Below are 144,179 nucleotides of genomic sequence, written 5' to 3'. Positions count from 1 at the left end.
GAAAGTTTTTTATTTAAGCTTTCGGAGAGTACATTCTCTCCCTCTTTCAGAAAGAGGGAGAGAATGTACTCTCCGAAAGCTTAAATAAAAAAAACTTTCAATTTTTTCCGAATTTTAGTGGGCTTCCTCACAATATATATATATATATATATATATATATATATATATATATATATATATATATTATATATATAGGTACGGGGATACGGAAGGACATGGCACATTACATGATTCTTTATTGCTACGACGTTTCGAGACAAAGTCCCATCTTCAGGCTAAAGGCAAGAAATAAATATTACATCATTACCAAACAATTAGGAGTTAACGTAAAATTATTATAAATTAAAGTATTTCTAAGTAAAATTACGAATTAAAAAATCTCAAAGAATGAGTATTACATCAATACATAACATATTCAAGAAAAGGAAATGTAAAATCATAAAAAATTAAAATATTTCTAAGTAAAATTACGAATAAAAACATTAAACAGAATATATGTATATATAAATATAAAAATATTAAAAATGAGGAAAATACCTTGCTCAAGCAGAGTCCCGCCGTTCCGTGTCAGGACGGTGGAAAAAAAGTCAAGAAGAGGCAAAGAACAAAGTGACGTGTCTTTATGCTATATACAAAGGTACTGAGGTAGTATGGTTGTTAAGTGAAGGTACCAGTTTCTTAATTGCCAAACTTTCAAGAACGAGGAGGTGGTGTTCATATGGTGACGTCATAATGACCTTAAAGTTGTTATAATCTATCTCTGCCTTACAGATTCTGGCGTGATTCCTAATATTTGATTGTTCAGGGGTGGATAATTTGCTGCCCGTTCGGTAACTTACACCTCTATGAGCATCACATCTCACTTTGAGCAACCGGCGCGTACTTCCTACGTAGGTCTGCTGATTACATCGGCAGCAATTAAATAAATACACTACACCGGATTGCATCAAGGAGGGCAATTTCTCTTTGTGTTTTAGGAAGCTACCAATATTTCTAGGATTTATGCAAGTGAATCTGGTATCAACTGCTGGATAATGGCGGTTTAAAAATTTTCTTAAGGGAGGGCAAAAACTTCCTATCATGTATATAAGGTATTTTAATATAGTATCTAAATTTCTGTGCTAAATGGACTGGACTAGGTGGATGAAAAAAGTTATTGATGGTATTTTTGACGTATTTAAAAAATAACCCCGATGGGTAACAATTGCTTTTGAAAAATCCCTCAAGAAATATTATTTCGTCATGGAATAATTTCCAACTTGATGTTAGGTTTATAGCCCTGTGGAGGAGCGTTGATAAAGAATTTAATTTAAAATTATAAAAACAAAAACAGTAGAAATTCAAGCCAAGACCGGTAAAGGTAGGTTTCCTGTAGATTCCTATGTTAAAACAGTTATCTTTACGAACTACCATTGTATCTAAAAATGCTAATTGTCCATTTTCTTCTAATTCACAGGTAAATTTAATATTTTGATGTTTGGAGTTAGCATATTGTAAAAATTATCCACCCCTGAACAATCAAATATTAGGAATCACGCCAGAATCTGTAAGGCAGAGATAGACTTTAAGGTCATTATGACGTCACCATATGAACACCACCTCCTCGTTCTTGAAAGTTTGGCAATTAAGAAACTGGTACCTTCACTTAACAACCATACTACCTCAGTACCTTTGTATATAGCATAAAGACACGTCACTTTGTTCTTTGCCTCTTCTTGACTTTTTTCCACCGTCCTGACACGGAACGGCGGGACTCTGCTTGAGCAAGGTATTTTCCTCATTTTTAATATTTTTATATTTATATATACATATATTCTGTTTAATGTTTTTATTCGTAATTTTACTTAGAAATATTTTAATTTTTTATGATTTTTCATTTCCTTTTCTTGAATATGTTATGTATTGATGTAATACTCATTCTTTGAGATTTTTTAATTCGTAATTTTACTTAGAAATACTTTAATTTATAATAATTTTACGTTAACTCCTAATTGTTTGGTAATGATGTAATATTTATTTCTTGCCTTTAGCCTGAAGATGGGACTTTGTCTCGAAACGTCGTAGCAATAAAGAATCATGTAATGTGCCATGTCCTTCCGTATCCCCGTACCTATTTCATCGAGGATTAGCCCACCAGTGATGAAGAATATATATATATATATATATAGATATTATATATATATTAATATATATAATTTAAAAATTTATATAATGTATAATATAAATTTTTAATAATCATGTAATTATAAATATATATATATATATATATATAATATATATATATATATATATATATATATATTATATAATAAATAATATATAGGTAAGTCCTAGGGATTTTGATTTAATCAATATATTGTTCGTGCGTTCTCTGTGACCTATGGAATGTGGAGAACAGTGCAGAGGTAACGACCTGAGAGTAGCTGATGAATGAGATTCTAGGGGATGGCGTGAGATAAAAGTGCTTAATTCAGGAAGTCAATGTACGACAGTTTATGAACTCTTCTCAAGTGCCTTTGGGAAACTGGTTGTAGCCATAATATTGAGGCGTTGTCGAAGTGTGCATTCGTATGTGCGTGTGCGCCTCTTCTATTCATAATGTATCACTAGCCAAGTCTATGGGAAGACTTGCACAGACATTCAGGGGAGGAAGGCGCGAAGCCATGGATGGCAGATTGCCAAAGGTTTGTTTTTTATTTATCAGTGAGTGATATTCCGGTTTGGGAATGGGTAATGTGTTACCTTTACTTTAGCCAAAGGGTGGCTTGTTTGATATCTTGTAAGATGTTCCATTTTATTAACTTTGTCTTTAAACTTGTGTGTGTACTTACCGGGATGTGTTCTGTATCTTTGGAACAGACGGATCTGGATTTTGGAGGGACAAAAGAGTTCCCAGTGGGGTGTGGACTTGCTTTGGGTGACTTGACATTGTAGTTTTGAGTTAGTCTGTAAGACTGGATTACTTGGTTAATTGATTTATTTGTTCTTGTAAATAAACGTTATGTTATGATGCAACTCTCTCAATTTTTCATTACCTGTTAGAATGGAGAGAAAGAGGTGGAGGTGAGAGAGAGAGAGTAGAGAGAGAGAAGAGAGATAGAGAGAGAGGAAGAGAGAGAGAGAGAGAGAGAGAGAGAGGGTGATTCCTTGGAGAGAGAGAGAGAGAGAGAGAGAGAGGCTGTGTGTGTAATAGGGTGTGGGGGTCTGCCTTCCGTTTCGTGTCCACGCTTACCTTATGAATACTGGGGGTCTTCCCCCCATGTTATAGTGGTGGCAGACGGTTAAAGAGGGGATATAAAAAATTTTCTTGCTTTTCTATGCCTAGGAACGCCAATGTAGAGATGGGTGGCCAGTTAGAAAAATAAAAAGGGGTCGTGACTTAGCGATAGTTTTCGAACGACAAAGCTTTGTGGGATTGTGGAAAATCGTTAAACTGTTAGTTTTCAGTTACTTAGTGAGAAAAAATGAGAAAATATCTGTCTGTTAACTGTGCTAAAGGGAGGGAAGGATTTTTATGGGACTCAGCATTTTTCCCAGGGAGTCAGCCAGAAGCAGTGAGCGCACCCAGTGTGACTTTTGCTTGTGCAATGACGAGAGTGTTCCGAGATACCCGTGCGGGTGTTGTGTTTAATACATATATCACTGCCGCGTTTTACGGAGAATTTCGAGTTCTTTTTTCCCATTTAGGAGTGGTGAGTGTTAAAACTTGGTTTGAAGGGAGAGGGTTTTTGTTTAAATATTTCAGGGAAATGGGATTGGTTCAAGAGGTCAAAACAATTTTTTCTTTCCCCATAGTGATGTGTTTTCTTTATTCACGCGTGTTTATAATAGACGTATTTGTCTTTGTTTTAAACACATAAGAGTGTATTAAGGTGTATTTTTCTATGCATGTGAACTGTGCTTGGATAATCATATCTGGCTTAGAGACACACAGCGGCCACAATTTTACGGGCTCAGCACATTTCTGCTAACCGGCGCAGGGAGGCATTGCATGGCGGGATATTGCAAGGGGAGTATGGCCTGCCTCGGGGGGGTAGTTGCATGGGTACCACTAGCCTCCCTCGAGAGATAGTGCAGGGATGGGCACTAGTGTATACCTTGGGAAGGGGTCCTCAGACACTGTTCAAGGGGAGATGGGGATATTGCTGGTATGCCTCGGGCGGTTCTGCCGCTCGACTGAGGGGTTGTTCTCACGGGGGGGGGAGAAATTTTTTTTTTCTCAGTGTGGGTGAACTCCCCCTTTTTCTTTTTTTTTCTTTGTGTTGGGGATGGATTTGGCCTTGACATTGAATGCTAAGATATCAGCTGATTGATTAGTTGATGAAGTGAAATGCCTGTAGAGTCTTTTTTTTAGAAAAGAGATTTTTTTCTCTCTCTTGGACGAAGAGAAAAGGAAATAAAAAGAGATTTTTCTTTTCCGTGAATGAGGGGAAAAGTAGTTAACATGCATGGGATGTGTTATATGTTTCTTTGTGCCTTGAAAGACACAAATGTAAGGGGGATACACAGATTATTTTTTTTTATTGTGTTGGAGAAATTACTTTGAAATGCCGATGATTGGTGTTGTATCTGTGTTGTGTGGCAATGGTGTTATGTCATGGTGTTGTATGCTGGAGAAATTGTATGTCATAGGATTCAGCAATACTAGTGTATGCTATTTGAATTTCACCCTTACTTGAAATTTTTGCAAGAGAATTATTGCTATGGAGAGTTATTATTATTGTTATTATTGATAATTATTGTACTTGAGATGTGTCACGGGAGGTTTGCCTAAGTATAATTATCATTACGGGAGAATTGTTTTACGAGAGATTTGAGATATTTCATGGGAGATTAGTTGATAATTATTACAGATAATTATTCAGGGATAATTATTACAATGAATTAATGGGAGAAGTCTTGTGTTAATTAATTGTTGAGTTTTTGTAACTTTGGAGAATATTTCAGTGATTCACGGGAATGAGTTTTGCTGAATCTTGATGAATCTGACTGAATCTTGGTGAATTGTGTTGAAACTTGCTGAACTTTTGCTGAACTTTTGCTGAATTTTTGGAGAATGGACAAGCATTAACATTGGTGATATTTTTTGTACTGATACTGATGATTTTGATGATAGCAATTTTTTTTTTTTTTTTTTTTTTTTTTTTGGTGATTTTGTGATAGTGATATTTCTGATACTGATTTTTTATATACTAATACGTGGGCGTTTTAATGCTGTCAAGGGAGGTGAAATCCTTTTTTTTTTATTTTGGGAGGAACTAACAACACATTGTTTTAGTTTTTTTTCCTTTTTTTTATGAGTTCAGCAGATAATTGCTTGACATCTAGTGAGTTACGGGAGATAGTTAATGGTGCCGTTGATTTTTCTTTTCACCTTTTTTGGAAATTAGCCATCGCTGACACAAGTTTTTTTTACCAAGGTGATTTGAATTTATTTTTCTCTCCAGTTGGTATGGATATTTTTTAATGTCTCAGTTCATGACTTAGAGTCATTTAAGAGAAAGTGTTTGTGTTTTAGCTATTTGATGCTATAGAGAAATATATGGGAGAATTTTTTGCACGTTTTGAATGCATACATAATGGCACTACATTTTTTCTCTGGATATTTGTGTTCCAGAAATTGTGAGTTTTCTTGCACAATACATTATTGTTTTATTTGTGAACGAACTTTGTGAGGAGATAGGAAACTTGGTTAAGTTTTCTAATGGCTATGTCGTAGTGCATATGGAGAAGTCTTGGCTAAGACACTGTGAGTTGGGAATTCTGTTATAATGAGTTGTGGCACATTGATGATTTTTTCTAGAATTTTCTAGACAGTTTTATTTGCCGAGTTTTTGCCCTTTTTTAGCAGTTATGCTAAATGGAGTGAGCTTTTATAGTTTTTGACTATAACATTGAGTTATTCTCTGGAGAATTGGAGTTATAATTGAGATATATTATTTTGGGGAGATAATTGGAGGTATATGTTATTTTGGAGTTATATTTGAGATATAATATATGGGAGATATATTTTTGGCCATTTTTGATATTTGCCAATGTGATATGAGCTATGTTTAGTTCAATTATTTTGCAGCCATCTTTGTTGCAAATGGAGACACATATTTGGAGATTATGGGGCAATATTTGGGAGTATGTGAGTTAGTTGCCTTGAGTGCACATTTTTTTGGAGATGGGATTTAATTTTTTGATATTCCTTTTTGGAGATATATTTTTTGGAGCCTTGTTTTGTTCCACATGGAGTTATTGGGGAAATAGAGGTAAATATTTTGTATTTGCCGAAATAGAGGTGATTATCTATTCTTGGAGTGGTGTTTTTTCTACTGACATGTGGCTATTGGAGAAATAAGAGAATAATATAAGGGGGTTGGTTATTAACCAAATGGAGGAAATATTTTTATAACCGGAGTGGTGTTATTATTAATATGGTGTCTCATAATGGAGTTGGAATTAATCTTGGGCGGGTGACCCTTTTTTTTTGTGGTTATGGGAGTTTTTTTTCGAGTCAAGAGGAGATTTCTGTGGTTCTCTTTTTTGATTTCGTGACTATTTAGAGAGAAGTGGCATTACTGCATTACGAGTCATTTGGAGATGTGTGTGCATTTTTCATGTTCACAAGTGTGTTATTCTTGGAGAAATATAATTTGAGGCATATAATTTGGGAAAAGTCATGTTGAGAGAATAAGTCTTCGAGACAAATTTTTGAACACATTAGTCATATCCTGGAGTTAATTCTGTGAAATGTGTCAGTTAGACCTTTTTTTCTAGAGAATCATGAGTTTCCAAACTTGTGTGTCTGACCAGACAATTTTTGCGCTGTTGTTTGAGCATGCGTCCGCAGGCGATTTTTCTGCTGACAAGCAATGTGATGAGCCGTGTGCTAATTCTTTTCCTCTGATGGTGACAGATCAGAATTTTTGCAATATCTGGAAATGTTGGCTATAGCATTTCACGAAAGCGCATGTGTGAGAGTTTGCTTTCTGGCAAATTCCGGAGCATTTCTTGGGGAAAACGCGGGAGTTATTCATATTATCATGTATTATGTTTATTTTGTGATTGGGGAAATCTACTTGTGATTATCTTTTTTTTTTATTGTTTTTCTTCCTTTTCCTATGAGAGATATGATTTGGGGATTGAGCTTAAGTAGCATTTTTTTTCTGGACGGGAGATTTGATTTTACCGGGAGATGTAATTTTTCGAGGGTTGTTACTTACGTAAAGGGAGTTTGACATTAAGTCTCATTGTGATTAGTTATTGAGCAGTAAAGGGGTTTTTGCTGTTAAAAGTTGGAGATTTTTACTGATTTTGTGGTTTGTTTAGATATCAGAACTTGAGAGAATATTTTTTTGGGTCTGGGTATGTTACGAGATACTTTCTTTTTTTTCTTGGGCTTATTACGATTTTGTCTTCTTTTTTTTTTTTTCTTGTGAGCACATTCGAGTTCGAAATGTGAGTGCAGAATTCCGTGGAGTTGCTGTGATTTCTGAGTTGCGTGTGTGCTGATGTGCGAGTTTGGAGAATTGAGTTGGAGAACTTGATGTTTTTTTTTTTTTTTTTCTTAGAGAGTTGTGATAATGACTTATCATTTTAGTAGTCATATTTAAGGGAGTTAATTGGGAGACGTTCAGTTAGTATTTCTGCCCTTTTGAGATCATTGTTTGATAGAAGTAGTATGTTTGGGTTAATTTTCTTAGATTGACCAAAGACTTGACTGACACACTAACACACACCCAAAGAAAAAAGTCGTTCCCCGACACCAGCAAGACGTCCACCAGCCGTGCCGAGAGGTTGCTGTTATTTTACTCCAGGGTGATTACAAGTATTTCCATGATGGGTGTTCGAGAGAATTCTACAGCGTGTCTTTTGGGGATCTACAAGAAGTCGTGAGAGTCTTCTACGATGAGGGAGGCATTCCGTCTTCCTACAGTTGCTACAGCCTGCTATAGCCTGTTGCTGTCTGTTCAGCTACTTGCAGACAAGCGAAGAGGGATATTCAAGAATCCTAATGCAGAAAATATGAGAGAAAATGCGTCTTGTGTTATTGGGAGATTAAAGCGTGATAAGACTTTATTTTATAATGCCAGAGACGTGCAGTTTTACTTATTTTTGTTTTAAGCCAGCCAATGTTTTATATTATATAAGCTGTTTTTGTTCGACCTTTTGCTAGGCGGGGGCTAGCATATAGGTGGCCGAGCTATCTGTAAGGCCTAGGGATTTTGATTAATAATATATTGTTCGTGCGTTCTCTGTGACCTATGGAATGTGGAGAACAGTGCAGAGGTAACGACCTGAGAGTAGCTGATGAATGAGATTCTAGGGGATGGCGTGAGATAAAAGTGCTTAATTCAGGAAGTCAATGTACGACAGTTTATGAACTCTTCTCAAGTGCCTTTGGGAAACTGGTTGTAGCCAGTAATATGAGGCGTTGTCGAAGTGTGCATTCGTATGTGCGTGTGCGCCTCTTCTATTCATAATGTATCACTAGCCAAGTCTATGGGAAGACTTGCACAGACATTCAGGGGAGGAAGGCGAAGCCATGATGGCAGATGCCAAGTGTTTTTTATTTATCAGTGAGTGATATTCCGGTTGGGAATGGTAAGTGTTACCCTTTACTTTAGCCAAAGGATGGCTTGTTTGATATCTTGTAAGATGTTCCATTTTATTAACTTTGTCTTTAAACTTGTGTGTGTACTTACCGGGATGTGTTCTGTATCTTTGGAACAGACGGATCTGGATTTCGGGGGGACAAAAGAGTTCCCAGTGGGGTGTGGACTTGCTTTGGGTGACTTGACATTGTAGTTTTGAGTTAGTCTGTAAGACTGGATTACTTGGTTAATTGATTTATTTGTTCTTGTAAATAAACGTTATGTTATGATGCAACTCTCTCATTTTCATTACCTGTTAGAATGGAGAGAGAGGTGGAGAGAGAGAGAGAGAGAGAGAGAGAGAGAGAGAGAGTTAGAGAGAGAGAGTGTTCCTTGGAGAGAGAGAGAGAGAGAGAGGCTGTGTGTGTAATAGGGTGTGGGGGTCTGCCTTCCGTTTCGTGTCCACGCTTACCTTATGAATACTGGGGGTCCTTCCCCCATGTTATATATATATAAAATAATAATATAATAATATATATATATTATATATTATAATATATATATTATATTATATATATAGTATATATATCATATATAAATATATATATATATATATATATATATTAAATAATTAAATATATATATAATATAATATTAGTATATCAATACTGAAGTGAACTCATGAAATCGTGGACTGGTGTTCCTAATGATTATTTGCCATATCATTCTTAATGAATTTTTTTAATAATCATTCTCAGTAATGTTTTATAATAATAATTCTAAATTATTGTTTTATAATAATATTCATAATCATTATTTGTCATCATCACTCCTAATTATTTTGAGATAATGACTCCTAATGATTTTGTGATAATCATTCCAATGAATATTTTGCAACAATCATTCCTAACTATTATTTGTAATAATTATTCCTATGGATTTTTTTTTTTAGTGTGATAATAATTGCTAAAAAAAAAAACCATTATTTGTAAAACTTGTTTGAGTTACCAACCCTGGCTTGGTTATTATCATTATCATCATTATTATTATTATTATTATTATTATTATTATTATTATTATTATTATTATTCAATGCAATAGGTGCTAGGGCAATCTGAATTTCGAAGTTATTCCTGTCATAAGATGCAAAGTTACTTGTGAAATATTCATACCATACCGATTTAACATAGGCAAGAGCATCACCTCGAACACAAGGCCACACACACCAAAACTGAGATGGCTTTGATTGCAAATACACAAAAAAACTGCCAACGCTCATTCAAGAAACCTCATGTCTGTAAAGAAATCGTTTTCCTTTGCAAATATAAGTGACGTATTTATCTGAAGGTTTCCTTTCGAGCCACGAATATTCGAGGTCTGTTCTTGGATGAGCCTTTTATTTTCTTTTTCTTTCTTTTTTAATCAGTTTTTGAGTCTGCGCGTCATACAGGAACACATAACTGAGATGGTAACTAAGGTAAAAGTATTGTGACTAGAACGTCTATCTGGATACTAAGGAAAACGTTAGAATGATTTAAATCAAAGTAGACAAGACGTAAGATAACAACCTCACGATAACGGTGGAGCACAGGGTGTGTTTGCTTTCTTTTTGTTATCTTATCCTTCACATTTGTTTAACTAAGGAACGGATTACGCAGAAGCTTCTTCGTTGTTCTTTTGTCCTACCGGCTATATAAAGTGATCATCCCTCCCTAGACGTCACATTCTGCTTCGACATTGCACGGCATCAACAACGCAATGAAGGTTTGTATGGCTTGGTCTAGTTCTTCCAAAGCATTCAAGTTCTGACGAACTCAGTACGTAGTGTATTTTTCGTTTTAACAAATAACTTTTAAGAGGATATTGCCCGTATTTCTCGATTATAATAACATATCTATTCGATTATCAGCATCACAAGTTGTATTTCTCGCTGCTTATTGACTAGAAGGAGCTCACAAAGTACAATTAATAATTCGTATCTTCTGAACTTAGCGAATGATTTCACGCAAATCTGTGAGATTACTCTGTAAATTCAGGTTGCAGACTTCATAATCAGACCTCTGGGGGTCTAGTCTGAGATTTTTAAGTCCTTAAGCCAGTCCTTTGAACTTTGTTCTTTTGGGATCATTACCCTATCAATTCATGAAAACCCGAGGCTTGGCATTACTCGTACAACAACAACAACAACAACAACAACAACAACGTCCAAATACGAAGGCTTTTAGATTTGGGAAATTCTATGGTGTTAAATTTCTATCTTTCATAGGTTATCCATACTTCGTCTTCAACGCTCCTCGAGTTCCTGTGTCACCTACATGACTCGTTATTATTGGTGGCTGATCTTTATTGAAGAAATTAAGTATAATTCTTCATTGTGGAAATTATGCTTCTCAGAGGAAGTGAAAAAAGTTTCAGCCTAATGCCAAAATACACATGGGCGCAATTTTAAGATTTAGGACTAAGCGCATGCTAAATGTACTCAAAACAGAATCATAAAATTAAAATGAAAATATGGAAACTGAGATGCCATTTTACCTCCCAGGTGCTCGTAGCAATTGCGGTCTGCAGTCTAGCACTACTGGCCAGCGTAGCTTCATCCCATTCTCAACGCGACTTCGGCTTCGGACTCAAACCACCCCCGCACGACACCTGCAGGTACTGGTGCCGAACTCCAGAGGGACAGTTCTACTGCTGCGAGGACGACGAGAACCCCCCCGGGCCCATTGGCGTCAAACCTGGGCACTGCCCGCCAGTCCGACCTGTGTGCCCGCCGGCGAGGGCATTCGGTCCTCCTGAACCTTGCTCTAATGACTACAGCTGCCCAGGATTTGACAAGTGCTGCTTCGACAGGTGTCTGGAGGAGCATGTCTGTAAGCCTCCTATCGGCGCTATCGGTTCTGTGTTGGATTGAGCCTGCCAACCCTGTTGCTGAGGGACATCTCTAGACTAAAACCGAATGCTTTGGGCTGCTTCAAATCTCTTGATAATGTTAAGGGACAGAATTAAGACAAAACGGCTTGATATCTGTCTCGTAGGGGTTAGCACATTTAGTTACACTGCTATTAAAATGGCCGTCTCGAGCAGCCACATTCATTAGTCTTACGATTCGGATCACCTTTTTTTTTTTATAGGTCTATTGAAATAACCCTTATTACTTTAAGATTTAGTTTCCCTGACTGTTACCTGACAAATCTAATATTCTGAAAGCATGGAACATTTCAAAACGCAATTTACAATGGAAACAATTATTTGCTGCATGAAATAAAAAGAGGAATTAGTACTTTAGTTTTTCTTTGATCCCACAATATCATGACCTACGTTTCTTTTCGAATCATAACCTAATTCTTTCGTAGCTATATAAGATTTTACTGTTCTCTCAGCCTACTTAGAAATCTCACGTGGCTGATGTTTTACCTCTAAAACATTTATTTTGCTCAAAATTTAAGTCAATTAGGTAATGCTTAGACATTGGATTCAAAAGCAAAGAGATATGCTGAGCTGTTTATTAAATTTTATATGAGCAAATTTTTACAATAACTGCTCATACCTACGAGTAAACCTTAAGGGAACTGGTCCTAGGTTAGGTTAGGTTAAAGTAAGACTGGTTAGGCCTTATTCCCTTTGATAGAATGCACACTAGGCATTACAGTAATCATGACTCCTGGCCAGATAGAAGGAATTGCCGAAAACAACATGGAGCTAAAAATATCAGAAAGAGCAAGCAGAGGTAGATTAACAGTGCCCAAAACTATACCAGGAAAAATAAGGAAAGCACACAAGACATTAATCCACTACGTACCAGCATAGACCTCACAGACCTCACATCTTGTTCGGGTTGCCCCAGGTCCCTCAGTGTGAGGCACCTCTAATGTCTACCAGAGAGTTGCTATTACATCTTCCGGTATATTTTGCATCTTCCAATCTTGGATGGTCTGGGATGTAGCTTAGATATTTGTCGAGCTTATTCTTAAACACATCTACGCTCACTCCTGATATATTCCTCAGATGAGCCGGCAACGCATTGAATAGACGCTGCATTATCGATGCTGGTGCGCAGTGGATTAATGTCCTGTGTGCTTTCCTTATTTTTCCTGGTATAGTTTTGGGCACTATTAATCTACCTCTGCTTGCTCTTTCTGATATTTTTAGCTCCATGATGTTTTCGGCTATTCCTTCTATCTGTTTCCATGCCTGAATTATCATGTAGCGTTCTCTTCTCCTTTCTAGACTATATAATTTTAAGGATTGTAGTCTTTCCCAGTAGTCAAGGTCCTTAACTTCTTCTATTCTAGCTATAAAGGACCTTTGTACACTCTCTATTTGTGCAATATCCTTTTGATAATGTGGGTACCATATCATATTGCAATATTCAAGTGGACTTCGAACATATGTTTTATAAAGCATAATCATGCGTTCAGCTTTTCTTGTTTTGAAGTGCCGTAACAACATTCCCATTTTTGCTTTACATTTTGCCAGTAGAATTGCTATTTGAACATTGCATAACATGTTCCTATTCATCATCACACAAAGGTCTTTAACTGCTTCCTTAATTGTGATTGTCTCATTATTAGGTCCCCTATATGCATAAGCTTTCCTTCTCTATCTCCATAACTTATTGATTCAAATTTATCAGAGTTAAATACCATCCTATTTGCCTCTGCCCGATCATATACTTTGTTAAGGTCTCTTTGTAGCGCGTTCTTATCGTCATCACAAGTAATTTCTCTACTTATTCTTGTGTCATCGGCGAAACTACTCACTACCGAGAAGGAAACGGCCACTGGCCAGTGGTGGTAGTGCCAGCAACTACGACATATGTAGATGTGACAGTACAGAAAACAGACGTGACTCTTAGAGACTGGGATTGAGACACCTAAGAAAGAAAGTGTAGAAAAAAGGCTTCTATTTGTCTAAAAACTGAGTGTGATGACGTTTTTGAGGGCAGAAACAAAGGCCGCAATCCCACAAAATAAAAGCAGATCTCCATCGTAACGGATTCCTCAGGTGACCAACGACTTTATATTGCATCGGATCTCATTTCCAAATCATGGATGCCGATCGTAGGACTACGGCGATATTTGGAGGTATTATGGGAAAGGAAACTGAAAGAAGAAGAAGAAGAGAGAGAGAGCTTAGGGGGAATAAAAAAAAGAGGGGGCGGGGCGCCGCGATCGGTCATTCCAGACAGTAGGAAAATGTTTTAACTGTCGATATCATCCAGAGGCGTTCGCACGCTGCGTGGGATTTTCCAGCAAGACAGAGAGAGGGTCGGAGGAGCCGGGGTTATGGGGGAGAAGAGGCGAGTGATGCATTTGCCTTTGAAGTTGTGCTCGTGTATTTAAACCTGCAGGTGCAGCTACGAGATCACAGTCACCGAAGCACTGACAACAAAGCAACACATCCAACATGAAGGTAAGCTTCATTGCCTTATATAATATCCATCCATTCAGTAAAAGACTTGTGCATTTACGAATGCGTTTCCCTTGAATTCGTCTCTTCAAATTATGTAAATCTTAGTTTAAACCAGACCACTGAGCTGATTAACAGCTCTCCTACGGGCTGGCCCGAACTGTGAGATAGCTATTTTCACGTGGCTAGGAACCCATTGGTTACTTATAGTAGTAAAGGGACCTACAGCTTATTGTGGGATCCGAACCACATTATATAGAGAAATGAGTTGCTAATCACCAGAAATAAATTCCTCTGATTCCGCGTTGGCAGAGCGGGGTGCAAACTGGGGCTACCAAATCGGTAGGCGAGCACGAAACCCACGGTAATATAAAGAAATTCAGGCTTTAGTTTGTTTATTTCATTTGAAGTCTTCTACTTTCCTAGTATAGAACTGAGTGGAACAGTAAAAAAAAAAAGTAAAACTACTTCTTCCTTGAAGGCCTACCTTTTTTTTTCTTTTTACATTTTCCATACATAAACGTTAAGTGCCTCCCCATTTTCATCATTGTATTTGTAGGAGAGGCCCGTGTTAATAATAATAATAATAATAATAATAATAATAATAATAATAATATATTGGGAACATTACAGTGTGTCTGCTATCTGCAGCCAAAAGAGTAATAGCAAAAATCCTTTGCACACAAATGCTTAAAACGTGCTCTTGATTCCAGGGTCTCCTGATTTGCTCCTTGGCCTTCGTCGGCGTCGTGGTAGCTCTCCCTAGCGGACCAGGCGTTGCCCCTCCTGCAACCTGCAGGTACTGGTGTCGCACCCCCGCCCCTGCGAATCAAGTTTACTGCTGCGAAAACATCAATGAGCCAGAGGGACCCGTTGGAGTGAAGATTGGAAGCTGCCCCAGAGTTCGACCTGCCTGTCCCCCCGTCAGGAGTGGTGGGCCACCATCCCCCTGCTCCAACGACTTCAAGTGCTTTGGAGCTGACAAGTGCTGCTATGACGTTTGTCTAGAAGAACACGTCTGCAAGCCACAAAGCTTTTTCTCCCAAGGATTTCTATACTAATGCAAATGCCAAAGCTATCTGGGCTGAGGTCTTGGGGGTAGGAATAACGTAAAAATATGTCTGGAGCAACAGATCTGAGAGCCCCAAATAAATTATATTCGAGGAAATTTGAACGTCAGGGATTCATTGTGGTTTTACTACATGTGTTGGTCATGTTTATGTTATTGTGCTGATGATATGTTCCATCGTTATTTTGTTTTGTTTAGTCATTTCTACAAAATCTCTATTTTGACACTTTTTATAAAATAAATGTTAATATACAAATTTCTTTCACTGACTCCCAAGAGCGATATATCAATTATCATTTAAGGTGAAACATTAGGAAGTTAGCAAAAGTCTGATTAATACTAGCCTCTTATAATGCAGTTGCGTTTGGGTGAGTTTGTCTTTTATTCTTACATTTAAAAATTTATGTTTAATTTATACCGTGTCAGACAGTAGATGTGTCTGACTAGACTACAGACGGTCTTATAGACTACTTGTGGGCTGGGATAGTTCTCAAAAATCTTTTTTGGTTCGTTCAGCCATTTTTAAAATTGGGCCAATGCCCGACAATCTAGCTTCCATAGATAACCTGTACTAGCGATCTATTTAATGAATAGTAACGAAGAGAAAAATACTATATCCTAAGAACCAGTAATCACTCTGTCTGTTCGAATCCTAGACTCTCGATACTGGACGCCATCCTTCTCAGACTACGCAATCTAGCGTAAACAAATCAAGTGTTGCTACTTGCACGGCTGACAATATCACGTAGTTACATTATGAGGCTACTGCTTGGAAAACGAGGAACATCAGATCGAAGGGGGTTAGTGCCCTCAGTGCGCTAACCCCCTTCTTTGCAGCGCGTCTTCGGCCCCTGGCTGCAACCCCTTTCGTTCCTGTTACTGTAACTCCTTTCATAGTCTCTTCCATACTTTCCACTCTCCTAACAATTGATTCATAGCGCAACTACTTTTAGGTTTTCTCCTGTTACACCTTTCAAACCTTCTCACTGCCAATTTCCATTTCAGTATCTAATGACCTCATATGTCCCAGTGCTTGGCCTCTGGCCTAAATTCTTTATTCAGTCCAATCAGATCGAAGGTAAATGAAATGGTCGCCCAAAAGGATAATATTGAAATTAGGTTTGAATTTTTGGCAGTAGTCTTCAATTCACTGAGATGGGAGGACTGAAATTCTTTCTAACGAGACGTCGTATTGGTCATTCATTCCCGACTGACACTCGGATTTTTATTCTGGATGGAAGCGATGCTCAAGTCTGAACTCGCTTTGGCAGTCTGTTGACAGTTGAGCACATTCTGGTGTCTTGTCCAATATATGACGCTGCCCGCAGGAAACTTTGGTCTTTCAGGGAAACAATTTCCGTACTATGTTTTAGGAGACGGTGTTGATATCGACGACCTTGTGAAATTCATAAGAGATTGATATATATTCTAAAATTTGACTTACTTTCCTAAGGTCTAATTCTACCAATTACCTAATGCATACAAGCGTATGAGCGCCTCAGTTGCATGATCGGTATGGTCTTGACCTGCCACCTCGGTGGCCACGAGTTCTCGGGCATTCCATTGAGGAGATAGAGATGTGTATTTCTGGTGATAAAAGTTCACTCTCGACGTGGTTCGGAAGTCACGTACAGCCGTTGGTCTCGTTGCTGAATAACCACTGATTCCATGCAACGTAAAAACACCATACAAACAAATACGAGCTTATGTACTTATACTTTTATTTGTATTTAAGAAAACAAATGTTTATTATAATGAATATGGTGTTTACGTTGTCAGTTATTCCCTGTAAATTATTATCACCTCCATTTACATTTCATTAATCTTTTAAGTTATTAATTTCATTCCACTACTCAGCTGAATGATAAGAATAGGTCACAGTGTACATATGGGCTTGTCCCTGAATTTCGTAATCCATCCATCCATCCGTGATTCGTATGATAAAAATTTATTTTCCTAAATACAAATAAAAGTATAAGTGCATACGCTTGTATGCATTAGGTAATTGATAGAATTGGACCTTAGTTTTATATATATATATATATTATCGATACGCTGATTACCGTTATGGGGGCCAGGGTAAAATTTACGCTGGGATTCCATTTCAGTCCTTACAATGACAATGCATGCATTTTGCCGATATGCATCCTGCAAAACTACAACAGCAACAGATTTTTAAATACTCTTGAACATTTGATGTTGAGAAAAGGTTAAGCGGTTTGTTTATGCTGCGTAGTTTGACGTGTTGCCACCAGGGCGGTGCTGCATGCAAGTTGGGCCGTTGATATTGAATGTGTTTGGCGGATCCTGCGACATTTTTCGTTCGTTATCTTGGGCAGCTTATAATTGCGGAAATATGGACAGGGATTTTTCAAACGAAAATGAAATAAATTTTATAAGGTAAGCAAAACACATAGTATATGAGTTGAATAGTATTTGAGTTAAATATGTCTTGCTTGCAGTAGCGTTTAGATATGCTTTCTCTGTTAACATTTCTCGCATTTTCAGCATATTATTGTGACATGATTGCTGTGGCGATTTCAATGTAAGATCTGAACGCCATTAATATTCCATATACCCCATAATATACCATGATGCGTTTGGAATTCTTTGCAATAGGTAGGCCTGTATAATATTGTCTATGGAATTCATTGTTTTCCTTTTAAGACATATCAAGGCTACGTTAGAGTTAACAAAATACATATTGTCAAACGTGGTTTCTCAACGAAATTCCGAAACTTGGTAAAAGAATCGCAAATACAATACAAACAAACCATTGAAAACAACCTGTTATTTGATTTCAAGTTAAAAAGGTTGCATTTTTTGTGTAGCAAATACTGATTGAAGCTGTGCTTTATGTGGCATTATGCCTCACAGATTGACAAGAGCAAGACAATGAAACTGGTAACTTATGCTATACGCTTAAGCTCTCTAACTGGTTTAGTACTTTTTGGGAAGCCTTTTTTGGCGCCTGTCCATTTGGCGACGGACGTTTTGCCGCCAAGAGTAATTGATTGCATGAATTTTTCCAGAGCTAGTTCCCAATGGGCCGTGCCAAATCGCCCGCGCTCAAATGTTACGATTATGCCCATTGATGTAGCTGGCATTTTTATTAATTTGTGTTTCTTTTAAGAACACTTATATTCTATATAAGTCACAAGAAATAAACTGAAATGACTGCAAACCTTTCCTGTTGTTGCAGGCTGTTTACAGAACGGTTCCTAGTGATAGAGATATATACTTAAACAGTGAAAATTCTTTACTTTAGCCATACCAGACCTGACAAATAGTGTGTAATGGACCTGCAGTTCCAATATGGCCGTCCGAAGTCACACACTTATGAATATGAAGAATGATAAACAGACGAAGAAACCAGAGACCAGAGAAAACAGAAGAAGAAACCGGAGACCAGAGAAGGAAAAGGCCACTGGCCAGTGGTGGTAGCGCCAGCAACTACGACATATGTAAATGTGACAATACAGAAAACAGACGTGACTCTTAGAGACTGGGATTGAGACACCTAAGAAAGTGTAGAAACAAGGCTTCTATTTGTCAATAGAAACTGAGTGTGATGACGTTTTTGAGGGCAGAATCAAATACGGCCAGGGAAACAAAGGCCGCAATCCCACAAAATAAAAGCAGATGTCTATCGTAACGTTTTCCTCAGGTGACCAACGACTTTCTATTGCATCGGATCTCATTTCCAAATCACGGATGCCGATTGTAGGGCTTCGGCGATATTTGAAGGTATTATGGGAAAGGAAACTGAAAGAAGAAGAAGAAGAAGAGAGAGAGCTTAGGGGGATAAAAAAAAAAAAAAAAAGAGGGGGCGGGGCGCCGCGATTGGTCAATCCAGACAGTAGGAAAATGTTTTAACTGTCGATATTATCCAGAGGCGTTCGCACGCTGCGTGGGATTTTCCAGCAAGACAGAGAGAGGGTCGGAGGAGCCGGGGTTATGGGGGTAGAGGAAGCGAGTGACGCATTTGCCTTTGAAGTTGTGCTCGTGTATTTAAACCTGCAGGCGCAGCTACGAGATCACAGTCACCGAAGCACTGACAACAAAGCAACACATCCAACATGAAGGTAAGCTTCATTGTCTTATATAATATCCATCCATTCAGTAAAGAAGTGTGCATTTGCGAATGCGTTTCCATTGAATTTGTCTTTTCAAATTAGGTATATCTTAGTTTAAACCAGACCACTGAGCTGATTAACAGCAAAATCTACATACTTTGATCAACAGCTCTCTTAGGGCTGGCCCGAACTATGAGAAAGTTATTTTCACGTAGCTAGGAACCAATTGGTTACTTGAAGTAACAACGGGACCTACAGCTTATTGTGGGATCCGAACCACATTATATCGAGAAATGAATTGCTAATCACCAGAAATAAATTCCTCTGATTCCGCGTTGGCAGAGCGGGGTGCGAACTGGGGCTGCCAAATCGGTAGGCGAGCACGAAACCCACTGGTCCAATGAGGAACTGAGTAAGCTGTTTACATAATATATGAAAATTTCGTTAAATATGATTCCGATAATATGATTTAATCTTTTATACGGTCGAGTTTCAAGGTTATATAAAGAAATTCAGGCGTTAGTTTGTTTATTTCATTTGAAGTCTTTACTTTCCTTCCCATTTCAGTATAGAACCGAGCGGAAAAGTCATTTTCCATACATAAACATTAAGTATCTCCCTATCTCCCTATTTTCATCATTGTATTTGTACGAGAGGCCCGTGTAAATAATAATAATATTGGGAACATTACAGTGTGTCTGCTATCTGCAGCCAAAAGAGTAATAGCAAAAATCCTTTGCACACAAATGCTTAAAACGTGCTCTTGATTCCAGGGTCTCCTGATTTGCTCCTTGGCCTTCGTCGGCGTCGTGGTAGCTCTCCCTAGCGGGCCAGGCGTTGCTCCTCCTGCAACCTGCAGGTACTGGTGTCGCACCCCCGCCCCTGCGAATCAAGTTTACTGCTGCGAAAACATCAATGAGCCAGAGGGACCCGTTGGAGTGAAGATTGGAAGCTGCCCCAGAGTTCGACCTGCCTGTCCCCCCGTCAGGAGTGGTGGGCCACCATCCCCCTGCTCCAACGACTTCAAGTGCTTTGGAGCTGACAAGTGCTGCTATGACGTTTGTCTAGAAGAACACGTCTGCAAGCCACAAAGCTTTTTCAACCAAGGATTTCTATACTAATGCAAATGCCAAAGCTTTTTGGGCTGAGGTGTGGGGGTGGAAATAACGTAAAAATATATCTGGAGCAACAGATCTGAGAGCCCCAAATAAATTATATTCGAGGAAATTTGAACGTCAGGAATTCGTCGTGGTTTTACTATATGTGTTGGTCATGTTTATGTTATTGTGCTGATGATATGTTCCATCCTTAGTTTGTTTTGTTTAGTCAGATCTACACAAATCTCTATTTTGACACTCTTTCTAAAATAAAATGTTAATATGCAATTTCCCTTCTCAATGCTCGTAATTTTAAGCCTATCCGAAGTGTGTGCAGATCGGAAAGTTAAGAAGGTACTATGACTTGCAAATATGTGATAATGTGTATATCGTTTATGTTAAGATGATGTTTTCAACTTTTAAAAATAAATGCTAATGTTGGTACAAATCTCTTTCTCTGATACCCAAGACGTAGGATATTTAAATCTTGTTCCTGTCCCTATTGGGCTACGTGTAGCACTTCCCAAGGTCAAAAGAGGACAATAAAGTCATGACTAGAAACTGACCCAGGGTTTTGGGTCTTAACAAACGTTGCTTAAATGTCGGTCTAGAAGTAGTACATGTCTGCAAACGACAAAATTATTACTTATAAATATAAATATGCAAATCCACTTATGTATCTGTTGATGTTCTGTAGATCTCTTTCCTTACCTGTTGTTTAAATGTTTTATTCTAGTCAGTCCTTGCAGTGCTACCATATGAGGTGTTAATGACATGCAGTATGGAATCATTTCAAATTGGGACCTCCTTCTCATAAGGGAAAAACTGAAGACTTTCGGGAACAAAGAGGGAAGAAGAGTTTCGGTGAACAAAAGTGAAATTGAAGCCAGGTTCCTGGATACTAAAGGATTTGGGAAAGTTGAAGGTCAAACAAGGTTTAAAATGAATGGCAGATGACGAACTGTCACCCTGCCCTATAGGAAGGTGACCCCCTGAGATGTCAAGTGCATGACAATAACATTTCCATGAGTGACTGAAGAGGTAATGAAGGGAGACAGAATTTCACAAGAGTTCCTTCGACAGTCGAGTAAGCTCACGACACTGGTTTTCTTTCCAACGGTGGAAAGCTTTCTGCATTAAAGATGTGTAGCATATTGCAGCAACGTACAAGAGATATAAGAATGTTTAACAGTAACAGGAAAGGAGTTATACGTGAAGTATCTTTGAAGTAAAACGTATTGAAAGAGTGGGAAATATGAATATGTAGACGTACTGAAAAGGATAGTACTAATGTTGCTGAAGCTTTCTTTAGCCTGCAAGAGGTTCAATTTTAATACAAAAGTGAAATGATGAATGAAACCAAGACTATCTCTATTGCATTCCTTGAACCCATCCATTATTATCGGGGCAGAGGAGCCTGGCGGTATGTTTGTGTGGGGAAGATATTATACTATATATTTGGGTTACAGCTTTGAGCTCGATGAAAACCGGTTCCCAGATTATTTATACCCTAGACCTAGACCCAGTCATCGTGATTCTCTAAGCTTTAGGGGAGAGCAATATCTTTGCAATTTCCTTTTCTGTTGCTGCAAACATACTGTTAAAACGGTGAGTGGCAATTCTCTGTTGTGGGGAATACAGGCTATGATGAACAATGCCGATGATTCATGTTCATGTATCAAAGACGAACTAGACCAATCCACCGTCATACTCGTGCACATGCTTCCAGTCTGTTGGAATTAATGCGAGGAACTTGTATTAGATTAGTATGAACGTTAAAAAATTGCAAATACGAGGCCAATAAAAGTTTAGGAATAAGCTATTATTAATATTATTATTATTTAGAGAGGTGTTTAGTGGAAAGTTGCGATATGAAATTGGCTATTGTATGTTGGTGGTGAGCTTTGCTGAGTCAGCTAATCGTGCAATTTTGGTTACAAGTTAACCACGTCCGTCCTTTTGACATTGACCACCAAAGTGTGAGAGATGGTTCGTCTTTTTCCTCTACTTTAAAGCAGTTAAAAATAAAAAAGGACTCCACTGGTGGTTAGTACCGTCAGTGCACCTGGCGCGGTGCGCTGTAGGCAGTACGTAAGGTTCTTTGCTGCGTCCATTCGGCGCTAAGTTGTGCAACCCCGACAGTACCTCCATTCCTATTCTCTTCCATCTTACTTTCCACCGTCTAACAATTGTTTCACAGCACAACTGCGAGATTCTCCTCCTGTTACGTCTTCCACACCTCCTTCACTCTCAATTTCCTTGAATGACCTCACAGGTCCCAGCACTTGCCCTTTAGCCTAAATTTTATATTCCAGTTCAAATTACAGTAATGGGGGAAACAAAAGTTAAGACTGGTTTAATTGGTGGCTCCAGTTGTTTTGGATAAAATCTCAGTTTTCTTAAGAAAAGTAGTTTATGTCTGCATTTAATTACAGCAAATTAGACGCAAGTGATAACGTCTGGGAGAGTCTGAGAGACGGTTGGTGTTTCTGCCCTCTCAAAAACATCGACTTTTACTGAAACCGACAACGGCCGTTAGGAGTCTGGTGTAAACGGTGGTGTGGTTTTACAGTGAGGCTCAAAAGACGAAACTGTCTCACTCGCTCGATAAGGATCGCTCTCAAAGATGGTCATGTTACATTTCGCTGAGGAAACAGACGGGAAGAGAGAGAGAGAGAGAGAGAGAGAGAGACGAAGACAAAAGAATATAGAGATTGAAGCAATCTCATTATTCCGAGGAAGCTAGAGAGAGAGAGAGGATACAACGCCTTCCAAGAAACAAAAACAAAAAAACATCGCGCGAGCAATTACTGGGACCGGTGAGCTGTCCAGCATTGCGAAAGTTGCGCTTTGTGACCGTCTGCTTGTGCTTCTTCGAACAGGGCTGGGGTTGGGGAATTAGGGGGCGTTATCCTCTTTAAGGGGGGGTAGGGTAGATAATAAAGATTGCCTCTTCTTCTTCTGCTTCTTCTTCTTCTTCTTTAGATGAGGAGAGAGAGTGATGTCAAAATTGGTGACTGAGTTACGGATCTCGCTCGTTATGCAAATAATAGGAATCCAATAAAGGTCTGGGGTTGGTGACTCGTCGTTTGCATCATCTGGAGGAGGAGTAAGTGGATAGTAAACCAGTATCGAAGTAGTATTAGCTACCATCTTCGCTCCTGGCAGTTACTGGATAAATATAGGGACAGAGATTTCTCGAGTTACAATAGACTCGCAATCGTATGAAAAACGTTTCTAACCGTCACAGGAACCTCACGGGAATGTTTTAAAAAGAGCAGAAATTTGTGTACGGCTTTGTAAGAAAATTAGATTTGGCTTTTAGAATAAAGGATGGATCAATTCTCCAGTAACTGGAAAGAAACCACGTGAAGATATGACGAACGTAGATCGAACGCATGTATAAATAGCAAAGGGCTGAATCTGACGAAACAAGTTCTTGCAAATATTAAAGAAGGCATCGAACTGAAGCCATAAAAATTTGATATTAAGGTTTGACGATGAAGGAAGCATTGTGGATGATGAATAAGTATAGTTTGTGACTCTTACTTACTAAGAAACGCTGGAATCTTTCCTTTTTGGAACTTGGCATTGTTGAATTGACTAGCTGCACCAGTTTTTGTCTGATCTTGTGCTGCATCAAAGCAGAACTTTAAGAAACTTACAACCCAACCCATATTTAAAGAGGAATCTGGTTTAAGAAAACGAGTTCTATGATTATTGTTGAGCAGATGATACTGCTGCCCAAAGCTTCCAGTTTTGACAGAACTTTACTTACTCCTTTTTTTATTTTTTTAAATGAAACTGCTTTTGATTAACCAAACTACCTTTCTTTGATTTGGGTTTCTGCAAGACGTTAATATTTATATTCTCTCTAACCCTGTATTAACACCTTGCCATCATGCTTCAATGCCTGTATTCATTAGTTTTCACATAGCGATTGCTGTCATTAAGATGGATACGCATGGCAACAGTTTATCAAACGGGTTGGCCCCATACTATCGACTATTGTTGCAAATGTTGGTGGCAAGATGAGGCAAGCTCGTGTGATTCTGCATTGGGCTACTATATTCATCTATGTTCATCACCTATAATCCTATATGCATCACCTATATGCTCTAAACGCTCTCTCGGTGGTAAAATTTGAAAAATATTCAAAGTATTTTCTTGTCATTGCCTCTCATTTTTATATGGTTCATTCATGCTAATTATTTCCATGTATTTTAATCATATTTGACATAACTTCCACGAAGTAAAATGACACCAAAACTTCGCGACTTCCTTAGTACCTGACATATTGCAACCATGGGGTTTGTTCTCTGCATTGGTGCTTCGCCTCTTCTGATAATAAACCCCGCAGTGGGACAGTGCCACCAGTGCTCCTCATGTGGATTACTGTAGGCATTGTATAAGGTTCCTTGCAGCGTCCATTGGGCCCTTAGCTGCAACCCCTCGTGTTCCTTTTACTGTACCTCCGTTTATGTAAAATTTCTTCCATCGTATTTTCCACCCTCTCCTAACAAGTGTTTCATTATGCAACTGCTTTGAGGTTTTCCTCCTGTAACACCTCGAGTTTGGTTTTGTATACCTACGAATCTAGAAATATAGTATGGGGACTCCAGCATCCCCTTGGGGTACTCCCTCCAGACCTTTCCAAGAAAAATAGTTTGGGTAATCCAGCAAACCCTTGGGGCACGCCAACCAGCCCTCCCCGGAAAATAGTAAGGGTACTCCAGCATCCCCTTTGGGTACTCCATCCAGCCCTCCCTTTCCCAGCAAACGGTCCTCCACCCGTTGGGTGACTTTGCAACGCTGGTCATTTTAAAAGAGAAACCTCATAACAAAGATGGCATGAAATTTCATTTCTAGAGCGTCAGGTTTTCCATTTTAAAAAATGGGATTGAGTCTTTGTAGTGGTTATACGATCTTGTAAAAGAAGCACACAGACGCACTTCATCAGAACGCTTAGTCGTCCTTCCAATAATTTCGTAAGAAATAAAAAAAAAATATATTATTAATAGTCTCGTGAAGTAACCCTCACAACACGGAACCATTTTGGTTTTTTTATTTTATGAGAGAGAGAGAAGGCTTCTCGATGAATATTGAATGGAGATGACTGGCTGATTCGCTTTCAGTCCGCGCGAAAAGGCTTTGAAAAGAACCGCCATTGAATCGAGATCCTGAGGGACAATGTGGAAGGGAACGCTGTGATTGGCGACGGTGGGGACCTGGGGCCGGGGGGTGGGGGGGGGGGGGGGGGGGGGGGGGAGGCGGGGGGGGGGGGAATGAAGATAAAGAATATATATAAGATGATAAAGCCCAGAACAGTAGAGGGATGATGTTGAGAAGAATTACCCCGAGAGGCAAAAGAGGTTCATTCAACATGACTGATGATATTATACCAAATGCAGACCTGTGTCTTGAATGAATTGGGATATCCCGTAGGGGGAAGGGGGGGGGGGATAGTGTCCTCAGTTTACACCCGTAGGCATCACCTAAGGTTCTTTGCAGCGTCCCTTCTGTCCCTCGTTGCAACCCCTTCCATTTCTTTTTCTATACCTCCGTTGGTATTGTCTTTCTTCCATCTATCATACTTTCCACCCTCCCCTTACAATTATCTCCACATTATTTTCAGCGTTGAATGACCTCGCAGGTTCTAGCGCTTGACTTTTGGTCTAGATTTTATAGAGAAACTTCAGTTTATATTCCAGTTAACGGGGGTACTTCCATAAGACTTCATTCCGAGGTGAAATGAGCGATAGATATAAGTAAATTAAAATGCAAGAAGAAACACATCCTCTGGACAGATTTCTACCCAAAGCAATAGCCTTCAGTTTTCATGACTTATTCACCTCATCCTTTAAGACCCACAAAACGAATGCAAGATTAATACTTAAACGGCTGGAACAATGGTACCCTTCAGAGTACTATTTGATCAATAGAATAAAAAAAGTTTTAATTTCTCTTTAGTTATTCAGTTCTTTAATCCTATGCTACAAGGAAAACTGCTCGTTCAGACGCATCATTATAGTTAAAAGATCATGCAGTTTGATGGCACAGAAAGAATGAAGAAAAGAAATTAAAAGTCTTTATATGTAAGTTTAATTCAGTGGAAAAAAGATAACTAGAGACACAAATTTGAGAAAAGTCACTGATGGCGATGCATAATACATTTCCATAAACAAAATACGTCACAAAATTCACTGCAATTATTGGAATGCGTTTGATTACAGCTTAAAGTTTTCAACAAGACAAAGACTTGGGAAAATAAAAAAAGGCATCATTACCGTAACTCTGCTTTTATTCTATGGAAAATAAATCTGATTCTCTAACCATAGAACTGAGGCGGTTTACAAATGTGATGCCCGAGACAGGTGTCGTAGCAACACTTGTCCACCCCGAGACAGGAGCTATCGTGGGAGCACCTTTTCGGGGGAGAACCCGCACCCATCGGGGGACACTGGGGGCGAACTGACGAAGGGCAGCTCCCGGGTTTGATCGTCCTATACGTCGAGAAATTGGGGTAAACCGAGTTGCCTTCGCAGCAGTGAAAACGTCCGTAGGGACCTCTACACATGACGCGGCAGTCGAAGGCAATGTCGTCTGCGAAAGCAACGTCTTTGGTTCCTACCCCTCCTCCTCCTCCCCCTGCTGCTGCTTCTTCTCCTTTCGTGTAGGGAGGAACTCTTCCTCCTCCTGCTGCCCCACCCAGCGCCGTGAGGGGAGGCCTACTCAACACCCAAGGGAAAATGTTGAATATGCGAGCGGTTTCGTTGTGGGCCGCAGCTCCCAGCGCTAGGGACACCATCAGCAGCAGCGCTAGTTTCGTCATCTGGTGAAGGGGCAAGAAACGAGAGGAATCTTCGTATGAATGAGATAACTCTAAATTACTATTATTATTATTATCATTATTAAAATATCTAATAGCGTGAGTCTTGAAATGGAGAAACGAATCCACAGTTATGATGGGTACGATGTATATAGATATATATGTATTATATCTATATATATATATATATATATATATATATATATATATATATATATCATACATATATATATTATATATGATTATATATATATATATATATATATATATACACATACCTATACTATATATATAAGAATATATGTACCCATACATAGTGGTGAATTTGTTTTTCCATTATTGTTATTGTTATTTGATTAATATTATTATTGTTATTATATTGCCAAAGATGAACCGGATTCATTGGTAACAAACAGGAAATACACGTGTATATATATATATATATATATATATTATATATATATATATATATATATATGTTGACTCGAGTGCCAGTGTCACATTAGAAATACAGTACCCTCCAAACCTACCTTGGCTGTCAATGCGATTAGTTGCGTTCCCCGAATCACAATACGCTTTCCTCTTCAACCTCATCCCCTTATATACGCCGTGCTTGTAGATAAGTACCCTTCAAAAGAAGTCTGTTAAAGGTGGGGTCGGGGAGCATGGGAGATGTTTGTTTACCTTACGGTGGAAGGGCCGGTTGACATTTACCCAAATTTACCTTGGCGCATAATTTTTCGCAGTCGTCTCTGCGTCAATCTGATGGTATCTTCTCCTGCCTTGTGTAAAATGTATCGGATTCTGTTAATCGGGCGCGAAATCTCTCGTTAATGGGCCCAGTGCAATCTGTGATGGAATATGATTTGAGGGATAGAGGCCGTATGGCGGCTGGCACCATCCAGGAAAGGGAGATGACGTAAGTAAGGGATGCAAAACCCCAGGCGATGTATCCTGTCACGTTCGGAGGGAGGTGTGGGAATCTCCTCACGTTTTTCGGTGCCAGGGAGGAGGAGTTTCCGGCACCGTCGCGTTTCGCGCTGATGCCCCAGCGGAGACGATCCGTTTTCTGCGGAAGTAAAAACAATGAATAAATAAATACATAAAAAGCCCGCGAATAACAGGACTGGTGGTGGAAAGACCGAAAGTGATTCGTAAAGATTTTTTTAGGGAGGGTGAATGTGAAAGATTATTGCAATTATTGCATGACTTAGAGAGAGAGAGAGAGCGTCAATCAGTGGATGACATTTCCTATGTAAATTCGTTAAAATGCCATTTAGTCCTGTGTATGTTTATTAATTTGCTGCTTTTCAGATACCAATTGGCATCGTTGCTTATAAGGTTCTTTTCGGCGTCCCTTCTGTCCGTATCTGCAACCCCTTACATTCCTTTTACTGTATCTCTATTCATATTATCTTCCTTTCCACACTTCCCTAACACTAGTTCAGATATTATTTTCAGCGCTGAATGACTTCGTGGGACCCAGCGCTTGGCCTTTGGCCTAAATTATATATTTCAATTCTAGCATGGCCTAGGTATTATATATAATATACCTAGACCATGAATTCCAATTGTTTCTAACACACAAATACGCAAACACGTGTATTTTTTTTGGTGTATGATTGTACATGTGTGTACATTAATTCGCCTTAGTGTATGTATATGAGTATGCATGTATAATTACATAAGGCGTGAAATTAAAACGCGAGATCGAGTTAGCTTACAGCTTCCTGCACCCTTATGGGATTCAGGCAACTCCCGGGGCGTCAAAGCAGGGACAGCCCCCCCCCCCCCCCCCCTCTCACCCAAAACAAAAAGCGTGAGAAACTAAAAAAAAAAAAACTGCCGGGGGGGAAAGCGACCTCGTTCTCAGATTTTTGTCGGAATTTTTGTTGGAAAGTTCGCATAGTTTTTCGTCCACGGCGACTTCCCGAAGCAGAGGATCATTCATGTCCTTCCGCATACCGTTATGTTATAGGTATTCTGAAAGGGTAGTTAGAAGTATTTGATGCCTTGAAGGATTAGAAGGTAATATGCAAGAATTAGGTACCTGGTTAGGTTTGTTAAGAGGTATAAACAGACGTAGGTGAATACATCTCTAATTTGTACATTATAACCTTCTCATTAAACTGTAAGGTCATGGGAATTAGCATTGTTGCTATTTTACCTTTATTTAGTTTAATAATAATAATAATTTAAGTTTAATAATAATAATATAATATTTAATAATAATAATAATAATAATAATAATAATAATAATAATAATAATAATAATAATAATAATAATAATAATAATAATAATAATAATAATAATAATAATAATAATAATAATAATAATAATAATAATAATAATAATAATAATAATAATAATAATAATAATAATAATCTTCAAGGGCGACTCATTGTCCCCACTACTCTTCGTAGTAGCCATGATTCCCATGACAAAAGTACTACAGAAGATGGATGCCGGGTACCAACTCAAGAAAAGAGGCAACAGAATCAACCATCTGATGTTCATGGACGACATCAAGCTGTATGGTAAGAGCATCAAGGAAATAGATACCCTGATCCAGACTGTAAGGATTGTATCTGGGGACATCAGGATGGAGTTTGGAATAGAAAAATGCGCCTTAGTCAACATACAAAAACGCAAAGTAACGAGAACTGATGAGATAAAGCTACCAGATGGGAGCAACATCAAACACATAGATGAAACTGGATACAAATACCTGGGAATAATGGAAGGAGGGGATATAAAACACCGCGAGATGGAGGACACGATCAGGAAAGAATATATGCAGAGACTCAAGGCGATACTCAAGTCAAAACTCAACGCCGGAAATATGATAAAAGCCATAAACACATGGGCAGTGCCAGTAATCAGATACAGCGCAGGAATAGTGGAATGGACGAAGGTAGAACTCCGCAGCATAGATCAGAAAACCAGGAAACATATGACAATACACAAAGCACTACACCCAAGAGCAAATACGGACAGACTATACATAACACGAAAGGAAGGAGGGAGAGGACTACTAAGTATGGAGGACTGCGTCAACATCGAGGACAGAGCACTGGGGCAATATCTGAAAACCAGTGAAGACGAGTGGCTAAAGAGTGCATGGGAAGAAGGACTAATAAAAGTAGACGAAGACCCACAAATATACAGAGACAGGAGAATGACAAACAGAACAGAGGACTGGCACAACAAACCAATGAACGGACAATACATGAGACAGACTAAAGAACTAGCCAGCGATGACACATGGCAATGGCTACAGAGGGGAGAGCTCAAGAAGGAAACTGAAGGAATGATAACAGCGGCACAAGATCAGGCCCTAAGAACCAGATATGTTCAAAGAACGATAGACGGAAATAACATCTCTCCCATATGCAGGAAGTGCAATACGAAAAATGAAAGAAACCATAAACCACATAGCAAGCGAATGCCCGGCACTTGCACAGAACCAGTACAAAAAGAGGCATGATTCAGTGGCAAAAGCCCTCTACTGGAGCCTGTGCAAGAAACATCAGCTACCTTGCAGTAGTAAGTGGTACGAGCACCAACCTGAGGGAGTGATAGAAAACGATCAGGCAAAGATCCTCTGGGACTATGATATCAGAACAGATAGGGTGATACGTGCAAATAGACCAGACATGACGTTGATTGACAAAGTCAAGAAGAAGGTATCACTCATTGATGTCGCAATACCATGGGACACCAGAGTCGAAGAGAAAGAGAGGGAAAAAATGGATAAGTATCAAGATCTGAAAATAGAAATAAGAAGGATATGGGATATGCCAGTGGAAATTGTACCCATAATCATAGGAGCACTAGGCAGGATCCCAAGATCCCTGAAAAGGAATCTAGAAAAACTAGAGGCTGAAGTAGCTCCAGGACTCATGCAGAAGAGTGTGATCCTAGAAACGGCGCACATAGTAAGAAAAGTGGATGGGGACTCCTAAGGAGGCAGGATGCAACCCCCGCCCGGAACCCCACACTATAAAATACCACCCAGTCGAATTGGAGGACTGTAATAGTAAAAAAAAAAATAATAAATAAATAAAATAATAATAAAAATAATAATGATAATAATAATAATACTTTTATTCCACAATATTACAGTGGGTATTCTTACAATGTGCATTGGATTAAAATGTACATAAAATGTTTATTTAAAATTGAACCTCTGCTGATTAAAGTAATATACACATAGATTTATATCTAAATATCCATTAAAAGTATTTTACATAAATATCATTAGATACATAAAGATATTTGCATAAAACCACATCACTATTAGTAAAATCATTCTCCTAAACTTGGTCAGAATTACAGATATGATACAAATTAAGATATACCCGTAACATAATCCATCAGTTTATCGTCGATAAATCTCTCTCTCTCTCTCTCTCTCTCTCTCTCTCTCGTCTCTCTACCTCTCTCTCTCTCTCTCTCTCTATCCATCCCAGCCCCCGCCCATTCAATTCAAAAAGCAGCCGACAGCCCCCCCAAGGTTGCAATGTATTCTGTGAAGAAGAACTTATCAACTTTGGTTCAGTAAAGACAAAGGTCACTTCTTCAGAATCTGCAGCCATTAATATTTTCCTGTCATTTTTACAATCTCACATGAGACGTATTTTGTCAGGCTTGATATTTTTCCAAGGTTATGGTGACTGCTGCCCTAATGCAGTTCAACCTGTATTTTAATATTTTGCTTATATTTTTATTTATTAATTTTTAAATTTGTTCATTTGTCTGGTTTTTTAATAATTTCTTGTGTTTTCCATTACCCTCTGTCATATTCTTTGGAAGCTTGGATTTCAAGTCATTGACCCCTTTGGTGGGCTTGTTCCATATGAATAGGGTTCTTCATCTTCTGAATAATAATAATAATAATAATAATAATAATAATAATAATAATAATAATAATAATAATAATAATAATTCATCTCGCAATACCATGGGACACCAGAGTTGAAGAGAAAGAGAGGGAAAAGATGGATAAGTATCAACACCTGAAAATAGAAATAAGAAGGATATGGGATATGCCAGTGGAAATTGTACCCATAATCATAGGAGCACTAGGCACGATCCCAAAGATCCTGAAAAGGAATCTAGAAAAACTAGAGGCTGCTGAAGTAGCTCCAGGACTCATGCAGAAGAGTGTGATCCTAGAAACGGCGCATATAGTAAGAAAAGTGATGGACTCCTAAGGAGGCAGGATGCAACCCGGAACCCAACGCTATAAATACCACCCAGTCGAATTGGGGGACTGTGATAGACCAAAAAAAAATAAAAAAATAATAATAATAATAATAATAATAATAATAATAATAATAATAATAATAATAATAATAATAATAATAATAATAATAATAATAATTAAAAAACCACAGTAGTGTTAAAATTTTCAACCCTGTACATGAATATTTTTAAAACTACTGTGGTTTTTTCTTTTGTAAGGCGAATCTTGACCATGACCAGATTATTTGCCAGCTATCTGGGCGTTACTCTGTCGCAAAATATTTTACCTGTGAAATTTATGTGATATTTTGTGTATAGACTTGTGGCATTCAGTGTCAGTTTTTATCATTTCCCTGTGACCGTCTTCCACGGGAGGATTAGTATATTAAGGAACAGACATTTTGCGAGAACAAAATCCCGTCTGATGGCATGATAGTCTTGCTAGTAACTGCAAATCCCTGCTCGAAATTAATTCTTCTTCTTCTTCTTCTTCTTCCCTTTTAGAGCGGGTTTTATGACGACGTCCCCTGCTCTACAAGATGCAAGTACTACTCACCTTTCGGTACGAATGCATCATCTTCTGATCTTTGCCGACAGGTGGCCTGCCTTTCTGAGTCAAGGTAGATTCCTCACCTGTTCGTTTAACATCAGGGGATTTATAAACATCATCTTATTATTATTATTATTATTATTATTATTATTATTATTATTATTATTATTATTATTATTATTATTATTATTATTATTATTATTATTATTAGGAGCGGATGGAGAGTAGGGAGACAGGAATATATATTAGGGCTTGTGCCTTGTATTTTAAGGCGCCCTATGAGGTAATGTTAGACTAGCGATAATCTATACGCTAAGTCGGTTGGTATTGCACTTCCATCTTCAATGGAGTGTCTGGGGTTTTGTAGATCACTTACGAAGTCGGTATTATCTTTACGACGATGTGTTAAACTCATGGTTCGGTGAGGTTCTTGTAGAAAACACAAGGTATAAAAATAGTATATTCTTCTGAAGTTTTACATGATGAAGATCAGGTATGATCGTTACAAGTCTTCTATGGGGACGATAGCTTGATCGCTTCTGCCAATGATGATGGCTAATCCTATTCCTCTACATGATAAAGCTTAGGTAAAGAGGTACAGGTCTTCTAATGACGATAGCTAACTCTGTTCTGCCTGTCTACCATCTCTGTTACAAGTTATGAAGGAACAGACAGTAGTTCGAACATATGAACATACAATCGAATGAGACACGCTACAGATCACGTAGGCCGTTTGAATAATAGGTCGGGGTAGTTGTCTCAAGCAGGGAGCTTGGACTAATGTTTTATAAACAATTGAATGACTACAGGTGACGGCATGTTATCTTAGCTTACATACTTATTGTATACGTCATCTTTAGCGTCTCTAGTCTGATCACATTCCTGCAAGCAATCTGGTTGACCTCTTTAGTTTTAGACTTTTATATATATGGACTAACATTCCATATTTTTATTATGTAAACACTTACATTAGCTCGGTCAGCTACCAAAACCAACTACTGAATATTACTCAAACTTGACTTGCATTTGACTTATAGGAGTGTGATACAGACACTATGTGAATATATATATATATATAAGTAAATAAAAATTCATGGTGTACATGAATTGATTCAAGTAATAAAATATAAAACAATGATATTGGTAAATAATAGTGATCACATGATATATATGATAGTTTTTCACTTCATCTCTTTAAGATACTTATGCTACAGAAAATACTAATGTACTCTGATAATTGCATAGAATGAAGATTAACATGATAAAAAATCATATTTTAACTGATAAAAATTTCATATATGAATTGATAAAGTTATTAATGTTTATGCTGATTGATTCGTTGATTTTTATGCTAAATGTTATATATCTGATTCATTAATTCATATATTAACTCATAAATAACTGCAGATAATGGTAAGATATAAGGTAACAGATTGATTATAGGCTACCTGATTTGTTTATACAGTATGTATATGGATTCATATAATATGATTAATATATGTGCACTTTAATAGATTCCTATTGCGTACACGCAAAGATACATTTTCGATTCCGTATTTATGATCATTTATATATAGATTCCTAGTGCGTCCCCACACGCAAAAAATATATTTTTCGATTCTGTTATTTTAATGATAACATTTTTTTTTATATATAGGGGATACATTGGAGTACTTTTTGATATATATATAGGATACATGACCGAGGTTATACTACTTCACTTTTAACTAGCTTTCGAACAACTTTTCGTCCATTACACAGTTCCAGACAACCACCTTTAGCCAATTGAAACGGCCTTTTCAATGGTTAAAACAAGGGGAAAATTTGCCTGGGCGGGTCCAACGTTCTATTTTGCGCTCATACTTATTCTCTGCATCCTAAGCTACACGATTACGTTCGCGATGAATAGATCATCCCAGCACGAGTCCTTCGCCAGCAAAGTAGAGTTGAATATCCTTCGGGTCGTAATTGTCGGAAGTATGTCCCTTTTTTTAGTCGAATTCCGACAACCGCTGGAGCGTTCCGCATTAAAACGAGATTAACGACGAGATACGGTGTCGGTCGAAGAAGTCCATGAAATTCCTTTCACATTGTAGGCGGTTGTTACTTGACTGTAGTCGTCCGCTGCGACGAACGATTTTTTGAAGTTGCTATGTGAAAACTCTCGTACTGCAGGATACTGTAACCAGGTTCCATTAATCAGCCTGCAAGTGAAATTATACTTGTCACAAGGGCAAAGTAAATTCAGACAACATCCAAATACAGGGGAGGGAAGAGAGCCATTTAGACCAGATTAACCCACATGAATTCGCTGATATTTCGGAATTCAAAAGAGTCCGCTGTACAAACTTTTTTATCCATGGCATTAACAATGAGTGAACCTATCCAGGTCTATGATGACTGTAAAAATATCCATAATTATAAAAAATAAATAGATATCAATACGAATCTCAAAGAAAATTCGATATTACTGGTAGTAAGTTACTAGACAAAGAAGTGGAAAACGGAGCTAATTGTAAGATTGCCAGGCAACATAAGAGTCAAAGAGAAGATTAATCATGATTCTATGTGCCCTAACAAAAGATTCATATTCAATTTTCTCGTGCGCATCCTCTGAGGTTAACTATTAAAACATTATTAATAGGTAGGAGATGCAACGAAAAACCCACTATGTAACTAATTTCTATATAAACTTTGGGTTTTTCAAGAAAATGTGACATTTTCCCATGAATGTTTTACTTGAATTGTAATAGGCTAATGTTGCAAGTAAATATTTCATATATACATATCTTGATACTTCTAAATGTCTATGAGGTTCAGAAAAGAAAAATTAATTCATTTTGTTGTTATAGAAATTCTATTTGCTTATATTGTTCATTAATTTTAAAATGATTACAAGTCCTTAACTAATTGCATTACACACACGGATAAGAATATGTTATGTGGCCTGTCATGTGACCTATGAACCACATGTGAAGTTCATGAACTAAGCATTCCTTTCTCCAGTCAATCTGCTTTTGCAAGCAGAGACGACACACAGATGAAGCCTGTGTAAGCAGATTATTGAGGTTAAAAGGAACAAATGCTGATACGGCAATGATGACGTCGTCACTTGGCAGGAGATTGCTCTCAGCCAGCTAAGAGTTACGTTACTTGCTGTAAGAGATACGACTTTAGTATTTTTCAAATGATATTTTAGTGTTTTAAACTCTCCACCCGCATGAGAAGAATGTCTGAAAAAAAAAACAACAGTACCAAAATTGAACAATATATTAGTTTCATGTTGGCATTATGTTAAATAAATATTCCTTATTCAAACTATATGAAAAGGTTTCCATACAATTCTATATATATTATTAGCCCTGTATAAGATTCATATAGGATTATTCCATAGATAACATTTTCACTTCTAGACTTCCTGACTTTAAAATCTCTTTTATTTTATTTTATTTATTTTATTTATTATTATTTTATTTATTTATTTATTTATTTAATTTTTTTTTTTTTTTTTAATTGACTACGAATATAAATCACCGGGACAGACAATATGTCAGTAGGTTTTGATATGTGTTTGAACTTTTAGCTTATTTGTCATTACTAAAGCGTTAAGTTAGAGTTCAAATCTTTACGCATATATATTTGGATATTTAATGGTTACGTTTTGCTTATTGATATTATCGTGATTCCTTTTTTATTATAATTTGTAACCCTTCCGACTTCTTACGGAGTGTTATATATTGACTCCACTTGTATCCATATTATTTTATTTTTTTATATTTATTTATTTATATATTTTTATATATATTTGATAAATTAATGGTTGGCTTGAATATGTGGAAAAGTGTTCTAGCGGCGTACCGTATAAGGCTACTTGCGGCATCAATTCTATAGATACAAGATATAAATGATAAAGGTATTTAAAACCGCGAGAACCGCTATAATCCGGTCGGATCCAATATCACGAGTTGTAACTCGTAAGACATTGACACTTCCTATTTAATTATCCGTTATTCTACCAAACGATTGACTCTGGGTGATCAAATATATATTGGTTTTCTTAATGGAAAGGAATTCACACAACGTGTTAAGGAGATTATTATTGATTTACACCACCCGAGTCACAGATTATTATGTGTTGATTCCATATTTACTGATTTAGCACGCATAAATATTCCTAACGCACTCCATTGCGGTGTTTGTTTTTAGTGCTATTAATCCTATATAACGTGTCAAGGACTATTAACACTAAGAAGTGTTTTATTCCCTCTGTCAGACTCGTAATTCCGTTAATAATTCTACGTATATTCTTTCAAGGATTGATTCGGCACAGGATAGGCCCTTAAACTGACAGGTGTCTTAGTGTATCCCTTCCTTGTTTTTCATGACACGTGTTACAATTAGTTATGTGCTTTTTATATCTGTAAGCATTGTAGGCCAGAAAACAGTGATTTGGCTTTCTCTGTGAAAAAGGAGGGAACCCTGGATGACGGAATGCAACCAGTTTATGACGATTGGTATGAGAAAGATTTTATTACTACTACCTGGTCGTTAGTCATCTGCTGTGTTCTTCGGGTTTTCCTCGTCACAGACCTACATATAATTATACATTTGATTACATTATTTTGATACACATACTTTAAATGTACTTTTGCTTTAGGGTTTCTGCTCGAAGTGTTTTATTGTTTTTTGCCTAGCCACTGACCCTGTTTCCGTTTCGAAGTGTTTATTGTTTGGTGTTTATTGCTGCTGATTCTGTTTCCGTTCGAAGTGTTTATTATTTTGCTTATTGCTGCTGACTCTTGCTTTGTTCAGTTTGTAACAGTTCTGCGCTCTGACCCAGATATTCAATGGTCGCGATCTCTTGGGTTAAGGAATTTTCTTGTTTAGATACGGTTTTTAACAATAGGCACGGATGTTTCTATATCTTTTAGTCCAATTAATGGTTCTTTGCTGTATGGTGCGGGATTGCGGGATAATGCGTCAGCTATGATATTTGCTTTCCCAGGTAGATATCTTATCTTGGCTCCAATAACCTGAATGATCATTTGTCACCGAGTTCCTTTTGGACTGTGATTAAAGCCTTTGAAAAACTCGGTAAAGGACTCATGTTCAGTAAGGACTTTATCAGGATAGCCATAGATTATGAACTTAAAATGTACTAGTGTTAAAGATACCTAGCCCTTCCTTGCCTATTACTGCATATTTACTTTCAGAGGGCTTTAGTTTACGTGAATAAAAAGCTATAGGAAAGAACTGTTTATCATATTGCTGAAGTAGTATCCCTCTTACCCTTTACTTGGTCTGAGGCGTCTGTTGCAATAAAAAAAAAAAGAATTCCTTATTTAATCAGGGATTTTTAAGTTAGGTAAGCTGCATTTTCCACTTTTAAGATATCGAACGCCTGTTGATGCTTTTCAGACCATAATAAATCTACGCTCTTCTTCGTAAGATCTTGTTAAAGGAGCTGTCCATCATTGAAGAGTTACATATTTACATACGATTGTAATACCCACTATAGCGCAAAAGTGCTGTATCCCCCTTTTACGTTAATAAGTACCGGAAAGTTATGAATAGCCGACACCTTACCAGGCTACTTTTAAGACCTTGACCAGACACATAAAACCTAGATAAACATGTTCGGTTTTTTTAAAAACTCACATTTAGATATTTTACTCTGAGATTATTTGTCTTTGTCTCTGTAGCACTAGCTCTACTTTATGCGAATGTACTTCTAAGGTATTAGAAAAGATTACAAGATCATCCATATAGGCATGTAGGTTATCCCCTAAAAGTCTCCAAACACTATATTATAATTGGGGCGCAACGTAAGCCGGAGGCATACGTAAAAATTGATAATGTCCCCTGAGTGTGCTGAAAACGGTGTATGAGGGTACAATCACTTAGGTAATGGTATCTGGTAAAAGCATTTAAGTAAGTCCAAGTTGGTGAAAAAAATTTATTCTAACCTAACAGAGATAAGATGTCGTCGGTACATAGCACTGGAAACTATCGGGAGTCGTTTCCTTGTTTAAGCGACAGAATCTACGCAGATACGCGAAATCCGATCTTTTATGGCATGACATTTGAGGGAAAAATTATATGGGCTTATTTGATTTCCTAATGACTCCTATTACTAACATTTTTCAACTTCGTCATTTATCTCTATTTTGAAATTTCATTGAGAGTCTATGCGAAGGTACGTATATAGCTTTATGTTTGTCCTTAGACCGTATTTTGTTTTCAATGACATCCGTTTTTCTCCCAGAGATCACTCGCTAGTGGAGAAACTTCCTGGTATTCAGGTAGAAGATAAAAAAATTCTGCTGAATCACCTCTGCTTGAATGACTTTACGGATATTACTTTAGATAGATTATCAGAGAGATTCATCCACGACTGGTTGGGCGTGATTAAAAATTAGCAACAATAAAAAATGCGATATTTATAACTTCCGTATCCACGATATGTATACTTTTAGGGCTTTGTTCGCGGAAATCGTTATATTTCAGAGTGTCGGGAAGGATTAAAATTTCATTTCCCAGCAAAGTCTTTTTACACGCACTAAGACATTCGAGGGTGCATGTTTCTCGAAATTTTTGCGTGCAAAGTGCGACTGTGGTTGTGGGAGAATTCTGTTGGGTCATTTGAACAATGTTACGATTTATGAGACAAATGTATAGTTCCTTTATATAAGTTATTATTTGATTAACTGTCTCATTTTTGTTCAAACGGATTTTAATATGTTTGAAGGTTTATAGGATTTTCCTTTGATAAACACGCCTTATTTTGCAGGATGTAAGATAATATTTTGTATACCCCTAGATGGATCTTACAATTACACTACATACAGATCAACGTTTTTTATAACTATAGAGGTATCTGTAAACGCTCGCTTATCCGGACTTCTCATTAGGGAAGTTCGAACAACAGACGGTGAGTCCGTAAATACAAGATATTACGTGTATTAAAGAAATAAAACAAGATATTCTAATTTTTACGGCGCGTACAGTTGGGCTTAATCCACCAGTATTTATTAAATTAAATTAATGTATTAAAATTAAAAAACCGAAAAACCATGCTTGATTACTTATACGGTCGTGTGTTTCATAGGAAAAATCCTTTTTTAATTCAAAAAGTAATTGTTAATGAACCTCAACATTCGCTTTTCCCCACTCTGCTAGAGTCGCTTATTGTGTGGAATTTGCTTCGCTTTGAAAACTCGGCAGATTTAACTAACCTTGACCGCTTGACTAGGTGACACAGTAACCGAGTTTGCTTGTTTGATTCTGAAAGGCTACTGTTTCTATTTCTTCTTGTAATAATTAGGATCCTTCTCTTTATTACCATCGGCAACGTATTGTGTGTTTTTAGCATTATGTTGCTGGTTACGTATAAAGCAATGAATGACGAACTATTAGGAACTGAGCGATTACTAATAAGACAAGTTATCACTACTGCATACAATATTAACTGTTTGTACTTCATTCTTTGCTAAAATTTGAAATAGTGAGGGATCCTGGTCAGCGCATTTAGCCTGATGAAAGTTTTTTACAGACATGTTATTCCTTGCAATCCAGCCATATTTTTAAAGTTAAGTTGAGTCATTGAGGTTCGATATTTCAAAAAAACTCAAGGCTAAAACTGCGATCGGGACTTGCAAAGGAGCATTTATTGTCAAGACCCGAAATAGTGTTACCTCTAATTTATATAGATTTGTACGGGTGTTCCACTTGTTTTTTGTGTGTTTTCTAATCACTACGGTGCTTAACGACCCTATCCATGCATCTGTATAAATACAGACGTCCACTGCGTAAACGCATATTCACTGTTTAATATGATTTGTCACGTAAGGGATTAATAATCACCCAAAACCATGATAAAATTAACATAGTATATGATTATGATATTTCAGTAGAACTTCTGGAAACAGACACTCAAAGATAAAAAAACTCGCAGTAGCGAAATCTCAATGATGTAGATAATTTCTGTAAAAAAGTAAGATTAAGAATGTCTCGTAACTTCAGCCACAGGAATAACGAAATTCTACCTGTAAGGAAAACACTCAAAGTTACTCCAAATGAATAAAAAATTGTACTTAGCTTGCTTTTGTGGGAAGTCACGGTGTTCCGATAACGACACACGGCCTTGGTCCTCCTTCTCTATTTAGCGGACGACCTGGTTTGGCTTCAGTTTCCCCCGTGCGCGTTGTTTCGATGATTCGAGCCCTTGAAAATCCGATGCTGCAGACGCGTTCGGTTTGTTTCTTGCAGTGCCGGAAACGCTCACTAACGATGTTTTCTTGAATGATTTCTAATGAGAGACGAAGCTTCCGTTGCCGTAGGAAAAGACACGTCGGTTTTGTTTCTTGAAGTTATTCACTAACGATGATACTAAGTTGGTTGAAGAATCTGTTGCTTTCGTCGTCGTTGAAGAGTTCTTATTGTTTTCTGAAGTCGCTCACTATGTTGCTTGAAGAATCTGCTGCTTCCGTCGTCGTTGACTTCTTATGATACATGATTTATTATTCTGGTTTTTCTTCGTAGGACGTTGTAGAGTTCTTCTGGTACGCTGGCCACCAAATATTAGGGCTTGTGCCTTGTATTTTAAGGCGCCCTATGAGGTAATGTTAGACTAGCGATAATCTATACGCTAAGTCGGTTGGTATTGCACTTCCATCTTCAATGGAGTGTCTGGGGTTTTGTAGATCACTTACGAAGTCGGTATTATCTTTACGACGATGTGTTAAACTCATGGTTCGGTGAGGTTCTTGTAGAAAAACACAAGGTATAAAAATAGTATATTCTTCTGAAGTTTTACATGATGCAGGTATGATCGTACAAGTCTTCTATGACGATAGCTTGATCGCTTCTGCCAATGATGATGGCTAATCCTATTCCTCTACATGATAAAGCTTAGGTAAAGAGGTACAGGTCTTCTAATGACGATAGCTAACTCTGTTCTGCCTGTCTACCATCTCTGTTACAAGTTATGAAGGAACAGACAGTAGTTCGAACATATGAACATACAATCGAATGAGACACTACAGATCACGTAGGCCGTTTGAATAATAGGTCGGGGTAGTTGTCTCAAGCAGGAGCTTGGACTAATGTTTATAAACAATTGAATGACTACAGGTGACGGCATGTTATCTTAGCTTACATACTTATTGTATACGTCATCTTTAGCGTCTCTAGTCTGATCACATTCCTGCAAGCAATCTGGTTGACCTCTTTAGTTTTAGACTTTTATATATATGGACTAACATTCCATATTTTTATTATGTAAACACTTACATATATAGGCGTGGGGAAGTCCTAGCTTTGCCTGCAGTGCCTTGTCCTGACCACGGTCGTGGTCCTGACCTACCCTAAATTAGTGAGCCGTGCCCTTACCTAGTATCAAGTAACACTGAATGTCCCTGCCTCCCTACTCTGAATACTACCCAATTATTATTATTATTATTATTATTATTATTATTATTATTATTATTATTATTATTATTATTATTATTATTATTATTGTTGTTGTTGTTGTGTTGTTGGTAGCCAATTGGACAATAACATTTATATGATCTGAACTCTCGATTATAGATAGTTTTTATTCGTATCAACTTTAAAGAGAATGAGGCGGGAATGGTGTCAAGATGCCAACATACGAAGCAAGAAGCTATATAACTCAAGGGAATGACAGTGAAAAGTAACTTACAAGAGCGTCAATTTGTCGATTTATGAGCGGCGTCGCAACAACAATGATAATAGTGTAGAATATAAGCTATACGTCGTACGGAAAGAATAAAATGATAAAATATGAACAAATTATCGTTGACGTTTATTGATTCAGCCAGATAAATTAGTCCCATTTCTAGCCTCTAATGGTATTTGTACTTTTTTTTCCATTTTATTTAAAAAAAGGCGAATCTTACGATTTGCAAGAGCATTGACGAAAGAATCGCCCTGCCGCCGCACCCCCCCCACTCTCTCTCTCTCTCTCTCTCTCTCTCTCTCTCTCTCTCTCTCTCGTGAACATGACTGATTTTCTCTCGGCAAAGGTATGAAGAAATACGAGAGAGCATTGACGAATGAATCGTCCTCCCCCCAAAAAAGTATCTCTCTCTCTCTCTCTCTCTCTTATGAATGTGACTGTTTTCTAAACGTATTTTCCCCAACCTAAGGTGACTTTGAACCGCGCTTGCAACAAGCATCAAGAAAAAAAAAAGAAGAACGCTTCTTGCCGAAGGTATACAATAATTTCGCGCAGCGACACAGCCAGTGCAGTTCATCTTAAATTATATCGAGTTTTAATACTGCTTTGAAACAAACGCCGTTTAACTGGTGCCTCTCTCTCTCTCTCTCTCTCCGCAACAGCTCCAAGGGCAGGAACAAAAACAGTTCTGCGTTCCTCCAGGTTACGTGAGCTGAAGTCCAGCTCTGGGGATTACCCACACTTCGGAAGAGATTTTCCTACTGTTTTTATTTTCTCTTTATTTTATTTGCTCTATTTTCCAGCTGGCCCCGCGCCAAATGCGTGGCGAGGGCCGTCTCTCGAAGACGTATATAGAGAAGAAATTAGGTGAGAAACCGGTAACAAAGTGGAGCAAGACTCTGTAAGAAGTGTTATCGTATTTTCTCAGAGAGGAAAAAAAATTACATCTGACTTGGGGCACTGTAGGCTCTAATTAAGGTTCTTTGCAGCGTGCCTTTACACCCCCCCCCCCCCCCGCCCCCACATCGCAGCTACAACCCCATTCATTCCTTTTACTGTCCCAGAGAGAGAGGAAAAATAATGAAGAAAAAAAAACTTACACCTGATGTGGTGCACTGTAGGCACTAATTAAGGTTCTTTGCAGCGTGCCTTTGTCCCCCATCCCAGCTACAACCCCATTCATTCCTTTTACTGTGCCTCCGTTCATATTTTTACTTCCACATTACTGCCCACCCTCTTCTAACAGTTGATTCATCTTGCAAATGCTTTGGGTTTTCCTTATGTTACATCTTCCAATCCTTTTTACTCCCAGTCTTCCCCACCCCCTTTCAGCGCTGAATGACCTCATAGGTCCCAGCGCTTGGCCTTTGGCCGAAATTCCGTATTCCAGTTTCATGACGAGAGATGCACTACAGGAATGAATTTCTTGATGACGGTCGTTCAGACCAAGAAACTTCTGGGGAGAAAATGTTTTCGTCATCTGGGATATCCAGGCGACTTTCAGTCAGTTTTCTTGTTCCTTTGTTCTCGGAACCAAACTTAAATAATAATAATAATAATAATGAAAAACGTGAAACATTTCAACATTTCTTGATTTTACAGCTTCGGTTAAATTAAGGATCAGTTATTATTTCCCTTGACTAAATAAAGTTAACTAAAGTGTTATATTCCCTGTTAAGATTGGAAAGAAATGAAACCGTAAGAAACTAACATTTTTATAAAGGGGGCCAGAATGCCTGTTGACTTGTTTTTAGTAACGCCCCCCCCCCATTCCCCCTCGGCCCCCAGCCCCCCCCCCTCCCCCCACCCCACATTACTTTGGTGTGAGCTTTTTCTCTCCAAGTAGTAAGTAAGTAGTACCATATCCTGAGGGACCTGACAGTTTCCTGAAAGAACGCGTTTTGGGTCAACAACTCTCTCTCTCTCTCTCTCTCTCTCTCTCTCTCTCTCTCTCTCTCTCTCTCTCTCTCTCTCTATATATATATATTTATTATATATTATATATATATATATATATAGATATATAATACTATAATATATATATATATATTATATATATAAATCTAAAACTAAGTGATCACACTATGTCTCCTCGGATAGAACTAGTAAGTCTTTGAGACATCCTAATCCTTGTAAGTCTCTCTCTCTCTCTCTCTCTCTCTCTCTCTCTCTCTCTCCCCAATAGCTTTCGAGCCATACCTGTGACTTTGAGGTTTTAAAAATTGAAAAATGTACAAATGGCAATATCGTCCATCTTGGAAGTTCCAAGTATTCCCCCTCGAAAATTGGTGACTGCATTGATCACGTGACGCAGCAGAGGCCATAATGACTAGCATGCTGTGTAATGACTGGTGCCATTGGTCGTGAAATTACTAGGAAAACAAGAGAAGGTGGGAGGGTGCTGTGAGCGCAAGGGTTAACGTCCCTGCTTTGTTCAAGTACAGACCTCACCTGAAACTTATAACAGAGCTTATCAGAATATTAAGAAAAAAAATTATAAATAAACGAAGCTGTTGGAATACATCGAAGGAAATACGATTGTTGTCGAAATCCAGATTTAGAACTTTATCTACGGTGAAGTTAGGTACAGCTTGATTCTTTGCAAAAAATCTTATATATTTACATATATATACTATGTATTCTATATGTGTATATATAGGCCTATATATATACATATATCAGTAGAAGGATCCACAGTAATATTCTTGTTTATCCAGACGAAATATATTCGTGGAAACATTTACAAATATATTTCGTCTTGGATAAACAAGAATATTACTATGGATCCTTCTACTGATTTCTTAGAAGCACGATGCGGTGTTTTTTTTTTTATTGCATATACACATATGTAGTTGCTACATCTCATTTAATTTCCTCAAAAACATTTCTTTCCAATAATAACAGCATGGTGTATCATCATACAAAAAAAAAAAATAATAATAATAATAAACCTCAGGAAGAAACCATCTGCCAGAGACATTCACCAGACCAGTTTTACTCAGTTGTTCTTGGTCTCCCATATAGAGACAAGGTTAAGAGTTATACTAGAAACGAAAGAATAATGCGGAGCAGCGACCTCTTTCTGTCTGTCGCTAGCCGGAAAAATGTGGATGAGACCAACAGCTACTTCCGGCGTTATTCGTCGCTTGCTTATACACTACATTTTCTGGCGCGTTCCTTAACTCTAAAATAATACTAATGGTGTCAGAGAGAGAGAGAGGGGTGTAAGGGTGAGATGGCGATGCTAAAGATAGGAGAGTTGCCTTCGGCATGGAGATCATAAACAAAAACATGCTTCGAAGCGCAAGGAGTGTCGAATAACGGTTGAGGAGCAACAACTCATGGTAGCCCTCCGGGAACATAAAAGACCAGGAGAATGACTTCGATACCACCTGCCTTCGCTTTGAAGCTTCTCATCAAGCAACGTCGCGGAAACTGTAGCAATTTCAAGTTTTCCTAGAGTGCTTCCAGTCTCACTGAGGAGCCATTGCTCCGGGCTGGTAGCCTATAATAGTACGATTGCTTCGTAGATTTCACATTTTTACCCATAAAAAATGTATATCATGATCTGTTAAGACGCTAATAACAGTAATGATATAAGAAGAAGAAGAAGAAGAAGAAGAAGAAGAAGAAGAAGAAGAAGAAGAAGGACATTAAGTTAAACATATAGGTCTAATTTTTCTTGTGACGTCGCGGACAAAATGTCAGTCATGCAGATGTTTATCTGGCGCTTTCCCTACAAAATCTTTTCATATTACCAACCGCTTACCGAGAATATTCTTAATTCACATTTATTTGAGAGAGAAGCTAAGCATATACCCCCTTATTGAAGACTTCTGAAGAATATATTGAATTAAATAAAATTACTATGTTGATAATTTCTGGTTTAAGAACTGTGGAATAAAATTAAGGCTGACATTTTTTCTAACTACCCAATGACCTTTGCAACTACCTACCATGTTGTGATGCATTGCACAAATCGTTCCCCTTTGTTCCATTTATGGTGGTCACTGTGTAATAGCACTCGTTTATTGTAATGAACGCGGTTTACATAAATGTTAATTATGTAGTACTACAGGTTGTCAAGCGAATTGCAATTGCACACCAAAGAAAACGGAATTATAAATTTTTTTATGAGTGACTAAAGAGTATCTGTGTACGTGTAAAATGTATCGCTTATAAACCGATTCAAATGGACCTGATGGCAATTACTGAATTATTATAGTCTCCCTCAGTTGAGAAATGCCATTATTCAGTCAAAGTCTCTTGTGTTTTATCACAGACGTTATTTAGAAGGTTAAATATTGTAGCTTTCTAGAATTAGATGCCTTCCCGAGAGCGCGGTGGTTTATCCGCCTTGTGAATGTATGGCAGTGTACTGAAGCTCTTAAAAAAAAAAAAAAAAAAAAAAATTGAGATATTATCTTTATGAATGTCGACACGATTGTCCACCCAATCTCTGGGATATGCATTTACTCAGTTTCATGATTTTATTTTCAACAACTAAACAGCCAGCCTCGTTGTTGGACGACTAGATGTTCTGCGATAAGCCATTGGATGGACAAATAAAACGCTCGGAATTTACGCCGGTTCTGGAGTATCGGTGGCGTTTTCGGCCAAGTGGTCTGTTGTGGCTGCGTGTGAGATGTTCCGAGTGCTGTTGACGTCATGGGTGACCGCAGCTTATTTTCCAAGATGGGGCAAATTATATATATATATATATATATATATATATATATATATATATATATATATATATATATATATATATATCTGCAGTGGAACTGCGATGCCAATAATTTAATTGAACCAAGATGCAATAAAGAAAAATTACAATGTTACATTGACTTTTTTTTTCTACAGTTCCTTATACTGTTCAGCTGAATTCTAAATATTTCTGGCAAGAACAACGTAGTTATATACTGTATACAAATCTTATGCAATACAAATGATACCTTTAATTTACTTGAACTGAAAAAAATATATTGTAAAATGGAACGAAAACAGTGATGTAGTTAAATGTAATAAATGTAATATTATACATAAAATTTTTCCAGGATTAAAAGCGGACGCAGAGATATGATTGTCCCTGGTGGTGGCATGTGGTTAAAATTGTCGGGATAAAGATTTTCTCTTACTTTGGATACCCCCCGATAACTTTCATTACCATAAGATGAATCATCATCATAATATATTTCAATATTTAATGTGCAGTGTATTTTGATATTTAATATTCATTAATTTCATATTTGCCTTCTAGTTATAAGTTATTTCGTGTTTTAACACAAATTCTGTATTGATTATGGGCTGTATTATGATTTTTATATATTTTTTTGTCTTTTAGATGCCTCTCGGTAGAAATTTGTATAACTACTAAATAGATTATGATCCAGCAATCGCGTAATTATTGTTTTTAACCTGATTCGTTCGTCTATACGAAAGCTGTGTCTATGATAAATCGAATAATTGTCCATAGATTCTACTCATAATGTAGATTTGCGGCAGGAAACTCACTTCTCCAGTGTTTAAAAAGAAAAAGAAATTATGATGAGACGTATTTGACGTTATTAGACTGTGATGAATGGGACCCATGCACTAGACCTAGTTGACATTGACTAAATTGAAACTGAAGCAACAACTGGAGGTAGTGATAAAAAAAAACAAAAACAGTTAGGCCTACTAAGAGTTGACACTGGTTTCGCTGCAAGGACATTTTCTATTCACGCATAAGTATAACTTAGTGTGGAAGCTTCTCGCTATGTCTGTTATGGTTATACGTAATAAAAACTTTTTCTATAGACTGCCCTTCCGTAGAGGAGTGGCGCCATCAGTGCACCTCAAGCGGTACACTGTAGGCATTACTTAGATACTCTGACACAGTAGGCACTACTTAGATACTTCGAAGCGTCCCCCATCTCCCTAGCTGCAACCCCTTTTATTCCGTATATATTTCCTCCTTTCATATTTTCCTAAATCCAACTTGCTCTCCAACGCTTCTTCCAATTATTCTAGCATTATTTTCAGCGCTTATTGACCTCGCAGGTCCCCAGCGCTTGGCCTAAGGCTTAAATTTTATATTCCAATTTCCAAAAACTAGTCAGTGTTTTGACACCTTAATATTCGTCAGCACCATTTCACTCAGTCGGTCAAAGTCAGCTGACTCTAGTTTACTGACGACTTAATTTTATCCAGTTCCATCTTCAATAATGCATTAACAAAACCTACTTTAAATTGTGTGTTTTCAATAGCGGTTTAACAGTAAATAGATCTGATTAAATGCAAGGACAGACAGGAAGCCTGAGTGCTCAAAACGAGTGTTAAATAATATTAGTAGGCCTACACAGCGAATGCATATGAATTGCCAAAATAGTATATAGGAGTATATAATTTTTTCTCCTTTTTTCCACAAATAAGACACGAGGGCCACTCACGCTAAAATGCGGATGAAACCACAACGGTTGGATTACTTCAATGATTGCTATCGGTGGATTGTGGAATCACTCAGCTGCTATTAATGGTAGATAAAACTCGGCTATTAACATCTCAGAAGTAAAACAATTCTCTTCTGTTGGACATTTCAGGTGACTGGGAAAGTCCTAAGCGTAGATTTTAGTGGAGGGTTAAAGTATCACTATCATATAAACAACTTATTTGCTGCCTTGGTATCTGAGGCTCCACTATCCGAGTCTCCGACCTCGCCTGGGGGTAACGGGTGAACATAGTCTAGGTCTAGACTTGTTCTAGACCTTTGTCTAGTCTAGCCCGTGTCCTAGGTTTTCGGAGTAGTCAAATACTCTTGATCTCATCATATATAACCTGAATAATTAGTTCTTACATTTATCATCTTTACATTTCTCTGATTTATCTGGAGGAAATGAGACAATTGTTTTATGCAGGCTCATGTATACCATAAACTAAACCTTTTAAATTATTATATATACAATTTGTTTTCGATATCATGTTATTATTTTCATTTATTGCTGTATTACGCTTCGTGGAATTGAGTTACACGTATGCGATTTTCCCAAAGACAGATTTCGTTTTACAATTTTATTGTCTTAGTTATGGAATACTTTTTTTTATAGACTTGTTTAATTTGTTTCTGTTCTGTAGACACAAGTCACACAACACGTTTGGTTACCAGGTGTGTTGCAGCCAGGTGTTGTGTTCAGGAAAAGTTGAACAGTTGCTCGTAGCATTGTTTTAGTGTAAGACTATTCTATTTAGTGGAGTAACTCGTAGTTTGGCCTCGTATAATTCAAATAGTCGTAAGTCTATTAGATATAGCATTGCAAGTTTGCATGCAGAGGGAAGTTAAACGAAGGTTTGTATTTCCGGCATAGTTAGCAGGGCTAGCTTTTTAACGAGGAAGACAGACATGAACTTTATACGTAAAAATTTTACAGGTTAAATCATTGTTGATATAGTAATAACCTTTTTACCATATTTTAATTCACGCAAAATCCTCGACGCAGCGTTTGGTATGACAAAATTGCAATAGAATCGGCCATTTAAACAAGAGACCTGGGGAATGCTGCACACATCCGCTTAGCGCTTTTGGAAACAAAGGATGTGGTCGTGGGTGAAGACTTGGCGTCTCACCGTCCTCACTTCGATAATTATCGCCAATGTTTGAGATTTTCTACCTATTTAACTTGTATTAAGTACTCATGTTATTAATAGTTCGAAATACCGCGGTTAGAGTGTATATTTGACTCATTATGTGAGACCAATACCAACGGAGCAAAGAAAATAAAACATTAAAGCCTCTTAGAGTAATTACGGAAAAGTCAATTAAATCTAGCGCCCTCGCATTGTATTTGCATTTCAGAATAACATGTGATATTTTGCGCATAAAATTACGATTCGAACGCGAATTTCGTCATGTTAAATGCGAACATGTATGACAAACATGAAAATTGATTTTGATAAGAGGTAATTTTATAAAACAGAATTTTGTTAGTAAATGCAATTGTTTACAAGTGTCAGTGAAGGTTGGTGTCGGACGATGGGATTGCAATAAAACCCTCTGCTACCAGTCATGTCAAGTAAGGTTTTATTTTGATTGATTGTTAAATAATTGAACAATTTAACGCCAATGAGTTTCGCGTGGAATTTTCTTTTGTTCGCGTGGAATTTACCTGTTAAAAACGAGGCTGACGATGAACAATCTGAACCCAAGGTCTCTCTTGTCGTAAATTTTAACCAAATGATTTTTTTTGGTCTTGTTTAATTGTTTATTTGTCTCGTTTTATTTTAATGCTATGTTCGTGTAGGATTTATTGATTAAAAATGAAATGAGTGGACATTTGGAGCCCAAGGTCTTCCTTGTCGTAAATTTTAACCAAGTGATTTTTTTGTCGATGGGAGAATAGGCCTAGGTATAAAAGGGTTTCGATTCTCCAGTGCCTTCTAGATACCTAATAGGCCTTCTCCATCTAAGGTAACTAAGGTAATCAAAATGGAGTATTAGTACTACATACTACTATTCTAACTTTAAAATAGGAGCAATCCCACCTAAGGTTTTATTTATCGAAGCTACTTTCCTTTGTTTTTTCTTGTGCAAAAGAGTTAAGCCTAAGCCTAAAACGTAAAGATTTCGTTATATTATGCCTACCTAGGTATCCTATCGTAGGCTGGAATAGCATGACGTATAAGAAAGGTTATATTTTGCAATGGACTTTGAAGGTTAAGCTTGTTACCAATATATATAGGCCTAATTTGAAGTAATGTAATAAATAATAACATTAAAGTTCTCAGTGAACAAAGTAGCATATCTTGTGTTATGTTAAACTAGGCCTATCTCAACTGACTGACCTGTTTGTATTCTATTAGGCTAACTAGTGCCTCACTGTGTTAAACTGTATAGGCCTAAGTAGCTTGGGTTTTAAGACCTAGCATTGTGAAAGCTAAGGATTGTATTTACAGGGAATTAGCCTATAGACCTATATTGAGCATGTCTATCTTGACCAGGAATCAAACCTACACTGCTTTGATGTAGAGATGTCTAGTAGTAGTATGTGTTAATATGTTCATATATTTGTACTATAGATAAATTGAGTCAATTGACTTAGATAAATATATGAATATTACTCCTAGGTAAAGGTAAAGCCGAAGAATACTACTATGGCCTGGCTCCACCAGTCACCAACAGGAATATCAACTGCCCTTTGTTTATGTCTTTTGTTCATGTTTATGATATTTACCATTTTTTTCTTCATGTTTTTATTATTTATATTCCCTCTTAGCTGGATTTTTTTAGTTTTGATTTAATTTTACCCTCTAAATATGCTTATACCTGAGTTTTTAAATATTTTTATCATAACTGCATTTAGTTATGAAAATGATATGAAAATACAGTAATTTGTGAATATTTCTCAGTGATAAGTGCTGCGAATAGGTGATTATTCCACAAATAACGTCTATATATGTCCTAAAGAGAAACCCGAGAATCGATGGGTCCGCGAATTGTGATAATGCGAATAGTGGTGGTTTACTCTGAATGTGTTAGAGAGAGACCGATTTCATAATTCCTTAACCACTCTATATAGTAGTGTTATTATATAGGTACTGGGTTGTATGTTAAACTATGTGATTTAATTTTGGTTACCTTATCCTACCTGCTCATAGTCATCACGTCGATATGAGGAGTAAAGGATTTAAGTTGAGATCGTGATAGTAGGTACATTATACTTGGTGAATATGGCGGTCATAGGCTCTTTAGCCTAGTCCCATTTGTATAACTTGTGAAAATACAATAATAATGATTAAATGAGCACATAATCTACAAAAACTTACATATAACATTCAGTATTACTCAGTATAATATAATACGTAGACAGGAAAGTGTGGAAAGGTAGGGATGGGAAGGCCAGGAAAGTTGGTTGAGGGAGGGATGAGGAGGGGATGGGAGAGTGAGGGAGGTAGGGAGGGATGATGAGAAGGGGATAAAGGACGTTCGAATTCATAGGTTGACGATGCTTAGCAGCACCTTGTAAGTCAAGAATAAACCCCTTAACTAACACATTTGACAAAGCACTATATTATGAACAGTTTGTCAAAGTACCATTTTGATTAAATGGATAGTAAACACTTTCTGCTCTCTACAGTCCCTTCCCAAAACATTCTGTAACTCTTTGTCAAATTCATCTTAAATTTTGTAGGAGAGTTCATTCATTGGTACATACATAACACGGATGATTATTAGGGTATGTAGTGAAATCCAAAAATATACTGGAAATTAGCATGTAGAGGTGTACAATAGTCTTGAAGCATTATAGCATCCAAAGCTATTGCGGTGATATTGATTGTATATTGTAATACTAAGTGAATTAATGCTGAAGTTATTTTATGTATGTAATGAAAAAAAATTGTAGGCTGTATATACCTTATTTGGAAACAAAAGTGCTGAAGAATATTTTAAATTGTAGTAAATTAGTTGGAAAATTCATATGTAAACTTATGACTTTAACTATACTAGGAATATGCTCTGTTTTCACTTTTCCTGAAATAAGAGTTATTCTAAGGTATTTGTTAATGGGCAATCATTTGTGTTATTTTTATATTTGAATTATAATTTGAATTAGATTGGTTTGTTCAAGTTACGAAGTTGGCATTTCATCGCCCATGGAAGGCTTACAATGTAACCGTTTCCTTGAATTTTTAAGGCAAGTAGGTTTACCTACTAGATTATAGAACCCTCTTTTCTTTGTTATGCACATCTATATTACATTTAGTTAGGTTAATGAAAAACTATATAGGGCAGTTTGGTATTTAATGAAAATCAGATAAACGTACTTACACAGTAGTATTTCACAGATTGGCTGTTGTAATTTTCTTTTTCATTTTAAAATATTACAAGTTTTTTCTTGATCTTAGGTGCCTTTTGGTAAGTCAGCAAAAATTCATTTTTCAGTTTATTTAATAGCGCAAATTGATCATAGGAATAGACTTAACATTTGGTCTAGGAGACGGATTAGTGGCCATTCCTCCGTTTCGAGTAGAATTGCGAGACTGTGATATTTCATCACAGGAGGTTGTTTCAGAATGTGCATTGCTAATGGGCAGGACAGTAGTTTTGCAGCATCTTGAAGGCAGGCAGAGGCTGACTTGCATATTAACCTGAAACTGTCAAAACTCGGTTATGTTCTGAATTTTAAATTTGAAGTAGAGAACATTAATGGCAAGAGTTGTTATAAATTGGTTGTCTTCTTTTTCTGTAAGTTCTAAAAATATTTGTAAAGTATATCACAATAACCTTAGTCTTGAAGTAGTACTGTGTAGATTATGTTTTAGGTAGGAATGGTTAATGAAAACATAAATGTCACAGATTCTTTATATGAATGTATGAAGTAGCCCTGTAAATTTTTTTTTAATAAGTACATTAATTGATCACATTGCATTAATGGGAAATTATGGTACTGTCACTAGAAGTGATTGCGACCAGCAGAAGTTACTATAGAAATCTGTTTTTATTTTTGGTCTCAAATAAGATTGTAGTTTGCTTTTGTTTCTCCTTTGAATAAGATTCCTTTACTGACTGTGGGTTAAGGAATCTCTGACCTTTCTTATCTCGTGTCTACCATAGGGTAATTGTTAAGACTTTCATTGTTTTGTTCATGTTTTACAAGCTTTCAAGTAGGTGTAGGTATTTGTATTTTTGGCCACATATTATGTACGTTCACCTATGTGGTCATATTTGTAAAAAAAAATTTTTATACTATATATATAAAGTTAATTTAGTACAGTAGTATGATTTTGTATATTGTACTGTACTGTGTTAAGGTATTGGGTCTTATACGTATTTGCCTTGTGAAGAATATCCTCTGTTAATGGGGGACAAAATTCATGTAACTAGCTATAGTATTTGTAAATGCACAAAACCTTTAGCTTGTAGGAGAGTGGTTTGTTAAAAACCTTGTGTAATAAACATAAGCCTAGGGTTCGGGAAAAGTGTTGCACTTCATCACAAAATGGCCATCGAGCCACATAATTAAGTTCCCAGTTAGTAAAGTTTATGTTATGAGGCGTTGTTGTCTTGTAAAGTTTTAAGTTGTCAGCAGTTATAAAAGTTTCTAATTTTGTTTGGATAGATGTACATTATTTATTGTTTTTAAGGTTTCTGAATTGTTGTGGCTTGGCATCTTGAGATTATGATATATTGAACTACAATTGTGTTCTCAGTACTTTTTCATGCAAATGCCAAAACATTTTGTAAAGTGTTAGTCACAAGCTATATAAATAGATTATGAAGAAATTTTGTTTGATAATTTGTGGAAGCATTGTTTTACATGTTATGTGTTTACATTCCTAATTTATTTGTTACGAGAATTTTTAATATTAAAAAATGTAATTATTCTCAAACATTACCTCTTCATTGTCAAATATGTAAAATACAGCTCGAATGATGTTGTACATTTGGGCCAAAATGAATAATAATGATGGCACTATAATCGGTAGTGCAGGTGTTCTTTCCCATGCATAAAGTAGTCTCTCGAATAGAAATGGCGTCCAGCATAAGAAGTTTACTGTTAGGATTATGAAAGCCTGAAAGGTAAATAATGTTTAATAAGCAAACAAGGTATAATATTTCCATTGCTAAATTCTCAAGCTTCCTTATTCTACTTGTGACCTGACGTCATGATTTAGTTGAAGTTAGACCATAATTCCTAGCCTGCATGATTTGACTTTGAGAGCAACTATACAGTGATGAGGTTCTTTAGAAATGAAGACAAGAAAATTAAATAATACTTACATATTGTTCTCAAAATAAACTAAAAGATAATAAACATCCATTCCAACTTGTGTCTGCTAACACCCAACTGGCTCTCAAGGCAGGGACTGGGCATACAGTGCTTTACAATGTACTACAGTGTAAAGGTATTTTGCTGCTTTAACTAAATTTATGAGATGACTTAGTATATTGGTAATTCGTCCACACTGATCTGTTCTGGTACTGTTTGATCATCAGGGACAGTGTTTGTTGTGTTTCAGAATATTGAAGTCAACAATACTGTTTTGGCTCAGCCATGTTGGTATCTTGAACTTCTGAGCCTTCAAACACGTTTTAAACTTCTCCATGGTCTTTCTCGTAATTTGAGAATTCAAAATATATACACAAAACAGCCAGCTGTCATAAAAAGTAAGATTGTGCCGACTGCTCAAACAACATTATCATGATATGATAGCATGGTCAACCAGAAGCTGATTAAATCTAGGACAGACATGAGTTGATAGCTGTCTCAAATAGATCACTTATTCAAAATTATGATCATTTGGTTGATATGGTGCAAGTGAAAATTACAGTTTACATTGTATAAAGGTAAATTTTTTTTATGTTTCATATGAAAGTCTGATGGGAAATATTAATGATCTTGACTATGCAATGAGAAAATTTCTAAAATGTTGTGTTAGTACCTTTCTTGTTAACTGTTGAATTGTGGACTTGTTGGAATGCCTTGAATTCAGGTCATTTACTCTCGTGCATCTCTGATTGTCGCAGCCTGTACTTGCATTTAAGAATCCACTAGTCAATAATGGCAGTCCATGCACACAAATGATGATGATCATTATAAATGGTGGGAAAAAACCAACCTGGAATAAATAAAAACTTGAATGATAAAGTATTATAAGTAGTAAATTTAATGGTTGTAGCCAGCCACGCACTGACTTTTTAACTGAAATTGGCTTTCATTGCTTTTGTTGTTGTTGAAGTTTTAAATAGAAATTATATTTTTATTTACCTGAGGCCTACAAGCAGAGGTTATCTTTAGTGTATGTAACGAACCATCTGTTTGTGTTAGACCGTGATTTGAAGGCGTAGAAGATTTATAGTTGATGGTATTTGGGTTCTCAGTTGTGCTTTCTACTTCAGTTGTTTGTGATGTACTGGTAGTAGTATCGAAGTTGTTATCAGGTTTTATTGTTGTTGGAGGTTCTGTGAATGTTTCTTGACTTGTTGCAGTGATATCACTCTCTGTTGGTAATGTTTCAGGAACACTGGTTGTTTCTTCCGGAGTTAAAGAAACATCCTGAGGAGTTAAGGTTACGTCATAACTATCAGGATTTGGAACTTCTGTACGTATTACTAGCAGTTCTGCAATTGACCCTTTATTGCCATTTGGAAAAGAAGAATCTAGAGGTTTTGGATCTGTATTGGCATTATTCCGTATGTTCAGGGAGTTAGCGTTACCTCCCTTTCCTGTGTGTGTGGTTGTTGCCAACATGTGAGTGCTTGTAGTGGAATTTTTAGTTGAATGAAATTGATCTTTATCTAATCCAGTATTAATTTGGGAATGGGTGCCTGATGAACTGTTAGAGAAGTCCAGATGTTGTTCCTTATTAGTATTCTGAGAGATGGTTTCAGAATGATTTTGCCAGTTATGATTGCTCACTGAATTTTGTTGCAGTCTGTCGATAGTTAGTCCATGAGAGGGCTTGAATAAACCAGAAATGTTGCCCTTTTTAAGAAAGATGTTGCTTTCAGAGTGGTTTTCTGACTGTTCTAATGAATTTGAAGATTCCTCAAGGATTGTAGGGGAATTGTTAGTAGTTTCTTTGCTGTTTTGGGAATTTACCGTTAGATTTGTCCCAAAGACTTTTTGGAAATCCGAATTGCGAATTCCTAAGGCAGCGTGAAGGTTATGTATTTGTCGTTGATTTTCTGCTACACTTTGAGGGTTCCCGTGAAAATTTTTAAGTGCCTCGTGCGAAATATTGCCTCCTATGATGCCATACACAAGACCTATAATGGCATTTTCTCGAAAATCACTAGACCAGTCGTTCTTACTGTTGTGAGCCCACAGATCTTCAAGTAGACCGCGATTGAGACGAATCAGTTCGTTTGTTTTCCAGTAAAATGTATTTTCACCCAGAAATTTTCCATCTTTTTCTGTATTACCCCAAAGGATTATGATAGATGCTGCAGTGGTGAACCAGTAGGTGGCTGTCCAGAGAATGCGGAAAACTTGTTGGCATGATGTTGACCTGAAGGTATCATTTTTGGCAGTTAGATAATGATCAATAGCTACACCCAAAATGGAAAAATTGCTTGTAATTATTGGAAAAAGTACAAGGAAGTATATTATGAAATACCTATGGCAAGAATAGGTATATTCACTGTTCCCAAAGTAAAGAAAGCCATCACAAAAAAGGAGAAGGCTTCCTATGGCCCCAGATATTGTATCAGATATTTTATAGATAACTGTTGTATTTAGAGGTCGCTTAACTCTTTTAATGGTAAATATCGTAGCAGCTACATTTAACAATAGGCCTAGTCCTCCTATTAAAATATGTATTGATGCACATAAAGAAAGACTTCCCATGATAGACTGATTTGTATAGGAATATGTTTTGCTTTTAAACAAAGATATTATAGACACGTGTGAGGAAATGGTATTGGAAGTACATGTATGTACTGTATTTATGTAAACTTATCTCAGTAGACTTTATTTTTCACTTAAATATTTGCAGTTGTTTACTGGAATCTTTTTTTTTTATGCTGTTCAATTGCATAATCTTCATAAGCTGGTTCCTCAACTCCCTCACAGATACCAGCAGTGAAGTTAGCTTCAAAAGTTGATTTATAAAAATTTTGAAAAAATTTCTGTGACACGATACTTCAATATTTTTCTTATCTTGAGAGGTTCTTGATGCTCAGTCTAGGTTCATAACTCAATTTTCATGACTTCGAAACCTCATTCACAATTAGTAGTCCATTGGCATCCAGGATTGCTGTATGGAGCATGGTGCTCTAGTTGAACTTTATCTTGAGTGTTAACCACTTCACTGATCCACTGCAATATTATAAGGACGTCCTCATCCATAAACAAAATGTTTTGTACTGACACACTTGTTGGAGTCTGAAAGTTTTTACTGCATATGATAATGACCCACATGAGCTAGCATTTCATAATCCTTCCCCCTGCACTGCACAATAGGGGTAAGATCAATGACTGATTGCGGTGGATATGTGTAATCTCTTTACTGTAAGTTTGAAATGTTACTAATAACATTATGACAGGGGTTACAATATGACTTTTATTTTTCATTAATAAAACACTTGATTTATTTTTGTGTTGATGAAGCACTGACCTGTGTCCGGTCAGTAGACCAAACATTCATAAATCAAATTGAATAAAACACTGACAGTTAATGATAAAAGACTACCACACCTATTTTGGTTTTTTTACATTGTTTGATTGTCATTAAATGTTTCTCTTCTTTTTCTATGTTAGGCATCATTGTTACAGTATGTAATTCAAGAATACATATTGTGATCTGAATTCTGATGTAACTCCTGTTAATTGTAATTTGAATTAATATTGTTGACAGAGGGTGCCTAATTAATGTAATGAATTTTCCAGTAAAAAGTTAGTGTAATTTTAAAGTAAAGTTCAATATTGCTTCAATGTGAATGATAAGGCACTGTACTGTCACTATGTTATCCCTGGAAAACATAATTTCCTTAATAATGCATATACGTATGTACGTAGTATATTTAAAAGGTTTATTCATAGCATTTCATTTATATGATTTTGACATTTCAAGTACGTATAATGTTCTAAGTTTTCAGTGTACTATTTGATTTCTGTACTGTACTTATTAGTGTTTATAATAAATTTGTCAAAAGTTGCAGTATGGTTATCATAAGTAATTTTTTTTACTGGGAACTATCAAGTCACCTTTTTAGAATTTGATAGGGCTCACCTGATGAATTTGCTCTTGAGGTGAAATTTGGAGCATGAAGAAGTTGAATTTGTTAGCAAATAGTATTTTGAAACCAAAAGGAACAGAAAGTGTTGTAATATACTCTAGTTGATATCACCCCTAATAGGTGCATCTTTCCAGAACCTATTGCATTGCCCACACTTTATTGTATACAGCTACTGTATCTAGCCAGTTCCCAAAATTCTCCGGGCTTAGGGTCTAAAACCCACAAAGTCATGCAGTCTTTGAACCCCTGGGTAGTAGTAATTCTAATTCATGCAGCACAAGTATAGAGGAGCAGTATGCAATAAAGTTTTAACTTGCGCCATCCAAAAAAGTTTTAACTAGTTTGTTGGACCCTTTCATAAGGAAGCTAAGTATTTTTGGCGGCTCACTGTCATATACTCTATATTTTCTACATTGATAGATGATAGTAGTTTCAGTGGAAGAAATAATGTAACATTACCCAGTTCATCATGGTTTCATATGTACCCTTACAGAGGAAGCTAGTACTATTACTTAAATGTCATTGTATTCCCTGTAATCTGTTTGGTAGATGAGTGCAGAAACAACAACGTAAATAATGAGTGTTTCACAGTGGCTCATTCTTCCTTGTCTAAAGGAAGGTAACAATGCCTGCAATATCAGAGAGATTTAGGACTGCTGTACTTCTGGAAGTATTTCAGTGACTTAGACGATCACTGTCATAAGCAAACCATCATTTAGGAAGTGCAGCTTACAATATTGGCCTCCTTGGTCATGCAGTCTTGCAGATGCCATAGATTTTACTTTTGTAATTTCCTCAAAGATTTCCTTCACAGTGTGTCCGTAGTATTTCTGTGGGTGGGTTTTTATTTATACAGATTAATTTAATCATGCGTACTGCATGGAATCTGTGAACTTGGGTCAGTTGGTTAAATCAGTGCTTCATGTCTTTTGTGTTTAAGATGTTATAGATTTTAGTTATAACAAACAAAAACTTACATTTTCTTTACTTAATTTTGTTAATTCCATTTGCACAGTTGGGACCTACAGAAGTTTGTTGCTTGCAGGACAATGTACAGTACTTACAGACATAAAGTTAAAGAGTTGGTTTAAATTTTTTAAAGTGACCTTTTCTATTTTGTATGGTTTCAATAGGTGAAAGGCCAGCTTTTTATAATGAAATGGTGTGTTATTTTTCACTGTACAAGCTGTAATTGGTTTATATACAAACCTGTTAATCATAAACATGGCCTTTAACTGTACAGAACAAATCCAGTTGCATGAAGCAAGATTTTAGAGATAAATGTTCCAGCGGGCATGATTAACCAACTTCCAAATTCTTGAGGATACGCTATTTATTTTTAATTTTCTGTGCCAGTGCCATCTGAAGAGAGAGGAGAAGGGAGGGCACCAGTATTTATGGTTAATGGATTTGTGTAAAAACTAATTTTATTACAGAAATAGGTGTCAGGAAATGTCAGGCAACCTTTACCACATTCTACCCTAGAGTCTTTCCATGTACGTATGTCCCCAGACACCTTCTCCTCGGGACCTATGGTGGTTGCTTAGCAAGTTTTGTAGATACTCGGCAAAAATTATGGTAGATTTGGAAATATATAAGAAACCTCATAGTACGTCTTTAGGATATTCTTTGGCTTCATAGCACCTGGAGGTGTCTCACTAATCGAAGGGATCTTACACTAGTCTGGCAGAGCCTGAAAGGCTTATAGTAGATTCACATCAACTGTGCATCTGATGTCTAGGCCAGTCCCTTACGTCGCTCTTGATTGGCTGTTGGTAAGCCAATCACAGGGCTGGAAACTCTCAGTCTCTTGATAAAGTTCACATAGGCAGGATGTACTATGTTCCACCTTTCCTGAGGGATACTCTTGAAAGATGTGTCCCTTAGGAGAAGTGGAACATACATCCTGCCTACTTGAACTCTCTCAAGAGACTGAGGGTTTCCAGCCCTGTGATTGGCTTATCAACAGCCAATCAGGAGCATCGTAAGGGACTGGCATGCACAGTTGATGAGGACAGAGGACCCATGAGAAAGCAAAGTTGGGGGAGCACAGGCAAGGGCTCTGTAAGTGTGGCCACTGAAAATGAGAAGGGATACTCGCCTCCATCTAGGGGCAAGTGAGTAGAGTGTAAGCCACTATGATCTTGATGAATCTGAATGGCAGTGATTTAGACTTGAGGAATGATGAAACCTCATGGCATGGCTTGATGATACTTGTTGGGTTCATAGAGGTGGAAGAGGACTACTAACAGGTGTGTAAAAAGTTGGGCAAAGCCTGAGAAACCAGGACAGAGGAACCATGAGAAAGCATTTGATGTAGCTGTAAAAATTGATTTTTCTGATGTTGCATCATTAAGCAAGGAGAAGCTGCAAAAATTAAACTGTAGCACAGAAAGCCACACCATTGCAGAAACTTGTCAGTTGTCATATGAAAGGCAACTTGCTGAAAAACCTCTTGAAATAAGATTAGCAAATCACACACAAGTTGGAAATGAAATGTAGTCAGTGGCATGCCACTACACATGTTAGGAGAACTGAAAAGTCCTGTAGAGAACAGTACCACAGCTTCCATACACCAAGATGCAAATAAGAATTAATACAGGTAGTGTATCCACAAGGAACTGGGAGCTGCCTGAGCATGGCTGCTGGGACCATTTTCTTTGAAATGCTTTGATTTGTGCTTCTGAACACATTTCATACAGTTAAAAAGCTATTTTATGATTATATTGGACTTGTAATAACTAATGAAATTTAGGATGCAATTGGCATGTGTAATTTAGTATATTGATTTCAATATTTTAGTACTATATTTGCTTATGCAGCTGTACAGGGTGATTTTTTGTGATAGATGAAGACTTGTTAAGTGAACAGATATGTAGTTCTTACAACCTGTTCTGCTGTTTGCCATCTTTTGCATTTTCTGCTAAGCATGCATGGAGTGCATTGTCAATATGAGGCCCCACAAAAATGGCTAGAGAATGATTGAATACAAGGTGGTGAGTACACTCAGACATTACTTTCACTCCCTTTGCTCATAAATATACTTTAGTATAGTATATCGTATTTGAATTTTTTGGCATAGTGGGCTACTCTCATCTTTATCTGCTCACCTCACAGTTTCTGTTAAAGGGTGTTTATTTTCACCATTAGACATTTTTTCATTCATAGTCCCACATTGTAAAGTATGAGGTAAGGAATGTTGCAGAATAAGGGTTTTGATGGAAATATTTGTACATACATACAGTACTGTATGTAAGTTCTTGGATGTCATGGGTATGTTGATAATTTATGAATTTGGTTGTTACAAATATAACCATGAGAGCATATACTTCATAATTTGGGAAGGGAGTTGGGAAGCAGTTACAAGATGCTAACTTCATAAAGGAAATCTTAGATTTATTTACAACTTTTGATATTAGCTAATACTGCCACATAACATCACAACATTCCTGCCTTTCTATTACTTGAATAAGTAAAAATAGGACAGTTTTGCTCTGTTGAGTGTCAAGAAGCTTTTGATCATCCTTTTATTCATTCATTCATTGCCAAAACACTGTGAAACAGTAGTAGTATGTAATTTCGTGCAAAACACCATTAATTTTTTAGCCATTTGTAAAAGTTTGTTTTTGTTTTGTTTCTTTTCAGATTCATTGAGTGTGCATGTCTTAAGTACTCACCCCCCTTAGGCTTGTCCTGCAAGGTTTGGTATTTGCATCATGATTCTGCTTGGGGCGTCCCCTAGTTTACGCTTGCTTCTCCATTCCTTTCTGTACACTACATTCAGAGCACTTCAAGGGAAATTGCATGCTGAGTTTAGTTTTGGTGTTTTCAAAGTCTGCCTAATGTAAAAACTCAGAAAAAAAAAATCCAAATGAAAGAACCAACGAATGCATCATGGTTTTATTTGCATCACCAATGATAGAGATTAGTGGCCAATCCTGTGACATAGAGAACATACCTGAAAAGTCTCAAGAATACGTAGATAAAACAAAGGCAGAAAATTTCACATTCACAGGTTTTGATATCATAGACAGTATTAGATATTTGTACAAAATGGAACATCTTTTAAATGTCAGAACCAAACTTTCACAACACATTGCAAAAGGTAAGCTTATCAACAGTAGTGATTTGGTCATGTCATGCATTTTTCCATATACATTATGTACATGGAAATGTGTACTAAAGTCTTATAGTTACGTAAATGTTTGATAGTTTTTTGTTTGTTGAAAATATTAGGAGAAACTAATGTTCATGTTAAGAATAAGTGAATACAGTACGTAGTGAATTTTCATTGAAAGAATAAAATGTTTTCTCAGTAATGATACCACCACATGAACACAGTCGTTGTGATCACATGAAAATAAATGTTGTTATGGCTCTGAAAAGAAATGCCACTTGTTAGCAACAGTTTTATTGTCTTACAAAGATGAATCTCATGTATGTTTTTGAGTGTAAAGCTTAGCATTACACTGTTAACATGTAATATTCACTCTATTAGAAACTTGGTCAGAAATGCTTTGAGCTTCTTCTTGGGTTTTGGATAATGGTGTATGAATAATTTTTAAGTTGATAGTTGAATATTTGAAGAAATTTTGATGTATAGGAGTATAATCTCCTTTTAGTAGTACAGTATTTGCAATACTAACAATGCATGATTAATAATTGCTACATTACTAATGAGGTTGTTATGGATAATCTTTTTTTTATGCTTAATTTTTATACATAGTATTCATGTGTTTAAACTTGGTCCAGATATTAGATAGCTGTTATGACTGATGATAGATAGGCCTGTTTTTTCAGGTTTTTGCTCCAAAGCTCTTAAACTTAGAGGGTATATCATTGAGATATCTTTTAACCTGTGTATATGAGCATAGTGATTTAGGAATAAATGATTTTGAGTTTTTATCAGTTTTTTCATAAAAAATGTTTAGTTTATTATGCCTTAGAAAAATTTGCAGAATTCTTTGAACTACTATTGACTATCCTCAGAGTTTGTGTATGTAGACTGATAAACAGCAATTGGTATGATGGAAAACTTGGATACTAATTTCATTTTTTGAGTATGTATGAAAAGTAGAATCAGTTTTTGTATTTGTGAATTTTCAAGCTCATTATTTATGACATCAGGTTTCATTGTATAGTATGTATATGCATAGTATTATATATTTAAGTAGTGATAACAAATAATTGGTTTCATACTATTTATATTTCTCATATGAAGAAATGATTATTTTCAACATTGCATTTTGTGGGTGGTGTAAAGAAAGGTAACTCAGCTTGTGAGCCATATATGGATACCTTTGTGTGGAGTAGTTTGTCACTCAGTGTCTGTTATTTGAAAACCAACTGTGTTATTATTGTGAAGTAGATAACTCACTATCACTGAATTAATAACACTGTAATAGTGTTCAGTAGTCACTAACTCACTGTCTTGGAATTAAAATACAGTGCATTGCAGTTTTTTGTACCTTTTTGGTAACTCACATTTCTTTGTAGCTTAAGGGGACTCTTCTTTTTTTTTCCCAGCACTCATTGTCTCCATGTTTTACCATTTTTACTAGAAGAGCAAATGTAAAAGAGTCCGGAAAGTTTTGTTTAGAAAGTCTTCATTTCAAAGTTGACAGAAATAGGTTTTGAGAATGTAATGAAAGTCTTCTGCACATAATTAAATGTTGAAAGGGGAATCTTCCCACTGTAACTTTTGAAGGGAGATTTTTATTTCAAATATATATGTGAAACAAAGTACTAGAACTGAATAAGATGTTGGTAAAACTTTTCTGTTTGTAAAAGCTGTGAAAGAATGTAACTTTGATGCACTGAAACATTTTGCTTTTCTCCTTTTTATGGCCAGAATATTGAGAGGAAACAAACCTGGGTACTTCATGAAAAAGTTTGTCATTAAATGATCAAATGTTATTTACAAATTACATACCCTTTAACTTTTACTTATTACACAAGGCTACGGTTGCTGCTGAATAGCTGTTGGAATAATTAAACCGATATTAAGGTTGTAAGAAAGATCATCTCCTACTAAAAGCTTTTGCACCTCTTGACCTGGTTTTTTTAAGAGACATGTATAGCAAAATTTCTTTATACAATCCTTTCCCGGTGTCTTCTTATTTCATCACTCGGGCCAGATAAAAACCCGTTTACGATACTTTCGTCAGCTTAGGTAATCCTGGATCAGGTGCTTATCGTTAGCTCAGAAACTATACATACTGGTGACTTCAAGTGTTAGTATATTGGACAAGGAACTTTCATATGATATGTATTTAAACCTTAATTTGATTAGAAAAAAAAAAGCCATATAAGAAACTTTGTCAAAATCTTGACATTTTCAGTCTATCCAATCATTAAGGTTTTGAATAATTTGAATTACTGAATAATATTGTCAATTAACAAATTCTTCAGGTCAACCCTACAGAAGTAAAGAATATTATATAGTAAATGATCTGGTTAAACACTCATAGTAATTTTCCCATTGCAAAAGTAAAAGGGAATCGCTTTGCTTGGTCAGTGCAGAATGTTTCATTCAAAGAACAAGGACTCTTGGATAAGATATGTCTAGGTTATTCCTTTCCATAGTACTTACCAGGAAGCATAAAATGATGAATACAATTTTCTTTTTCCTTGTTGAGGGCTGGTGAAAATCTTGAGGTCAACTCAACTTTGATGGCTGGGACTTAATTAAGGGTGCCAACGGCCAGCCCTATGAGAGCTCGTAATCAGCTCAGTGTTCTGGTTAAACTATTTTACTAGTGGAGGTGCCAAATTACATTCATTCCTTTTACCTTTAAACCTTTGAACACAAATACATTTTAATCCTTACTTTATTGGCCTGGTGGTAACAGTGAGACAGCTTGTACCTTCGTCAACTGGGATTTACATTTGGGGGACACCTCTGCATCTTATTCCCTTCTCAGTCTTTGCTTGTCATCCTCCCATGGTTAGACTTTTGTGGCCATTTGTTGCTAATTTGACAGATAAATGTGCTATAAGGAATAATTGATGTGTGTGAAAAAGAATTTGTTTTTAAACATTTGATCTCCATTTCCAGTAGTATGTCTCCACTTCATATTGTGGTACAAGTTTATAAAAGATATTTATTACAGAAATGGGTCTTATCAGTTTTTAAAGATGAGAAATATGGAAATTCACAGCAATTCATTGTAGGTATTGTGTAGCCAAAGGCCATCACTTAATTCATGGTGTACGTACTTGTAGTTGTTTTACTTTTTTCCAAAACAATTGGACTTTGTCAAGTTATATTTCATACTGATGATGCAATTGATATCAGTTCTCTCTGATATTGCTTTAGTTATTGCATTATTGAGATCAAGGAAATTAACAATGGGCATTATTCCTATAAGACAGTTTTATCAAATGTTGGCTCTCTCTCTCTCTCTCTCTCTCTTCTCTCTCTCTCTCTCTCAGGTCTCTCTCTCTCTCTCTCTCTCTCTCTCTCTCGCTCTCGTCTCTCTCTCTCTCAGGATCAGAGATTTAATATCATGAAGTTATGTTGTATTTTAAAAATGTGTTATGTTTGTAATATACATTGGGGCTTTAGTTTGGAAACAGTTTTATCAATGATGTTTCTCTCTCTCTCTCTCTCTCTCTCTCTCTCTCTCTCTCTCTCTCTCTCTCTCTCTCTCTCTCTCTCTCTCTCAAAAGATCAGAGTTTAATATTACTCTAAAAATTTGTTACTTTTGTAATACATTGGGGGTTTTGTTTGGAAACATATACGTAGGTGTGTTTTTGCTTTGGATATTATAATGGAGCGCAATAATGGTAATGTGGAAATGAAAACTGCTGCAGTATAGTATTGAGAGGTTTGTTGTATTTTGATGTGTGATATTTCTTTATTTATTTTTTTTTTTATGTTTTGAGGAAATATTTCTTAAAACTGAATCATTTTTCTCAGGAGGCAACATGCAAGCTGCTGTTCGTAGAATCTCTGACCCATTACGTTGCCAACACCTCTGGGATGCCATCACAACAATACGTAACCATAAGCAGCTCCCGTCCTTTGACAGGATCAGGCGTTACATGAGTCGGATGCATAACATGGAATCAGGTAAGATTTTATGAACAAAATTAGTATGTAACTTTATAGTTGTGTGTGCTCATGTTTATAGGTTAAGTATGTGCATTATAAAACCAATACTTTATTATATTTGTTGTTTTGCTCTTTTCATCTGTAGATCCATAGATTGCAAGTAGAATATTATTGGTCCTACCCTACTGACTGCTTTGATAGGGAAATCATTAGGTGTTAAAATGAATGTGTTGTTATGGAAATACAAACTGGGGCCTTTTATGTAGGAATATCCTTTAGTGCAAGGTAGAGGCAGTCATTGAACTTCTTAACAAGGTAGCTGATTAGTGGTAGTGTTGGGTGAGTGAAAGAATACCTCTTACCCCTCACCTGCTGTTACCAACCAGTTTTTCTTCAGTTGTCATCTGATGGCCTGTGCCAGGGTCTTTGTGCTATGACACTCATGAAAAATGTTTTTGTTCTGTCAAAACCTCTACCAGTTTCTGCAGTACATATTGTATGAGCTCCCTCTTCCCCCTCCCTCCTCCCCACCACAACCATTAGGGAAGTAAGATGATTGCTTGAACTAAATTGCATACATGGATTCAGTGGTATAGGGACAAAAATGCACAAGGTACAGGCAGCATTCAAGCAGATAAAATAAAAAAAAGGTCAGGCTGAGTGCTCTGAATGGATACATTTTCTTCATTAGGAATCGAATATTGACTGAAGGTTTGCCATATTTTTCACGTGTTTACTATTGAGGTATGCTGTAACACTGTGTTGTTGATTTGGATAAGACATGATGTCTTGAACATCATGGGGCACAAACTTTGTTACTCTTTCATAGTTTCAAATTTCAAAGCATTAATCTTTTGTGAATGACCTGGATTATTTACAGCCCTTATAAAGAGGAAAATATATTATGGCCGGTGGATATCATTTTTGTAAATAATTTATGTGATGTTTAATTAATGTTTTTTTTTTCCCCAGATGAAGTTGAAAAGCATCTAGAAGAATGTGCATCTGACAACCTTATTGCTGTCACACGAAAGGTTGGTCAAAAGGGCTCAAAGGTTGGCATAGAGCAGGAAGGGTTCAGATTGCCAACACCTCCCGTAAGTTTGGAATTTTTCTGTATCTTTATGTTATTAGATTAAAAAAAATTTTTAACTTTTATTTTTAGTTAGGTACTTCAGCATCAGTAAGATAACATCAAAGATTTCCTGCACAGAAACAGTTCTAAATTTTCCTTTACAAAAGTTTTAGCAGTCTACATGTGTTTTTCTGTAGTAACAGTAAAATGGCATAGTACGTATATGGTTTGAGAGCTAAATTGATATTGGAATGTAGTGTTACATTCTTTGTCCTGAATTTGTCTTTAAAATGCTTGCTACTTTTACCCATCCCTATCCTGACTTTTAGTTTTATATTTTTCTAAAATTACTTTTATATTCTTTTCAGTATGAATACTCATAATGCAAGAATACACATTTTATTTAAATTGCAATAGCAATAGCATATTGGCGTTCAACAAGAATGGTCTATTTTAGCAGAGAATTTTGTCAAAATGGGTTGTGATTGTAGCTTTTGTTTTAGGATGAGCCTGACAGACATGACTGGTATTGTTTTGAATGCCACAAAGGTGGGGAGGTGGTCTGCTGTTCTAAATGCTACCGTGTTTATCATGAGAATTGTATTAATGTTGAGGACCATCCGTATGACAATGAAGCTTTTGTTTGTGTTATTTGCAAGGTAAGTTCTTGAGACATATTTTTGCATTTAAAAAATTATTATTTTGATCTTACACATGAACGTAGGTCAATTTCATTCTTAGAAGTTCCTCTTATTGTTTATCATTTGTTCCTAATAAATTAAAAAGCTTTGAAACGGCGCTTGCAGATATTTTGGGGGGGAAATTGACAGAATAAGGTTATATCTAATGATGTTTGTGTACTCCTTACAGAAAAGATTGTATCAGCGAAGCGTTAAAAGCCGTATAAATAGAGAAGATTTAAATATGCTTTTAGCCTTTACTGTTGGTCGTTTAAGGGAGAGAGTAAGTACAATATCCTGTTTTTTTATGAAGCTATTCAGATTAAAAATAGTTTTTGTACATGCAACTTCCCCGGCAGATATATACTTAGCTTATGTCTCTGACGTCCCGACAGAATTCAAAACTCGCGGCACACGCTACAGGTAGGTCAGGTGATCACCCTCTCCCGCCGCTGGGTGGCGGGAATAGGAACCAATTCCCGTTTTCAGACCAGATTTTTTCTGTCGCCGGTGCTGACAACATCGTTGTTAGTTCCTCCTGCACGGAATTCTGCTTGCTTTGCTAAGGATTGTTTGGTGAAGTATTCTTTCTTTGGCTTTGGTATACGCTGATTTGGACCGTTATTTGGATTTGCTTAGGATTCTTCATTATGGCTGATGTTGTGCCTGAAACTCGTTTTAGGGTTTGTGTGAAAGAAGGATGTAAGGTGAGACTGCCGAAAGCGGCGGTGGACCCTCACACTATTTGTGTTAAATGTAGGGGGAATGAATGCTCAGTTAGTAACACATGTGACGAATGTTTGAGTTTGACTGAAGTTCAATGGAAGAGTTTGACTGCGTATGTAAATAAGTTGGAGAAAGATAGAATTAGGAAAGCTGCTAAAAGTTCAAGTAGGTCCTGCTCTTTGGATCAGGACAATCTTTCTATTTCTAATGTAATTTCTCCTTCTGCTAACGCAAGTTCAGCTCCTTCCCCCCGCAGCGAAATCGTAGATTCGTCTCGATCGGAGAAAGCTGCAATGGAAGCGTCGATCCGTAAATTGCAAAGGCAATTACGAGAAATGGAAGGTAAGAGTGAAGTGTGCAGTGAAGTGTACAGTGTCCCCAGTGTAGTGGAGGGGGCGTCTGACCGACTCCGCATTGCTCCTAGGCCTAGACCTCTTTCAGACTCCCATGACCAAGGGAGGAGGAATGTCGAAAGCCGCAAGGGGGATGTAGAGTATTCCCAACGGTCAGGCGTCCCTTCGGCAGGCCCTGTAGGCTCGTCCCAGGCTGCCTTGGACAGCTATAGACAAAGCGTCCTTAGGAAGTGTTTGTCCGACTCGGATTCTACTTCTCCAAGACGCGGATGGAGCTCCGCGTCTAAGTCGCGCCCTCTGAAGAGAGCCTGGAAGGCGCCTGCAGGAGACGCATTAGACTCCAGTCCAGAGCCTTTTCCGGAGTATTCTCCCGCTCAGAAGAAGAGAGCGATGAAGTCTCCTGTTTCTTCTCCGGAAGGAATTCGTACTTCTACAAAGAAGTTCTTGGTAGGACTGCAGGAGCAGCTATCCTCGTTAGTAGGCTCGCTGTCTAAGGAGCCTTCTCGCAGGAAGGACGTCTCTCTTCCAGTAAAGAGCTCTCTTAAGAGACGGTCGTCAAGTCGGCGTTCGGACTCTGGTAGGCGCCTCTCTCCTGGAAGGCGCTACTCCCCAACAAGGCCGTTACGATATGCCTCTCCCTTTCAGGAACGATCTACTACTCCGACCAGAAGAGCTTCTTCTAGTAGGATCCCACATTCGTCTAAACGCCCGAATAAGGGTGCAAGCCCCTCTCCTGACAAGGATAGTCGATCCTTTCTTAGGAGTAAAGAATGTTCTTCTCCTTATAGGCGTTGTCTGAGAGATACAAGCGCCTCTCCTTGCTATCTTAAGGAACAAGATAATCTCCGTTATTCACGGGGACGCAGAGAGAGAGAAGAAGTCTTGCCCCCCAGACGTTCTCGGAGAGATTTTAGCGCCTCTCCTAGCAGGCGCCATCGTGATGTTAGAAGGTATTCTTCAAACAGGCGTTTTACTCCTTCCAGACGCCCAGAACGGGACGCTAGCGCCTCTCCTCGCAGACGCCAGGAGCCTGAAAAGAGCAGGATGGGTTCTCTACGCTCTACTCCTGTTAGGCTTTCCTTAGGAGTTACGAGTTTGCCTTCTTACGAGAACATTCGGAAGGAAGTAAACCCCTCTCCTGGCAGGAGCCAGGATGAGAGCAGACGTTTTTCTACCCCAAGGCGTGTAGCGCCTGATAGACGCTACCGATGGAACGCTAGCGCCTCTCCTCACAGGCGCCAAGAGCCTGAAAAGAGCCTGTTACGGGATTCTCGCCCTACTCCTTATAGAGTTACCTGTAAAGATGCGAGCTCTTCCCCTCTCAAGCAGCAAGAACCTCCTGCCTCTACCAAACTTCCTTCAAAGGAAAAGAGCGCTTCTCCTTCTAGGACTCCTTCTCCGAAGAGGCATTCTTCTCCTAATGCTACCTTTGAAGAGGTATCTGAGGAGGAACTTCCTGTAGATGCGGTCGTCTCGATTACAAGAGACTGGCAGCCCTGCTTCTTCAAGAGTTCGGTGACTCTCTTCGTCCTGCAGATCCTCCTTCGCCGGGATCACTGCTTTCAAGCACTAAGCTTTCCAAGTCCTCTTCGTTCGTGAAAATGAATCCGACCCTTTCGATGAAGAAAGCCATCAAGAGCTTGGAGAACTGGCTCCTCTCTAAAAAAGAAGCGGGCAAGACGGTTTTTTCCTGCCCTCCTTCGAAGTTGGCAGGTAAGCCAGGTGTCTGGTATGACACGAAAGAGCCAATGGGATTGGGCCTCCCTTCTTCAGCTGATGCTGATTTTTCAGCGTTAGTGGATGCGTCTAGAAGACGCGCTCTTCATTCGGCAAAGGCCTCATGGGGAATGTGCGAAATGGACCATTTACTTAAGGGTCTATTTCGCACACTTGAGGTCTTTAATTTTATGGATTGGGCCTTGGGAGCTCTTGCTAAGAGAGCACAGGATCCAGACTTTGTTTCGATGGAAGTTTTAACAAGTGTACTTTCTTGCCTGGATAAGGCCTTGATGGATGGATCTACGGAGGTGGCTTCTCTCTTTGGATCGGCAGTCCTTAAAAAGAGATCTGTCTTCAGTTCTTTTTTGACGAAATCGGTGTCTCCTCTACAGAGATCCTCTCTGCTTTATTCGCCCCTGTCTAGTCACCTGTTTCCACAAGAGACAGTGAAGATATATCTAAGTCGTTATCCGGAAAGGCTACTCAGGATCTGCTTGCGCAGTCGGCGAAAAGACTAAAACCAGCAGTACCTTTGGCTAAAAGAGAGAAGCCTGCTTTTCAGCAACCCTTTCGAGGGAGAACGACGGCTAGACCCTCTCTTAGGAGTAGGAGACCGGTTAAGAGAGGAAGATCAGCACGTAAGCCCTTCCCTAAACCACAATGAAAAAGTAGTCCTCCAGACTACAGTAGGAGCCAGACTGCTGAAGTTTGCGAAAGTCTGGGCTCAGAGAGGGGCGGACAACTGGTCCCTCTCTATCCTCGAGAGAGGATACCTTATCCCCTTCAGGGAGAAGCCTCCCTTAACAACAACTCCAAGGGAGTTAACAGCAAGATACCGAGATTCTTTAAAGAACCAGGCCCTGCTTCAACTAGTAGAAGAAATGATGGACAAAGAGGCGATAGAAAGGGTGCAAGACCTTCAATCTCCAGGGTTCTACAACCGTCTTTTTCTTGTACCAAAAGCATCAGGACAGTGGAGACCAGTCCTGGACGTAAGTGCCCTGAATTGCTTCGTTGTAAAAACGAAGTTCACGATGGAGACGACTTCCTCCGTTCTTGCAGCGCTTCGTCCAGGGGATTGGATGGTGTCCCTGGACCTTCAGGATGCCTATTTTCATGTACCTATCCATCCCTCGTCCAGGAGGTACCTAAGATTCATGGTACAGGGCAAAGTTTTTCAATTTCGAGCCCTATGCTTCGGTCTTGCCACGGCCCCTCAGGTGTTCACGGGTCTTATGAGGAATGTCGCTCATTGGCTTCATATCGAAGGAGTAAGAATCTCGTTGTATCTCGACGATTGGCTGATCAGGGCCCAATCAAAAGATCGTTGTCTGGAGGACTTGAAATTAACACTGGATCTAGTTCAGTCCTTGGGACTGTTTACTAAACCTTGGGAAGTCCCAGATGAATCCCCAGCAAAGCATTGTCTATCTGGGGATTCTGATGGATTCTCGGGGTTTTCGTGTGTATCCATCAAAGGAACGACAGGAGAGATGTTTACAGAAAGTGACGACCTTCCTAGAGAAAGAACAATGTTCCGCGAGGGAATGGATGAGTCTTCTGGGGACCCTTTCCTCGTTGGAACAGTTCGTTTCTCTAGGGAGGCTACACTTAAGACCCCTACAATTCTTCCTCAGAGAGAAATGGGATCAGAAGCACCAAGAGCTTTCGGACTCCTTTCAGCTCTCGAAGAGCATAAAAAAGGACCTCAGTTGGTGGTTAGAGCCAAACAGATTGAATCAAGGGCTCTCCCTTCAGTTGTCGAGCCCTCGCCTAGTGTTATTCACAGACGCCTCGGAAAAAGGATGGGGAGCGACTCTAGGCTCGAGAGAAGTGTCAGGCACCTGGAATGGGGAACAGGTGTCCTGGCATATCAACAAGAAGGAACTGGCAGCAGTCCATCTAGCTCTCGTTCACTTCGAACCTCAAGTATTGGGTTCCGTGTTGCAAGTGAATTCGGACAACACGACAGCTCTAGCCTATATAAGGAAACAGGGAGGGACTCGCTCCTTCTCCCTGTTCGAGAAGCAAAGGAGCTTCTTCTTTGGACCGAGGAACGGCGAATAACTCTTCTAACCAGGTTCATCCAGGGGAGAAGAACGTGAGAGTAGATCTTCTGAGCAGAAGAGATCAGGTCCTTTCTACGGAATGGACTCTGCATTCAGAAGTGTGCGACGAGATTTGGGACCTCTGGGGGAGACCCAATATTGACCTGTTCGCAACGAATTGGAATGCGAGGTTGGAGAACTACTGCTCTCCGATTTCAGATCCAAAGGCAGTTGCAGTGGACGGTCTCCTTCTGGATTGGAAGGGGATCGACGGGTACGCTTTTCCTCCTTTCAAGATAATAGGAGAGGTGGTAAGGAAGTTCGTTTCGACGGAGGGAACCAAACTGACCCTCATCGCCCCATTCTGGCCAGCCCAAGAATGGTACACAGAGGTACTGGAATGGATGATAGATTTCCCGAGGGCCCTTCCACTGCGGAAGGATCTTCTCAGACAGCCCCACTTCGACAGATACCACAAAAACCTCCCCGCTCTCAGTCTGACTGCCTTCAGACTGTCGAAGGACTCGTCAGAGCGAGGGGGTTTTCACGCAAGGCTGCAAAGGCAATTGCTAGAGCCAGAAGACCTTCAACTCTTCGCGTGTACCAGTCGAAGTGGGAGGTGTTCCGAAGATGGGCCAAGTCCCAGAAAGTATCCTCTTCCAGTACCTCTGTAAATGAAATAGCGGATTTTCTCCTTTATTTGAGGGAGAAATGCAATCTGGCCGTTACCACAATAAGGGGATATAAAAGCATGCTCTCATCTGTTTTTAGACATAGAGGCCTTAATATCTCGGAAGACAAGGATCTGCATGACTTGTTAAGGTCCTTTGAAACCTCGAAGGCCAAGACTATAAGACCACCTAGTTGGAACCTGGATGTGGTCCTTAGATATTTAATGTCCGAGAAATTCGAACCTCCTCAAAATTCCTCATTCAGAGACTTGACTAGAAAGTCTCTCTTTCTCTTTGCACTAGCCTCTGCTAAGAGAGTTAGTGAACTTCAGGCTTTAGAAGGAACTGTGGGCTTTAAGGAAGATTCTGCAGTATGCTCCTTTAATCCCCTGTTTTTAGCAAAGAACGAAAATCCTTCGAAACCATGGCCGGCCAAGGACTTTTGAGATTAAGGGACTGTCCTCTTTGGTAGGGAGAGACTTAGAGAGGACATTGTGCCCAGTCAGGATCCTCAAGTTCTACCTAGAGAGGAAGAAGCTACTTGGTGGAAATGTAGATAGCCTTTGGTGTTCCGTAAGAAATCCTAAGAGGATGATTTCTAAGAATGCTCAAGCGTATTTTATTAAAGACGTTATCAAAGAAGCGCATGCTTCCTGTGAAGAGGAACATTTAAGGCTTCTAAGAGTCAAAGCACATGAGGTCAGAGCTGTAGCTACCTCTTTAGCGTATCATAGGAATATGTCGATACATACAGACTCTTGTCGAATCCACCTATTGGAGGTGCAATTCGGTGTTTGCATCAAATTACTTAAGAGACGTGCGAGTCACTTATGACAAGTGCTTCTCTCTCGGACCGTTCGTGTCTGCGGATTCGTTGCTGGGGCAAGGAGCTGAACCTAATCCTTTATAGTTAGTTAAGTTAGTATTTTTAAACGTTTTTTGGTGTTGTGTTTTTATGGTCGATTGGAAGGAGTCTTGGGAATGCTCCTTTCAAATCGTAGTGTTAATAAATGTAGTGTGGTCAGGTGGTCGGGATTGGTTTTTCGTGCTCCTTGTTAGTGATTTGGACCTAGGCTCTGTCATGTAAGAGGGTTAGTCCCCGTTGATACGACAAAGGTGAAGGCTCTACCATGTAAGTGGGCCAGCCCCCATTGGTATGATCCAAGACAAGGCTCTGTCAAGTAAGCGGGCTCGCCCCCATTGACACGATCCAGAAGAGCTATCAGTGTCAGGTCTCATCCCCACTGAAACTCTTCAGGCAAGCAGACTCATAGACAGTAATCATGAAGTCTTCTGCCCAATAAGGTAGGAACCAAGGTTTTAATAAGTTTATATTTATGACCTACAACAGATGTTGTTTCCCTGTTTTTTATTGTTATTTATATTGAGTAACTATCTCTTACCCGCCACCAAGGGTGTCAATCAGCTAAGTATATATCTGCCGGGGAAGTTGCATGTACAAAAATGATATTGTTAGTATACAATAAAGTTTTGTACATACTTACCCGGCAGATATATACGATGAATGGCCCACCCATCCTCCCCTCAGGAGATAGGCGTAAGAGAAAAATCTGGTCTGAAAACGGGAATTGGTTCCTATTCCCGCCACCCAGCGGCGGGAGAGGGTGATCACCTGACCTACCTGTAGCGTGTGCCGCGAGTTTTGAATTCTGTCGGGACGTCAGAGACATAAGCTAAGTATATATCTGCCGGGTAAGTATGTACAAAACTTTATTGTATACTAACAATATCATGTTTTGGCTTTGGTGATCTAATGCTTACATTACTGAAAATGATGTACTATTGTAGCTTTATTAAATCTTTGTTGTATTGTTCTGTGTCAATACTTCCGTGAAATTTTCTTGACATGGTTGTTTGTTGGCCCCCAGTTGCCAGTCAACATTATGGAACGCGTGATTCCTGCTCCATCCCAAAAACCCGGTGTATTCCTTAGTGATCGTGCTGCAGCTACTAGTCACCAGTCGCTCATTCGTTCTGATCAACTCAGCCGTGTGTCTGCGTCAGAACCTTGGAGAGCACAACTTTTGCTCCATCATCAGATGGACCTCAATACAATGGGTCAAAAAACTGCTGACTGCCGTTATAAATCTATTTACGATTTTGAGATTGATGCTCTGACTATTGTCCATAATGTTGTTATTTATCAGGGAGGTAAGGATAAATTGTGTATCTTGTTAGTTATTAAGGAAGCTAAGATAAAAATGCAATGTATTTGTTACTTTTGAGGGACTGAAATAAGAAATTTAATGTCTTTCTTTGACAAACAAATTTAGATTTTATTCTTGCCAAAATCAAATCAATTTAGTTTGCTCATAACTTTTTTGTATATCTGAGGATCTTGAAAACAAGTATTGCTATTAAGAATAAATGCACCGTTCTAAACAAGGCTGGTGTTAGTTTTGTATTGCATTAGTTTTATTCATGTCTTTTTTTTTTTTTTTTTTTTTTTTTTTTTGCTATATGAATAAAATTATGCTGTAAAAATTTTCTCCAGTGATTCTTCTTCATCTCCTGTTATTTTTTGTTTATTGACATTAAAACATTCTAAGATAGTTGTAATTTGTAGATTTTGGTACAGTTTTTGAATGGTAGTTTCCTTTGATCTCTTCCAGTTCATAGCACAGTAGCAGATATGGCAAGACAAATGTTGAGGGATTGCCAGTATGATCTGTTGGAATTAGAACAATGTAAGGACTGTTATCGCATGTCGAATGAAAAGTCTGATAAGTACTGGTTTTGCAAGCCTTGTCGACCACCTCACAAGTTAGTTTATGCCAAGCAAAAAGGATTCCCGTACTGGCCTGCCAAAGTAAGCAAACTTTTACAACCTTATGTATATAAGTATTTAGTGTAAATCATCCTTAACTAGAGCCTGTAATAGGTGTGAAAGTTTACTGTACCTAGAAGTTATTGTTTTTTTTTTTTAATTCATAATGAGTATGAATACGTTATTGACAGAACTCAAGTACGTATTTTTTAGAATGATATTTTTAATTTTAAGGTATTTGTATCTTTTAGGTTATACGCGAAGAAAATGACTTATTTGATGTGAGATTTTTCGGAAGCCAGCATCAGAGGGCAGTTATTGAGAAGTCTCACGTTCGTCCAATATCTGTAAATATTCATACGTTACAGGTAAGAGAATGTTTTGTATTTGGCGTGATGATATTTTCTCATTTTGCACTGAAACCCAGAAGCATATAAAATTGTTTCATGGCCTCGTGCATGTAAGAAATTTTTATTATTATGCTGTAATTTTTCTGTGGAGAATTTTCCCAGACTGCTCATAAATATTTCAAACTGTATTGATCAGTATTTACCCCAAACTAAGATAAGTTTAAAAAAATCTGTATGAAAACATAATCTTGGTAATTTCTCTTGTTCCCTTTGTTAAATGGTATACTATACATATTGTAAACTGAATGACTACATAGATATCAATATCAATAGGTTAAAAGAACCTCAGCTTGGAACAAAGCATGTGAAGAACTGAAGAAACATCAGGAACTCTTGATGTCTACAGATACACAAGAACCTGATCACCGCAACGTCAGAACAGATCCAGAAATGCGGCATGCGCACAGGTAGCTTTCATGTCACAGCTTTGGTGTATAGTATCCGCAATGTTATTAACCAATTTTCAATTTGTCAAACATTCATAACTAAGGTGATATACTTGTTGTGCTTTCATACCGCCATATGTCTTTAATTTTTATGAAGTTCAAATGAAGTGATCACTAAACCTAAGAATGATTCTGCTTTTCAGATAATTTAAATAAGGTTACAGCTACTTTTTATGAATAATTCTAAATCAGTATTTTGCTCATTTCAGAGGCCAGACACAATTATTACAGTCCACTAAGAAGGAGATAAAGGAAGAAGAGGTAAGTGATCATAGTTTTGAGGAAATAGTTCACAGTAGCTCATTTAACCCTGCTAGACCAGCATGGCATTCACTGTATTGCAAGTGGGCTGAAAGAATTAATTCATTGGCCAGATCCTGTAACCACTTCAGTTGGTTGATTAAGAAATTTTATTCCATTGGCTTATGAATACATTGTTCACCTATAGGACTTGTCATATGCACCCACATAAATACATAATTTGAAATACTATCTTTTGAACACCTGGTTTATTCTAATACATAACTCTAATTATAGAATTTTTAAACATTCTTGCTGCCTGTGAAGAGAAGTAGTTTACAGGCAGATTGATCTAACATGCTTTCCCTTACTGAGGCAGACTGGCCAAGGTTAAAATGGCATATCCTTGTTACTTTAATTTTCAGAACTGAAATTTGTTAACATGCAATACATATCCTTATAAGTTTCCTCTTTCTTTCCTTCCAGGATGAGAGTGGACGTGATGAAGAAATGCATGATGGTGATGACAATGATATGGATGATGATGACGATGACAATCAAGGTGACAATGAAGATGATGAGGAGGAGGAGGAGGAGGAAGAAGAACATGAAGAAGAACAAGCTTCTTCAATTTCGTCAACCTCTAGAGCAACAAGTTCAAAGATGATACGGGTAAGTCTTGATATTTAATCTGGCATTTTGGTTTGCTTATTTAGAACTATTTTGTCAAGAGATGATAAGAAAACAATCAGGAACAGCCTGGATGATGAGGAAAATATATGATTGCATGACCTCTGTGCTTCTGTGCAGTAGAAACATTGGCACTGACAGAAGAAATGGAGGATATTTTGAAATTACATGGTTACAGAATGTTAAGTAGATAGTAAAATCACATTATGAATGAAGTTATTGAAGATCTGTTTAGTTGCTGGAAAATTGACAGAGATACCATAGATGGTTTGGACATGGGAGGGATGAGGAACAGTTTATCAGTAAGTTGTGGGTATAGAAGTAACAGTACAAAACCAGTAGATAGGCACAGGACATTTTTAGAAAAAAAGCATAAGACAGAGTAGGATAGAGAGAACTGATTTCAGACCTAATAAAAGGAATAGAGATAAAATGTTTTGATAATAACAAATAGCATTTTTTGATGTCTCTTAATGGTGATTAGATTCTGAGTGCTTGATCATTTAACTTAATTGGAACATTTTACTTCTTTTATAGAAAGAATTGCCAGCACCGGAAGATGTAGTTTCTTCATCCAGTCAAGAGTTACCAACTCGTCCTGTTGGCACTCAGACCTCTACAAGATTAATGAAGGTTTGTTAACATTGTTTATGTTTGTTTGCCGTAGGATTTATTTTGCTTAGACCCATACTGTTCTTTTTGAAGCATAATTTCTGTATTGATGACAGCAGCTTTGGTCAATTTAGAAGCTTTTGTCTTTGACTTTCCTGATTTTACCCAAAAAGTAAATTAAAAAATGATTGCATGTGATTAGTATTGAATTATTCTTATAGATTCAAAACTCAAATTAATGCTTAATGCTTGTGGATTTAATGTTTACATATTCATGTAGACTTAAGACTAAAGATGGAAAATTTACCAAAGCATGTTGCTGCCAGTTCTCGTAATTTTGTGCTAGAAATGACATTTCCCGAAGGCCTTTTTCTATTTTACATGTTCCATTTGAAGGATAAGTTGAGCTTTGTCATACCTATATAATTTTTCATATACTTTGTACAACCAAAAGATGAAGGTAATTTTTTATAAGCATTTTGACTTTAAATAGTATATATGCCTTTCATTAATTTAATGTAGTACAACCAAATCTCTTTTGTATTTGCTAATTTTCAACTTTACAAAACTCCATTGACTCCTTTCGTGTGTACTTTATGGTGCCTGGTATGTGGCATCTTGTTTAATATTTGAAGGTTTTTTTAATACTTTTTAGGTCCAAGTTTACTCTTATAAATGTGAATTACCATCACGGTTTTCTAACAGATGGCGCTAGATGAGTTTGGAGAGCGAAATAATAGAAGAAGTAAAGACACCGAAAAGGCCATGCGTGAGCTTGCTGATAAGGTAAGATAAATAAAATTTAAAATCATTAAATCAGTTTGGTCATACACAAATATTTGATTAATTGCCCGCATGATCCAGTCTCTGAAAACATAATGTAAAGGATTGCTTATTGGTTCAACCTTTTTCGTGTGAATGTCAAGTTTTGTAAATAGAATCCCAATTATTTTCAGTAAACAAAATTATAAAATTGTTTCAAATAAAATATTTTATTATCAACATAAAGAAAACTTGGGGTCAGCCCTGTGAAAGCTAAATTAACTAGCTCAGTGGTGTTATTAATAGTAATAATTCCATGATGAGGTAGAAGTAAGTTTTTGTTTGGGCCACTGTCTAACTTTAAATGTAATACCTAGGAGTGAAGTAGTAGAGATGAATGAATGCAGCTTTCATTGTGCCCTAGTGATGTATCTGTCTTAAAACTTTTTTTAGAGAGGACTATGAAATCTTTGTTTAACTCTTTCAGTTAAGACGAGAATATGAAAGTGAAAAACAGAAGGTTCTTCAGTCAACAATGAAGCAGATGGAAAAAGAAATAGAGAGAATAAAGGAAGAATACAAGTCCAAAATAGCTGATCTGGAAGAAATACATAAGCAAAACATATCAGATACCAAGAAAAAGCAGTGGGTAAGTAGGTAGATTTGCTTTTAATAACTGACTGTGTCATTGATGAAAAGTTGTAGCTCAGGGATAACCATTTCATGAAAATGTTTGTCAGGTATTTTTTCTGAGATGTGAGATGTGTCAGTTAGCTGTATATAGTTAAAAAAAAAATGGTCTTATAGAAGTCAACCAGCATTTGCAATACGTATAAACAGTGAATATTACACTTTGTTCTGTCTTCCTGCAAGTTAAGTAATTAACCATCTGCTTTATTGTAATTATTTTTTTTATTGAATGAACAGTTTTTGAGACTTGGCATTTCCCAAAATTAAGAGATAATGTCTGACTCCGTTTATTTTTCAGTGTTGGACGTGTGAAGCAGAAGCTATATATCACTGTTGTTGGAATACGGCGTATTGTTCTATAGAATGCCAGCAAGTGCACTGGCACAAAGAGCACAAAAAATTATGCAGACGGAAGAGGTAACGTGCATCTAGGTGTATATAAAAGGTTTGGAGAGAATATTTTTATGTGTTTTATAAAAGTTATGTTTTTTTTATTGAACTCAAAGTTTACGCCATCCCTGTTTTGGGGCTTCAAAGAATACTTGTTTATTTATCAAAGTAATTTTATCTCAAATTGAGAGTTTTGTTCAGTAGGATAGTAATATTATACTGAGTAAATCTAGTTTAGTTTTGTATTGTACATAAAGATTAAATACCATTCTCAAATAGTGGTAGAACTAGTTTGAGGAGATTAATTTTTTTTAACATAGGAAAATGATAACCTTCTCACATGGTCAGTTTCTTAGCACAAGGATATCCAGAGACTCTTCATATAGCCAAGGAAAGGGGAGCATTGCAGCCTACAGATTACCTTTAGATTTCAACTACTGGTGGTGGAGTAGGTTGGATGATTGTGTGATACTCCTTAGTATTAGAAACATTTGAGAAGAAAATTAGGTAATGGTTTCCATGGGGTTGCTACTTCGTCTTGAAAGTACAATTAGAAGTATGTAGGCTAATGGTAGAATTACTCATTTTGAGTAGTAAATTGTGCATGTTTTGTGAGTATATGTTAGTCTTTCCATTTTATATTTAACTTTTGAGACCAAAAGTAGAACTCCTGGTTATCAAACTTCTACTGTGGTAAGAGCTCCAAGATTGCAGGTTAATTAAAGGTGTTGTACATATTTGTACATATTTAACTGTTTATGTAAAGTAGCATCACAAGCAGAAGTTGTATTTTACCATATTGAATATTTGTACCAAACTTCATTATTATGAGGTCATTCTTTAACTGGTGAGGATTGTGCTCTGCTTTGATGGTGTCATTGTGGATGAGCTGAATGTTTATCTTGTACACAGTGCAGGAAATGGAAAAAGTGTGAAGTCCTTCCTACAAATGTATGTACTATTGGTGTTTAGTTTAAGGTTAAGTTAAAACGTCAATCTGATTGCAAAACAAAGTTAGAATAATGTTAATAGATTTGCTGTTTTTTTTTTTTTAATTTTTGATCAGTTAGAATTCATAGTTTATTTTAAAAAAGTCCCAGGTGACAACTAAGTCTTTCCGGTGGTAAAAGTGGCAATATTCCAGATACATTTGTTTATAAACCTGAAATTGAAATATATTGCAAAATTGTGAGGGTAAAGGAGCATCATTTCTAGTCACAGAAGAGTAAAGAGGTCCTTGAACATCATGGGTAATGAAACATATTAAAGCAACTAATCCAGTTAATAGCAATAAGTACAAGAGAATAATGGTACAGTGCATTATTGAAATTGTTTTTTCATTTTGAGTATGCAGTCAGTGTCAGTACAGTATTTGATTTTTGACTGCTGAAAAATTGCTGTGTGAATATTAGTAAAAGCTGAGACAATGAAATGCAATGTCCTTATGATTTGCAAAATATCTTAGATTTAAATTAATGTTAGTCATGGCACTTTGCAACATGAGCTATCAAGAGTGTGAGAGCAAAGAAAAGCGGTTTTGTGTCTACACACTGCCTCAGTTTTTTCTATGTATTACTCGTTATTCCTTTTCGCTTAGTATAAAGCCAAACTCTAGCCAATTGCATCATCAGTGTAAATGACTTGAGTTTTTCTTCTGATATAATATATTATTAGAACTTTGTAAGATGAAAAAGTTTAAAGTAAAAAAAAAAAGAATTTATACACAAATTATAATCCTTAAGATTTAACCCTTTAACGCCGAAGGGGTATAATAAAAATCGTCTCCCGTATGCCGAGGGGGTCTCGGAGTGAGCGCCGAAGCGGAAAAATATTTTTTTCAAAAAATCACAGCGCGCTTAGTTTTCAAGATTAAGAGTTCAGTTTTGGCTCCTTTTTTTGTCATTGCCTGAAGTTTTGTATGCAACCATCAGAAATGAAAAAAAATATTATCTTCTTCTTCTTCTTCTTCTTCTTCCCAGCTTTTTCCCATTTTATATGGGGTCGCCGTTTCGGATGAGCCGTTTCCATCTATTTCTATCTTGCACTTCTGCCTCATCAATTCCCTTCTCATGTAAATCTCCTCTCACACAGTCCTTCCATCTCTTTCTTGGTCTCCCTCTCTTTCTTCTTCCTTGCACCTCCACTCCCATAGTATGTCTCCCAGCGTGGTCCTCATCTCTCCTCAACAGGTGTCCATACCATCTCAGCCTCCCCTCCTGCACTTTCTTTGATACTTCCACCACCTTAGTTGACCCCCTTATGTAGTCATTTCTGATCCTATCCACTCTTGTTACCCCAGACATCCACCTAAGCATTCTCATTTCTGCCACATCCATCTTCTTCTGCTCTGCTTTTCTCATGCTTGCTGTTTCCGTACCATACAGCATTGCTGTTCTTACCACCGTCTTGTGAAATTTTCCTTTTAACCTAAGCGGCACTCTTTTGTCACAAAGAACTCCCGAGGCCGCTCTCCAGTTGTTCCAGCCTGCCTGTACCCGATGTTTTACTTCTTCTTCCATACTTCCTCCAGCGTTAACAAAAGATCCCAAATACTTAAACTATCAACTCTCCTTATTTGCTCTCCACCAAGCTGAATACTTTCTCTATCATCCCCCTCAGTGGTGGTACACATATATTCTGTCTTGGATCTACTTATTCTCATTCCTCTGTCCTCCAGTACTTGTCTCCATCTTTCCAATTTCACTTCCAGATCTTCCCTGCTCTCTGCCACAGAACAATATCATCCGCATACAATATGTTCCATGGTACTGTCTCCCTTACTTCCTCTATTATAACATCCATCACTATGTTAAAGATAAATGGGCTCAGAGCCGACCCCTGGTGTAATCCTACTCTCACCTCAAAACCTTCTGTCTCCCCAACACTGCTCCTCACTCTGGTAAATACATTCCGGTACATCTCTTGTATCAATCGCACATACTTCTCTGCACCATCTTCTCCCTCAGGCTCCTCCATACCTCTTGTCTCGGGACTCTGTCATAAGCCTTTTCAAGGTCAATGAATACCATATGTAGGTCCCTTTGTCTTTCCCGAATTTCTCCATTATTTGCCTCAGACAAAATATACCATCTGTTTTGTTTCCCCTTCCCTTCATAAATCCCATCTGCTCTTTACCTATTTGTACTTCTTCTCTCAGTCTAGCATCTATCATCCTTTCCAGTATCTTCAAAGTGTGGGACATCAATTTAATGCCCCTATAATTACCACACTCTTGGACATCGCCTTTCCCTTTAAAAATTGGGATCAATATACTCCCACGCCACTCATTTGGTATCTTTTCCTGTTCAAGGATCTTTATCATAAGATCGTACAGTATATCCACTCCTTCATCTCCTAATGCTTTCCATGCCTCCACCGGGATCATGTCTGGTCCGGTTGCCTTCCCATTCTTCATCTTCTTCAGTGCATTTAGTACCTCTTGCCTAGAAAACCTCATTACCATGCCAATGTTCACTTGCCCATCCTCTCTTATTAGTCTATTATTTTCTTCATTTAACAACTGTTCGAAATATTCTTTCCATCTCTTCACAATGTCTTCCTCCTTTCTAAGCACTACACCCTCTTGATTCTTTATTTGTTTGATGTGTGTTATATCTTTGGTGCTCTTATTTCTAGCCTTTGATAGCTTCATCATCTTCTTTAATCCTTCCTTTGTCCCCAGCTCATTATACACATCATCATACGACTTTGCTTTAGCTTGGGCTACCACCTTTTTCACCACCTTGTTTTTCTCTCTGTACCTATTTCTGTCTTCCACTGACTGTGACTCTTCCCATCTTTTCTTTGCCTCCTTCTTATCTTTTACTACTTTCTCAATGTCTTCATCCCACCACCAACTATCCTTTTCTTCCATATGATACCAGATGTCTCTCCTAGCAGCTCCTTTCCATGCCTTCTTATTACTGCTGCATTTCGTGCCCACCATTCTTGAACATCTTCAATCCCTATATCAATATCCTCCAAAACCCTCCTCTTAAACTCTCTCTTCTTATCCCCTTCCTTCTGTAATTTGTACCATTTAATTTTCCTTATCCCTTTAGCTTTGGTTTTTCTTTCCCTTTTCAACTTCAAGTCCATACATAGCAGCCTGTGTTGGGGGGCTACATGGTCGCCTGGAATAACTTTGCAGTTCTTGACCTCCACCAGATTTATCCTTTTATACAAGAAAGAAAATAGGTCTATCTGGGAGAATCTTCCCCCACTCCTATATGTTATTAGGTGTTCCCTTTTCTTCTCAAAAAATGTGTTTACTATTGCCATGTCGAATGACACAGCAAAGTCCACTACACTCTCTCCTTCTGGGTTTCTCTCCCCAATTCCATGGCCCCCATGCACCCGCCCAATCGCCTCATTTTCACTTCCGACATGGCCATTCAAATCTGCCCCAACTATCACCCTCTCATGCTCTTCCAGTTCTTGCATTATTCCATCCATGTCTCTCCAGAAAAAACAAAATTTCATATATAATTGTATTCAAATCGCGCTGTGAGCAAAACGGTTAAAGCTAACGAGTTAATTTTTTTTCGTTGTATTGTACACTAAATTGCGATCATTTTTTTATATAACACATTGTAAAACGATCAAAGCAACACAGAGAAAATATTATCACAATATGATGCATGAATTCGTAACGCGCGGACGTAAATATTGTTCTAGAGACTTCCAATTTGTTTCAAAATGAAGATAAATGATTGAATATTACTATACTGTAAGAGTTTTAGCTTACAATTGCAGTTTTCGAACTTTTCGGACGAGTTAAAGTTGACCGAATGTCGAATCTTTTTTATATATTTTTTTTTATATGCAAATATTTCAAAAATGGGAAAAGCTACCTTTAATTATTTTTTGTTGTATTTTACATAAAATTGCGCATATTTTCATATATAAAACTTTTAATGAAACACCTAATATGAAACGGAGAAAATATTACAAGAATGCGACGTACGCATTTCAGAGATTTGCGGCGGAGAATCCGCGAGCGGAGGGAAGGAAAGTTTTTTTTTTTTAAATTCACCATAAATCTAAATATTGTGCTAGAGACTTCAAATTTGTTTCAAAATGAAGATAAATGACTGAATATTACTAGACTGTAAGAGTTTTAGCTTACAATTGTGTTTTTCAACCATTTTGGTAGAGTCAAAGTTGACCGAACGTGGTTTTTTTTCTATATCGGGATTTATATGCAAATATTTCGAAAATGAGTAAAGCTACAACCTTCAATTATTTATTGCTGTATTCTACATGAAATTGCGCACATTTTCATATATAAAACTTTATGTAATGGCTAATTTAAAATGGTGCAAACATTACGACAATTGGACAAAAAAATTTCAGATTTTTTCGGAAGAGTTACCGTGCGGACGTAAGGAAATTTTTTTTTTCATATATTCACCATAAATCGAAATTTTGTGCTAGAGACTTCCAATTTGTTGCAAAATGAACGTAAATGATTGAATATTGCTAGAATATAAGAGTTTTAGCTTACAATTGCATTTTTCGACCATTTCGGTAGAGTCAAAGTTGACCGAAGGTTGAAATTTTGGCACTTATCGTTATTTATATGAAAATATTTCAAAACTGATAAAAGCTACAACCATGGGTTGTTTTTAGTTGTATTGTGCATGAAATTGTGCACATTTCCATATATAAAACTTTATGTAATCGCACGAAAAAATTTATGATTTTTTCGGAAGTTACCGCGCGTACGTAAGGAAAAGTTTTTTTTTTATAAATTCACCATAAATCGTGCGATAAGAAAGAAATTCGCGCTTGCGCGCCTGCGTAACGATTGTAAACAAAACAACGCTTTGATCTGTGAGCTCCCAGCATCCCCCAAGGCGTGTGATTCAAAAGTTTTCGCCTGGTAGGCCTATAAGTATTTTTCCGCGAATTTTTAAAAAACTTTTTTTATTGACGTACCATATGTCCAATCGGCACCCGACAGACAATTTATGTCTATGTTTAATACGTCCAATCGGCATTAAAGGGTTAATTGAACAAAGTAGGCTATTTGAAATAGTCAGTTTGCCATTCCCAAAGATGGGAAAAACTACTGACAAACTCACTGTAGATAGTCATTCTTGCACTTTTTGTGCTACAGTGCATGTCTTCGCCAGATCTGTGAATCTCTTCCAAATACTATCAGTCTTATTTCTTGTAAAATATTAGTTCATATAAATGTGTTTGGATATATTTAAATTATTTAAAAATAATGATTTTTAAATAACCTGAACTTGCAAAACAATGATTACCTTAAGCCATCCGTATGAGACTAAAAAAATTGTCAAAATTTTAATTCTCATTAAAAAATGTTATGCTGTAATTTATTAGGTGTCCAAGATCCATGGACTCTCTTATGTTGATTACCGAGTACCTCTCCCCCCCAAAAAAAAAAAAAGTTGATAAAAGTTGGATGAGTGCTTCAAAAGTTTCTAATCACCCAATGAGGAAATGCAAACTATAACATGATGCTCATCTCCCTTCTTTCACATACCTACATTTGCCTATTTTGCCACAAAAGAAACAGCGATTTTCATTGTAAAATATGTAACCGCATAGTATGTATGTTTCATATTGTCCTTTCACCTTTAGAGGTGTCAAAAGATTAATTGTTTGTACAAGGATAAAAACTGGTCTGTTCATTGTAGCTTGGTACCAAGATAATTGACTAGTAATAGATGACTTGATGTACCATCCACTCACGACTTTGTTCATTTACTGTTTCTTTGGCCACACTTCTGCTGGCTTATGAACAGGGCTTTTGTTTTTGAAGTGAAAGTTTTATTTCTTTCTTCACTGAATGCTTGTTGATTACTTTGGCTTGCTTGATTTTGGTACTGACTGGTGTTTTGACTCTTCTGTAAGAAAGGAAGACAGCATGGTGTGACGCGGTAGGTCTGTCTTCTGCATGGGACAGGAGAACATCATCTTTCAACTATGTCAAGTGTTTGTCTTGGTCACCTGTCAAGGAGAAGAAAGGTGTCCAAGGTAAGAATGACTCAGCGGGGTCTTTTTAGGGCAATACGAGCTGTCAGTATCAGTTCCCTGCTTTTAATGCTGGGAAATGTGTTTTTATTTGTCCTAGATATGCAGTCCTTAAGTCTTTTATCATAAGCCCACCTCAGACTAACCCCTGCATTTGTCCATATTATCAGGAGGTAAAGCAAATGCTGACAATCAAGTGAATGGATGGTACTCTAACCCCCATTCTCACCTGCCACTAGCTAAATGCCTGGTTACCAAGTTTCAACGACTGCACCAGCGGTCACCAAAGGTACTATGTATATCCATATAAACTACTACTGAATTTGCAATTTTTATTACTTGAGTCTCATTGGAAGTACTGTATACTAAAATAGGGTGAAAAAGAGAAAACATAATGTTTAGCACCATAAGATATCAAATGTTCTTTGTTAGTTTTGTGTTTATTAGATAAGCTTTGGTATAGTGTATACAAAAAATCATTGTATGAGTTTGACTTTAATCTCACTGTTATCCATGGTAGATTCTACTGTGGATGATGGGTGTCTACTGTAATCTTATTTCTTTTATAAAATATTCATTTGACTGACCATAGAAGAGCTAAAAATTTCAGTTTGATTGCCCGGTTAAATTGTTTTAATAAATAACCAATTAAAAGCAGCAATTCCCATCCTGACATTTGTCAAGTAAAGTAAAATGTAGAACTAAATGATGATATTAAACTAAAATGATGAGACACTTACTGCAGGTTTTTAGTAAATTCTTGTATAGAAATGAATGCTTCCACTTTACTTGCATATTGTAAATGTTTGTTTTCAAATATCAGTTTTAAAATTGAAAAATGAGATATTTTTAGTTGTAGAGTAAAAAAAAATATTGGGAAATGCATGAAGAAGCTAATTTTTTATATGCACTGACATATTCAGAGTTTGATATCGTCAGGACAAAGGCAGTTGCACAATGAATAGGGATAAAAGGTACTTGTTGACTATGATCACCCTGGTATGAGCAAGTGTGCTTTAACATTTAATAACAAACTATTTAGATAAGATTTAAACATGTTTTTGTTAGTTCCATTATGTATTTCCTATAGGTTTTATATGAGATTGAAATATTTTTGGTAGCAGTATTCTCTATTTCTATACAGCTTTATGTTGTACCTACATAAACAGTAATTGGTTTTCAAAATTTGAAGATACAAAGGATCATGGAGCTATGATGCTTTTAACTCAGATCTACTTTTACTCATTTTCTCAGTCCCTCCAGATATTTTTTATTACAGTATGATGTTGAATTGTTTTCAAATGTTTCTAATACAGTACCATATGTCTATTTCACATTTTTGGAGCTCAGGTTGCCTGAAGTGTTATTTGCTAACTGTATATTTCATCCATTAATCAGTTTGACATTTTGTAATGAAGGATGCCATGCAGTGACATACATCTCACAGTATTTCTTCTTTTCCTAGCTTTTCCCTGAAAAGGAAAGTGGCTTATGAAGGAGGAGTTGGTGCTAATTTTCTAGCTAGATGATTAGTGAGTGAGTAAGTGGAAATCAATCGTGTAAATAGTTGTAGAGTATTTTGTAGTTAACAATGTAGTTAACAAGTGCAGTAATATGAGATTATGGAGAATCAACTTCTTTATCTAGATATTGGAAAGAAGAAAGACTCATTTGCTCAGATTAAGGGAGAATAGAAGAGTTTTAGAATTGTCTTGTTAATGATTGAGGGACAATTGCATAATACAGATACGTAGTGGCAGCTCATGAATCCACTTATGCCTCAGTAATACTGTACTGATGTTTTCCTTGGTGATATTGTTCATGGCAGTGCAATATGAATATCTAATTCTTGGAGGAATGCTCAGATAAAAGAAATATTGTGCTTTGTTGTGAGATAATTTTTTTAAACTTTGCAAAATGTTTAGGTCTTCAAAAATGTTCAGCTAGCTTTTATTTTTACAGAATAGAAATGACCAGTGCTGCAGTGTTGTCTATGAGGAAATACAGTTCTGCATTTGTTAGACTGTCAACATTTTAATTTTAATTAATCTTTCATCATCATCATGATAGTTTTAGCTTGTCTCAGGGACTTGAAAGTGGGGGAGGGTTATGTCATTGCCAAAGTCTGAAAAAAAAATCTTTTTTCCTAGTATTACGTACATACTGAAAGCGTTAATTGTGGTGCTTAAACAACAGCTATTTATGTGTGAGTTTGAGTACTCTCACATTGCTATTTGACTGAAAAGTAATTTTTTATGGTTCTTAAGACTAGAAACTTTACAGAACAATTTTTTTTCCCAAAGTTGCAGGTGCTATTGATTACAGTTGTAAGTGCTTCCATCATATTATGAGGTTAACACAACCAAGCAGGTAAAATCTTTTTCAGCCTCAAACCTTTGCAATAACTTCTGTCACCAACTGTATGAGACAGAGGTGTTCTTATTTCTCTAGTACTGTTCTTAATTGTTTGTCATATTTACTTCACTGCCATATTTGATGTTTTTTTTTTTTATAATCATTCCATTAAATTTCTATGTTGAGTGTAATTTTGTTAAACATTTGGCTTATGTTAGATAGTGTATTAGAAAGTTTTGTTAAAATATTATTATTAACTGCCCATTAAGGTGCAAGCCTTTCTGGTGGCTCTTATTGGTTAGTTGTCCATCATTCTTTGTAAGTTATAAAATGCATTATTGATTTCCTCATAGAACTTTTCTGTAATCTCAGATGGCTTTCTTAAAAGCCTAATGTAGTTTTCCCTTTGCTCTCATTATTTTCATTGCTTCTACTTTTACATGAATTGCATCAGCTTGTTGTGCAGCTCAGATGTTTCAGTGGCAGCTTTATTGAAACCAAAAGAAAAATGTTCACTTGATTCAGCTTGGTCAAACAGCCCTTTGAAAGGCTTCCAGCATCATTTGAGAGGTAGGCTGCATGACCTGCACAAGTTTTAGGAAAGAGCACAATGCTGAAAATTTTAGCAGCACATGAAACGATTTTTCTTCTGCCACAACAATGAGATTGAAAGTCTTATCACTGATTCTCTTGTATTTTTTTTTTTTTAATAAATACTGTTCTGTGCATCCCATAGATTCAGCTAAATGGAAGATCAACTTTTATTTTATATATATTCGTAGCATTAGCCCTCATTGATCTTGATTCATGACAAGATTAGAAGTCTTATTACTTAAAAAATCAAGTATGTGCATGATTCATTGTTGTTTGTGGAAAAGTCTAAATAGCTCTCACATCAATTTAGTTATTATTTTGCTTAGCCAAGTAAACATGGTTTGATCTGAGTGTGAATAACAAAAAAAATAGTATTACTGGGCAGTGTGTGGGAAAGTACAAATTAATGGTAGAAAATTTTGTTATTAGACAAAGCATCCCATTGCTTGTGTTTATTATATTATTATCTTGAACAGAAATTAGTTATTTTATGTAATTTAACTTGATTGATTTTATTTATGTCTTGTATTTGTTTTTAAATCTGTCAGTTTTTTGTCCTATATTTACATGGTGAACACAAAAATTAGGTCTGATGAAAACCTGGAAATTAAATTGTAATGTAATAATAAAGAGTTGTGTGGCAAGTCACTGCAAATATAGATCTTGATAGATTGTATTCAGAAATGCTTACATGAAAACTGGGGTGATGGAGTGTAGTTTGTATTCATGATTAAACATTTACAATCTCAGGAAGGAAGTAGCTTTTACCCCTTAGAAAACCAGCTCCCGTCTTACCTTCAAATTCTACAGTCTTCTCTATTGCAATGGTTAGGTAGTGTGTTGTCTTGACTCAGAAAGCTTAGTATGTAAGTTTTGGTCTTTCTTGAAAGTTGGTCATTCCTGTAATGATTACTGAAAGTCTTTGAATTCTTACTATGGTTGATTATTTGTAGTAATACCTTATTGTATTTCCGTATATAAGGAAAGATAGGGCCGATAAATAATTAGTAATGGAGAATTCATTTTTAGAAATGAATAATCTGGAGATTATAACCATTGAAAGCAGCTTCATACAGGTATATTTAGCCTGATGTACCAGGTATTTTAATGGTTGTACCAGTACATTATGTGAAAGCATTGTAGATTATACAGCTCATGTTTGGAGACTGTTAGCACATGTGAAAGCTACTCTGTATATTACAGAGCTGCATTTCAGTTCAACTACAAAGAAATGAATACGTTTATAAAAAAAAAAATGGTGAGAGATTAAAGAAAGTAAAATGAAGTTGGGAAGTAAAAGCTACTCACAAAAACTGATGGTTATATTTTGGATAATCTTAGTATTTGAGATTACTACTTCTGTTGTTTTTCTTATATTTTAGTATGTATTCGTGTATGTCATTGGCTTTGTCCACTTTGTGTGCATCATAGAAAAGATTTTCATTGTGAAAAGTGTTTTTACATGACGTGAAATGCAAAGAATTGGAATGATAAGAAAGTATCCTATTCTTGTAAATGCAGCTATTTGGAGAGACGGAACATGAAACATAGTGTAACTGAGCATTTTTTTTAGTTTGGGTGGTACCAACAGTTGATATGAATTAAGGCTTTAGCAAATATCAGCCAGTTCATTTATTATTCAGAAAAAAAGGGAAAAAGTTTCCTTTGCTTGTACAGTATAACAAAGATATAGGTGCAATAATTTTGTGAAAGCTAGGATAATCATGAATTCTTGTCCATTTATATTATAAGTATTGTACAGTATTCTGTCCACGTATTGTTAATGTATGTTAGTTAATTGTGGAAACAGAGAGCAAAAGTTTTATAAACTGTGACTGGGTAAAAGCATCAGTTTGTGCAATAACTACAAAATTATTTGATTCACACTACTGTATATAGTTAGTTCAGCAATTGTAAGTCTTGAATTTTCCTTATTGAACTACGTAGTATTTGCCAGGATTGCATTTCATTTCTTTGATGTTTACAACTATTAGCAAGTCATGTCTGAAATTTTTATATGACTTTTGCTGTGTAGAGTCTGTAAGTTCAGCTTTTCATAGTATTATTGAAATTAGCAAAAATAAGCGAGATGTTATGATTTGCTTTTTATGAAAATGCTTATATTTGAATGTGAGGGGGAATGTACATACATGCATATGTTAACCACTAGTTATACACATGCATTATTCCTTGCTGTTTCAAAGTTTATGGAATTGTCCCCCTAAAATGTTAGAGTATGAAAATTGCATTTATTCGTCTTTTATTATGTAGTGTACAGATTAAAAAATAAAAGTTTATAGCTAAATTTAATGCATTATGCCCACCTTATTAGATGTTGATTATGAATATATTGGCATATTGTTTGATGTTATGTTTGATAAGAGAAACATTCAATAGGTTAAATGTTTCAAATATAGCTTAGAAGTAGTCACAGTCAAACAACATTTTAGTTTCAATTTTTTCCCGGGTTCTAAAATATTGAATCCTAGTTTGGGCATTTTTATAAATATCAGCTGGCTGCTTTTGACTACATTTGATTTTTGCCAATTGAAAGGAAGAAATTATTGTATTTGTTATATCTAACTTTTTATGAAGAATCCTTGTTTAATTGCATATGTAGGCAGCTGCTGTAGATGCAGCCTCAGGTTTTCATGTTCATATTTGTTACCATTTTATCAAAATGGATACAGACAGGATGTTACCATTTTATGAAGATGGATACAGACTTGAACCCCTTTTTGTCATGTCTGGAATTTCTGTTGCTGGAGGAGGATGATTTTTTTTTCTTTTTTGTAATATTGAGGATGACCTTTTTTGCAGTATTTTGTTAACAATCAAATCCACTTCCATAAATTTACCAAAAGCATGTACCTCTGTGTAATAATCTAAAGTATTTGCTTACCTGTGGTGTACAAATCACATTTTGTACATTTCGTAAGTACTGAAATGTGTACTTCATTATTTTTAAACAAATTGTGTCGTGAATCTCAGAAATTCACAAATATACCTTAATGTTTTATGATATGTGAATGAGCTGTTCTGTATGAATAATTAACCTAGACCTGCTATATTACTATGAAGTTTTTCCATTATAGTTGGGCTGAAAGTTAGTGGTCTCTCTCCCATAGGAGACAAAACATCATTTGGACACAAGTGAATTTGGTTTGTTGTAGATGTGTCGACTAATTAAAATTTTAATGTGACTTGTTATTCTTTCATTTACTTTGTGTTAAGTTACATGTACATAATGGTTTTTACAATAGTATTAATCTGATTAACTGGCAATTGACACTACACTTAAAATTTGATCTGGTTAACCTTCAGATGACTAACTCCTTGCCATTGAATAAACAGCTTCATAGAGCACAAAGCAACTACGTACTTTGATCAATTAATAAACTTGAATAGAAGGTTTCATAGAGCAATACCAAGATCACTTCATGGAGTTGCTCTAGACTGAATTAGATGAGCTTTCTTACCTTTTCCCACTCCAGTTGTTTTGATTTGGTAGTCCAGTTAAACTCCCTTGTAATCATCTGTCAGGACTAGCCTTTTTTGACAGGGCAACTGTGCATTTGAACATTGGTTGATAAAACTTAAAATATGAAGGACTGCAGAGCTGGACAGCTTTCCTCTCTATCCATTGAATGGAATGCTTGAGGTGGTTGAACAACGGCAAACATTAATGGAATTACATAGGGATAGTATTTGCATGCCTTTCTTCAGCTTTGAGTCCATCACATAAATGTTGAAAATAATCAACACAAATGAAGAAATGTACCTTGCTGATAAGTCGGACATGATTTTAATCTGTAATTTATATCTTATTTTCTCCTACTAAATGTTATTAACATATTTTAAAGGTAACTGTTGAGAGAATCTTTACTATCAAAGGCCATTTATTCTTGAGAATGTCAAAAACATTCAAAACTATTCTACAGTACAGTACAATATTTACATAATGCATAACAAAAACCAATACAGAAACTTTCATAAAGTAGTACTGTATAGCCAATATTCTTAACATGAAAAATATTGGATTATTTAATAATTAGCACATTACATAAAGTTAAAACACTGAATAATGTACATACATATATAAATAAAAGTTGAAACTATTTCTTCAATCACAGACCTTGTCCATGTAAGATGAATCTTTACAATCCTAGCCATGTTGGAACACCTTTTCGATGTTGGTTTTTCTTGGCCAATTGATTCCATTCTTTCTTTAAAACTTCCAATTGTTCCTGTTGCTTTTTAACCTCTGCTTCCTTCTCCTCTGGGAATAAATCTGGAAACTCGAATGTTTCTCCTTTGGGCTGTTAGAAGAAAATAAATAAATTACAATACTTCCATAAAGAATACAGAAATACTAGAGTATTATTTTTTATGTACTATAACAGAAATCCCCTCCAAGCATACCCTAATTATTATACAAGTTATTATTCTACGTACATACATCTCAAGAAATCCTTGAAAAAAGTTATTAGATTTACTCAAACAAACCCTTGAATAATCTAAGTAATCACAATAATTTACTGAAACTTTCATCTATGAAAAAGGTAAACGAACATTTGTAAAGCATCTACAATTTATTTCCTAAGGTACTTTGGTGCAGTAGTACCTCGAGATACGAAATTAATCCGTTCCGAGGCGCCTTTCATATCATGAGGTTTTCGTATCTTGGACCACATTTTACATGTAAAATGGCTAATCCATTCCAAGCCCTCCAAAAACACCCCAGTAAATTTCATAATAAAGCTAAGTTAACCTATAAACAATGAAATACTACAACAATTTGGACCATTCAATACCTAAATTAATAAAAAAAATGCAAAATATAACCTGTAAATAAAGTGTATATTAGTGTGCATGGTAACAAGAAATATACTGTACGTAAAATGTGGAAGCTTACCTTTCGAGTGAAGCTACGTACATACGTAACTATCCAAGGAAGATTGCTTCTGCCTACTTTTCACAATGTTCCTGTGTGAGCCTTTTTGGGGGGTGTCTTCTACAAATGATTGCACTTTATGAAAAGCGGCTTTAATTTCTGCCGTTTTTTTTCTTTTGTACGTATGTACACTTTAAAAAATATACGTACACAATTCCTGTGAGAGCCTTTTCGGGGGGTCTTCTACAAATGATTGCACTTTATGAAAAGCGGCTTTAATTTCTGCCGTTTTTGTTTTTCTTTTCTTTCTTTGCACTTCATGACTCTGTTGGCCCTGGTGTCCATCAAAACCCTGTTCAACCAAATGCTCTCTCTGCAACTGATTGGGGTACTGAATGTTCGGCTGCTGACCTTCAACATAAACTGAAGTGCCTTGATTATATGTACTGGTAAGCATGTTGTAAATGATTGGTCTACACCCTCTGTTCAGCAGGGAGTGGATATTCTACCAACCTTGCAAAGTTTCCAGTTATCCCATGAGAGAGACCTTGATCACTTATCCCATGTGAGAGATCTTGGTCACTTTTTTTTTTTAAATAACGTACACATTGACAATCCCAAAAACGAATACCGCGTGCGTACTATAACAATGCTGGTACCGAGTGGCCGAAGCACGCCACCACGTATACATAGTAGATGCATGATGGGAGGGACGCTGGCCAATAGGAGAGAAGGATTTCATGGCCGCGACTAGCATCAGGAACCAATGGGAGAGCAGGAGGATGGTGGCGAGTCTACTAGTACTAAGATGGCGGCGCGCGGCGCGATTTTCAAAATTGTTATCCGGGCGAATCTCGGACTTTCAGAAACCTTTCGTATCTTGAAAACTTTTCGTATGTAGAGCCGTTAAATTTTTCGTATTGGCTTCCGTATCTCGAGTTTTTCGTAAGTTGAGCCTTTCGTATCTCGAGGTACTACTGTATTTGGGAATTGAAACCCCCAGTTTCTTAACACGTAACAGTTGTCTCTGAGGGAAAGGGAGGCCAGTACTACACTGCAAAGTGGATTGCTCAAGTCTTACAAACATGTTTGATGCTGTGTAGTGTGTGGCAAAATTGTCCTGAAGAGACAAATTACAGGAAAAGGTGATAAATAAAAAAATATGAGGGAAGAGATAATAAAACTGATGCACCTGAATTCAGGAGACATCAGCGCACAGCAGGAAGGAATATGTTTCTTGCTTAAACATTTGGAGATCAGAATATTCCACAACTACACTAAGTAAACTATTCCACTTTCGGTTGTAGCCAAGATAAAACTCTTAGCAAACGGAGTAGTATTAAACCTAATACTACAAAACGACACACTGTTTGCTGCAGCAGCCTGCTTAGTGTTGCAAGCAAATCCAGCAAGGTCAGTAAAGAAGATTGCCTGGATATGAGTTTAGAGATATCCACCACTCGCCTACTGTAACCATCAATTAACTTTGCTACCATGTTCCACAAATAACTCCCAGCTTGCACTGAAGAATACACCCTATTTTAAAGGCAATGGTTTGTATCTTCATAGAAACAAATAAATGTAACTTTTAAGTGAAAAGTGCTAATCCCTCACTGTATGCATTCACAAAGGTTAATACTTTAAAATGGGGTTATCCCTAAAAGGGTGTCTCACCCATCTACCAATTACTTTTCCTCATTCTACCCATCTACTTCACATTTGGGTTATCCACCTAACTTGGTGTTAGAGCTTTAGTAGAAGTAATTCAAATAAACTAACTTGTCTATAAACTTGAGAAAAGAAATTGTGCTCACCAGAGTAACAAAAGCTAATTTGTAGTCATCATCCTTGATGATGTATCCCCCAACAGTGCTTCGTTTTGTCTTACCTGAAAAGAGTAAAGTAATATGTAATGCAATCACTCGTGATAAAAAGTTATCAATGTGCAACATTGTTACAGAATAAACACAAAGAAATTCATAGTTTACTATAGTATTTAAAAGAACTACTGATACTAGCACAAGCAAAATGATTGGCCTGTATGCACTATTCACTTATAAACTATAATATTGATCTATTATTATCATCATATGTATAAAAAAAACTTAGGAAAATTGAAAATTGGATGGAATTTATTAAAATTTATGACATTATAGAGACATTAAACTTAAACAAATGCAAACAAACAAAGGAGGAATCAAACGAGCAAAGGAGCCACTTCAAAGGCAAATCCCTTCTACTACTATTACTACTACCACGAAGCATGCAATGCATTTTTGCACTTTGCAGAGTCTTAAATTGCATGCAATGCATTTTTGCACTTTGCAGAGAGTTTATTTGTATGGTGTTTTTAAGTTGCATGGAACCAGTGGTTATTCAGCAACGGAAGTACATGTGAATCATTTTCAATCAGCATTGGCTAGGCTAGATCATTGGTGAGCACCCATGATAATTTTAAGGTATATTTGGTGTTTGAACTATTTAAATAGGTAGTTTGCCTAAAAGAATTTTTATAGATATGGGGCCTTTGGTGTTTTAACTATTGAAACAGGCAGTTACAGCCTAAGCATTTTCTGAAGGGTGTGATAGTGCAGATATCTGCTTAACACAGATGATTGTGGTCCCTATCCCCGGTGATTACTGACGACCCACTGTACTGTACTACTTGAAAAAGTTATGCACCTTGGTTTCAACAACAAGCATAAATTAGTTAAAAAAAAAAAACTACTACAAAACCACATCTACAAGAATATAACTGTTCAATGTAAAACAAGTTTAATTTAACTTACCCATTTTGTTATAAGTTACCACACTATCAACAGGAACTTTATATATTTTTTCCAGGTAATTTTTAATATCGTATTTGCTCATTTCTGTTGAAACAATAAAATGAACAACATTTGGTGGCTGTGGTACCTCTGGTTTAACCAGCTTCATGAAGAAATTTGGCATAAAAACCCTCAACTGAGGATTTCCTTTGAAATATCTCGGGTACCTGGTTGTGGAAAGAAAGTATTCTTTAATAACTTCCCTAGATTGCAGAACATATCTAGTTTTAAGTGACCATGAAAAATAGTATACAAGAATCAACTTTCAATGAAAGAACATATAGTACTCACTTTGTTACATAGAACATTTGTCACGTAATTTGTATTTTTCCAAAGTTTACAAACTAGAGCTTATTTAAGAGTATCTGTTAATTTGTGGTTGAGTGGGAGAATACCCCTCACTTATTAACTTCACATACTTTTTTCCTTTGGCCTCAGACACAGCAAAGTGGTTGAGCTAAGCACTTTGATAAAAATGTCCAGTTATACCTGAGAAAAATGCAAAGTACTTAAAATATTTGTCATTCATTCCAACAGAAATACAATCCATCATCTTTTATATAAGAGACTCACTCCTTCAAAGGCAGTTGGCTCTATAAACAGACTAAAGTAGAGAAAACCCACCACAGGGCCATTTACAACACTCACGACAAGGGATATTTTGGTTGCATAAATGTTTGAGTGTCAATCTCTTTAGTGGATAAGAACTTGCTAATGGGTTTGATCACCCCTGGACAATGTCTCAGCCATGAGCAGCTTCCTTCCTTTCATGGAAGTACGCACATGTGTCTGAGGGGTTTGATCCATAACAATACAACCACACAGTCAATACAAAAGGTAAAGGAATAGGCAAAACAATAAAGACAGAATGAATGGTTAAGTTGGGCAGAGAACCAAGATAGACATCAGTACTTGACTACGACTGGATGCAAAGTGGAGTGGAAATCGAAGGGTGGGAGGGGCTTCTCCCATTTGTCAGGGGATAAACAATTTGTCAAAATGTCATGAAGTTCGAATGGCTACTTCGAGCTACATTTGAAGCAAAATCCCTATGTAAAGAATGAAAGATTGTATTTGTTTAGGAATAAATACAAAAGTACGAAAGTCACGATCACATCTTTTACAAATTTAATGATTCCAAAGTTTTTTCTGATGAACGCCATTACCTACTAGTACTTCAATTTTTTCTAAGTTTGTTCATGTTAACACGGTCACAGTGTAGGGATGGATTACATGGAAAGCCATCTAATTTTCACAAGAACAGTGAGTATGCAGGAAAATACTGAAGTAGTATGAGGGGTTGTTTCATTAAAAGTTTGGGTAGAACACCTAGTAGGGTGTCGCAAATTACCTATGTATGGGGTCCAGGGAGGAAAAACAAAAACCCTGCCCAGGTTAGGACAGCATCCAAGGTTAGGTTAGGAAAAGATAATGCCTAATACAAAAGTACAGATTAAATGAAGTTAAAGGAATGTCCTCAAACTAATAATAAGCACTAGGGTATGGACAAGGTGCCCTAAGCTAGATTAGGTTACGTGGGGGTGAAGACTCCTTTCCTTCCCCTCTCCCCCCACAAGGTTAGGTAAGATAGGGAGTTAGGTAGTTAAGACCCGGTATCCTTGGTTTGGTAAGGTAAATAAGCAGCTTCTCATAGGATGGATTTGGGGAGGTGGGGTGTCTTGGTTAGGACACAGCGTCCTAGGTAGGTAGCAGGTGTTGAGGGGGGGCGGAGGTCCACGATCTTCGCAACCAGGCTACCTACCTACCTAGGCTAGTAGCCTAGTAGGTACCTACCTACTAGGTATTTCCTATCGAAAAAATGGTCAGAAACGCTTTAAGCAAAAGTTAAAGCGTAAAAGATGTACTTTCAAGTTCAAAACAAATTTTATTTACATAAAATTAAAATAAATATACATCCTTACCATCTAGAAGACATCACGTTATGGAAGACGTTACCGTAAGAAACATCAATGATCAAGTAATGGTAGTAGTAGTAGTTATTGGACGAGACCTTTAAACCGGCTCACTCGCGTAGTCTTTTTATGCAGCTGTTGTAATTTAAGTATAATTACTTATAACTTTTGTAACTCCGAATGCTTGGTATAAATTCTTAGCAACTTGATTGTGCTGGTTTAAGCATATCCCTTACAACTTTATGATGTGCCACACCAAAATCAAACAAAAGGGAAGGGGTAGTACCTACTTAATCTAATCACGAGCACACAAAGCTGAGAGCGAAGAAGCAGCACTTATTGTACCTCATTTGGTGGCAGGGGAAACAATGGTTGGTGGGATAACTGGCTCCTCTCTACCAGGTTTACCTTCCATGCCATTCGGATCACAGACAGTCCAGAACATGCTCTGTGGGATACTCCATATTCGAAAAGCATATTGATTGTATCCACTTACGAACAAATACAATAGAATTCAGCTACTAAAAAGTAGAGTACCTTTTAACATGCCTCAATAACTGCTTAAGTATCAAAGACAGTCTATATAGAAGGCAATGGTTTGTATCCCATACAAACAACTGAATTTTTGTTGGTGCTCTTGTTTCTACTGCATGAAGTTTATACTACAGCACACGTCTAATAAGCATATCATAATTCCCTTCATTCTAATAAAGCAGAATTATATTTAGCAGTAGTCTAGTTCCCTCCCTGCATTTCATCCAACCTGCCAAAATGGAATAGGTTCTTCACTTCCTCTTCCCAACTTTTCTTGCAATATACTTGTATTTCAGGCATGAATCACTTACTCCTACTATGTTTGGCAATCCTGTACATCCATGGAAACACGATCCAACACAAATGGTACAGTGCTAAATTTGCCCTGCCTATCTCTCAAAAATGTTTTTAAAAAAATACATCAGTACTTGCATGGTAGTCATGGCATTTCAATTTTAAGTAGTAAAGAAAGTTCTGTTGATTTCAGTGGCATAACAAGACTAGTTCCAGATTTTTAAGCATTTTTGTCCGCCTTTCCTCTTGCACCTTCACTATTTTCACAGCATGCTAAAGCAATCTTGCAGCTGGTTCAGTTAGGACTACTGAGGGTAGGGTTGGGGTTCATTTTCTACCAAATTTAGACTTTTATGGTAACTAAGTTCAATGTCTAGTCATGGATACACATAGGGTTAACTAATTCATAAATTTTTAAAGTCCCTGATGAGAGACACACCAAACAATTACACACACAATTATAATGTGTAAAACTACCCAGATAATTCCTTGGTTTAGACCACCCTGCCTTTTGCTTCTCTCATATTTATCTGCTTGCATCTCTACCCTTTTACCTGCCAATGATTGCAGGTTCTTCTTTTCAAGTGCCTTTTTAAAAATCTTGAGTCCATCCAGGCTCTCTTTCGCTATGTCAATTCTCCTCTGTCACACTGAATAGTACTTTTGCCACCATAATTATACTTTTCCTTCAGCAGTTTCCACTGACAACTTTCCGAATCTGTATTTGATAACACTGGCCTGATTATCTTTTTAGAATTCTTCATTTTCAGTTACCAAATTCTTATTTTTTGGGCTTTTTGCTTTTTCATCTTCCTATCCCATACAAATAAATCATCAGGTAGCAGTCTACCTTGTGTTAAGCATGTCTTACCTGAAAAAACAGTGCAATGCAATCCATTTGTATCTATCACTAATAATCAATGTATTTCAGATTCCCTAATCTTCTATGTGTTAACTTATCTTTAGGCTTCTATTCTTGCATTTTCTTAATTAACATAAACCTTTTCTTACTTGGATTAATAAAACTCAAGTTTGACATAAAAAAGGAAAAAATTCCCTTATTATTTTCATACTTTTACCTCTGTAGAGAAAATATGTCTATAAATCTACAAGATAATGTAAACAAATTTACAAATACAGTATACATCAATACACCACAGTATATTATATACAATTATATACATGAGACAACAGTTCAGTTGTCAAATAAGCTGACTCATGTTGAAAATCACCTGGAAGTCTTTCAAACAAAAAATAAGGTAAATCCATAAATCCTCTCACACATGACAACCAGGCATGATTTTGAATATTACTGTGTTATATTACAACACCAACATGGTGATTTTGGTAAAAATGTTTGGCATTCAACAAAGGTTGCTATATGACCAAGATGATAATACTCCTCGAAAAAGCTGACAGAAAGAAGTAGCACAGGCAATCCACTATAATTGAGCTCTAGTGTCAGAATAAAAAAATACTCACCAGGGAAAGCAGGCGGTGATGTCCGTTTAACATTATATGACAACAACTTGTACTTCAAACGTTATGTTTAAAAGCTCACAAGACATATTAACTGTTCAATCTAGTTCTGTACTGATACCCTGATTATTTATATAATATATGGAATACACATCATAAAGGGTGCAGGAAGCTTCTTATATACCTCTGACTTCAATTCTAACTTGAAATGTCTGTACAATCAAAATTGAAAGCAAACTAAACATACCTGTAAACACAACTCATTTTATCAACGCCAAACATTAACATGATTTTCTCTTTAAATAACAATATTGAAAGACCAAACCTTAAAACCCTTTTCAATGCCGATATAGTCAACTCTCTCTCCTTTCAAGACATCTCACCTAACATTGCAGGCTAACATATTATGTATTATTATAAAGGATTAGTTTATCCAGAACTCTGAGTCTAACAACAGGTCTTCTCGAGCTGGTTCCAGGCTAACATAAAAATTGCTAATATATGCTATAAGAATTATCCTTTATATGCTAATGGACTGGATACCCATCACATTTAGAGGAGATTTCTACAGCAGTCAGCAGATGCTAAACCACTTTACTGTTTGGCCATCTTAAAAATGAAAACCTACAAGAGGCCATCAGATAAACATCTAAGAAAATAACTGGTTCTACAAAAAATCATGCCTTTTTAGTAATTTCACTCATGATTTTCCTTTTCCTATATTGAGTAACTTTCTCATATTTTCCTCTATACTGCAAAAACAAGATTCCAATGTTTTCCAACACAAAATCTACCCAAATTACATGCTAGCATATAATTAGCTGAACTCATTTACTAAAAGCAAAATTAACGCCTGACGAAAATTCTTCTTGTCTTCCTAATAAGTCTGTGATTCATGTAAAAATAAATATAGATACAGCTAACACTGACAATATATTATGTACATTAATGCTGAAAATACTAAACAAAACTTCTACCATAGCATTTTAAAACAATACAATCCTACAACCCTTTACAAGCACTGCTTTGCTGTCATCCACTTGGAATCTGTCCTGCAAATGTCATTCTTTTTTTTGTATTCAGAGTACATGAAGCCTTCAGGTAAACAGGTATGAAAACTGTCTTATAAACTGAGTCAAGAGATTCTACATATTTCTGTTGAACTGATTTCCCATCATTCCACTTCCAAATCCACCTTGCATTCCTCCTGGTCCTCCCTGCATTCCACCAGGTCCACCTTGCATTCCACCAGGTCCACCTTGCATTCCTCCTGGTCCCCCTTGCATACCTCCAGGCCCTGCTTGCATTCCACCTGGTCCAGTCTGCATCCCACCAGGACCTGCCTGCATTCCTCCAGGCCCTGACTGCATTCCACCTGGTCCTGTCTGCATTCCACCTGGACCTGTCTGCATCCCACCTGGACCTGTCTGCATCCCACCAGGTCCTACTTGTACATTAGGGCCTCCCTGCATTCCACCAGGGCCTCCTTGCATAGCTGACAATCCTTGCATTCCTCCTCCTCCTTGCATTGTTTGCATACCCTGCATATTACCTGAGCCTACTCCCACTTGATTTGGACCTCCTTGCACATTTGTAGGCCCGGGACCTTGCATCCCTCGAGTTCCTCCACCTGGCTGCTGCTGCATAATGCCTCCAGCCATGGAAGTCATCGGCTGCTGCATGTGGCCAGACTGCATGCCAGACATAGTGCACATAGTACCCTGCATATTCTGCATGGGTCCTTGTGGTCCCATAGAGCCCATGGTCCCCATAGTTTGTGACATATGCCCAACTGTTCCACCAGGCTTAGGCCCAGTGAAATGTGACCCTGGAGCCATATTGGCCATCATACCTGATGACGTAAGGGGAGGCACATTTGTTGTAATGGTACCTGTACTTGAAGACATCAACCCTTGAGACATTGTAGAGGTTAATGATGGCTGAACTGCTGCTGTGACACTAGAGGATCCTCCTGGTGTTACTGGAGATGACATGTGAGGAGAGGCTACTAAGTGTGGTGAAGTTAAAGCCTGGGACACTGTTCCTCCACTTGAGGTTGGAGTACCTTGACTACTAGCTGGAGTTACTGGTGATGCAATGACATTGCCATCAGGGCCTAAAGTCAAGTTACACACAAGTTCTCTAATGCAAGGGAATAAGCTCAATTCATTCTGCTGGACTGCAACACGACCCATGATTTCATTAATGACCTGTAAGGTCACACTTGGGTTATTACTCTGTTCTCGACGCTCAGCCATTTGAGTTTTGTTTGTTACTGTGTCATAAACAACGGGCAGCATCAAACTGGGTGGTTCTGTCTCTGGAGACAACTGAATATTTGTTCTTATTAACTGAAGCTGAAAAACAGAAAGAAAAATAATTAACAATTATTCTTGTAGTAAAATATGCTAAATTAAACAAATAACAAAGGCGTAAAGTTCTAGGCAAAATGCTGTTAATAATTGTTGCTGGACACCTAAACAAATCACACAACAATATTTTCGGATGCTGTAGTTTGGTTTCTTTTGTCATCTAAAAGTTGAGAGGTACAATTCAAATACTATTATTCAAGAAATAGAAAAGACATTCACTAAAGACATGTCAGCTTTCTTTCTAACAATACTGTTTTATCTATGTATTCCAAAAATGTCTTGGAGAGACCACATACAATACTTCTAGAACTCTAGACTTAATTGTTCAGATAATTTTCTACAGTCTAATAATGTCTTATGTTGGACTGACTTATCCACGTTTTGAACATTGCTTTCATACTATTCAAATATGATACATTAATACAAAGAAAACTATAACAGTTATGAGGACAAGAGAAGAACAGGGCAACACAGCAAATTAAACAATACAACAAGCAGGACAAATTTGGCAAATCTGCCTTCAGTGTTCTATTTTTTTAATCAACTCCACAAACTCTTTTTCAGTCTGCTGTTAAGAATGTCATCTGCACATAGAGTGACCATTTCTACACCCCCATTGTAACCGCCTTCAATACTCAGTACTGAGCACTTGCCAACACCAGCACATCTCTTAATTCTTCTGGTTTATGTCTATCCTCATTTTGTATAACGAGTGAAGTTTGCCATCCAACCCCAACCTACTCAAGTTTTATAAATAATCATGTTTACAGCAGAGAAAATCACTGAACTGCAGGTACTAAGATAGGTCAAGAAAGATATATAATGCAGGAAAAGCATCTCTGCTATAAATCACAGAGTTAAGCATCTACAAATAATTAGAGAGATTGAACACCAATACTAATTTCTTAATACTTACGAAAAACAAGATTTTACTGCGGGATACAACTACCACATAGAGACCTGGAGGAGCAATATGAGGTCCAATAGGGGGATTAGTCAAGCACCACTGAATATTCCACTTCATTTGCTGCTGCTGTTGTGGTGTGGGCATCTGCAAAATAAATAAATAAATAAATAAATAAAATAAAAAATAAATTAAATAAAAACAAAAAACCGTCACCTGTCTGCTCAAAGAACAGCTCACTATTTCTTTGAAAGGACTTTGACTTTTATATTCAGTTTTGAGTATTTTTCACCTACATAAAACCTGTTTATCATGAATATCTGAAGGACAGATGAGGCATATACAAACTTATTGTGTATTCCTTTCATTACGGCAATGTGGAATGTCTAGGTTCTATCTAAAACTTGAGAGGACATTTGCACTACCATCTTTGATTTTCCACCACTTACCAGTTCCAGCTGCATGATGCGTATGCAATCCTTCAAAACTCTGATGGGAAACTTTAGGATGCTGTAAAATGACTGGACAGCGAAAGGCCTAAATGGCGGCACGAGGACTTTGACGCTGAAGAACTTCTCAAGTACCTGAAATTCAATATATTGTCAGTAAATGAACATAATACTCTTCTCATGAATATATTTTGGAGATAGCTCTGTTACAGTCATAAATAAATCAGAATTATTGGTGCATAAGACACCATACAAGCCACATAAAAACTGACAATCCATTAAAAGAACAAAAATCAAGATTACATTATTCATTCTCCAATTCAAGGCTGCAGATCCAATTCAGTTCACTGCCCATAAAAAGAAAGAATGTCTCTTGGCTAAGCCTTATAAGAGTTAAGAATGTTAATTACTTGGTCTGCTTAAACTATTTTTTAGTAATAATAATGAAGACAATAATAGTAACATTTTTCCTCCAGGTACAGAAATGATCATTCTTTTAAAATGATCATTTCTGTAAAAGTTAAAAACTACAGATCACCTTAAGTCATGAGCTTACCTGTAACTCATCACTGTTCCATTGTTCCGTATGTTCTGGCAATGGCTGTAACTTCAAAACCAGATTGTACGCAGGAGAGCTTTGTACAAGCATCTGACAACTAAGTGTGTCTGTTTTGAACTGGATACTTCCTGGTTCAATATCACCCAATGGTTTAATCTAAAACACAAAAAGATCTCAATTTTCATCACAACTATAATAAAAAATATATAATAAAAATTAAGAATTCTTATATCTCAAAATTTGCTTAACCTTAGGATTCTGAAAACTATTGTGCATAGTTTATTTTCAATCTTTTGTCAAGCACTAAAAACAATCAGAATATGATAAACTTTGAGAGTTCTGCTATCAAAATAATATATTAATCTTCCATGATTCAAATTTTTTCACAACAGTTTTACAAACGAATGCAAATCAGAAAATTCTTACTCCTTCACATCGGCACTGCTGTTGGAAATGTCTCTTTAAATATGTCATGCCAAGGAACTGTTCCAATAGACACACCAAACTATTGTCTCCCCCTTCATCAATCTGGAATGCAAAAAGTTCTTTAATAAAATTCTGATCTTACCAATATAACCGATAAGATAATAAAAAAATTTATAACAGAAACTACTAAAACTGCAGACTAAAAAAAAAGAAAAAAATTTACTGTGAGAAATTAAACTTGGCAGAATAACAGTAGAGTAAAATATTCCCAACAAATGATGAAAGTGAAATATATTTACAGCTATAAATATTTCATTAGTACCACTTTTCTTGCATCATTTACATAAAAGAAAAATCACTACCTGAGCAGGAGAACAGAGTGTATAAAATGCATCATGCGTTAGAGTGGTTGGTACAGCTGCTGCATATGGCTTGTTGGGTAAAACTCGAGATGTGTATGATGACGACGTACCAACTGAAAAATTAATGCAAACATTTTTGTAAAAAACATTGATCTTCCTAGATGATTTTATAAAATACAGTGGCCTCTCCAATTAACAGATGTTTTGGGGGTTCTGGCCTTCTGACAGCTACAACCATTGGTAATTTTATATAATGCTTAGTCACATGTTGTATTTTGCACTTAACATTTAACTAACAAGACTTATCTGAATTCTGGTAAGTGGGGGTTACTGCATCAAATGAAAACTCATTTATGCTACAAATTAAAACTCTCATTTATGCAAAACAGTGCAACTATCCCACTAAGAACTGAAATAACATATTTCAATGCAACTACCCTTGCAATGATTAATGCAACTACCCTTGCAATGATTCAAAATATATTTTGTATCGTGGATGAACATACATAGTAATACCTATCATATTTCTATGTAACCGAGCAACAGATCCTATCTATCATTATTATCATCATCATCATTAGCAGACAAAAACTTACAAAATCAGATAACTAACCTGGACCTTGCATGAATGCAGATGCTGGGGAATGCATTGGAACTGAGTGAGGGGCAGCTGGAGACGGGGCTAAGAACGGAACAGGCGAAGCCACACTGTGCTGGGGGGCAGATGGAGAATTTGCCCCCAGAAAACCGCCACCAGGAGACTGATGAGGTAACATGGCCGGTGACGGATTCATGCCAGGGAGTGACGGTGGAGACGCAAGGGAGAAACCACTTGTAGCAGGACTTGAAACAAAGCCACTGTGTGCACTTGTCTGAAAAATACACTTTATAAAATTTCTCATGTACAGCAAACTATATGAAGAATATAAAAAGCAAAAATTTAACTTCATGATCTGTCTTTTAAGGAAGAATTGCCTAGCTTCCATTCCCACCACTCTTTCCCTTCTGCAAAAGTTTTATACTATGAATTTGGCACACGAGCTTCACTTCAGTGGGTATCAGTTTTGCAAAAGGGAGTATCCACAGAAATAAAAACATATAATACAATGGAGACGATTGCTATTATACATATGCTACAAGCAATTCCCAACTTGTGCCCCTCCAAATTTACTACATCAAACGGTCAAGAATATAACATGGGCATGAGTTGGAAAGCGTCTGTAGAGTGGATACTTTACCTCTGATTAATTATAAATTAACATTCACTCAAGCAATAAAATAGCATACCTGGGTAATGCCACCTGGATGGGGACTTGCTGGAGTATGAGGATTGGAAGAAATAGGTGGAGTCATGGGTCCATGACGAGCTGGTGAGCCAGCCTTTGGAGTAGGCCATGAAGTATCATCCATTGGAATAGGTGTAGGTGGATTGTCATCTTCTGACTGTGAGCGCCTTCTATTAATAGCAGACTCATCGACATACTTGCTCAAGAAGGCCTAAAAAAGTACAAAACATTTAGTATTACTTTTACAAGAAAATCCTTTTTCCATGAACAATAAAAAAAACAGATAAGAGTAAATATACTATGGACACAGGTTTGCTTTTTTCTTTAACTATGATTATAATAGCACAGTTAAAGTGAACAACAAACTTTCGTAACTACCCTTACCTTGAGGCCTTGCACAGGAATAAATTCTTCTATCACCTTGGAAGTATCAAAGCTGCTGAATGCACCATCTCTGACTGCTACTAACCCATTAGGAAGCATATCAACATTAAGGCAATATACATTACGATACACAATGCTGACCCTTGTGGGAGACTGAGGGAGAATGGTGAAGTTTTTGATGGGCTGCTGTCGCTGAAGGAAAAAGAATAATTTTTTTTCAGTAACAGAAGAACTACCATATCATATACCCTCATAAAAATGTTAAAATGTATTAAAAAAAGAAGTGTATTTTACAGCAGGAAACAAAGCATTGCTACAGGAACAACCTGATCATTCTAGGCCAATGTCACATAACACTGTAGTACGTACATGGAGGAACAGAGAAATTAACTACCTTATCAATGACTCCAAGGTGAATCGTAGGCGACAGCTTGGAAATTGCTAAAAGAGGATGATATGTGTGATGCAAAGTTATTGCCAAATCAACAAGGCCCATGTGACCTCTATGATTTACTAAGTCTTGAAGATGGTCTTGCATTACTGTATGCGGATTTGTGGCCCATACCCCTTCTCCACTCATTCCTGCAAAATTAATAAACATATAAATAGTAATTTAATGTTAGAAAATAAAGTGCTGTAATTATAAAAAATAAATCTATAAATTAATTGACTTCCAATAATAATGCACTTTAAAGATAGTACATGACATGGAAAGCATAAGAAAAACATTCAAGAAAATTATTTGAAGTGGCTTATTGGCAATACCTTCCACATCCAATAAAGGAATTATTATCACTTCCTTATGCTAAGGTTAAGTCCAGCATCATTTTAACTTTCACCAGTAAACAAGAAAGAATTATCATCTTACCAAAACTTAAAACGAAAGATTTCTTTTCCGCACTGTAGCGTAGGACAACAAATGCATCAAAACTGTCTCCATAGGCTACAGTAATACTTTTGTAGTTGAAAGACTTGACACGAACCATTTCACTCAGTGTTTTGGGAGCAATGTTGCTACTACAGCTGCTGCTGCTGCCAGCAGATTCCACACCAGCTTGAAAAAGATGCAAAATGATTTTGAATTGGGGGCAATCACATTTTTAAAATACATAAAATAAAAGCATCCAGAAATTTCTTAACTTTTATGTTCAAAATAAAAAAAATTAACTACATTTCTAGTGAAATTACATGACCATTAGCATTAAACCAAAAGGTTCTGAATAGAGACCAATCCAGATAAATAACCAAGATGCAGATAAATTCTGACACCAATATATTAGTAAAATGTGAATGATGGTAAGTACATTTCTAAAGTAAAAGGATTACCTCTCGAAGCTGAAAGTTCTGCTGCAAAGGTAAGTACAAGCTCATACAGTGAGGAGATCACAATCCAATCTGCTAATATGGCATCAACAGTGGCACTCATGTTCTCAGCACTGGTGACCTCATAAGTGAAATAAACAGAGCGTCTGGGACCTTGTTCACGACCGTGGAGACTTGTCACTGGGGAATGCGTAAAGAGGTACTCCATTCCAAATACTCTCGAGCCTTTAGCTTGCTGTAACAACAGAAAATTGTCTTGAAACATCTGTCTACTCATGTTACTACAATGATGATAACAACAATGCAAAAGATTTAGTACATAACATACACACACACAATGATGTTAAAAATCCTGACAAATGACTTACAACTGGAAGATTGACATCAACAAAATTAAGTCCACTCCAATAGCTTACCTGAGTCCTAATAGAGGCTGAAAGTAGATGTTTACGTAATGCTACTATAGTACTCTTGGATAGGTTTTCAGTGGTTGGAAGATCTATTAGCCTCAATAAAACACCCATACCACCTTCTTCAATTTGCTCTCCAGTATTGAATACATTCCGTTCTCGTAACTGTAGGTGATAGAAACATGACTGCTAAATATCTGAACATGATCAATTACAGTAAAATAAAAATGTGCATTATGATAAATGAATGGTAGCTGGATATATGTATGATAGGTGTCAAATTTTATTGATAACATTTTCACACTTTCCAATATGAAAACACAAATACTAAACCATCAATATTAAATGGATTGTAACTTTTAGTGACTCATGCAATTTTGCATAATCAAAACTGAAAAACTACAACATCAATATTCATGTGAGTTACTGGTCCCTGTAGAGGATATTTTTTTACATTGACAGAACTGTTGTTAGTGAAAAATCTACATCAGAATTCTGTACCTTTCTTGATAGATGGATGAGGGGTAACTTCATATCACACATTGCAACACACTGTGCAACATCAGGTAAGAAATAAGCGGGAACTTTGACACGCTTACTGGCTGGTTCTGCACGCAGCTGTAATTTCCTTTTACCTCCAAGTGCTCGTTCACCTGGTTCAACAACTGAAAATGAAACATCCATAATCTATTTTGGTTTTAATATTCTAAATACTTTTAATGAAATGCAGTATGACAACATTAAAATTTTCTATTTATATCCATGACTAGTGGATCTTCCTGGGACTTTTCATTGTGAAACTTCACTCTACAACTGGTACTATACTTGTTATTTTTCAGACCTATTTGATAATATCTACTCTTCTAGTGGCTACATTGTCTTCTATTTAATTTAAATATGCAACACTTACATTTGGTTTAGCTTATAATAAGTTTCATCACCATAACTTACCATCAACTTTAGTGGAAGGACCATGAGTGCATACAAATGAATCAAGCTTTTCTAGGTCATACGCTCGCATGTATGACTTTGGTAAAGATGTTTCCACGGTGTCATCATCAGGATTATCTTCAATACTAGCTTGTTTGACAACCATGAAATACAGTGACTGCTCAACCTCACATGGACTGCCCTCCTTCTCATTGAACTCTAAAATCTTGGAGAAAAGATGATATACAAGTATTGTATACTGTTCAAAATAAATTAACTATCCAATTCATCACAAGGAATGTGGCATGTGATAATTCAAAAACCGAAACTCACAAATCATTCTGAACCAAAACCACTACTACTAAAAAACTTCTCTTGTTATTTTCCCAATTTTAATCATTCCATGCTTCACCAAAAGTCATCACTATAAATACTTTTAAATACAATACTTACCAGTACATAACCAGGGTGCTTATGGAATGTGATGTAGGCTTTGTGCTTTCCAAGGGTATTTAATGGGTGTGTTGCATAATACATCAAAGGAAGTCTTTCATGAGCAGTTGCTGGAAGATGCTGTAGAGTTTTCTCTGTGCGTCTCATCATCAGCCAATACCTACAAGAGTACTAAAAATTAGTAGGGAAAAACTCTATCGCGAGAGTATATATAAAGTTCTAAAGGGTCCACAATAATACAAAGTGGTAAGAGTCTGTGTATAATTTTTAAGACTTTACAAAAAGCTTTCGAACCCTTCCCTGAAGATGAACCCAGGGAAGAGTTCGAAAGCTTTTTGTAAAGTCAGATAATTATACAGACTCTTAACACTTTGTATTATTGTGGACCCTTCAGAACAGTACTAAAACTGTTAACACAAGCACTATAATTCCAATATCAAGCTTCAGTTCCTAAAGTAAACACTGCTTATGGGTGACCCACTCAGCCTTAGGTCCTTTTCTATTACCACATTTGTGGATAAAGCTAAAAAAAGGATGCAGGAAGGTGATTCAGGGTGCGTATGTTTGCAGATAACCTAGTGTTAACAGCACAGTAACATAAAGAAGTTGTACAAACGTTTATAAGGTGGAAGACTGGAATGCAGTGGACTTGAAACAAATCAAAGATTATGGAGTCTGGAAAGGAAGCAAAGAAAAAGAACAACAGTCTGAACAGTGGTTATGTGGATGGTGTGGGAATCAGTTTCACAAGAAATTCTTGTGGTGTCACAACACATTCTCAAGAACAAATGTGGAAAAGGAGGAGGTAGCGCATTAAGATGTGATGGAAGGGCACATCATGAAGGGGATAGATTATTTCTGTTACCTTGGGAAGATACTAGACTCTAAAGACGGTAATGAGAGGATATTAAGTAAAATAGCTTTCCTTCAAGGTTGGCTAGTGCCATATTAATTTTGAATGCTCCCTTGTACTTTTAATAGTACAGATAATGTCAGATGGTCCATATCATATTCATATCTGTAAAATAATTATGCATATAAGTAGGATACGGAGGAACAAACGTCTCCTTCTACATAAAGCTTAAATCTTTCCTACATACAAATGAAACAGAATATAATACAATAATACCTTAATTCAGAAATGAGATCATCTACTTTACTTCGGTCCTGATTGAGCGCTTGTTGCAAATCTGATATAATAGGACAATTGTCATACTGGGGAACGTGAGGAAGAAGGATTCCAGTATGGGTATCCACAGTGATCAGTAACTGTTCTGAACGAAGGTTTGGCTGCAACACAGGAACATGGAGAACAGCAGGTGAGCCACTAAGTTGACCTAAAAGAGAAAAAAAAAACAAACAACATAACAGTATTTGACAAGATGCAAAATCATTAACACAAAGACCTGTACTTGACAAGATGCAAAATCATTTACCATGGAATAATTTGAGAAAAGTTTCAAGATCACGTCTGTATTAATAGAACTATTAATCTTCCTTGAAGGTACTTTGGGCTTTCTTTTTCAAAGGCTCATGTCTCTCTCCTTAAATGTTTTTCCTATACCTTAATGTTTTCCTATTCAATAACAGCATGCTACAAATGCTACCTTAAATATGGGAAAATAAATACTTCATTTCAACTTATAATATGTAATTCAACATCAAGGAAAAATCTTATTTTAAATATTATCACCTGCATACGTTTTCAAGCTGGTTCCTTGAGTTTTATAATGGGATGATGTTGGAGGTGCTTTCCTACCATTTCTGTTCTAGTCACAACTGCATCAAAGACAGTTTGAAGACTCAATACATATCCTCACTGTTTCCCTAGTTAGTGTTAGATGATAGTTAAAAAGACCGATGATCTTAAAGCTTAAGGTACAGCATTTTGTTAAGATGTGTATACTGTACAGGATGAATATCACCTAATATGTTTCCAAGTCTCATACGAGGGTGTTCGAATAAATAATTTCTGGATTATGTACCTGATTCTTTAATTTGTCTCCCCTTTGTTTCAAAGAAACAGAATTCTTCCCAAGTATCTTTAAGCTCCCTTCTTTTAAAACCTTGAACAACTGCATCTTTTAAGTTTGACCTAATTCTTTTCATCCCTTGTGCAATGGCAAGAAAGGGAACCAAACTGCCAGTCTAGTTAGCTCTCAAAATAAAGAAAAAATTTGTCCATGATGACCAGAATATTTCAACAAATACACAATGCAAATGTAATAAGTACAACTAAAAAAATTAATCATGAATTAACACTTCAGCTTAAACATCAATATGCTGTACTTACATTTTTCAGCATCTGCACCAAGCTTGGAATCTAAGTCTTGCTTGAGGTCAGAGAGCCGTGCTTTGGTCCTCAAATAAATGGTATGTACCAGAAGGCGTTCAATGGAAAGATGGTCACTTCGTATTGCTCTTTCTGCTATTTCTGATTCCTGAAATAATCTTTACACTTAGCCAAGGTTTCCCAAATAATGTACTATGATATGTATAAACCAATAATAGAAGAAGTTTGAGAAATATGTGCACTAAAAGTATAACATGAGGTTTTTATGATAAAACAAAGTTTAATGTATACTTACCTGGCAGGTATATATATAGCTATATTCTCTGTTCCACCTGGCAGAAATTTTCAAAACTCGCGGCAAACGCTAGTAACCTATTAGTAGTTCAGGCAACCACCACCCCGTTACCGTGGCGCTAGCGCTAGGAACCGTTCCCAATTGGGCCAGATTTTCTCTGAACCCTGTCTCCTGAGGGGAGGCGGGTGGGAATTAAATTATATATACCTGCCAGGTAAGTATACATTAAAATGACAATTTGTCGAAAATTGCATTTTTCCTAACTATACAAACCTGAGGTCCTTTAACAATAGGAAGGTAAGCTAGCGGCAGCTGGGACGGTCGTAAGCTTCGAACAAGGGAGAAACGTAGTTAACTGCTTGTCCGATCGTGCGCGCGCCGCGCGGCGCCCGAGAGGTGAAGAATCACTTTTGCTTTAGGCCCATGCAAAAAGTTGCAGAGTGAGGGGTGGCATGAGGTGGGACTATATGTAAAGGACCTCAGGTTTGTATAGTTAGGAAAAATGCAATTTTCGACAAATTGTCATTTGTTCCGATACGTTAATACCCAAACCCTCGGTCCTTTAACAATAGGAAGACTCACTTCTTGGTGGGAGGAATCTGAGTCTTTTTGGTGAACAGACTGGTGTTCGTCCAACCCTGGAGTGCCTCCCTGGTCGTAAGAGCAAGGGAGGGATCCAAACCTCTGTCCGATTGATCGGGGTGTGCACCGCAGGATCAATGGTCAGACCTCTGGGCCAAGTACTAAGAGAGAGGCAAGCGTATCTCTTCGTACCAGCAAGCAAGAACTTGTTCCTGTTTGCAAGAGACAATCATAAAATGATGGGTTTGTCTCAATTTGGCATCCACTTCCTCCCCCTTGTTGGAGGAAGTGGGGTGGTATTTACTCCTATCCCTACTGAAAGGGATAGGATGGTGCTCTATTGAGTAGCTCTCCTGCATCTCGTCCTTACCCAGCAGGGTGACGACCGTGTCCCTCTACCCAAAGGTAGAGGGAAGAAAAAGATGGGAAGAGGAGCCAGTCACACTCTCATTCCTCATCCATTCTTACGGTCACACCAGGACTCGATGCTGTTCAGCCTGCGAGGGTCTGGGTTAACTACACAACGTGTTGAGCAACCACCACGGTTCCCAAGGAAAAAAAATCCAAGGAACTGTGGGCAATATCCTGAAGGTAGAAGGAGGTGTATGCGGTCCGGTTGGACCAGGCGCCTGCCTTCATTACCTGCGCCACGGAGAAGTTCTTGCGGAACGCGAGAGAATGATGAAGAGGCGTCCACACTCATCCTGGGTGTCGAGTTTCTTCAGACAGCTCCGTCGCACCTTCACAGGACAAAGCAGCATAGCCTTCGTATCGGAGGCGGTGACGTCCATTAGGGAGGGTATTGTGAAGGACTCGAACCAATCGTCAGTTACCGAAGGGTTCTGAGTCTTCGCTACGAAGATCGGTACGAAATCGAGCGTCACAAATCCCCATCCCTTTGTGCTTGACTTCTCAAGAGAAGTCATGCAGTTACCTAAGACGAAAAGAAGGGAATAGTCGTATGACCTATCCCTCTTCTCGACTTTGGTTATGTACAGTACTCATACTGACAAGCTATTAAGACGAAGTAATGATTGCTCTGGAACAACCGAACTAAGTCCACAGCATAGTTCGTAACTGACTCGGACGCTCTGACAGCTGCCGACTGACTGGTTCGGAATCAGTAGAGGCAAGTTGTCCAAGCATCCGGGTAAGTCACGTGACCTTCGCCCTTTAAAGAGTTATGCTGAGAGACCAAACAAATAAAATATTTGTTAGTCACCGATGCCGGACGGCGCGGCGATGATTCTCTTAATGCATAAGCTCAAAAGGCGAAAGTCAATTGCCTTCAAAAGACCGAGGTCCCCTGATGGCAAGAAAATCTCATAGACGTTGAATCTCAGCTTAAGGAGAAACAACACTATGTGACGTTGAAGACGAAGGTAGGCAATGAATGCAACCTACGTCTTCCAGCTGAATCGAGAGAAGGAATCTCAAGATTCTAAACCTGTGCTTACAAATGACTGAAAACGCTAACCGCCATTTCATTGCTGTCCATTGTGCAATGAAAGCGGGGCGTTCTTCAGTAATGAAAACACAGGGGAGAGCCGCCTGAAGAACTGCTTCTCATGGGCTGAACGTTTGGAAGTAGAGCTGGCAGGTGGTGGGAGTAGGCGATGTCGTTCACAATACATCTGCTAATCCGGGGTGAACAATGAACAATTGTACACCTCCGAATACAAGATATTTTGAGGACAAACTCAGATTCCGCAAAAATCATTCGCATTATCGGGATACGATGCAGCAAGAGACTATTACAGAATTCTGTTACCGTGCGGTAAACAGAAAGATGAGAGTCGAATAGATATCTCTGTTTAAAATTCTCGCAATACCGAAGACGATGAATACTAGCGTTACTCAGCAGTAGATGGTCATTCATGTATGCGAGAATCCCCGTTAATCAGAGACTTAAGTCCGTGATTGTTGGGCAGAGATACGGTTGTTATTCAATCAAAGCAGGTGAGAAAGACATAAACAACCGTCTATCTCAAAGCGGCAGCTGATACTGAAATGCCTCGGGCAATTCAATACGCAGTAGCTGTCGCTGACTCGTTCATCCTGAGTTGCCAAGTAATCCTTTCCACGAAGGAATGCGTTCGGCTAGAACCACGAGCATAAAAAGATATGCTCGAGCAATTATATTTAAGCGAAACGAATTTCGGTAAATATAAAAGCTAAAATGGTGTTGTTGACAACACCATAAGTATATAAAATTGAAACTGGAAACTCCTGGGAGGTTGCAGGCAACCCCGGGTTGCAGTGCAATTAGATACTTTTCGTCTAAGTCGCAATCCGTAGAATAACCAGGATATGCGCCTACCCCTCGGACCATTCAACTGCTTAGCAGAATCATGTCGCGAGGTTAATATACGTAGTATATTTGTAGGATTCTGAACAACGATCTCCATCCTAAATTCTTTCCTTCAAGAAACAAAATAAGGATTGGAGATCGACCACCTTCGTTCTCTATTAAAGAGAGTGAAGGAGAAGTCTTCCTCGAAGGAAAGCTTCAATGGTGAACAGAATACTAAGACGATAGTTCCAGCCAAACTGGATATTCCCGTCCGTTCTTCTCTATTCCAGGTTGGTCGCCTACTGTGAGATAGTCTTCTTTCAGCAGCAGTCTTCTTCCTAATGCTAGAAATTCCAGGAATTCGAGCATAGGCGAGGTTCCCGATTATCGTGTAACATATCGGGGATTCTCGTCTCGCTCACTTTGGACCGTGGTCTCGCCTAAGTGTTTGGAGATCGTAAGAAACTCTAAAAACACTGAATGCGCTAGAAATTCCGTAGAATTCTAAGCAGTCTGCGAAACCCCCACCGAATTCGTCAAACGATATCGGCTGGTGGTCCTCTCGATTCCCGTAGAAATCGAGAATGGGGCAGGATCCCTCCTCAACGACCGGGCTTACGTCAGGTAGGACCCGAAGGTCCCCCCTGGTAGCGCAGTCCCCAACGTGGGATCCTACAGAGAAATCTCTGTAGGATCCTTCCCCTTTCCCTCGTAGCCGTAAGGAGAGAGGGAATGGGGGAGGAATTGGATACTCGCTCGCCTTCCCAGTGGAACTAGCAGTTGGAGAAGAGTAGGAGCAGCCATCGCCTTGCGGCGATGGCGCCTCAGAGTCTGGGAAAACGTATCGTCAGGAGAAAACGTTTTTCCCCGAGGAGGGTTACGAACTCTCACTGTAAGTAAGGGTCTGCCGCCACTGTGAACGTCGTCTGGGTGGGGCTGATCGACACCTGACAGGAGAGAGCCGATACCGTCCTCCGACTCATTCCAGTCCTCGTCGAGGTCGAAACCTCTCAGGAGGACCGAAGGAGTATTTAAATACGGTGTCCGAAGACACGTAGAAACGCCGCTGTCGCAGTAGAGGAGGTGGAAGTAGCTTGATCGACCGGCCAGACTGAGAGAGCCTTCTTGTCCGGAGACGAGAGACTCTGGTTCAAGACAGAATCGGTAAGCTCCGATCGCGGCATACCCACCGTCGGTTTGGGTTCCCTCTCGGGCCCCAAAACGACTCGAGCAGAGACATAGGCTCTGCTGGTGGGAGCGGCGATCCTTCCCCCCGGTCGTTGTGCTGACGAATCAGTGCAATAACCTGGGTAAAGTTACTCTGAATCTCGGAAGTTACAGCGTCTTGAGGAGTAGGGACCGTCCAGTCCCTCCAACAAGAGCAGCTCCCAGGACCCTCCTCCTTCAGAAGAAGGACCAGCAACAGATCCCTGACGGTTGCCTCCAATCACTTGCGCGTACGTCCTGGTTGGTCCTAAGACCAACCTGGCACGTGCGGCGTCGTGACGGGATCGTGAGCGGCGCATCTCTCACGATCACTCCTATATACCTAGCTCTTCCTGGCGTATGCCGAGGAAGTTGAAGGTTTATCGGAGAGGGACAAAACTGACGCTACCCCCTCTCCCCCTGACGGTCGCCTCCAATCACTTGCGCGTACGTCTCTGGTTGGTCCTAAGACCATACGTGGCACGTGCGGCGTCGTGACGGGATCGTGAGCGGCGCACCTCTCACGATCACTCTAGCTACCTCGCTCTTCCCGGTGTAGCCCGAGGAAGTTGAAGGTAGTGGAGAGACAGACCTGACGCTCCCCCCCCCGCTCGCTGGCAGGACCAGCGTACGTGGGGGGCTGCAGCCGATCACCAACCCGCGGTGGGGATCGATCTGCAGGCCTGGCCGTGCCGCTCACACTGTGGCGAGCGGCTCGACTGAGCACGTCGACCCCGGTACCCGTGCGTCAGACGAGCTGCTGCTGGTCATCGTATCCGCCCGGTCCCTGTGGGAGCGGCGGTCAGGTGACCTGCAGAGCTCGCTTTCGCCGTGAGACCGGTGAGCGTCCTCGCGGCACGTCAAAACCGCTGGTACCAGCCGAGGCTGGTACCGTCGGTCGAGGGGACCTGGGGGACCTCTTCCCAGCCTCACCCGTGGCCGGTCAGAGACCGTCACGTCCACCCGAGGTACCGGCTGGTCGCTGCGGAGAGCGGCCGCTGGCCTGGCGAGAGTCACCTGACGGCTCTCGACATCTTCTTTGCTATCCTGCCTCGGTCATGACGCTGATGGCGAAACTCAGGCGTCTTAACTTTGGCTGCACGGTCACCCGAAGGAGATCGTACACTCGGAAACTTCTCGCGGACGAGAAACCGAGCCGGGTACCTGGCTTAGCAGCAGAGCTGCCAAGACCAGGCTGGAGGGTGTACCAGCGGTAGCCAGCACACCCTTGGTCCCCGTCTTCTTCTTCTTCTCAGAAGGGGAGACGGGCCCCGTTCCCGAAGGAACAGGAGGACCAGCAGAAGAAGAAAAACCCCCCCGTCACACCGGAATGTGACGAGCCCTTCGAAGTTCCCGAAGGAGTCTTCTTAGGGGGAATAACAAAACCCGGTTACCAGCTGGTCGCTGCGAGAGCGGCCGCTGGCCTGGCGAGAGTCACCTGAGCGGTTCTCGCCAGCCTTCTGCTCCGTGCCGTGGTCTTGGCGCCGAGCGAACTCTGGCGCCGAAACTTTGGCTGCACGGTCTACCCGAGGGAGAGCGTACACGTGGGATCTCCCGCGAAACGCGAGACCGAGCCGGAACCTGGGGTAGCGGCATCGCCGCTAGCACCAGGCGAGGAAGTACCAGAGCTAACCGATACTCCTCTGGTCCCCGTCTATCTCTTCCTTACGGGGAAGGGGAGACGGGCCCCGCTCCCGAAGGAGCAGGAGGACCAGCAGAAGGACCCCCCATCCCACCGAGGTGGGACGGGCCCTTAGAAGTTCCCGAAGGAGACTTCTTAGGGGGGGAGGCAGCCTTCTTCTTCTTCGGCTTATGGGCCGAATTAGAAGTCGAAGAATGCAGGCACAGCAACGACGAAGATGACACCTTCCTCTTCTTCGTCAGCTCACGCAGGACAGTCGTCAGGTCCTCATCCAGGCCGGAGTCGGGCCTATTGCCGAAGCAACACGGCCGACTGCACCTGTCCGGAAGGACCTGGGACTGGGGAAGACACACCATGGGCAGGACCAGCATGGACAGGCGCAGGAACCAGGAGAGCGACAGGAACAGCAACCAGCTCAGGAGCGGCAGGAACAGCGGCAGCGGTAAACACAGAAGGGACAGCCAAGCCAGTAGCGGGAACCACATCAGCGACAGGTACGGCAGGCCCAGCCATCGCCTCGTAGAATCATCGGCAGCCAGCGTGGTACTGGCGGCCGGTCCAGGGGCGAGCTGCTGGAACAGCGGAAGTCTGGGGCAGGCAACACGAAGAAACACAGGCGGCGGCGGCATACCCCATCCTCGGTACGGCGGCGGACCGGCCCACCTAGAAGCGGCAGACGGCGTCACCGACACAGCATGGGGAGTGTAGACCAGCGGGGGGGAAGCAGCATAAGCGGCCGTGAAGGTTGTAGTGGAGACCACTCCAAGGTCACCGCCCCCCCAGACCTCGCTAGACTCTGCAGCAGATCGTGGATGCTAGGCACGCCCTGCAGCCGCAGTGGTCCATACCTGTCCAAGGTACGTCTCCCACGGCTGTAGCACCTGCGGTAGCACAGACAGATTAGTAAGAGGGGTTCCCTCACGCACGGGGGGGGAGACATGCCCCCACCCCGAACGGAAGGAAGACCCCAAAAACAAAATACGAGGAAGCTGAGCGGGGGGGCAGGAAAGAAGACGAAGAATCGGATACCAAGGGAGTCGCGGGAGAGCTTTCCGACGACTTCCTGGCAGACCTTCGCTTCCCCTACCCCCGCACAGCAGTGAAAACTGTAATATGAAAATGAAACAGAATACTGCACTTGCGATTCACTTCATAGAACTTAAAGAGGGAAAAATCAATTCCCGGTAAAGAGCGGAAACTTGATCCACTAATAATATGATGCTATCATAAATATATATGAAAATGAACAATACTGCACTTTGCTATTTTCACTTTCACAGCAATAAATCGTAAGGATTAATTCCCGGGTAAGAGCGGAAATTGATCCAAAATTAAATTTGATGCAATTAATAAATGAAAATGAAAAGAAAACTGCATTGCGAATCCACTTTCATTGCATTCTATTCATACACAATAAGAGGCTCTTGCCGAGCGCAATCAAGCTCTCGGCAACGAACGCACAGGGCAAAAATATAATGAAAAAGAGTACTTACATCTTTCAATTACACACTTTCGCCCAAAATACATGACTCGGCGCGAGTGCGCCCGCCCTCGGCACCGAGACATAATTCAAGGGTTCAATTCATGAAAAGAGCGGAAATCGCCGTCTCTACGGCGATAGCTCCATGTTGATTCATAATTAAGTAATGAAAATGAAAACAGTGTACTTACAGTTTCATTTTCAAGTCAAAAACCAAACCATTAGTAGAAAACACAATATAAACAAAGCATACGACGATGAAGCGGGCAGAGAGCGATGACGAACACGTCCTTCACACCCGCGGCCGAAAAAGCAAAAGTGATTCTTCACCTCTCGGGCGCGCGGCGGCGCGCGCACGATCGGACAAGCAGTTAACTACCGTTCTCCCCTTGTTCGAAGCTTACGACCGTCCCAGCTGCCGCTAGTTACCTTCCTATTGTTAAAGGACCGAGGGTTTGTATTACGTATCGGAACAACTTTGTTTTATCATAAAAACTTCATTTTAATGTATGACACTTACCTGGCAGGTATATATATAGCTGATTGACACATTTGGAGGTGGGTCAAAGACAGCAACATTCTTAGAGTATAAAAATATTATTAAAATATTATTAAAACTCTAGGTTCCTTACCTGCTAAGGTAGCTGACTTCATAGGTCCTGCCTCTAAGCCTGCTTAAACCTTAGTAGCTCTCAACAAGGAAGTGTCCTGTATGTTGAAGAAGCTAAGACTGGAACTGACAACTGGACGTGACCAATGTGTTGACAGATCCGTACAGCCTCTTATGCCACGGCATTCAAGCTAGTAATAGATCATTTACCTGAACTACACACACATCCACCAGGATAATACTAACAAGACTGAGAAAAGTACCGCACACTTTTCTCAGACGACCAACAATAAACACAAACACCATCACCTAATAAAATCAACTAGCTTAAAAGAAGTATGGGGTAGTAACTCCTTTTGCCCAATACTGTACCCGAGGACACGTATGGACCTAGCGTCTGACAATTATCAAAGGTTGTCTGAACATCCCTAAGATAATGAGACGCAAATATTGAATTAGTTCTCCAATATGTGGATTCAATAATTTCCTTGAGGGCTAAATTCTTTTTAAAAGCTAATGAAGTCGCCACTGCCCTGACTTCATGAGCCTTCACTTTCAAAATACCAAAGTTCTGCTCTTGACCACAGCATATGAGCCTCTTTAATTAACTCTCTCATGAAGAAGGCTAGAGCGTTCTTCGTCATGGTTCTGCTGGGGTCTTTAACTGAACACCACAGAGCATCAGACTTCCCTCTGATACCTCTTGTTCTTTCCGTATAACACCGCAACGCTCTCACTGGGCAGAGAACTCTTTCTTGCTCGTGACCCACTAACTCAGCCAAAACCCAAAACTTCAAAGGATCTTGGCCAAGGATTAGCTGGGATTCTCATTCTTGCCAACGAAAACCTTCGTGGAATGAACACACTGCGTTGCCTGTCTCCAACCCACCTTCTTCGATATGGCCTGAAGCTCACTAACTCTTTTAGCAGTTGCCAATGCTACTAAAAAGATAGTCTTCTTAGCAAGATCTCTCAGAGAGGCTTCCTCTAAAGGCTCGAATTTGCTAGAAGTTAAATACTTCAAGACCACATCAAGGTTCCAAAGCCGTGGCCTGCATTGTGATTGTTTCTTCGTACCAAATGACCTAATCAGATCTCGAAGGTCTAAGTTATTCGAGATGTCTAGGCCCCTGGTGTCTAAACAACTGAGGTTATCATACTCTTATAACCTTTAATTGTCGAAACTGACAAGCGTAAATCCTTCCTCAAGTTATAGAAGGAAATCTGCGATTTGGGTCACAGAGGTACTGGATGAAGACACTTTCCTGTTCTTACACCACTTCCGGAAATTGTCCCACTTCGAACTGATATACTGTGATTGTGGAGGTTCTTCCTGGGCTCTAGCCACTGCACTGGCCACCCCCTCTAGAATAGTCCCCTCGCTCTGACCAGACGTTCGATAGTCTGAAACGCAGTCAGACCCAGAGCGAGGGTATTCTTGTGAAACCTGTCGAAGTGGGGTTGTCTGAGTAAATCTACTCTTAGCGGAAGAGTCCTTGGCGTATCCATGTCCATTCCAGTACCTCTGTGAACCAACTTTGGGCCGGCCAAAACGGGGTATTAAGGTCATCCTCGTCCCTTGGCTCTCCCTGAACTTCTTCATCACTTTCCCCAGTACCTTGAACGGAGGAAAAGCGTACAGATCTAAGTTTGACCAATCCATCAGGAATGCGTCGACCGCCACTGCTTCCTGGTCTGGGATCGGAGAGCAATAGGTTGGTAACCTTTTTGTTCTGGCTGTCACAAACAGATCTACTAAAGGACGGCCCCACAACTTCCACAGGCTCTGGCAAACCTCCATGTGCAAAGTCCACTCCGTCGAGAGAACTTGTTCTCTTCTGCTCAACAGGTCCGCACCCACATTCTTCTCTCCTTGTATAAACCTGGTGAGTACCACGACCTTTTCCTCTTCCGCCCAAAGCAGAACTTCCTTTGCCAGCTTGTAAAGGGGAAAGGAATGAGTCCCTCTCCTTGATTCCCGGATATATGCCAGCGCCGTGGTGTTGTCCGAGTTGACCTGCACCGTCTTGTCTCGAATCAACTCTCTGAAGTGCTTCAAAGCCAAGAAAATTGCCATCAGTTCCTTCCTGTTTATGTGCACTTTGTCTCTTCCTTGCTCCAAAGTCCCGACACCTCTTGAGGGCCTAATGTCGCTCCCCAACCCCACGTCCGACGCGTCGGAAAATAGACGAGGTTCTGGCTCTTCTGCTGAAGCGACATCCCTCTTGCTAACCTGCCTGGAGTTAGCCACCACTTTAATTCCTCCTTTACTTCGGCCGGAATTAGAAACTGGAAGGAATCCGGTTGTAATTTTCTTGGCCATGAATCCTTCAGGAAAACTGTAGAGGTCTCATGTGCAGCCTTCCTAAAGAAAATGAACCTCTCTAGCGAAGAGAGTGTGCCCAGTAGATTCATCACTCTCTTGCTGAGCATCGGTCCTTCTTTAGAAAGTCCTGCACCTTCCGAATGCATTGGGCGTTTGCCTTTCGGGGGACGGAAAAAGCCCGAAAAAGTCACTGCCGATATCTGAATCCCCAAATAAACTATCTGTTGCTGGGGATCCAATTGAGACTTTCCCATATTTTACTACCAGACCTAGGTCTCTTGCTAAGTCCAATGTTTGACTCAAGTCCTCCAGACATTGACTTCTTGATTGGATCTTATCAACCAGTCGTCCAGATAAAAAGACACTCTGATCCTCTTAAATGTAACCATCTCGCCACATTGGCATCATCCTCGTGAAAACTTGAGGGCTGTGCAAAGGCCGAAGCATAGGGGCCATTGAACTGAAAGACCCTGTCCTGAATCACAAACCTTAGATACTTCCTGCTTCCTGGATGAATCGGAATATGGAAGTATGCGTCTTGTAAGTCCAGGGTCGCCATCCAGTCCCCTGGACGTACCGCTGCCAGTACTGAATCGTTCGTCTCCATGGTGAACTTGGTCTTTTCTACGAAAAGATTCAGTTGACTTACGTCCAGAACTGGCCTCCAACCAACTCCCGAGGACTTTGCAACCAGGAACAGACGGTTGTAAAATCCCGGAGATTCGTGATCCAGAACAGGCGGCTCTATGGCTCCTTTCTCCAGCATGGAAGCTACTTGCTCCCACAGAGCAGCTTTCTTCTCTAAATCGTTGTAATTTGCCCCGAGGGCTCTCGGAGATGTTGCGAGAGGAGGTCTCTTCAAGAAAGGAATCTTGTACCCTTCGAGCTACGTTGACAGCCCAGGGATCTGCCTTCATATCTTGCCAAACTTCCCAGAAACCTTGAAGTCGGCTCCCAACTGTCGTCTGGAGGACTGAGTTCTCATTCTTTAGAGGGAGTCTTGGCTCCTCTTTTAGAGGGAACTCTCTTACCCCTAAAGGCGGGTCGAGCGAATGTTCTTCCTCGAAAGGGCTGTTGCGAAGGCCTAGTATCCTTTGGAGTCTTCTTCACTAACTTGGGTGGTAGAACTTCTTAACTGACGACGAGAGAAGATCTTGAGTGGCCTTCTGAGAAAGGGAGAGAGCTATATCCCTAATCACCTCCGAAGGAAACAGCTGTTTCGAGTAGGAGAGAACAGCAACTCCGACTTCTGAGAGTTCGAAACTCCTTTAGAAGCGAAAGAACACAAGCGATCTCTTCTTAAGTACTCCTGCTGTGAATAACGAAGCCAGTTCATTCGTTCCGTCTCTCAGAGCCTTGTCCATGCAGGACATAATGCTCTTAGCTGTTTCCAAATCCTGCGAGTCCTCTTCTTCTAGGGAGTTCGCTAGTGCTCCCAAAGACCAATCCAGGAAATTGAAGACTTCGAAAGTCCTAAAAATCCCTTTAAAAAGATGGTCAAATTCTGAAGACGTCCACCAGACCTTAGCAGACTGTAACGCCTGTCTGCGTGAGCTGCTACTATACTGGAGAAGTCCCCCTGGGAGGAGGCAGGTACTCCCAGGCCTAGACTTTCTCCAGTAGCGTACCATACTCCTGATTTAGAAGCTAACTTAGCTGGTGGAAACAGAAAAGAGTATTTTCCCGCTTCTTTCTTCTCCTTCATCCAGTCATTCACCCGTTGCAGTGCCTTCTTCGCCGAAATTGACATCGTCATCTTCAGGAAAGAGGACTTCTTTGGAGTCCTAGTCTTGGAAAATTGAGATAAGGGGGATAACGGAGCTGTCGGTTTAAATTCCCCCTCAAAATTAGCCTAAGACGTGAAGTTAGAACCTTATAATCTGAAGAAGGTTCCGTATTCTTTCCCTCCATTAATTCCAATTCTTCTTCTGCTGAAGAAATGTCTTGGAACTCATTGTCGAGTTGACGCTTCGTTGACGGAATAGCGTCCTGCCGCCTGCGTCCTGCGGCCACCGAAGAATCTGCGTCCTGCCGCCTCTCGATGTCCTGCCGCCTGCGTCCTGCGTCCATCGTAGCGACGCCTGCCTCCTGTCGCCTGCGTCCTGCGTCCACAATTAGTTCCGCGTCCTGATGTTTGCGTCCTGCTTTTCCTCCGGAAAGCATTCTCTTCCTGTGTTCTGCGTCCTGCAAAACCAAGCGATCGCTTGTCTTCCTAGCGCTTAGTGCGCCTGAGTCCTCGGCGAACACGTCCTTGTATTTCGTTTTAGAAGACTTAATGGGAAGGAAATCATCCTTACGCCTCGAAGATGCTTGCTCAGGCGGATCCCAGGACTTCACCAGAACTGCCAGCTTGGACTGCATTTCCCTTAAGAAACCCTTCGTACTATCCTCCTGAATGGTAGACGACGAAAGAGGAGGATTACGAGCGGGACTGCGACCTAACGGAGAGCGATCTTGCACTCTACCCGACGGAGAAAGACGAGGGGAAGATACACAAGAAGACGGAGGAGATTCTCCCATCGCCATACCAGGCCGAGAAGGACGTATAGCGCCAGTGCGTCCTGAGTCTTCTCTAGCACGAAAAAACCTTTTCCTCTTGATCGGAACTGCGTCCCCGTCTTCTGAGGAGGACAACACCTCAGGACTACTCCAAGTCTCACGATCTTTGTCTCTCGCGAGCCGGCGCTGATGTCCTGAAAGTCCTCTTGAGGGGGCGAGACACCACTGCGTACCGACGTTCTCGTTCGGAAGTCGAACCTTCCGAGGACGCACACTTCCCAGTTACGCCTTTTCTGCGGCGAACTGCAACAGCCTGGGAACTTGCAACAGGACTGTTCGAAGGGACGCCTGACCGCGGCAAAACCTCTCTCGCCTCCCTTCGACTGTCGACATGCCTTCTCCCTTGGGTAGGGAGCTTGACAGAGGTCTAGGTCTAGGAGCACGAGAGAGACGATCAGACGCCCCTCCACCACACTTTCACTGACATCGAAAGCACTAACTCTATCTGTAAGTCGCTGTTATTTGGTCGCCATGGACGCAAGGGCAGCGAACACCTTCACAATATTTGTATCGTTTGCCTCCCTCCGATACAGCAGCTGGGCGCATGGAGATACCTGGGGAGAAGGAACTACCAACTCTACATTAGGAGCTGGAGAGGAAATACATTCACTCCTTTTACTAGAAGAATTTGACTTCTAACTACGAGAAACAGACTTCCTTACACGATCTTTCTCAAGTTTCTCAACATATTTAATAAATATTTCCATTCCTTCTCTGATAAAATTCTCACATTCAATGCATCTATTCTCCCAAGTACACACATTCTCCCTACACTTCTTACAAATGGTATGAGGGTCGACCGAAGCTTTCGGCAATCTTACCTTACACCCCTCTTTTACACACACTCTAAACATACTTCCAGAATCAGACATCTTTAAAGAACAATCCAAAGCGAATGCCAAGCTAACGTTTCCGAGTACAATACCAAAAAATCCATGAAAAGTCAGCAACGAGAATGAAAATCCTAGCAGGAACCACCAACAATGTTGCCGGTTCGGCTGGCAGAGAAAATCTGGCCCAATGGAACGGTTCCTAGTGCTAGCGCCACGGTAACGGGGTGGTGGTTGCCTGAACTACTAATATGGTTACTAGCGTTTGCCGCGAGTTTTGAAAATTTCTGCAGGTGGAACGAGAATATAGCTATATAACCCTGCCAGGTAAGTGTCATACATTAAAATTGATTTTTTCTTATTTAACTAATATTAAGTTATGCAGTACACATAACTTCTACATTCTAGATAAAATTATAGATTGTCATGTTATCAAACCCTAGTTATTGCAGAAAAACAAATAGGTCAGTGGCTATGCTTTGCTAAATTTTGATGACACAGTGATTGACAGTATTCAATGTCAGAACCTACACCATGCAGTTCTAAGATGACAAATAAAAAAAGCAAAATATTACACATTACTTGTATTTTTCTTAGGTATATTAGAAAGGTAAATTTACTTACAAAGGGGACGGTGACATTAGTACATATCACTAAGAAAGTACCTAACCATTAGCACTCCACTGCAGCAGCACTGACCTTTGAACTTAGGGAAGGCGTATGAAGCACCATGAGAGGTTTTGATGGTTCTGTAGGGTCAACCTGAACAGTAAGGCGATAGCCAAGTTGGGCCGATGGATCACGTTGTGCTAATTCTCGCCAATAAGTCAGAGTTAGAGATTTCCCTTGCAGGTACTCCTCAATGCGGATGTGATAGTCTAATCTGTCTTCAAGAAGCTGCAGACACAAATGAGGTGATTTAGAAGTTGTTTACAACTAAATTAGCCATGATCACAAACATCAATTTATCTAAATATTACACAAAAGAAATAGGATCTGGTACCCACAATCAAGAAAGATGTAAAAAACATAAAAATCTTCGTTAATTCACACAAAACAAACACACTGGAAAAATCTTACATAACATCTTAAGTCCCTTGAAGACATAACCTACAAGGGTTTAATAAAATTAACAAAGCCTAAGGTTTATTTTAACTACTGTACCCAAGATATTGCAGCTTCTCTATTAAGAAACTCAACCATAATCAAAATTTACTGCAGTAATTCCTTCACTGAACAAGAAAGACACATCAAGTTACCTTCTTGGTCTGTACACACAGGACCTCCAGCTGAAGAGCCTGACAAAATGCATGCAATACCATATAGGTCTCATGAAGAGGATTTGGGTTATCCTGTATTCTGGACTGCACAAGCTGGTGAATGAATGCAATCTGAAACAAACACCTAAGTATTAGTTTTCTTTAAAGACTGCTTCAAATTTACAAAATAACTTTAGATTTTACTATGATACAATTTGATTTTCTTGCTGCCAATCTCTTACCATTTTTAAGAAAGAAGAATCATAAAAACAGCAAATAATCTAACTCCCATTAATACAGTATTATATAATAAAATTTTCTTTGAATCTCCCTGATCAGTTCAGTCCTGTACAATGTGCAACATAGGGCACTCTAAGTATTACCCCATCACATGGGTATTTCTGAATGGTCAGAATTGTAGTGAATACTCAATACTCTAAATAATTTTTTACTATTATGCATGCAATTTTAATTATACATTTAATCTAATCATAAAACTAAAACCTTAAAATTCTACACAAACTACTATTGTATAAATTCTAATAATTGTAAAAAAAAAAAAAAAAAAAAAAATCTTATAACAAACCTGCATTTGATGAACAAGTGGTTTTCCATCCCCAGTTTCTTTATCCTCGACAAGAATTTCAATTTCCAAAAGCCTCCAAGGTTCTGAGGTTCCATCTCCCATTAGGGTCAAGCTCACCTCAAACTCGTGATCGACTGTGAACCTGACGCGGCCATTCTCAATCTGGTAATTGAGTAGTACAGAAAACAGTAGCATTAAAATACAAAAAAGCCAAACTGTGCACAGTATTCACAAATTTAAAAGCTGGTTCCTCATTAGACGAGTGGTTTGGTAAAACTATCTCTTTTACAACTACTATATCCCACTTGAAGAAATATATTTACCCTTAATGTTCTCATTTGTGGTGGAAGTTCGAAAGTCACTAGGCGATGGCGAACTATTTGTTCCAATCTGGTAAGGGTCTGTTTGCGTTCAATGGCTGTAATGGGATCTGGAGGCAAAATACGCTGTCTTATAGTCATCGGAAGTCTGTCGTACGTTCCTGGAAAAGAAACCAACAGAAAAACCATACATTAACATCTATGTGCCTGCTAGGACAATAAATCTGGAAAATACATTTGTTTATTCCAAAACAATTACTCATACAAAGGCTAACATAAAACAAAAAAAAACTCAAAAACCATCTCTCACCCGTCGTAAGAACTTCCACAGCAGCTGGAATGTGGAAGTGAGGCAAGCGTGCTCGTACAAGATCTCCTTTTGTTATGTGATATAATTTATCAGCTGTGTCGGTGAAAAGGTTATTCTGCTTCTCCAATAATGCCATTATGTGCTGCAAAATTAATTTTATGATAGTAGGTCAGTGATTATCGTAACTTTGCAAAGAAAAGTGCAAAGACTTATAAGAAAAACATGTATAATCGAAAAAAGTTATTGCTTCTTCGATCTCAGTAAATTTACGTAAATATTTTACAACAAATATGTACAGAATTTGTTAATCATTTTAGTTCTTATCTGTTTTGATATTGCGTGAGCTGCAATTTTAATTTTACAAACTCAAATAAAATAATCATAAAAAAAAAAAACATGTATAACTTGGTAAAACTTACGACTGTCTTGTAAAAGATGCCAAAAAAGGGGTTGTAAATAGTCACTTTCAACTTTTCATGGAAGGTAGGAAGATTATTTTAGAATTTCTTTTTTTATGCATATGCATTTGCATCTCTTCCGCTTTCCATTCATATGTCTTTTCTTAAATTGGCCGACCTCAAAGTTTGCCTGGTCTGGGGTACTGCATATTGTTTTTTAAGCCTGGCTCTCAAGGGCTAATAATCTGCTTACTTCATACAACGTATTTTATAAAACAAAATATTCGCTTACTTTTCTCGTGATGTGACAGAATTTCCTGACCACCCACGAGGTATCTTTCCCTAAACCTCACGGCATATTCTTAACTTTCTGAGTACTACTGTTTTCTTTTGAATATTTAAAATTTTTACACTCAACACAATGGAATGTAAAATGAAGAATCAAAGCAGACTGGATACCAGAAAGAAAAATTTCACCACCACACGAACATTTCATCATTTTTGCGATATTCACAACTTCAAAAGAAAGTACAACCTGCTAATGTTCAATCGTACAAGGTATATTGAATTAGTTCACCATTAGGTGTTGACATAACAAAACAGTCAATTTTTGTTTACAATTCTCCTCCCCATGTGGGTGAACAACAGATTACGTATTCACTTTCACTACCACTTGTAAAAGGAACAGAGCACCCAAGTCTTTCATGTTTTTTTACTGTCCTTATGTTGTCTGGCTATAGTTCGGCCATAGCTTGCAAACGCCTCATTCTTTTCCTAACACGTGGCATGATGAACGTTTAACACCAATAAAAACACAAAAAGGGGGTCACAGGAGCAACACAACAACACCCAAAGTCACGTGGGTAACTGACTACTACTAGTAAGCGGTTCCTCATAAACAACCAACATGGTGTATATAACCAAAGTTGTTACAATACCAGGAAAATGTGAAAATGGAAATAATAGCATAAATTATAGCAGGAACATAGTGAGCATGTAGAGTATGCTCAGTGAGGTGGCATATCTGGGATGAGACTGGCCCTTTAAGCAATTTAAAAGCACAAGGAGTGTGTAATATTACAAAATGTCATACGTCTGGCATATCTTACATTTTCCTATCAGAAAATGCAAAAAAATAAATTTTGGTGATCGCACCCGAAAATCGGATTTTTACCCTATCTTTAAAAAACAGATTTGACAATAAAAATATGGTTAAGCGATACCCACATTGCACTTGTCCACTTTGGAAGCACTTGCTGCCCATTTCACGAGAGCTAAGAGGCGAACATAAAGCTGTCTAGTTCTCTGGGCATACTGGACAATATCAACTTTCTTCTCCACATCACTCTTTCTTGGTAAGCTGAAATAAAAACAATATCTTATTCTCAAGTGAAATAATGCATGATGTACAGATATACATAATGTAATACAGTACACTGTATACAACAAATTATCATCATAATTTAAAATCAAAGACCTCAGTACTACTAATTTACATTTCTAAATACATACTACCTTGTACCTGTAAAGTACATTTTCTATAAAGTAAATTTTGGTGCTCTTTTTTACAAAACTGATAATTTTAAACAAAATCAATATAATTACTATAAATCTTATATGAAAACCAACATTAAAACAAAGAATTAGCTATTTTGAAAGTATCACAGTACTTACATTTCAGCCAAGTTCAACAGATCGGAATAAGTCCGCTGATTAATGTACTGTATCAATACGCCTAATGATATTGTCCCCATTTGCCCACCCATTGTTCCGACAGCTTCCATTGGGCCTCCTCCACTCCCACTCTCCAATGGGGTCGGTGTTGGCGTTGGTACCATGGTGACAGCTACAAAAACAGGAGGAAAATATTACTATAATCAACTTCCATGATGAAAATCAACACAAAAAACATACTTTTAATCATGTAAGCTAGAACAAATTATTTCAGTGCTTTACAACAGAATGTTTGGCAGTGATATCAAGCACTGTGAAAAATACTGTATTAAGAACTTATCAGGACACATACATGTAAACCAATGAACTAAGACTCAAGTATATTTTCTAGCTCAGCTTTACATGAGGTCTAACTTAACAGCTGACAAACTCCCAGAATGGTTGTAAGATCATTAGGAAACCTGGTTTCCATATCAAACTAAAAATGAAAAAGAACACTTGCAACAAGTTCCATTTTTGCTGCCATTCAGGGAGGCATTTCATTACGTAAAAATATCTGTGCAGAATGAGAAAGCTACATAGTTTGTGTATAGCATTAAACATTCCATATGTAGCTATAGCCTCTGCTGCAGAATGTTAACATCATAAGAGCCAATATATCATAGGAGGACTGAAATTAGAGCTGATATATTAACCCTCTTACGCCGATTGGACGTATTAAAAATGTCTCCCGTATGCCGATTGGACGTATCATACGTCGGCTCAAAAAAGTTTTTTTTTAAATTCGCGGAAAAATACTTATAGGCCTACCAGCCGAAAACTTTTATATCACGCGCCTTGGGGGATGCTGGGAGTTCACGGATCAAGGCGTTGTTTTGTTTACAATCACTACGCAGGCGCGCAAGCGCGAATTTCTTTCTTATCGCACTAAAAAGTACCAGTGACACATCTCGGAAATTATTTCGTCACTTTGACATAATTTTTGCACCATTTTAAATTATCCTTTACATGAAGTATTATATATGAAAATGTGCGCAATTTCATGTAAAATACAACAAAAAAATACTCATGATTGTAGCTTTTATCAGTTTTGAAATATTTTCATATAAATAACGATAAGTGCAAAAATTTCAACCTTCGGTCAACTTTGACTCTACAGAATGGTCGAGAAACGCAATTGTAAGCTAAATTCTTATATTATAATATTCAATCATTTGCCTTCATTTTGCAACAAATTGGACGTCTCTAGCACAATATTTCGATTTATGGTTAATTTATGAAAAAACTTTTTCCTCACGTTCGTGCGATAACTCTTCCGATAAATTTTTTCGTGCGATTGTCCTAATGTTTGCACCCTTTTAAATTTGCCGTTACATAAAGTTTTTTATATGGAAATGTGCGCAATTTCATGCACAATACAACAAAAAACAACCCATGGTTGTAGCTTTTATCAGTTTCGAAATATTTTCATATAAATAACGTTAAGTGCAAAAATTTCAACTTTTGGTCAAATTTGACTACCGAAATGGTCGAAAAACGCAATTGTAAGCTAAAAATCTTATATTCTAGTAATATTCAATCATTTACCTTCATTTTGCAACGACTTGGAAGTCTCTAGCACAATATTTCGATTTATGGTGAATTTATGAAAAAAAAAAAAAAACATTTTCCTTACGTTCGCGCGGTAACTCTTCCGAAAAAATCAGAATTTTTTTGTGCGATTGTCGAAATGTTTGCACCATTTAAAATTAGCTGTTACATAAAGTTTTATATATGAAAATGTGCGCAATTTCATGTAGAATACAACTAAAAATGATTGAAGGTTGTAGCTTTTCTCTTTGTTTGAAATATTTGCATATAAATCACGATAAATAGAAAAAAAACCACGTTCGGTCAAATTTGACTCTACCGAAATAGTTGAAAAACGCAATTGTAAGCTAAAACTCTTACGGCCTAGTAATATTCCGTCATTTTTCTTCATTTTGAAACAAATTTGAAGTCTCTAAAACAATATTGTGATTTATGGTGAATTTTTGAAAAATATATTTACATTCACTCCGCGCGCCGATTCGCGGCCGCAAGTCTCCGAAATACGTACATCGCATTATCCTAATATTTGCTCCTTTTCATATTAGCCTTTTTATAGAGTTTCATATATCAAAATGTGCGCAAATTCATGAAGAATACAATAAAAAATAATTGAAGGTTGTAGCTTTCTCCATGTCCGAAATATGTGCATATAAAAAAATATATATATAAAAATTTCGACATTCGGTCAAATTTAACTCGTCCGAAATGGTCGAAATCTGCAATTCTAATCTAAAACTCTTACAGTATCGTAATATTCAATCATTTGTCTTAATTTTGAAACAAATTGGAAGTCTCTAGAACAATATTTAGAATTACAGTGAATTTTTGAAAATAACATTTTTTTACGTCCGCGCGTTACGAATTCGTACATCATTTTGTGATAATATTTTTCCGGTGTTGCTTTTATTGTTTTACTATGTATTATATATCAAAAGGATTGCAATTTAGTGTACAATACAACGAAAAAAAATTAACTCGTTAGCTTTGACCATTTTTTGCACAGCGTGATTTGAATACAATTATCTATGAATTTTTTTTTCGCTACCATATATCGCATTATTTACATATGATAATATTATTTTTCATTCCTGATGATTGCATACTAAACTTCAGGCAATGAAAAAAAAAATGAGCCAAAAATGAACTCTTAATCTTCAAAAATAAGCGCGCTGTGATTTTTAGAAAAAATTATTTTTTCCGCTTCCGCGCTCACTCCAAACCGGCGCCGGCATACAGGAGAGGTTTTGATTTTTAGGGCTTCGGCGTAAGAGGGTTAAGGATGGACTGAAATTATGCAAGTTACAATTTCATTTAACTTGCTTTGTGTTTCCCCCTAAAAACCCTACTTGGCTAGTAAAGTACTGCAACCTGCTCGTTTGGTAACAATCAATTTATGTGAAAATTAAGAATGGAATATAATATTTAAGCCAAAGGCCAAGCGCTGGGACCCATGAGGCCATTTAGCACTGAAAGGGAAATTTAGAGTAAAAAGTTTTAAATGGTGTATTGGGAGGAAAACCTCACAGTTGCACTACGAAACACCGGTTAGGTTTGTTTGTATGTATGGTATTTTTACATTGCATGGAATCAGTGGTTATTAGGCAACGGGACCATCGGCTTTATGTGACTTCCGAACCACGTCGAGAGTGAACTTCTATCACCACGAATACACATCTCTGACCCCTCCATGGAATGCCCAAGAATCGAACTCGCGGCCACCGAGGTGGATGCCCAAGCCCAAATCGACCATGCACTGAGGCGCTGAAAGAATGGTTAGGAAGGGATGGAAAAACTAATACGGAAGGAAGATATGAAAAGACTCATCATAAAAGGAATGAAAGGGGTTGCAGCTAGGGGCAAAGAACCTCGAGTACTAATGCCTACAGTGCACCGTGAGGGTGCGCTGACATTGGTGCAAGTTAGGCACTGTGTTCAGTACCAGCACCTTGGGGATGAATGTAAAAACAAAAAAAATGAGGGTAAATATAATCAAAATAAAGAAAAGGTAATTCTACAGAATAGTTCCGCACGGACTGCAAGGAACATAACTGCGCATACGACATCCACTAGGGATTGGGGCGTACAATGTATTTCGCCGTATTTACAGTCGTCCGAATAAATATTACTTAAAATTCTTGCTCAGGAAGTAAAACTGCATAGAAAATTGCAACTTCCATAGTCTAGGCTGCCTCGGAATAGTAATGTAGATCTACCAAAGAAAAGCCTTATGACAAATTCTGGAGCAACAGCTTAGGGGACCCATAGGCTAGGGTAGGCCCTCGATCGAAATGCAGGCTATTGCACATGGACTAACCCAACTTTAGTATATGGGTATTTTATCAGGATAAAAAGACCATTTTTTACGGCTTAGGAGTTAATCTATACCTGCTCTATGGTAGGCTACTGAAGCAGGTTACGTAGCCTGCAGTAGGTAGCAGGGTGTTCCTTTACGTACGGCGTCGTATGCAGGATATTAAAAAGGTCAAATGTTTGCGAAAAAAAAAACACTGGAAAATACTTATTTTGTACATAAAAACTTTACAGATGGATTTTTCAATTCGTATAGGAAAGAATACTAGGTAGCTAGGGCTAAGTCACTCGAGTGATGGTTCATACCGTTACGTACGGCGCCGTACGCAGGCCATTAAAACGGTAAAATGTTTACGAAAAATACTTTATTTGCGCAATAATTTTACATAGATGGATTTTTCAATTAGTAAATAATGCTCAAGAGTCACTCACTTGCTTCGGAAGTCTAAAATGGGCGATAGAATCGTCGAGGGCTTGAGCCGAGTCCAAGACCTCTTTACCTATGGGCTTTTCAAGGCAAAGCCGAATTAAGCCGCATTACAGCTTCCTTTCAGTTGTTATAACCTTCCTGTGGCCAATATCCATCGAAATGTAAGTTATTTCAAGGCGGATAATGTAACTCCTGCAGAAGGTTGCAGTTTTTAGGGGGGGACGTTTAGGTTCCCTTCGGCTTCCCAGACATGACAGACGTATGTTGTTGTGGAGACTGAATGGCGAATGTCCGGCTCCACTACGGAACACAAGTGACGTCCCGAAGCTGGGCTGGGGTTCTTAACAGGGGGGTTAGGAATACAAGTGACATCCAGAAGCTGGGCTGGGGTTCTTAACAGTGGGGTTAGGAGCACAAGTGACATCCCGAAGCTGGGCTGGGGTTCCTTAAACGTGGGGTTAGGAACACAAGTGACATCCCGAAGCTGGGCTGGGGTTCTCAACAGGGGGATAGGAACACAAGGGACATCCCGAAGCTGGGCTGGGGTTCTCAACAGGGGGTTAGGAACACAAGTGACGTCCCGAAGCTGGGCTGGGGTTTTTAACAGGGGGGTTAGGAATACAAGTGACATCCAGAAGCTGGGCTGGGGTTTTTAACAGTGGGGTTAGGAGCACAAGTGACATCCCGAAGCTGGGCTGGGGTTCTTAACGGGGGTTAGGAACACAAGTAACATCCCGAAGCTGGGCTGGGGTTCTCAACAGGGGGGGGGGGAGGTGTTACTTTACCCCTTTGGGATTGGATGTGTGAGAACCTATTCAACCTATTTTGCCAGGGGGTGTGAAAACCCATGTTGCCAGGGGGTGTGTGAGAACCCATTTTGCCATGGGGTGTGAGAAGTTGAGAACCCATTTTGCCATTGTTCTTGGATGCAGCGAACTATTACTGATATTTCATGGATGTAGCAAATCCTCATTTGAGTTTAGTGTGTCAATCTATAGTACTACATGGGTGTATTTTGACCTATTCCTAGTAATTCACACCCAAAGAATGTATTAAACTAAGTATGGTAAGTTAATATTGTCAACAAATAGGACTTGAGTGGACTTAAGCCAAGGGGGGTATGAAACTGGGCATTTCATTGGGGGTCTGGAAGCATCAAAAGGTTAAGAAGCCCTGTCCTAGGGCATTACTCCAGTGTCTTATAACTTCTACGGAACATTCATCACAGCCTAGACTGCACTGCTATAATTTCTGTTACTGTTATTTTCTTTTTATGGAGCCATTTTCTTTCAACAGATTGCTTCAGTCATCTTGCTGGACCCAGTTCAGAGGGAATTTTTATAAGTGGCTTTATGTAGCATAATAAAATTCCCTTCTCGCAAATTGGTTTCACCCTGTATACAATTCACCTGTTATTCATTTTTATAGTGTTTGGTGTTACTGTTTAATGAGATGCAAATAAACTATCAAATGAAATTGTTCTGATTTTCAATATACTTGCTCACAGTCTTCAGATAATCAGAATATACTATCCTTCACTGGTAATTTTTTTATCCTCTAAAAGGTATAGCCTACCCATATGACCCATATATATATATATATATATATATATATATATATATATATATATATATATATAGATATATTGTATATATATATATCTATATATATATATATAATATATATATATATATATATATATATGCAGAAGCCAGGTACTATGTCGTACCTCTAAGTAAATGGGGATACAATCCACAATGAAGTAAATTCCTCTTGTAGTTTAAATATATATTTCTTGTATAGGATTAAAGCTTTCAACCATCAACTGTGGTCTTGTTCACTTTTATGGTGAACAAGACCACAGTTGATGGTCGAAAGCTTTAATCCTATACAAGAAATATATATTTTAAACTACAAGAGGAATTTACTTCATTGTGGATTGTATCCCCATATATATATATATATATATATATATATATATATATATATAAAAAACTTGTTTTTATACCTGGTGCATTATCACTCATTCATCAATATATAGCAAGCCTCTTCGGTACCTGAAGTAAAACTCACACACTCACATAATAGTACGATGAGGTTTGCTATTGTCCTTTAGTCTCGATCCATGAGAAAGTGGCTAAACACGCTCCAATTTTTGTTTAGTTTTTTAGTACACAATTTCTTAGAAATTCAATATCTAATTCAACGTAACGAAAAGGTATTGTAATAAGAACATTTAGGATTTACAGATATAATTTTCTCCGATATTACTTCAGCCACTCGATATCACACCATGTTGAAAGAAGGCATATGCTTGTAAACCGTCACTGTGCAGTACCTAATACTTTATAGGCCTAATATCACTTCAAAACGCACAATATCAGCTTCTTTAGTTATCATGTTGTTTTTATTACACTGATAAGAAGACTTTCTTCTGCTTTTTCAATTCATTAAGGATGAAATCATGGGCTAGGAAGAATTATAATCTCTGTAATTCTGAATCATTATTCTTTCTGTAGGAGGCGCGACAGTAAATGGGTAATCGGATTGAAAAGGATACACATACACATATGGTAGCACATGGATTTCATTGCAAAATGTAAATGGCGAGATGTTATCAGAAGTGAATACAATCCGTGCTCGATTGGCCGAGTATTTTTACGATCTATTGAACCTAGAAGAATCCGGAGAACTTGTGGAAGATACCTAGGTACCCCCATGAGGACGTGTAAACAAGGCTGCTGAGGTAGACGTCAGGAGTTGACCCGGGATATCACTCAGGTCTCTATCTGGCTATACCAGTGTTCAGTGAGTCAATTGACTTACAAACAATACCCCCGCCTCTAGAAAGTAAATCCAAAGGCTGTAGTGGAAAAGGAACGATATATGGTACAATGTCTTAGGTAATACGATGTTTGATAGGCTGATCAGCCACAGACGACACAGGGACAAACTAATTTGTGGCTAAGCCGGAATCTTCATACGAGCACATACAATTATGATATGGCAAATCACCCTGTTATTCGACTTTTACAGGTTGACCAAGCATAGAGCAAGAGTCCGTGCCAACACAAGGCTGTCTTAAGCCAAAACAACGATTATAGGCCTATTGAAGTCTCCATCATCATCCTTGGCATTGGCAACGTAGCCTGTAAAATTATGTACGGTTTGAGACAACTGTTGCACTATTGTATATTCCTGTCCCAGTGTGCTGAGCCAAGGTATATCGGGTATTTTTTTTCTAAAGGGGGTGCGGGGCGGGGGCTGAGTACCCCTATTTAATTTATCATTTATCAGAATACATTGTGTGTTTACTGTTTAGCCAACAAATTGCCAAGTATCTAAAGTTCCGAAGCTTTGTTTACCACCGTCGTTTTTTGCCGCTCTTCTTCAAAAGGTTTGAAGAATTAACGATTAGACCGACATATAAACATTGTTCTAGTTACGCCACGAATTAAAGTAACCATTGAGCACTACCATAACAAAAAGTTGCTAGATTTTGATTGATTTTAGACGGCTAATTTAAGAATACAGACTAAGAATCTACTTCAGTAAGTAGGTAGTACTATGGTGAGAGTAGTTGTTGAGTGGGTGTTCCTTTGGTACGTGCCTTGTGAATGTGTTAGGTTTTGCGTTGATTTTCGCCAATTCGTAGAAATATCAAGAGATATGGCCACGCGTGATGATAGATTAGAATTATATACGTCCTCGAATGATTGTGAGGTAGTTCGATGAGGAAAGCGACGATGATGATGGAGAAATCGACAGTGTAAGTGAAGATGTTTCGTACGTGCTGTTGGGCATTTTCTCAGAGCGTATACCCAGAGGTAGCTATGCCCTTGCGACAAAAACTGACAGGGCATAATTGTGAGGACAAAGTTGAAGAGACTCTCTAAAGGAACCTCGTCAACGTGTGAACTTCAAAACTGAAGATATGTCAATATTTGTAAATAACATTAACGGTGAGTATACTCACTTCCTTGGCATTGGCCTACTTTGTTTACGGTTGGTAAAATGCAACTGGAAAACATTGCAGTTTTTTTTATAATGGTAAAATGCTCTTTGAATGAAGTCCATTCGCGTAAGTGGCGTGTAAACATAATTAATTGAATTTGTTATATAAATATATCAGAGCCAGGTTTTTTTAAACAACTATACTAAATCGTGAAGTGGTTCGAAAGTAGGCCTATAAGTGATTCTACATTTTTAAAACAATTTATATATATATATATATATATATATATATATATATATATATATATATATATATATATATATATTTAGACCGTTTTAAACGTTGCAGTTTGATATTCGATGAAATTATTATTGCAATGAAAAAAATGGAAGTTCAAATGATAAAATAGCATATAACTAGCTGGGTTGTCGTCGCTTATTTTTTGTTATTTTTAAATATTTGCTTTCCCGGTGTTAATATTTTACTTTGTAAGTTTTTGACCTTACGTATAGTATTGTAGTACACTGCTTCATTATTAGTTATATATGTATAAACACCTTGGTGGTATAAAGTGAAAAAAAATAGTATTTAATAAAAGAATGCAGTACAGAAAATAAGTGTACGGTTATAGACAGCTTTGTCGAATTGTGTACATTATAGTTCCTGTCGTAATGATTTTTGTTTGTTTGTTTAGTGCTTTTACGTTGCATGGAAGCAGTGGTTATTCAGCAACGGGACCAACGGCTGTACGTGACTTCCGAACCACGTGCCTGTCGTAATGAAGTTTTAACCTCGTTATATTTGTTTAAACTTACAGTTATATAATACCAGCAAGTAAAGATAACAAATTTACTAACACCAGTTGTTCAGAGTTGCATAAATATTACGAGATGCGCTTAGAACACTGTTAATTTTTATTATCCACTTATTTAGATTAATGTAGGCGTAGCCAAAATACACTTGATGGGCGTAAGTACCAGCTGCCTTCTCTGCTCAAAGTTTTTTTTTTTTTTTTTTTTTTAACGAGGTTGAAGGTGGTTTAAGAGGGAGTATATATATATATATATATATATATATATATATATACACACACACATACGAGAACCAACTTTGATTATGCATTGATGTGCAATTTTGGTCTTAATCACTATTAAGACAGAATAATCATCTTGTCAGCTTGTAGATAGTATACGTACTAGAGGTTTAAAAACATAAATGGTATACTAGACCAACTGCTTCTCTCTCGTCTACGCCATAAACAATTAGGAGAGACTGGAATGGTATGTTGTACCATTTCCATATGACAACATTTTTCGAATTAAATGTAGAATTGGTTCCCCTTATTTTCCATATGGCCTAACAGCCTATAAATATGCAAAAGCCAATAGTAGCCAGTGAACGTGAAATTTTTTTTAATTACTAATATTTCCCGGTAACGTTGAATGGGAAAAAATCCCTCCAACCTCCCTCTCTCTCTCTCTGTACGATGTTATGTAACAAAAATTATACCGTCGAATGAGTTATGTCTTGATTTAAATGGAAGACTTTGTGTGTGTTATATTGGGATGTTATGGTACTAAGTATGTGTTAAGTTACGCGTTCATCCTTAGTTTTAAGCAATAAAGAAAGTATATTAAAATGGGATAAAATGTCATAACGTATTATTAAGGCTTCAAAATTTCGTGTATTGTGCATCAGGAATTATCATATTACGTAACGCTAATAAAAATGAAAATAATTGCATATTAATTATTGCAGCCGGTTCCGAGGACCAGCTGCGTTCACGCACATTCTTCATATTTAACATCAAACGGGAAGTTAGAGAGACTCGCTGAACGTGATAATA

At 38.1% G+C, this 144,179-nt stretch overlaps 4 protein-coding genes and 1 long non-coding RNA gene across 8 annotated transcripts; 1 reads left to right on the top strand and 4 right to left on the bottom strand.

Moving 5' to 3' along the window:
* Positions 1 to 26,515: 26,515 nt before the first annotated feature.
* On the bottom strand, positions 26,516 to 28,125 carry LOC135203878 (uncharacterized). The gene is made up of 2 exons (XR_010312065.1): positions 27,593 to 28,125; positions 26,516 to 27,065 (listed from the first exon to the last, which is right to left on the bottom strand). It is a non-coding gene; the product is annotated as an uncharacterized LOC135203878 (long non-coding RNA).
* A 22,377-nt stretch (positions 28,126 to 50,502) lies between these two features.
* LOC135204326 (zinc finger MYND domain-containing protein 11-like) lies at positions 50,503 to 83,966 on the top strand. Of its 3 annotated transcripts, none has more exons than XM_064234508.1 (16): positions 50,503 to 50,608; positions 62,920 to 63,379; positions 67,197 to 67,349; positions 68,304 to 68,428; positions 68,910 to 69,065; positions 69,277 to 69,369; positions 76,493 to 76,775; positions 77,237 to 77,433; positions 77,643 to 77,759; positions 78,075 to 78,208; positions 78,457 to 78,508; positions 78,974 to 79,159; positions 79,715 to 79,810; positions 80,495 to 80,575; positions 81,039 to 81,200; positions 81,540 to 83,966. In XM_064234508.1, exons 2-16 carry the CDS (start codon positions 63,169 to 63,171, stop codon positions 81,660 to 81,662), a joined length of 2,169 nt encoding a protein of 722 aa, XP_064090578.1. In that variant the 5' UTR covers positions 50,503 to 50,608; positions 62,920 to 63,168; the 3' UTR covers positions 81,663 to 83,966. The 3 variants fall into 3 exon arrangements, with proteins under 3 accessions (XP_064090578.1, XP_064090579.1, XP_064090580.1); XM_064234510.1 differs by having other exon boundaries at positions 50,521 to 50,608; positions 62,920 to 62,974; XM_064234509.1 differs by lacking the exon at positions 62,920 to 63,379 and having other exon boundaries at positions 50,511 to 50,608.
* LOC135203815 (uncharacterized) lies at positions 52,512 to 58,334 on the bottom strand. Its single transcript, XM_064233786.1, has 4 exons — positions 56,303 to 58,334; positions 55,977 to 56,153; positions 54,930 to 55,106; positions 52,512 to 53,687 (listed from the first exon to the last, which is right to left on the bottom strand). The coding sequence occupies exons 1-4, from the start codon at positions 57,881 to 57,883 to the stop codon at positions 53,481 to 53,483; spliced, it is 2,142 nt and encodes a 713-aa protein (XP_064089856.1). The 5' UTR covers positions 57,884 to 58,334; the 3' UTR covers positions 52,512 to 53,480.
* Positions 83,967 to 87,998: 4,032 nt separating the features above from the next.
* LOC135204325 (large ribosomal subunit protein uL23m-like) lies at positions 87,999 to 101,368 on the bottom strand. Of its 2 annotated transcripts, XM_064234507.1 has the most exons (5): positions 101,230 to 101,368; positions 99,269 to 99,474; positions 98,294 to 98,367; positions 95,721 to 95,904; positions 87,999 to 88,612 (listed from the first exon to the last, which is right to left on the bottom strand). In XM_064234507.1, the coding sequence occupies exons 1-4, from the start codon at positions 101,241 to 101,243 to the stop codon at positions 95,743 to 95,745; spliced, it is 456 nt and encodes a 151-aa protein (XP_064090577.1). In that variant the 5' UTR covers positions 101,244 to 101,368; the 3' UTR covers positions 87,999 to 88,612; positions 95,721 to 95,742. The 2 variants fall into 2 exon arrangements, with proteins under 2 accessions (XP_064090577.1, XP_064090576.1); XM_064234506.1 differs by lacking the exon at positions 87,999 to 88,612 and having other exon boundaries at positions 95,467 to 95,904.
* A 1,711-nt stretch (positions 101,369 to 103,079) lies between these two features.
* Positions 103,080 to 138,682, bottom strand: LOC135204324 (mediator of RNA polymerase II transcription subunit 14-like). Its single transcript, XM_064234505.1, has 26 exons — positions 138,381 to 138,682; positions 134,049 to 134,220; positions 133,602 to 133,734; positions 131,977 to 132,118; positions 131,670 to 131,827; positions 131,347 to 131,508; positions 130,761 to 130,892; positions 130,201 to 130,398; positions 115,679 to 115,826; positions 114,515 to 114,722; positions 113,386 to 113,545; positions 112,954 to 113,158; positions 112,504 to 112,667; positions 112,009 to 112,167; positions 111,596 to 111,827; positions 111,138 to 111,323; positions 110,664 to 110,851; positions 110,270 to 110,461; positions 109,887 to 110,096; positions 109,213 to 109,471; positions 108,600 to 108,712; positions 108,238 to 108,339; positions 107,809 to 107,967; positions 107,253 to 107,387; positions 106,816 to 106,950; positions 103,080 to 105,884 (listed from the first exon to the last, which is right to left on the bottom strand). Exons 2-26 carry the CDS (start codon positions 134,210 to 134,212, stop codon positions 104,673 to 104,675), a joined length of 5,256 nt encoding a protein of 1,751 aa, XP_064090575.1. The 5' UTR covers positions 134,213 to 134,220; positions 138,381 to 138,682; the 3' UTR covers positions 103,080 to 104,672.
* Positions 138,683 to 144,179: the final 5,497 nt, after the last annotated feature.

Source organism: Macrobrachium nipponense, chromosome 44 (genome assembly GCF_015104395.2).
Source record: "Macrobrachium nipponense isolate FS-2020 chromosome 44, ASM1510439v2, whole genome shotgun sequence".
NCBI lineage: Eukaryota > Metazoa > Arthropoda > Malacostraca > Decapoda > Palaemonidae > Macrobrachium > Macrobrachium nipponense.
The sequence above is the reverse complement of the archived record's forward strand: the minus strand, read 5'-3'. Positions and strand labels throughout refer to the sequence as shown.

Coding starts and splice junctions, on each gene's coding strand:
- LOC135203815 (XM_064233786.1), bottom strand. CDS start 57,883: ATGGGAAGTCTTTCTTTATGTGCATCAATACATATTTTAATAGGAGGA. Junction 56,154..56,302: donor CCTCTGCTTGTAGGCCTCAG/GTAAATAAAAAT, acceptor TATTTATTCCAG/GTTGGTTTTTTCCCACCATT. Junction 55,107..55,976: donor TTCAACAGTTAACAAGAAAG/GTACTAACACAA, acceptor TTTACCTTTCAG/GCTTTCATAATCCTAACAGT.
- LOC135204326 (XM_064234508.1), top strand. CDS start 63,169: ATGGTTTTATTTGCATCACCAATGATAGAGATTAGTGGCCAATCCTGT. Junction 69,066..69,276: donor TTGTTTGTGTTATTTGCAAG/GTAAGTTCTTGA, acceptor TACTCCTTACAG/AAAAGATTGTATCAGCGAAG. Junction 77,434..77,642: donor TCCCGTACTGGCCTGCCAAA/GTAAGCAAACTT, acceptor TGTATCTTTTAG/GTTATACGCGAAGAAAATGA.
- LOC135204325 (XM_064234507.1), bottom strand. Junction 98,368..99,268: donor GGTAACTTATAACAAAATGG/GTAAGTTAAATT, acceptor TACTCTTTTCAG/GTAAGACAAAACGAAGCACT. Junction 95,905..98,293: donor AATTAGCTTTTGTTACTCTG/GTGAGCACAATT, acceptor TTCTTCTAACAG/CCCAAAGGAGAAACATTCGA.
- LOC135204324 (XM_064234505.1), bottom strand. CDS start 134,212: ATGGTACCAACGCCAACACCGACCCCATTGGAGAGTGGGAGTGGAGGA. Junction 115,827..130,200: donor CGCCTTCCCTAAGTTCAAAG/GTCAGTGCTGCT, acceptor AGATTATTTCAG/GAATCAGAAATAGCAGAAAG. Junction 110,852..111,137: donor ATCTTTCGTTTTAAGTTTTG/GTAAGATGATAA, acceptor TTAATTTTGCAG/GAATGAGTGGAGAAGGGGTA.